At 44.8% G+C, this 134,541-nt stretch overlaps 2 protein-coding genes across 2 annotated transcripts in view; one reads left to right on the forward strand and one right to left on the reverse strand.

The window, feature by feature from the left end:
* Positions 1 to 12,577, forward strand: part of ca12 (carbonic anhydrase XII) — a 54,857-nt gene extending 42,280 nt beyond the window's left edge. The window contains exons 8-10 of the mRNA XM_069902911.1: positions 8,952 to 8,984; positions 9,472 to 9,553; positions 10,975 to 12,577. Coding sequence (XP_069759012.1) covers positions 8,952 to 8,984; positions 9,472 to 9,553; positions 10,975 to 11,047 — 188 coding nt within the window. The 3' untranslated portion in view covers positions 11,048 to 12,577. The remainder of the gene's footprint in view (positions 1 to 8,951; positions 8,985 to 9,471; positions 9,554 to 10,974) is intronic.
* Positions 12,578 to 18,268: 5,691 nt separating this feature from the next.
* On the reverse strand, positions 18,269 to 99,352 carry LOC138745660 (ras-related protein Rab-8B). Its single transcript, XM_069902912.1, has 8 exons — positions 99,194 to 99,352; positions 45,599 to 45,659; positions 36,962 to 37,022; positions 35,558 to 35,635; positions 28,503 to 28,592; positions 28,343 to 28,408; positions 23,511 to 23,561; positions 18,269 to 20,844 (listed from the first exon to the last, which is right to left on the reverse strand). Exons 1-8 carry the CDS (start codon positions 99,315 to 99,317, stop codon positions 20,749 to 20,751), a joined length of 627 nt encoding a protein of 208 aa, XP_069759013.1. The 5' UTR covers positions 99,318 to 99,352; the 3' UTR covers positions 18,269 to 20,748.
* Positions 99,353 to 134,541: the final 35,189 nt, after the last annotated feature.

Below are 134,541 nucleotides of genomic sequence, written 5' to 3' on the forward strand. Positions count from 1 at the left end.
CAGACAATAGGCGTGGCTTAGCTCTCAGCCAATCGCTGTAAGCACAGTCTAGATACAGTAACTATATACACTATGTACATTGGTGATAGATCTGTACTATCACATTCACCCCTTCTTGGAGAACTGACCCTGGAAAAAAAAAATGAGGGAGAGAATGAAAGGAAGGGGTAAGTCAAGGACTGTAGCGGTCAGGGGGTCTGACCATCCGGCGTGACCGCCGTGGTGCTGGGATTGGGGTCGCTGGCATGGTGTCGCCAGCTGGCTCGTCGGGTGCAACTGCTCCGTCGCTCAATTCCCCAGTCGTGTTGTCGGCAGGGTGGCCCGGGTCTTTGGGGTGCTGTTGGTCCTTCTGTTGCGGCACGGGGCCTGGGGAATAAAGAGTTGGGGAAGGTTGGGTTGGGGGGGTTTGCTGGGTCTACTGCGTGCTGAGCTAGGTCCCGCACCGAAACAGTGTCCTCCCGCCCGTCTGGGAACTCAACGTAGGCGTAATGTGGGTTCGCGTGGAGTAAAGTCACTCGGTCGACCAAGGGGTCATTCTTTCAGTGCCGGACGTGGCGTCACAAAAGGACGGGGCCAGGGACGGTGAGCCATGCCGGTAGAGTGGTTCCTGATTCGGATTTCCTCGGGAAAAGGAACATCCTTTCGTGGGGGGTGGCATTTGTTGCAGTACATAGGAGGGAGCGGATGGAGTGTAAGGCACTAGTGAGAATCTCCTGCCAGTGAGAGGTGGGGAGACCTTTAGACCAGAGAGCCAGTGTAACCGCTCTCCATATGGTGGCATTCTCCCTCTCGACCTGGCCGTTACCGCATGGGTATAGCTCGTGGTCCTGCTTGAAGCGATACCACACTGGTACTGTTGCAGCTCCGCGCTCATGAATGAGGACCCCCTGTCACTGTGGATGGAATTGGGGTATCCGAAAATGGCGAAAATACTGTGAAGGGCCTGTATCACAGAGGTGGCAGTGGTGTCTGGGCAGGGCACAGCGAACGGGAAGCGGGAGTACTCGTCGATGGCCGTAAGGATGTAGGTATTACGATTGGTCGACGGTAGGGGCCCCTTAAAGTCTACGCTAAGACGCTCGAAGGGGCGGGTGGCTTTGATAACGTGGGAGTTATCCGGACAGAAGAAGTGGGGCTTGCATTCAGCGCACACCGAACAGGCTCGGGTTATGGAGCGGATCTCCTCGACTGTGTAGGGTAGGTTGCGCACCTTGACAAAGTGGGCAAACCTAGTGACCCCTGGATGACAGAGCGCCTCATGGAGTTTCTGTAGTCTGTCCAGCTGTATGCTGGCGCACGTCCCCCTGGAGAGCGCGTCAGGCGGGTCGTTGAGCTTACCAGGCCGGTACAGGATGTCATAGTTAAAGGTGGAGAGTTCGATTCTCCATCTGGCGATTTTGTCGTTTTTTATCTTACCACGCTAGGTGTTGCTGAACATGAAGGAGACCGCGCGTTGATCAGTCAACAGTGTAAAGTGCCTCCCAGCGAGGTAATGTCTCCAACGACGCACTGCTTCAACTATGGCCTGGGCCTCTTTCTCGATCGAGGAATGTCTACTCTCCAGACCCTGGAAGGTTCTGGAGAAGAAGGCTACAGCCCGACCGGCCTGGTTCAAGGTGGCTGCCAGGGCGAAGTCGGATGCATCGCTCTCGACTTGAAACGGGACAGACTCATCGATCGCGTGCAGCGTCGCAGCAGCGATGTCGGATTTGATTCGATCGAAAGCCACTGTGGCTTCGGTCGAGAGGGGAAAGGAGGTGGTCTTGATAAGAGGACGCGCCTTGTCGGCATAGTGTGGAACCCATTGGGCGTAATACAAGAAAAGGCCCAGGCAGCATTTGAGAGCTTTCTGGGTATGGGGGAGGGGGGGGGGGGGTAAGTCCATTAGGGGACGCATGCGGTTAGGATCTGGCATGACTATCCTGTTCTCCACCACACAACCTAGAATAGCGAGTCGTGTGGTCCGGAAGACACACTTGTCCAAATTGTAAGTCAGGTTCAGCTGACGGGCAGTTTGAAGAAATTTGTCTAGGTTGGCGTCGTGGTCCTGCGTGTCATGGCCGCAGATGGTGATATTGTCCAGATACGGGAAGGTAGCGGTTAGCCCGTTCTGGTCCACCATCCTGTCCATTTCCCGCTGGAAGACCGCGACACCATTCGTGACCCCGAATGGTACCCTGAGAAATTGATATAGCCGCCCATTCGCTTCAAAGGCCATGAATGGTCGGTCCTCGCAGCGGATCGGGAGCTGGTGGTAGGCCGAACGTAGGTCAATGGTGGAGAAAATGCGGAATTGGGCGATCTGGTTCACCACATCCGTGATGCATGGCAGGGGTTACGCATCCAGGAGCGTGAAGCGGTTAATGGTCTGGCTATAGTCGACCACCATCTGTAGTTTTTCCCCGTTCTTGACAACCACCACCTGGGCTCTCCAGGGGCTTGAACTGGGTTCGATGATGCCCTCATCCAGCAATCTACGCACCTCACTCCTAATGAATTGCCTGTTTTCGTAACTATATTGCCGACTTTTGGTGGCCACAGGCTTCCAGCCAGGGGTGAGGTTTGCGAAGAGTGCTGGCGGGGCAACCCGGAGTGTGGAAAGGCCGCAGGATTGGCCCCGGGGCAGGGTTGCTCGGGTGCTTCGGGGGTGGGGCGATGGCAGACCGAGAGGGTGGCGTGGGGTCCCCCAAAGTGTAGGGACACCGTTCGGAACTGACACTGGAATCCCAGCAACACTGGGGCGCACAATTGGGGAAGGATGAATAATTTGAAGTGGGTGACCGTTACGCCCTGTACTTCCAGCGTGGCGATGCAATACCCCTTTATCCCATTTGAGTGTGATCTCGTCGCTAATGAGATCCTGTGGGTAGTGGGGATAATGTCAAGTCCCCAACGGAGAGCCAGATCTGGCTGGATAAAACTGTCAATTGACCCAGAGTCAAATAAGCAATTGCTGTAGTGTCCATGCACTTTAATCAGTTCCATTGCTCTGGTGAGGGGATGAGAGCATTGCTGGTTTAGTGTTATTAAAGCAGTTGACAGGGGAGTTTTGCGCGATGACGTCACACAACGGGATGACATCACGCAACGGGATGACGTAGTCAACGCTCGAGGAGCAGGTTGGAGGACCTCCCGGAAGTGCTGTTGTGGCAGCGTCGGAGGGTGAATGGTAAGTAGTGGGGTTTGTAGTTGCTCGCGATTGGCGGTGGGTAGGTCGTTGGTCGCGGCGGTCGGGCCCTGGTGGTCATCGGTGATGGACGCTAGGGTGAGTACTTGGTTGACCGCGGGGGTGGCTGTGGCGGCGGCAGCAGCGGCGGTAGCGTCGGCCCCGGGGGCGTCTGTGGCGGCGGCGGCAGCAGCGGCGGTAGCATCGAGTGTTCCGCACAGGGGCGAGAGGCGGGCCAACACCATGGTTGCGAGGGTGGGCTGCCCCTTCCGGGTCCGGCGTCTCCGTGACGTCAGGCGTTGCCGTGCAGAGGAGCCCTCGCTCTCATTGGACGAGAGCTCTGGGGAAGAAGAGTTTGAATGGGATAGTGGTGGTTGGGCTTCACACGAGGCACTGTGTTTGCCGGAGGCCATTTTAGACCTACAGACTGCAGCAAAGTGTCCGTTTTTAAGGCACTTCTGGCACCTGACTTTTCTTGCTGGGCACTGGGATCTGCTGTGTTTGTCCCTCCCGCAGAAATAACATTTTGGGTTCGCAGGGGGCAGGGTAGCAGCAGCCGACAGGCCGTCAGTGGTAGGGTAGAAGGGCACTCTACTCACATCAGAACGTGGGGTCCAGACCCTAGAGAACTCGTTGGACTTTAAGGCTGCATCCTCCATTGTGATTGCAATCCGGGCCACGTCCTCTAGTTTTTCTACCCCTTGCTCGAGCAAGCGCAGCCTCACTTCGTTCGATCGGAGCCCGGCCACATAGGCATCCCGGACGAGATCATTTGTGATCTCGGCAGCAGTTTTGTCCACACAGTTACAGTCCTTGCCCAATGCCTTTAATACTTGTAAATATGCCCTGCTGGACTCGCCGGGCTGTTGCTTCCTCGACGCAAGCACGAGCCGGGCAAGAACTCTGTTCATCGGTTGATCATACAGTTCTTTCAGTACCTTTATGGCTGCAGTGTAAGTGGTCTCATCCTGGATGTTCTCGTAGACTCTCAAGGACACCATAGACAGCAATGCTGTTAGACGCTGGTTATCCTCCTCCACCTCAATGAGTCTCAGGAAGTTTTCAAAGTTCAGCAGCCAGAACTTAAAGACTTTGAAGGCTGTAGCTGACTGTGGGTCGATGTCAAGTTTTTCTGGCCGAGTTAAACGCTCCATCCCTTTCAAAAAAAATTCTTTTTTTGCTAATAAAATTGTAGAGCTCATCGAAAGAACCAAAGACTGGTTGATCCAAACCAAGGCTTTTATTAGCAAAAGACAGGAGCTCTTCACAGGTGGCCGACCAGTCCGGAATGATCCGACCTGGCTAGGGACACAACCCTTTAAGGCCCAGACAATAGGCGAGGCTTAGCTCTCAGCCAATCGCTGTAAGCACAGTCTAGATACAGTAACTATATACACTATGTACATTGGTGATAGATCTGTACTATCACAGCCCTCCCATCCATGTACCTGTCCAAATTCTTCTTAAATGTTAAAATTGAGTCTGCATTCATTCAGCTGGCAGCTCATTCCACCTTCCCACCCCTCTCTGTGTGAAGAAGTTCCCCCTAAATGTTTCCCCTTTCACCCTTAACCCATGTCCTCTGGTTTGTACCTCACCTACCCTCAGTGGAAAAAGCAGACCTAGATTTCTTCTTTTCTTCTTTGGCTTGGCTTCGCGGACGAAGATTTATGGAGGGGGTAAAAGTCCACGTCAGCTGCAGGCTCGTTTGTGGCTGACAAGTCCGATGCGGGACAGGCAGACACGGTTGCAGCGTCTGTATCCCACATAATTTTGTTAACCTCCATCTATGCTCCTGAGAATAAAGTCCTAACCTGTTTAACCTTTCCCTGTAACTCAGTTCCTGAAGTCCGGGAAACATCCTAATAAGTTTTCTCTCCAATCTTTCCGTCTTATTGATATTATTTTCTGCAGTTTGGTGACCAAAACTGCACACAACACTCCAAATTTGGCCTCACCAAATTCTTGTAGAATTTCACCATAACGTCCCGATTCCTACACTCAATACTTGATTTACGAAGGGGCAAGATGCCAGAATTTCTCTTTACGACACTATCCACCTGTGACGACACTTTCAGGGAATTATGTACCTGTATTCCCAGATCCCTCTGTCCTACTACACTCCTCAGTGCTGTAACATTTACTTTCTTGGTGTGCCCTTCCAAAATGCAACACCTCACACTTGTCTGCATTAAATTCCACCTGGTATTTTTCAGCCCATTTTACCAGCTGGTCCAGATCCCTCTGTAAGCTTTGAAAACCTTCACTGTCCTCAACCTCCAATCTAAGTGTCATCTGTGAACATGCTGATCTATTCTACCATATTATCATCCAGATCATTCATGTAAATGACCAGCCTCGTGGTCCAGCACCGATCCCTGAGGCACACCACGAGATTACCGAGCACCTGAACCTTCCTGACTAACCTCTCCTGCGGGACCTTGTCAAAGGCCTTACTAAGGAGAATGGTAAATTCCTGCCATTACGTTGTGATGGGGGGGGGGGGGGGGGGAATGTTGATAACACTTTCCTTTGGAAGTCACAGTCCTCGCCCACACTAAATGGCCCTTCGATCCACTTCGTCCATGCCGTCCCTGCATCCTCCCATTCATTCTGATCTCAAGCCAGCCTGTGTAATTCTACGTTTGAAATGGGAGCAGGAGTCGGCCATCCGGCCCATCAAGTCTGCTCCGCCATTCAGTGAGATCATGGCTGATCTGATGATTGGCTCATCTCCACCTTGCTGCCTTTTCCCCATATCCCTTAATTCCCCCACAATGTAAAAATCTACCCAACATTGATGTCACCTCCACTGCTTCAATGGTCAGCGAATTCCACAGATTCACCACCCACTGGGAAAAGCAGTTCCTCCTCATCTCTGTCCCCAATCTACTACCCTAAATCTTGAGGCTATGCCCCCTAGTTCTGGTCTCCCCCACCAATGGGAACAACTTACCTACCTCTATCTTCTTAATGCCTTTTATAATTTTTTGTTTCTATAAAATTCCCTCTCATTCCTCTAAACAATTTAGGAGAAGAATTCTCCTCTGATTCCCCTCTCCCCAAATTCTACCCCTCACCTACCCACCAGGGGCAATTTACAGCAGATACCAAACCCCATTACAATGTGGAAGGAAACCAGAGCACCCACACAGTCACATCATGCAGACTCCACACAGACAGGGCCAAAGGCTGAGATTGAACCTGAGTCACTGGATATATGACAGACCCGCTTTGCCACTCTTTGATGCTTTCTGCTCAGGCCCAAAATCACAGTCAACACCGGCCAGGGAAAGTCATGGTCAACGGCGGCCAGGGAAAGTCACGATCAACGCCGGCCAGGGAGGTGCAATGAGAGAGTTGGGAATGATCACCAGTAATGGCAATGATTGGAACTATCAATAGTTCTTATGAGAGTTGGTTGTCAGTCACAAGGATTTGGGGGTGGTTTCAGTAATAGGAGCGGTCACCAATAATTGTGGAAGGAGGGGATGGTTGAAAGACATTGGGGGAGGTGGGAGAGGTTGCCAGTAATTGGGTCCCAAGTAGTTGGGAGAGGTGGTAGTCTATGGTCAACAGTAATAGGGACATTCATTAGTGATGAAGAGCAGTGGGGTGAGGTCAGCAGCAACTGGGATGTTGGGACAGGTATCTGGGATATTGCGGAGAGGTCACTGGTATGTGGGATGTTGGGGAGAGGTCACTGGTATCTGGGATATAGCGGAGAGGTCACTGGTATCTGGGATGTTGGCGAGAGGTCACTGGTATCTGGGATATAGGGGAGAGGCCACTGGTATCTGGGATGTTGGCGAGAGGTCACTGGTATCTGGGATATAGGGGAGAGGCCACTGGTATCTGGGATGTTGGCGAGAGGTCACTGGTATCTGGGATATAGGGGAGAGGCCACTGGTAACTGGGATTTTGGAGAGAGGCCACTGATATCTGGGATGTTGGGGAGAGGCCACTGGTAACTGGGATGTTGGGGAGAGGCCACTGGTAACTGGCATGTTGGGGTGAGGACACTGGTATCTGGGATGTTGGCGAGAGGTCACTGGTAACTGGGATGTTGATGAGAGGTCACTGGTATCTGGGATGTTGGCGAGAGGCCACTGGTATCTGGGATGTTGGGGAGAGGTCACTGGTATCTGGGATGTTGGCGAGAAGTCACTGGTATCTGGGATGTTGGGGAGAGGTCACTGGTAACTGGGATGTTGGGGAGAGGTCACTGGTATCTGGGATGTTGGCGAGAGGTCACTGGTAACTGGGATGTTGATGAGAGGTCACTGGTAACTGGGATGTTGGGGAGAGGTCACTGGTATCTGGGATGTTGATGAGAGGTCACTGGTATCTGGGTTGTTGGCGAGAGGTCACTGGTAACTGGGATGTTGGCGAGAGGTCACTGGTAACTGGGATGTTGATGAGAGGTCACTGGTATCTGGGATGTTGGCGAGAGGCCACTGGTATCTGGGATGTTGGGGAGAGGTCACTGGTAACTGGGATGTTGGGGAGAGGTCACTGGTATCTGGGATGTTTGTGAGAGGTCACTGGTAACTGGGATGTTGATAAGAGGTCACTGGTAACTGGGATGTTGGGGAGAGGTCACTGGTATCTGGGATGTTGATGAGAGGTCACTGGTATCTGGGTTGTTGGCGAGAGGTCACTGGTAACTGGGATGTTGGCGAGAGGTCACTGGTAACTGGGATGTTGATGAGAGGTCACTGGTATCTGGGATGTTGGCGAGAGGTCACTGGTAATGAAAGAGTTAGAGAGTGAATCACTGGGAGTTGTGGGTGCTTTGCAGAAACTAGGGGAAGTGGGGAGGGTTCAGAGAAGATTGAAGAAGGAAATGTTGAACAGACTCGGGCTTTATTCCCTTGGTGCACAGGTGGATGAGAGATAATCTCATGTAAAAATCACAAGGGGGATCAATCCAGAAATAGGGGAAACAGTAACCAGAGGACCCAGGTTTAAGGTGAGCGGGCTGGGGGGGAGAGATTTAATGGGTACCCGAGGGGTACTGAGGGCAGTGGGCGTACGGAGCCCTCTGCTAGAGGAGGTGCGGGAAGCAAATGTTTAGGAAGGAAATTGGATGGATACAAAGATAGGATGGGTTCAGAACAAAATTTGCTTTCATCTACCATAAGGCGGATAGATTCACCATCAGCAGAATTTCCTGAAGTGCTTCTGACTCCTCCCCCCTCCTGAGTGTCTGTGGATTCCCCACCAGTGCCTCCCCCAGTCTCTGCAGCCATGCACACCAAACTATCAGCCACCGGATGGGGTCGATGCCAGAACAAGGGATAGTCGGGGGGAGGGGGGGCGTTGTGTGAACAGCCCCATTCGTTAAGTAAGGGAGAGGGGGTGCTGGTGACGCTTACCCACTCTGAGATGGTGGCTGAAGGCGCTACTTTTATTGCGTGGAGAGTCGCTGGACACACGCATGGGCGTGTCTGATGAGGAGGGGTTGGGGGGGGACACAGCACCTCACAAGGGTGGGGGGGGAGAGCCCATGGCCGTGAACGACCCCCCCCACCCCTTGGCGCTGACCCTGCGGGGTGGGGGAGCCTCTCTGCTTTCTGGTCCTCTGCTTCCCCGGAGTGTGCCACCCCTTCCGAAGCCAGGCCCTTCCTTGGGCCCTGAGCCACTGTCGGCAGAGCCCTGCATCTCCTCCCTCTCCATGGGTCTGCTGCTGCCATTTCGTGCTCTGGGATCAAATTCCGTTCTAAAATGGATTGAATATTAACCAGCGTGTTGTAAATATTGTTTGTTCCCCCCCCCCCCACAGAGTCTGTAAACGTGGACCACAGTCTGACACCAGGTAAGGAGCGTTTCACCGACTGCCTCTACTCCTATGATCCCTCTCTGGGTTACTCTGTGACCTGGGCGGCCACCTGCTACAGAACTGGCGAGGTGGGTGCCTGGATCTCCTCCCTGTCCTGGCTGGTGTCAGTCACACCCTGTAAATCGCTGGTGCTGCCTGGAGATCAGGAGGGTGCATTGATTTTGGTGCTCCCGAGGGAGATCCGTGCGAGGAGGGCGCACAAACATCAATCGCTCCGGCCTCTGCTCAGTCCCTTCCCCTCCCCTCCTTCCTTCTCCATTCAAAGAGCTACCCCCTCTCCCATCACTTCTCAGATTTTATTCTCCTCCCCTCGCCCCTTCCTCCTCTCCCCAGCCTCAGGCCTGAAACGTTGGACGCATCGTGCCCCGTTTTCTCCAGCTTGTTTGTGTATAAACTTTAATAACTCTGTCTGCTGTGGGAAACGGATGCTGCCCTGTGGTAATTGTGGGCTCTTTCTCTACAGGAGTCATCCTAATCATTGTTTTAACCTGCGGGGTGGCTGTTGCCATCATTCTCTCAGTGACTCTCCTCTTACTCAAGAAAAGGTATGTCTTTCTGGTCTGCCCTGGATGAATGTGTCCCAGCCTTCTCCATTTTGCTCAGTACCTCCACCATCTTCCGCCCTCCGCTCCCCCATTCCCCCACCTGCCTCATCCCACCGGCCACCATTCCCACCCATTCCCCCGCCCACCAACCCCATCCCACAGCCCTCCCCACCCCCCTCCCACTCAACCCACCCCACCACTCATCCCATCCCCCCACCCTCCCCATCCCCTGCACACCTTCCCCACCCTCCCTAATCCCCCTGCCTACTCCACCCTCCTCCATCCCCCCCGCCTGCCCTCCCCTCCATTAAAGAGCTTTCTTCCCCATGTGCCATCCCTTGGCAGTTGCAGTCATGGGGTGGGAGTGCAGGGCAGCAGGAGGCATGAAGTCAGGGAAACCATAGGGGAATCACAGCTGAAGACGCACAGGTTAGGGGGATGGTGATGGATGGTGGTGGGAGGGTGGCAGACAGTGGAGGGGAGAGGTAAGGTGACGGACGGTGGGGGGGGGGGAGAGGCAAGGTGATGGACGGTGGGGGACGGACGGTGGGGGGTGGTTGAGGGGTGATGGACGGTGGAGTGTGGGTGGGGGGTGGCAGATGGTGGAGGGTAGAGGTGAGGTGACAGATGGTCAGTGGGGGAAGTTGGGGAGATCAAGGACAGTGCAGGGGAGGGTGGGAGGTCATGTGGTTTTGCAAGCAGAGAGAGTCAAACAGGCTTTCTCTCAGTCTCAGTGTGAGAGAGAGAGAGAGAGACACACACACACACACACACACACACACACACAGATCACTTGTACAGTGTTGAACAAGAAGCCCTAGTGTTGAAGATGGCCTAGTCACAGCCCTTGTGATTCATGCAAGAGCAAAGGACTGGCTGTCTAAGGTTTCACTTGGAATAAGAGAAACTAAAAGGAACCTAGTGGTGACCTGAAAGAAAGGGGTTATCATCTGGAGAACCCTGAAGGGGGCAAGTTTTGTCAGCAAGACACTGGGGTGACGCCTGGTCCTCTTTCACTCCTCTTCCACCTTCACTGGGTTCCATTTAATCAGCCACTGGATAATTCTCTCCTTAACGTTCCTCCCACAACTGTCAGCTTCTTGTCTCATTCCCCTGCTGCTGGTGTGGACGAGCTGTGCCCAACTGGGGTCAATATTGCGCCGTTTAGCACAGCCCCTGCATGTTGTCACCACCTCGGTGTGGGGCATTTCCTGGGCATTGTGGAGGCAAAGCTGACATCTGATGGAATGACGCTGAGCTATTGACCCGCCGAGGCCTCCAGCAGATTGTGTTTGGCTTCAGATTCCTCCATCTGTGTGCGTTCAGTTGACTGAACTGTAGAATTGTTTATTGTCACGTGCACTTATAAACTCCTCAAGTCCAGACAACATCCCATGATTGGTTTCTCCTTGTCTCTGCAGAGCCGGTAAAATTGAGGAGAGGGCGGTGATTTACGAGGCAGCGTTGGCTGCAGATGAACCCTCACAAGCCTGACCTGGGATCGGACCGGGAGTGGCTGCTGCTCAAAATATCCACACACGTTTATTGGGGGGCAGCACAGATTCTTGGATTAAGATGAACTTTTAGCAGCTGTGATATCTGTGTCAACCTTTGCTGAGTTCTGGGCACAGTTCAATGAATTTGTTTCAGATGTTCTGTGGCAATGAGAATTTTTCATGTACTTATTTTGACATCGAACTTTACAGCAGAGCGCAGGCCCTTCAGCCCATTTAAGCCTACTCCACAATAATCTCACCCTTCCCTCCATCACACCCATAACCATGTCTTTTTTAAAATAGTTTATTTAAAATTTTAAAATCACATAACATAACATTAATTACAGTGTCTTAATATAAACATAACGTGATTAGATTTTTTAAAACACCCCAATCTCCCTACTAGTACCCTCCTGTATTGGGAAGGGTTGTGGCTGTCATGTGACAGCACTGCCCCCCTACCTAGTTGGAGGACCCACCAGCTGCCAATCAAGGTTTGGTTCCGCCCCACCTGTTAGTTCACACCTTGCTGTTGGGCACATGTAAATTACCTGGACTGCACTCTCCTGCCTGCCACAACACCTCCCTCCTCCCTTACCAACCTACAAAGAAAAGAGAAAGATCATCAGTAAATACAATCGCATTTGAACTTCTTGGCTGCGGAAGCGAGAAGTCCACCAAAGTCTATTGAAACATCCCTACTGTATCAGCCTCTTCTGCAGCCCCCACGACTCTGCGTTATTAAAAAAAAAATCCTTCCTCCAATGTCTCCTCTGAACTTTCCTCCACTCACGTTAAACAGATGTCCTCTGGTCTTGGGCATTTGCTGCCTTGGGAATATCCCATCCCATCTATCCGTGCCCTGTTACCTCCCTGAATACATGGATTATATTCCATTTGTACTTCCCTGTCCCAAGAACTCTTGTCTTGCAGTTTTACCTCCCTCTCAATCACCCTGATTTTTTTTTTCATCTATCTCTTTATTTTACATTTTTGTTTTAAAAATGAATGACTAAAATATAGAACCTACAATATCACTGCACTGGACAGGCCCCTCAGTGCAGTTGGTGTAGCATTGAGCACAACAGCAGAGAGCAGGACTGGGGTTCAAAACCCACAAGTTTGTACGTTCTCCCCTGTCTGCGTGGATTTCCCCCAGTCTGTGGCCGGCCTCTCCGATGTAGAGAAGGCCACAAAGGGAGCACCGGATGCGGTAAACAAGTCCTGTGGGTATACAGGTTACTTCATATGTAAGGCCTGCTTGGGTGAGGGAGGAGGTGTGGGCACAGGGGAAGGTGCCCATGGTGGGGAGAGGGGAGGGAGGGATGAGTGCATGAGGGAGCAGCCCCTGCGAAAGGCTGAGAGGGGAGGAGACCAGATTAGAAATCAAATCTGAAAATGTACACCAAGAGGCAGAGGATAAGAAATGAGTACGAAATGAGGGGTTGTAGGTTAATGAGCAGCACGGGTCTCAGTGGCCAGATCGGCTTCTACCAATTTGTAAATAAACAAAATGTCAAAATTGAAATCCATCCAGCATCTTTGCTCAGTAATCCACAACAGGCAGCATCTCCCAGTGGCCACCACTTTAATTCCACTTCCCATTTCTGCGGTGATGTGCTTGTCCAGGGCCTACTTGACTGCCAAGTTGAGGCCTCATGCACCACTTTATATTGTCTTGGCAGTCTACAACCAGAAGGGGGCACAGTTCATGGAGCAGTTGGCACAATGCTATGACAGCACTAGGTTCGAATCCTGCGCGGTCTGTAGGGAGTTTGTACCTTCTCCCCGTGTCTGCGTGGGTTTCTTCAGGTTCCTCCACCACCATTTGGCATTCCAGGCACCCACAACCCTCTGTGTAAAATAAAAAACTTACCCCAACGTCTCCCCTAAACTTCCCTCCCTTAGCTTTGTACATATGTCCTCTGGTGTTTGCTGATCCTGCCCTGGGAAACAGGTGCTGGCTGTCCACCCTGTCTATGTCTCTCATAATCTTGTAGACCTCTATCAAGTCTCCTCTCATCCTTCTATGCTCCAAAGAGAAAAGTCCCAGCTCTGCTAACCTTGCCTCATAAGACTTGTTTCCCAATCCAGGCAACATCCTGGTAAATCTCCTCTGCACCCTCTCCATAGCTTCCACATTCTTCCTATAATGAGGTGACCAGAACTGAACCCAAATCAATACTCTAAGAGAAGTTGTACCAAAGATTTGTAGAGTTGCAACATGACCTCTCTACTCCTGAATTCAATCCTATTATTGAAGCCCAGCATCCCATCAGCCTTCTTAACTATCCTATCAACCTGTGTGGCGACCTTGAGGGATGTATGGATTTGGATCCCAAGGTCCCTCTGTTCATCCACACTCTTAAGTAACTGACCATTAACCCTGTAATTCAGCCTTCTGGTTGGTCCTTCCAAAATACATCACCTCATACTTATCCAGATTGAAATCCATCTGCCACTTTTATGCCCATCTCTGCATCCTGTCTATATCCTCTTCTAACCTTCGACAACCTTCAGCTCCATCCACAGCTCCTCCAACCTTCGTGTCATCCGCACACTTACCCATCCTTCTGCCTCTTCTTCCAGGTCATTTATAAAAATCACAAAGAGCAGGGGTCCCAGAGGCACTCTACTAGTAAACCACTTCCAAGAAGAATACTTTCCTTTCACTACTACTCTCTGCTTTCTTCCTACAAGCCAATTTTTTATCCACACGGTCAAGGTTCCACTGATCCTGTGCCTCATGACTTTCTGGATGAGCCTCTCGTGGGGGATCCTGTCAAATGCCTAGCTAAAATCCACATAGATCACATCTACCACCCTACCCTCATCAATTTCTTTTGTTACCTCCTCAAAAACTCACTTAGACTTGTGAGGCACGACCTTCCCATCACAAAGCCATGCTGGCTATCCTTTAGTAAACTGTACTTCTCAAAATGCCTCATAAATCCTATCCTTAAGAATCCCCTCCAATAGTTTTTGCACCACTGATGTAAGACCCCTGGTCTATAATTCCTAACACTCTCCCTATTACCTTTTTTAAACAAGGGGGCGACATTTGCCATTCTCCAATCCTCCAGCATCTCCCTTCTGGCCAAATAGGATTCAAAGATCATAGCTACTGCCCTGGCTATCTCTTCTCACTTCCCATGGTAGCCTGGGGTCAGGGGACATGTCCGGCCCAGGGGACATCAATCTTGATGTTTTTAAAAAGATCCAACACTACTTTTTCCTCAATCTCCGCATTGTCCAGCACACAGGCCTCACCCTGAGAAAGGTCCTTTTCTCTTGTGAATACTAATGCAAAGTATTCATTTAAAACGTACCAAACCTCCTTCAGCTTCAGGGACATATTCCTTCCTTTTTTGACCCTACCTTAATTCTCATCATCCTTCTTCACATACGCATAGAATGCCTTGGGGTTCTCCTTAATCCTACATATCAAACCCTTCTCATGTCTCCTTTGAGCTCTCCTAAGCTCCTTCCTGGCTACCACATACTTCTCATGAGCTCTTCCTGTTTCCTGCTTCCTTCTTCCTCTTGACTACTTGTATGACCTGTTTCGTCAGCCACAGTTCCCTTTTTCCTACTATCTTTTCCCTGTCCCATTGGGATAAACCTATCCTGAACCCAGCACAAGTGGTCCCTGAACTTCCTCCATGTTACTTCTGTGCTTTCGCGAGTTCCTCCCTCGTCCCCCTTTAGCTCTTCCCCATTTCCCTATTTTATCCTTTTTCATATTGAAGCTAAGGGAGTGGTGGTCACTCTCACTACCCTTTAAAACGTATGGGGGGTGGGGGGGGTTTGCAGGTTAATTAGGTAACACAGACCCGTGGGCCAGAACAACCTGTTACCATGCTGTACATCTATAAAAAACCTCTAGTAACCCCCTCGCTTTCCTCGATTCCTCTCCAACCCCTCAATCCGTCCATCACCCACACCTTCATCTAGCTCCTCGCCTCAACGTCATTTGAGATCTACTGACCTTTATCCGAGAGGAACTTCAACCCTCTGCCACCTCCTAATCATGACTGTTTATCCCATTTCACCCCCCCCCACCCCACCATCACCTGGCAGCTCATGCCCCTCCTCTATTATTCAGGCTTCAGCCCGTTTCTTGCCAATCCCGATTAAGGGGTTTCAGCCCAAAACGTTGACGGGCTATCGCCTCCCACAACCCTGCCTGATCCGCTGAGAGATGTTCAAGTTTCCCACCATCAGGAGATTTGGTTTGCCTGCCATTATAGTTTTTTTAAAAAATGAAGGCCAGCACAGTTATTAGAGCGCCAGCGACCCAGGTTAGCCACCCATTTGGGCTCCAGGCCACATCCCAATCCTCCCCCCTGTGGTGAATGTCTGTCAAGCTGCCTGTTGCCCCTCTGGCGAGCTTTGCTGTACTAACATTGGCTGCGCATTATCTCTACTGTTAAGGACACTCCCCTTGGATATAACTGTATATGCATCTATTGTCTTTCATTATTGTACCATGAGTTTCTGCTAATAAGATTGAAGTGCCAGTTGAAGGAGACCAAGACGATGAGGTCAAACAATATTCATGGCTTTTATTAGCAGAAACTCATGGTACAATAATAACAGTTATATCCAAGGGGAGTGTCCTTAAGTAGAGATAATGCGCAGCCAATGTTAGTACAGCAAGGCTCGCCAGAGGGGAGACAGGCAGCTTGGCAGACATTCACCAGTCTACCCCCCCCATACAATGGCGCTGAGTGGGGGATGCATCTGGGGCAGTGTTGGGGGATTCTGCTGGTGATGGTGCTGAGATGGGTTGGTGAGGCCAGTACAACATGGCGGCCACCGAGACCAGCTTTCGCGAGAACGCCGTGTTGCCGTTTATGGCCACCCTGAGTCTGGTCAAAAAATTGCTGCACTGGCTTCCTCATTGAACTTTGCAGCAAACTGAATAGCAAGATGGAAGGTTTTTCCCCTCACCGCCCCCTTGGATCTTTCTGCTGCCCACTTTGGGTATCATTAGTTTAGAGCACGACCAGGTAGAATGCAAGAAGGTACCGGTTTCTTCCCCACATCTAAAACACATATTGGATATTTTAGAATTTAATTTATGCAACTTCTGCAGGGTAAGATACAACTGATGCAAAACGTTATATTGCACCAGCCTACATCTTACATTAATTCTATTAGTCATGACATAAATCAGACCAGGGCTTATCATTCAAGTCTGATGACCATCTTTGTTTTTTTTGATTTATACAACTCCCGCTTAGGAATGTCCAATTAAAGCAGAAAGTACATCATTGATATAAATTTCTTAGTCATCCCCTTTCAAATCAGAATCTCCGTTCCACTGCACTCTGGTTGAATCATGGTCGGCCCGAATTTGTCTCTGAAAAATAACTCTGAATTGGAAGTAGCAGATTATTATTATGAATGTTGTATTTATTTTTTTAAAAACTCTTCAAGCGACATTAATTGCCCATGTTTGTAGTAATCTTCTACATATCTGATCCCTCTTACGGGACCAAGCATGTAGAATTGAATTATTCACAGTCAAAGGAATTATTCTATTTTGAATTGAGGGTGTTTTTGTTCCTGATCCAATTGTTCAATTTGTGCCAAATATTCAAAATGCTTTATTAATGGTGCCGCCTTACCAGCAGAAATAAATTTAGTATCCCATTTGTATATAAAAATCTTCAGCCACTCTCTGGCTTTGTGCAGTTCAATTTCCACCCACGAAGGCTTAACTCTTCCATTAATGAGGGAAGAGACAAATTTCATCTGGGCTGCCCAATAGTAATATTTAAAATTTGGGAGTCGTAAACCACCCATATGATATTTCCAGGTTAATTTTTATAGGGAGATTCTGGCCAACCTACCTTTCCAAAGGAACTTCCTGGGGAATTAGTATTAATACCATCTCTCCGCTGAACATCTTCGCTTTGTCCACGCCAAGTGGTCGACCATTTCAATACCGCGCTCCACTCCCGCACCGGCGTGGTTGGTCTCCCGCCTCATGCAGTCAAACCAAGGCCACCCGCAAGTTAGATAAGCAACACCTAATATTCTGCCTGGCCACTCTTCAAATGGATGGTATTAACATGGACTTCTCCTATTTCTGTTGGACCACGCCTCATTCTCCAGCTCTCCATTCACGGAGCCATCCCTCCCCCCGCTTGTTGGTGTGTCCTCCCTCCCTATATCCACCTAATACCTCCTGCCTGTGGGCCTGTCCTTCTCTCCTGTCCCTCCCCCCACATTTTGCTCATCCTTTGATCACGGGCTCAAGCCCGAAACATTGGTTATGCACCTTTATATTTGATACATCAAGTGTACGATTTGACCTGCTGAGTTTCTCCACTATTGTGTTTTTACTTCAATCACAGTGTCTGCATACTTTCTCGTTTTACTCATTAACACCATTCAAATAGGTTTCTGGAGACACTTCTCTGAAAGTATTTCATGTGTTCTGGTCAAATTTAAAAAATGAGGCTGATCTATTTTTGCTGGTTTTAGACTCAAGGTTGTTAAAGGATGTTATGAGCCAAACCAATATCTCAAAAGTCAACCAAGTCTGCGTGAAGGTCAGGTTGTGATAACACTGCTCCAGAAAAATCGAGGTCAAATTACTTCAAGGCTGAGCTCAGCAAAGTCACTTACCACAAGTTATTTGCACCTTTCATGCATCAGGCTCCAGGGCTGCATTGCAAACTGTCAGCTCTCAATTTTGCAATGGCAAATGCAAACACTGCAGCGGCTTCGAGTTTCAAACATGTAGGTGACTTGGAATTTGCAACCAAGTGTACTGACTTACAATTTTCAAAAAAAATGTACAGTACGGTAACAGGCCTTTTGGGCCCACGAGCCAGTATTCCCAAATTAACCTACAAGCCCCGTGTGTTTTGGAGGGTGGGAGGAAGCCCACGCACATATGTGAGAAACGTACAAACTCCTTATAGACAGCGCTGGATTTGAACCTGAGTCACTGGAACACTAATGGCAGTGTGCCAACTGCTACATTAACCAGCTCTTAAAGGTTATAGGATTTAATTTATGAAGACTATTTCATGAAAATAGGCCATCATTTGCTGTGCACTGGGAGATCAAGATAGATGCAGTTCATTTTGCAAAGTTTTTGTTTTCCAAGATGCACCAACAGGGAAGCCTGGTTAAATTCGGGAATTGTGCAAAAGTCTCTTCCCAAAGGTAACTTGAACATGACATTACAGATAACTAAGGATCACTGCTCATTCTGGAATTTTATTTTCATTATAAAAGAAGACCACACTGAATAATAAAACCCACCAAGTTTACTTTACAGAACATCACTACATGAATTAATTGGATTCAAATGTTAAAACACTTATCACAGGAACCCATCCTATTCATTTAGCTGCAGGTACATACAATAATTGTCAGGGTCTTTCAAATATTCTCTCAAATATTTAGAGTTAATAAAAAAAAATTCCAAATCTTCTTTGGAAAGGATAAGGGGGTATGAGATTATGTATTATAATTTACAATGTAATAAAATTATTGATGGTCCCTGGTAAGTATTTTTTGACAAACTGTAAGGTGATAGAAAAGCTCTTTTCTGTCTAGGATTGGACAGATTTTATGCAGGTGTGATACAGTCACGGGCACAGATTCACACGTGCTTACAGTTACTGCAAACTCACTTACGCCGAACTCTTGCTTTCCACAGGACCAAGATTAAAAATAAACACTGAAGTAGTTTATTAAGAATTAATAAAGTGCAGCCCTGAAAACAGTAATTACTGCTGCAAATATGCATTCTTTTCTACAGACAAGTTTCTTGTAAACCATACACATCGATCATTTCGTGAAATAAAATTCTTTCAAAATCCACAGGGAATCTTTTTTTTTTGGATAATTAGTATCTGTACTGCAAGCCAATCCCCAAGTTTTGCAGACTTACTGTTACATAGTGAACAAGTTCACAATAAGAAAGCATTTAATATCAAATGCAAATCGTTTCTTTTAGAAACCTCACTCTTGTCATGCGGAAAGTGAACTTCCTACGGTCTTCCGCGATGTACTTATAATTTAGCATAGCTACAGTTAAGAAAATAGCAAAAACATTTTTTTTTATACATCAGAGCATATACTCCACTGTACCGCTGCGTCAAGAAGCGTATTCATAATAGTCAGGCTGGAGAAGGTTGCTCATGGAGACAGGCATGTGTGTTCACATTCTTGTAGCAACTGCCCGGATAATGGTCTTTGACAAACATCAAGACAATGAAAGACATTGGCAAAGTTCGATGCATCTTTGATAATGCCCAGTGGTTTTCCTTTCAATAAAGTTATCGTAATTTTGTTTGTTTGATCGTTTGAAGAGAATGAAATTGTAGAAGCCTTGGCAACAGCAGTCTCGCGGGCGTTGAAGAGCTGGCTGAAGATTCTTTGCTTTCGCTGCACAAAGGATGCAGCTAGGGCATGAAAGAAACATCGATCACTCCAGTGATCTGGCAGTCAGTGCACGTCGGCCTCTGCACTGTGACAGAAAGACACTCGAATCTGATTTAACGTGTTACAATAGCCCAGAGCTGCAAGATCTGTATGTGGCGACAAGTGATTAGGACAGCCCGGTCCCAAAAGGGTTGCCCATAAAGGATTTACATCTGTGAGATAGTACACAGGGGAAAGGTGTATGTGCTCACACAGTGAAATTTAGAAAAGGAGGGTAGACAGTGAGAGTCTGGTAATACCGGCAAACTGGTTGTCCCTCAACACTCATCTTGCTAGTTTTCAAACAATGGCAAATCCCCACCCCCCCCCCCCCCCCCACCCCCCATCTTCCACCTACTCCCTTTAAAATCCAGTCTGTGCTTTTTTTTTAAACCTCCATACTCACTTCCACCAGTTCCTTCAATGTTTTGCTTCAAGGCACTGATTCCTTGCTGGCAAAGGAGCCATCAAAGTGACACTTGATCTTCTAAACAGCTCGCTTGACCATGGAGAACATCACAGCTCGACCTATTGTCTTTGAATTTAAGGGAGAGCGATGTGAACGGCAGGATCCGAGGCTGATTTTCTCCATCTTGGCACAACAGCTCCCTTGGCAGCACTCTTGCAGCTAGCAGTCAACCCACAACTCTACCCCAATTCTAGGCTGGCTGGCATAACCACAAGACAATCTGGTCATCTGAGTAGCTTTGACTTCAGAGCACTTGGTCAAGATAAAGAGCATTTAAAGAAGTTCAACCTACCCAGGGCCTCTTACGCCAGTCTGTGTAGCCTAACTGAAATTGGGAAAATGACATCCAGAGTGGAAGAGAAGGGAGAGGTCAGAAGGTTGAACATTTGGGAATGGGAACACAATTTAATTTGCAAGGGGATGAAAGATGATTGTGGCATTTTCACTGTATGGATGGTTCCAGACACAAACAGCTTCTACAGTAGGCAGTCTCCATTAAACAAGTTCACACATCATATTCCTGTATCTCCAAATCTTCCATTTCCGTCGCAATGAGCCAACTGGGCTGGGGAGAGGGGGGAGATGGGAAGAGTGGGATGGGGGGGGGGGGGGGGGGGGGCGGGCTTGGGTACGTGCCCAACCCACTCAGGGAAGACCAACAGGTGATCTGCAAACAGCGAGCACTCAACAGCAGCAGGTGGAGGCTGATCAACACTGTGCTCTCAGGGAAGCAGAGAAGGTTGCCCTAAAGATGCTGCAGTCTTGTCATTTCAAGTCCATCAAAGCAGCGTACACCGGAAGAAGCTGCTTTTCTTTGACTGGTTCTTGGCGGTAATTTTAACTTGTCCACTGCCTCCTGGAGGACTGTTTTCATTCTGGAAACAGATGCATCAAGTTACATTCAAGAAAGATGGAGGCAAATCAGACAAGCTCTTCATTTATCACAGCACCCTCCTGTAATACCTCCGAGGCACCAACACCGCCTGCATGGTGACATCTGGCAAAATGTCCGTTGTAAATACAAGTGACAGCTAACCAGTTTGCCCATCTGTTCATTGCAGCAAGATGGTGAACAGATGATTCTGAGAATCACCAATGTACACACCTACGATATTGATATTGCTAAAATGGGTTTTAAAGAAGCGGGCTGGGGCAGCAGTGATCTCTTTTCACTCAACAAACCCTCAGGAAACTACTTCAACAAGAGTCTTCCTTTGGGCCTCAGGAAGTACCAAGCCATATTGTAAAAACACAGGAACTCAGACTGTCTCTGGTCCATAGGAGGTAAAGATATATTACCGATGTTGCAGGCCTGAGCCCTTCCTCAACGTACAAGCAAAAAGCAGGTAGGCATCCAAATTAAAGGCTGGGGAAAGAGGGAAGGGGTGAATGGGAGGTGGAGGAATGTAGACCAACAGACAAAAGGAGTTCATTGGATATAATAAGAGGAAAGGTGAGAATTGATTTGGGCTCTGTTAAAGGAGAAAGTGAAAAGGGAAGGAGACAGACAGAAGTAGAGGAAAGGAGATAAGAAGTCGGGGAGGTGGATGGGTTTTAATGGAAACGGATGAGTCAATGTTAATACCATCCAGATGGAAGACTAGGTGTTGACCCTCCAATTTGCAAGTGGTCCCAGTCTGGCAGTGCTTGAGACCACGGACAGACATGACAGCAAGGGAATGGTTGGGGAATTGAAATGGGTGGCCACTGGGAGACCTGTGCTACTGTGGCGGACAGAGCTGAGGTGCTCAATGAAGTCTGCGCCCAGTCTCTCTACTGTAGAGAAGACCACAACGGGAGCATTGGATGCAGTAGATATGTGTTGCTTCCCTTGGAGGTACTGTTTGGTGAGGGAGGAAGTTGAGCATCTCCTGTGATCACAAGGGGTAGGTGTCAATGGGACAATAGGTGGAGAGGGAGGTGTGGATGATGGGAGTCACAGAGGGAGTGGTCCCTGAAGAAGATAGAAATGGGAATATGTGTCTAATAGTTGGAGCACGTGGTAGGCGGCGGAAATGGCGGAGGAGGATGCGTTGGACATGGAGGCTGGTGGGATGGTAGGGAAATCCTGTCCTTGCTGCGCGTGGGGACAGAGGTGTCCAGGGCAGATGTGCGGGAAATGAAGGGTATGCGGTGAGGGCTGAGTTGATGGTTGTAGAAGGAAATCTGCGTTGCTTGAAGAAGGAGGAAGACATCACTGATGATCTGGCATGGAAGACCTTGGTATGGGAGTAGATAGACACTACAGAGAGAAAGGGGGAATTCAGACCCTGCTTACATTTTGCTTATACCTTGAAAAGGACTAGGGGCCAAAACATATCTCTACCTCCTACGGGCGCTGCAAGATCGGCTGAGTTCCTCCAGCGATTCTGTGTTCTTACTACAATTGCAGACTTTTGTGCTTCATTCAAAATCTATATAGGCCGAGCAGAAGGGATTACTGCAGCTTTTAAGTCTAAAAGCAGGATTTCTGATGAAGCACGATGCTAAAATATTGCCCAGTGCACGATGCCTTCATCGCTGCCCCCAAACTGGAACCAAAGTTGATGGTTGGGAACCAGAAACGGAGCTTGTTTTCAAAATGGCACAGACAACATTTGCCACCCAATTCAAAATACAAGGTGACTAAAATGGACTGAAGGTTGTCGGCCAATTGAGTGTAATTGGGCAGTACAGGTCAGGGGCCAAAAGGGCCCGTCACTGTGCCGTTACGTCTAAATTTAAAAAAAAATCAATTCAATTTAGATGAGGGATCCTCTTAGCGATATTCTCTTTTCATTTAATAACCTGGAATAGCAAACTCCTGAATAAGAATGACCATTCTGGGGCCTTGCTGCACGGTCTGACTCACCAGAATTGAGAGCAAGCTTTGTTACAAAATCTGCATGCCAGCCCTGCCATTCACAAGGTGAGCAGAGGGATTCTGCTCAGCATTTCTTGGCTGGGTGATTTCCACCAACCGAAAGGGTTCATTCAATCTTCATTTGTATTATAGTTAAGCTTTCATACTTCGTGAAACTTTATTTCTTTTCCGTTGAAGGCCCAAGGGGGGGGGGGGGGAAAGAACTAGAAATTCATGGAAGACAGATAGTCTCCTTCTTACCAGGGTCCGACGTGATTTTTCGAAGTTACGATGGTTCAAATCTGTACTTTGAATTTTCAGTGTCTACCGACAGGCCCCAGATTCCACTGCCCTGCTCTCTCACAGCAGCCCTGAGTCAGTCCCCACACCGATTCCACTGACTTCCGATTCTTTTCGATAGCCGACGAGAGCGCCAGAAAGTAACCCCACCGTAAGTTGAGGACTACCTGCACTAAAACGCTTCACGATACAATTTTCTTGGCCACGCTCGGGACCGGAGGCAGAGCCCAGGAGACACTCAGACGGCATAGTCAGAAAGAGTGGGTGAAGCGCGCAGGGAGTACACGGGGAAATATCATCCGATCAACGAGCACTCTTGCTGCAAAGGGACAATTCTTATCACATTTGTACGTCACAATCCTGCAGGCACATCTTCCAGCTCTAGAAACATTTACATACCATTTTCTTGTTGAGTTTCGTCATGATATCTCGTGCAAGTGTAATAAACGCCTGCAACAAAATAAATAAGTGACTGACAAACGTGCTTGTTGTTATCATGCACCTGTGCTTCAGGAAATGGAGTGATGTTAGAAGCTGCTCATTTAACACAACAGTGAGAGACATCCTCCTGACAGATTGAAATATTTTGGGGCTAACTATAATCAATGTTGCTTTCTGCCTGTACATGAACACAGTTTAAAAAAAAAAAACACATGGTAGAAGCTCATTCTGGCTAAACGGAGGCTGCCTGATTAACTACTAATCCCATACGCTTTTGGAGGGTGGAATGAGACTGAAGGACAGGGAAAACTTGCAAACTCCTTACGAACAGTGACGGATGAAACCCAAGTTGCTGGTCCCATAATAACTGTGCATTAACTGCTAGACCAACCATGATTTGTACAATTTTACATCCTGGTAAGCAGCATTCCATCCACTAGCAACACTTTCTTTACTTTTGTACAAAGAAATATTTAAGACTGTCAACTTTTCCTGTGTTATCCTTCTGTTCTGTTGGAAGGCCACTGACCTGAAACACAAGGTGCCGCATTTTAACGTGCTTTCTGATTTGTAAAGTACTGCCCACATTTAGTTGAGTTCAACATTTTGCCTACCATTTTGATTTTGAGAGGCTATAAGGAATCACAAATTTAAAACCAACGGTTGCAAGCATTTTACGAACAAATCACACTAGTTCAGTGTGACTGGAGATGCTTGCATGGTGAACACAACTTATTTTGGTCCAGATTAGTTTCTATAAGAGTAAAGGAAAAAAAAACTTGCAGATACAGTTAAAAAAAAAATCAGGCTTAATGCTTTTGTATATTGGCATGTTTAGATTGTTAGCTGCATTTGACCTTAACATTTCACCCAATTAACTGCAGCTTTGTTACCATGTTTAGAAATGTTAACCTCCAACTCCTGAACCTCAAATTTAATTTTACTTGTTGATACAAATTGAAACCAGATGCCTGAAGCACACAAGAAAACCTAGATAGAAAAACAACAACTGCAGATGTTGGAATCTTGATAAATAAGTGGTATGAACTGCCTACAGAGTGGGTCTTTTTTTAAAAAAAAATTGAAGAGTCATGCAGCCCAACTTCAAGGGTGCAGACAGAGAAGAACATCCCCTGCCGTGAAGAAGCAGAGAAAAAGAATTGGGGCTTAATAGACAAAGGAGTAAAACACAAAAGTCTGTAGACTCCATGATTGAAGTAAAAATACAATGCTGGAGAAACTCAGCAGGTCAAACAGTGTCCTTTATACAGCAAAGATAGATACAGAACCAACATTTTGGGCTTGACACTGGTTTTGTATCATTATCTTTGTTGTATAAAGGACATTGTTTGACCTGCTGAGTTTCTCCAGCATCATGTTTTTACTCAGCAGCCAAAGGCCTTGCACGAGACCACAGTTATTGGAACCGGGATTTGAGAGTGACTGCGACTCAGGCTCCTGAAGGTCTTCGGATACTGAGAGATTTGTGCGTCTGAAGTCAGGGGTTGAGGCTGGACAGCTACAGTGGTGGTGGGATCCATGGACAATCAAAATTTCTGAAACTCTTTTAGTTCTCTTTTTTAGTCTTGAAAGTAGCATGAGAGTAGAAGCAACTTTACAGGGCACACACCGGAAAACAATTATTTTGTAGACATGACAATAAAGGGAATCTTGGCTCAGCAGGCCAGGCATTATCCATGGAGAGAAATGGGACAGTAGTTTCTAGTCAGGACCCTTTAAGAACAATGTAGGAAGGGGAGATAGGAGTAGAAGGGGAAGGAGAGTTGAATGGCCAAGAGGAAATAAGATAATACACGGCACAGTTAGCGCAACGTTGTTACAGTGCCAGCGACTGGGGTTCGAATTCGGCCGGCTCTGTCTGTAATTAATACGTTCTCTCCGTGTCTGTGGGGGTTTCCTCCCACCCTTCAAAACATACAGGAATTGTAGGTTAATCAGGTGTAATTGGGCAGCACGAGGTCATGGGACAGAAGGGCCTGCTACCATGCTGTACGTCCAAAACATTTAAATGAAAGAGATGCAGAGTGGGAGACAGGCTGGGGAGTGGGTGTTGGGAACAGCTAAAGGATAGATAAAAAACAGTGGACTAGGTTGGAGTACCCTGAAATTGGAAAAGCCAAGGTTACCCAGGCAGAACGACATGCTAACACCAAACAAGGTGGGCAAAGGGCTGAAAACATAAAAGAAAGGAGGTGGCAGAGCAAAGCAAGGGAAAGGAAATAAGACCAAGGAGCTCAATGCACATTAGATTTTCATTCATGAGGGTGGAAGTTGCTGGCAAGTCCAGCAATCAATGCTGAACCCAATTGCTAAGCATCTCAGAGTTAATAATGAAGGATATTGCTGTCAGTCTGGAATGAGTCAGCAAGTGATAGCTGCAAGCATTTCATCCCCAACTTAAATTGTTATGTAAAGACATGTCTTGGTCTCTGATCCAGCAATTTAATGCCTAGGCTATAAATTCACAAGAATGTTGCTGGACTGCTAGGTTTTAATTACAAGGAGAGCCTGGGACTTCTCTTGAGGCTAAGAGGGAGCCTTAGAGTTTTATAAAATCAAGACAAGCATTGACAAGGTTAAAAATTTGTATCGTTCTTCTTGGGTAAACTATCTAAAATTAGAAGGCATAGATTTAAGGTAGGAGAGGCAATCTTCTTCACATGGGAGGGCGATGAGTATATTGAACAGGCTGCCGTGGAAGTGGTACAAGTGCGGCAATTGTCATGTCAAAAACATTTAGTCAGATACATGGATAGGAAAAGTTTACAGGGTTACTGGCCAAATGCAAACAAATGGGATTGGCTTGAATGGAATGGACAGGCTGGGTCAAAATAACATATTCTGTGCTGTAATTTCCACACGCAGCACATGGAAAATTTATAAGGATCAACCTATAGGGCCAAGAGTACAAAGGTTTGATCGGGCCAGGATTTCTCCCCAACAGACCACCTGGGGGAGCCAATTTTAAACTGAAAAATTTATTTAATAATTCAAAACTGTACACTTTACCTACATACATAGTGACATTTTCCATTTTCTCCCCATCTCTCCGCCCCCCCAAAAAGGTATCATCTGGTTATTATCCCATTTTTATTGACTCGATGAATAATATATATATTATATTCAGGAACATACATTATACTATCCCTTTAAGAGTTGAAGGTTTGAGACTGGTGATCACCACTGAACTTTATATATGGTTCCCAGATTTTTAAAAAAAATTGTCCAAAATTATAGGTAATTTTTTCTAATGGAATACAGGTATTCCATTCTATAAACCAGGGCTATATTTTCCAAGTTGTTGCCATCCTTCTTTTTGCCGCTGCTAAACCAATCATAATAAATTGTTTTTGAGATCTATCCAATTTTAACTGTAAAATTTTATCTTTAGGTATCTTATTTTTTTATTTTATTTGATTTAACATTAGATTCAATTCATCCCAGAAGAATTTTACTTTCTCACATGTCCAAGTTGAATGTAGTATTGCACCAATTTCTTGTTTGCATCGGAAGCATTTATTTGATATTGTGGGATTCCATTCTTTTAATTTTTGAGGTGTAATATATAATCTATGTAACAAATTATATTGTATCATGGTACTGAGTATTTATTATAATACCATTACATAGTTCAGACCAAATTTTGTTTTTTATCCGTATATTTAAACCCTCTTCCCCTCATTTTTTTTTGTACATTTCTTTATAATTTTTATTATTTTGTAATTTAATATGCATATGTCTCCAGAATGGAGGACCATCGCCTTCCCAAGATCGTGTTATATGGCGAGCTCTCCACTGGCCGCCGAGTCAGAGGTGCACCAAAGAAGAGGTACAAGGACTGCCTAAAGAAATCTCTTGGTGCCTGCCCCATTGACCACCGCCAGTGGGCTGATATCGCCTCCAACCGTGCATCTTGGCGCCTCACAGTTCGGCGGGCAGCAACCTCCTTGGAAGAAGACCGCAGAGCCCACCTCACTGACAAAAGACAAAGGAGGAAAAACCTAACACCCAATTTTCCCCTGCAACCGTGTCTGCCTGTCCCTCATCGGACTTGTCAGCCACAAACGAGCCTGCAGCTGACGTGGACATTACCCCTCCATAAATCTTCGTCCGCGAAGCCAAGCCAAAGAAGAGAGGAATACATTTTTAAACTATTAATTATATATTCAAAACAACTCGACTCAGGTAGTCTTAAACTTGTTCCCATCTTCTCCTTTAAATATGCTTTTAAATTGATAATAAGAAAATATTGTGTCATTCGACATTTCATATTTATCTTTCAATTGATCAAATGACATTAAAATAATACTAAAAAAAAATCTTCTATTCTTTTAATTCATTTTCTTGTCTGTCACTTTTAAACCTGCATTTTGTAACCTATTTATTTTCTGTGATTTTTTTTGCCAGTTCCTCGTATTCCGGATAACATCAGAATGAACTGCTAGTTGTTTCACCCCCCTACCAGTGCCCCTCCCCCCAATAGATGCTGACTATCCTGTCAAATATTTGTTTCAATTTCAATCTTTGTAACTACATTTTCAATTAAAATTCATACTGTAATAACAAATATATACCTTGATGAAGGCCTCAAGCCCAAATGTCGGTATCTTTATCTTTGCTACATAAAGTACACGATTTGATCTGATGAGTTGTCCCAGGATTGTCTTTTTACTTTAATCACAGTGTCTGAGAACTTCCAGTTTTACTACTATGTAATAATAACCACAGTGCTTTCAATCAGGATGCAGCTATTTTTCCGGCTTTCTTACCTCTTCAACATTTATGCTGGATTTTGCGCTGGTTTCCAGGAACTTTATCCCATAATCTATCGCTAACTGTGGAACAGTAAAAATAAGCAATTAGAAAGAAAGCAAGCTACATTTAAACAATGAATATTCAAAATAAAGGCAACAATTTTTGTTACCTTACCTTTTCTCCTCGTTCCTTTGACACTTGCCTTTTCTCATTCATATCGCACTTGTTGCCTAGAATCATTCTTTCTACATCTGAAGACGCATGCTAAGAAACAGAGGTAGTTTATTTAGACATACAGCCCGGTAAAAGGCCCTTCGGCCCATGAGTCTGTCACCCAAATATACAATTTCTTTTTGAATTTTTGATTTTCTGAGACTCACTCAAATTCAAAAGAGCACAACCTTCTCAACAATGATATATTACACTCAGAATCCATTCCCCCCACCCCCCCCCCGCTCCCTTCCTTCCTTTACCCTAATACCACAAGGAAAAGATTATGTAAATTAAACAAACATAAAGAAGCACAAATCTATAGTTTCAGACCCTTAAAGGAACCAAATATAAACCCAGAGTAACAAAGTAAAATGAAAAAGATACAAAACAAGAACACATCGTCTGCCCCACGACCCCTTCATTTCTCTCAATCGTTCCAACTATTAGAACGGATTTTTACCTTTCTTTCATTTGAAAAGGGGACATCTGGTAACCTATAAGCTGCAGATAGGGTTACCACACCCCAACGAATGTGTCATATTTCCTCTTTAAACTACATATGATTTTCTCCAGGGGAATACAATCTGCATTTCCATATTCCATCGTGTAATATTTAGTTGGGAGTCGAACTTGCACACGACCGACAAGGCAACATTCACAAACTGAATTTGGTATCTGGACAGTTTAAAACACCAGGGAATATTTCTCAGAAGGTATGATTCTGGGTCCTGTGGAAAATCCACCGTTGCAATTTTTTTCAGAATGTCCACCAGGTCTTCCCAGAAGGATCTCACCATTATACACAGCCAGGTTGAATGGATAAAGGCTCCAATCTCCACATCACACCTAAAGCACATTTCCGAGATTTCTGATTTAGATTTATGTAGTTTTTGTGGTGTGAGGTACAGTGGATGCAGGAAATTGTATTGCGCCAACCTGTATCTGGCATTAATAACAGTTGTCATACTGTCCCAACAGAGATCTGATCAGCATCACTCTTGGATTGTTGTGCCCAAGTCCGTCTCCCACCTTTCCCTTGCCTTATGCAAGCCCAGCTTCGGGCCCTCACTTTGGAATAGGAGATGCATCGTAGAAATAAACTTGAATGTATTCCCCCTTCGAATTACAATCTCCATGTCGCTACACACGGGCAGGGCCATAGACGGTCCCAAATCATTCCTATTCCTCAGCTGTTCGAATGACATGAGCTGCCCTCGTTCATAACAATCCTCGATACACCTGATCCACTTCTGGCGCCAGGTGTCCAGGATCTTATTATCCACACTGTGCAAATACACCTGTGTTCCAAATTAACCTACTAACCCTGTACGTCTTTGGAACGTGGGAGGAAACCGAGCACCCAGAAGAAACCCATACGAACACGGAGAGAATGTTTACTCAATGCAAACAGCAAATTTTTTTTTTTTTAAAAAAGTTAGAATTACAGTACTACTGGGATTTACCCTGGATAACAGTAATCTTGACCTTCGGGATTCCTTCAGATTACAACGGTTGGAAAGCATTGCTCTTTACCTTTCCATCCTGCAAAAAGCCAGCAAATGAAAAAAAATGGCTCAAACTGATGCAAATCAGAATGACCAAAGAAGGGAATTTTCAATAATAGCAAGGAGCCTGTGCAGTGAGGCCTAACATATATCATAAGACCATAAACTATAGGAGCAGATGTAGGCTATTCGGCCTGTTGAATCTGCCTCGCCATTCCATCATGAACAGATCCATTCTCTCACTCAGCCCAACTCCCCTGCCCAGCTATAAATTTTGGCCTTAAATGCACCCAGCGCCTGGCCTCCACAGCCACCCGTTGCAACAAATTCCAAAGGTTCCCTCTTTCCAAGTGAAGGTGACAGAATTTTAATGTATTTGCTCCAAGTTCATTAAACATTCAGCTTTAAATCAGGTAATTTTTCAAAAGCAAAATGATAAATTTATTAATGATCGCCACAACTAAATTGTTTAAATTGGAATCTCTCTTCCAACTTAGGACAGGAACAGTGAGCTTAAAGATTTTCCATGAATCTGTGGCTTTGTTTTCTGTTGGCATGTAGCAAATGTGAGCTAATGCATATTACAAATACTTCTTAGTGACCCACTGAACTTTGAAACTCAAAGGCAGACGGGAAATCAACAGGGTAAACCAGTTTGTGCAGATTGTTAATTGGGTAATTTACATAGAAATTAGGAATTATTCTGAAATTTTTTTAATAGCATACTTAACTCTGTTGTGTCCCAATGTGGTAATTTATACAGGGGTACCCTAGGGCACTTCTACACAGCCATCCTGTGTTGCTGAACTTGTCGGGTGGGGGGTGTCGGTTTTTTTAACTGAGTGGCTGTGGTCAATTTACACCACCGCTGCTCTGTAAAAATTGTAGGGGTACCCGTGGAAAAATTACGGGACGGAATTTGTGTTAAAAATTCCATCCTGACATTTTAACACTGCCACCGGAGCAGGAAATTCCTGCTGTTCAGTGGCTGTGTAAAATGCCCAATCCAGGGTAAAATTCTCTGCTCACATCAGAATTTAACAATGAACTTGACTGCTGAGGAGAAAGTTAGGCCAGAGCTACTAATTCTAAACAGTTGTAACACTCAGCTTGGGTGAGTTCCTTCTTTGTCCTTAATATTTTTTTTTAGACTGCAATGTAGAGAAATATCGCTGAAAAATATCAATATAATTACTGCCCGCGTGGTGTTCACACTGGGCACCTCTTTAGACTGCAAGTACCCGAGTGCAACCATCCCGGTGGTTTGAAGTGCAGTAGAGTGGATGAATTTTTCCAGTGCGATTTATACTGCAGGCTTCCTCCAAAAAACTGTAGGGATCCTGCAGGATAAACCGTGGTGCAGGAATGGACTCAAAATTTCTTCTTTGACAGCCCGTGTAGCGGCACAATTCCTTGATTATGCCGTTACATGCCTGCAGTCTAAAAAGTACTCTTGTAAACAGCGACCACACTTGGCTCTTGGCAAAAATCTCAATCTGTTAGTCTTTCAATTACATTTTTTAAATTTAAATTTTTAATTAATAAAAAATTAGATATACAGCACATCAAAAGGCCCTTTCTGCCCACGAGCCCTTGCGAGGGGCTGAATGCGTAATAGAGCTTATTGTCATATACACATAAAGATGACACCCCCAGTGCTTTCTTGCTGCAGCCGACCACAGTCCACTAAGTTTCTGAAAGTGCAACCAACAAGCCGAACGTTGTTCTGTGATCCTACATTAAATATAGTGCTTTCTACAAGTTACTTCAGCCTCTGGAAATCTATATTAGTTGAAAAAGAGTCTCAAAGTGATGATGCAAAAAAATCCCAATGTCACGACAAAGTTTACTCTGTATTCAGCATCTTTGTAACAGGCCTGCGCCAAACAAGATGCCAAAACACGAAATTTTAGCTGGTATTAGCACATTTCCAAGCTGTCAATTTTAATATACAAAATGGGTGTATTTGGGCAGCGTGGGCTCACGGACCTGAAGGGTTTGTACTGCGGCTGTATCTCAGAATTAAATTATCGGACAAAGCAAATATTAAAGGAAACATTTGGTCAAAACATACTTTTGTTTTTAAAGGAGGTCTAAAATGATGGTCTAAAAAAAAGTGCAGAAGCATCTGACCCATTAACTGGAATCCTGATTAATAAACGGCCCAAATTCACGTTGGTTTCTTGGACAGAAATGCACATGGTTCTGTGCAAACTGCTCTGACTCTTGCCCTGCATGGGAAATGAAAAGGGGTCAGGATCAGATTTATTGTCATGAGGCGTGTAACGGAAGCTGTTGCTTTGCGGCAGAACAAGGTGCAAAATTACTAATACAGTTCCGTAAATGCAGGATTTTAAAAGTAAAAAGTGTAAAAAAGTGAGGTAGGTTGATTGTCTGATCAGAAATCTGATGACAGAGGGGAAGAAGCTGTTTTTTTTGTAATGTTGAGTGTGTGTCTTCACGCTCCTGGTAGCAGCGAGAAGAGGTGCTGAGGCCCTGTGACGATCGAGGGGCTTTCTTGAGGAACTGCCTCTTAAAGATGTTCTTAATGGAGTGAAGACTGATATCCATGATGGCACTGGCAGAGTTTAGTGCCTTCAGCAGCCTGTTCCTGTCCTACGCATTAGTACCTCCATATCAGAGAGTGATGCCACCAGACAAAATGCTCTCCACGGTACACCTGTGGAAACTTGGAAGCATCTTTGGTGACATAGCAAATCTCCTCAAACACCTCAGGAAATAGTGTGCCTTCATCATAATTGCCCCAGGATAAACCAGGGATGGTGACCTCCAGGAATACCCTATGAATAGGGCAAGGAGTTGGGGCCCAGAAAGAGCAAAAATGGGGACTTGGAGAGATGCTGGAAGGAATGAGATAGTTTACAGGGAAAGAGAAGTAGGAGTGAAGGAAGAACTAACAGAGACACTAGAAATGTTGAAAATTAATGGAATGAAAGGAGTTATGAGAATTTTGATTCAAATCTGTATGGAATGCATGGAGAAAATGTGTAGAAACACTGCAATCGTTCAACACATTCTGGTGCAAGAGGACAATAGTGAAAGTTCCTTCCTTGTTTAAAAAAAAGAACAATCGTGAGCTCAGCATTTATAGACTACTCTGTTTAACCAGCGGTGGGAAGGGTTCCAAAACTATTGATCAGCAACTGGAATAATTAAAGCAAAGCCAAATGGTGGTTAGTCAATTTGAAAGAACTGTTTAATGACCTAATGGATAGAGTTATTGGGGCAATGCAACTTTTGCTTCCTACTTCAGCTGGCAGTCTTTTTATTTTACAAGATAATGCAGTGTACATTGACTTTAACAATTTTGATAAGATACTGTGGAAGAAGTCGAAAGTCAGCACATGGTGTAAATGGAGCATTGACAGGATGGACATGAAGATGGCTAATTAATAGTTCTGCAAACGGACTATTTTTGGAGTGGAGGATGATGAAAAGGGAACAATATTGCATGACGTTTTTATAAAAAATCCATATTAATGATGAGTCCTACAGCAAGTCCAATTTGATAGTACAAAACTCTGCCGTATTGTGAGCTGCATAGAGGATGGTGCTAGATGGAAGCAGGATCTGAAGAGGCAATCAGAAACAACAGAATAGTGAAGAGGGGGCTGGGGTGTGGGGCGCATGTGTGGACAACTCATGGAAGTGGGGGAGCAGGCTGAGGAAGCCCATACACAATTCTGGACTTGGTCAGCGCAGAGAGAGAGTGAGCGAGCAGGGAAGTAAGATGTGAGGGCATTAGAAAGGGAACTGGATAAATGTAACAGAAAAAAAATTGCAAGACTCCAAGCAAAAGATGAGTGGGTGGTTATCCTCGTAGAGATACAACGTGGACATAATGGGGTAAAATGGTTGCTTTCTGTGCTGTAACCCAATGATTCTCTGTAATCTCTCCAGACCTTTTGCTTTGACTTTATCCAGCCTATTTTCAGCTTGAACATTTTACTGTTGGGATCAGTCTCTAGTCATGAGAATGAAAAGAAATCCAAACGCTGGAAGCATTTGAAAGAAAAATGGTTTGATTTTCAGGTCACAAGAACCTTCTTTCCAATTCTACCTCAACATGTCCTGCACAGCTCCATCCAATCTCCTCTTAATCTGCAAAACAATCCTCGCTTCACAAAGCCAAACTTGTTGCTGCAACCCCTCATGTTGGAAAGGGATGCTCTGTTGGATTTTAAAAAGGGATGCATGGAACAGCTGTCCCAAATATTGAAACTGAAGCTGGGCATAGAAGTAGAGCCCTAAACCAATTAAAATTGCACAAGAGGTAATATTGAAAAGGTCCAAAGTTAGGGCAGCGCAGCCAACATTTGGAGCATCGCAACTTGAGCTCAAATCCAACGCTGTCTGTAAGAAGTTTGTACATTCTCCCAATTTCCTCCAGGTACTCTGGTTCCCCCCTCCCCCCCCCCCCCCCCCCCCCACCCTTTGAAAACCTATGGGAATTGTAGGTTAATTGGTGTACAGCAAAACCCCCAGTATCCGTCACCTAAGAGGATTAGAAGATGCTGAATAGGTGAATTTGCCGATTGCTTGAGACAGTGTGTGGTGTGGATTGACGAACTGGCTGGAGGTGCCAATTTTCAACGTTTGTATTTTTTTAAACCTATTTTCTGGAATTTTTTTATTGGTTGAATTCCTGATAACGGGCTCATGGGCCCGTTACTGTGCCGCCTGTCTCAATTTAAATTTAAAATCAAGGTGATGAAGAAATGCTAAACCAAAGGGTAATATACAACTGCAGGCATAGTATCCAGGTGCTCTGAATGGAAGAATAGATTATAGTGACCAAATCAATCAATCCATTGAAATTCTTACAACTGGGGGCTTTATTACCAGATTTCTAAAATTAAATCCATGGTTTATGACAGATTAATATTCTATTTTGCAAAATTTCTCTTGGATAAACAGAACCACAAGATGCCGATGCCGATATGTTTTTGCACTTGCACACCCTTAACCATCAGTACAAATTGGCAAGAATTAACGCTAATTGTATCCACGTGAGCATCCGACCTGCGTAACATTACCACTGACTTCTGTTTTGAAGATTACAGGCTCATTTTCACGCAAACCAATGAAGAAACAAGATTTTTGGTTCCATCTCTATTCAGAGCATGAACTGCTTCTGGGCCATCACCAAAAATTCTCTGCACCACCTTAGCCACTTCAAGGTGGTTTTCTGCAACGGACTCTCAAACACATTTCACCAAAGACCCAGGGTACTATCCAGTCGAAAAAGGCTCAATTCAATCCTAGAACTTAAAGCAATGCAAAACAATGTGCCATTCTTGGTGCTTAAGAGTTAATTTCAAAATTTATATAATGTCACTTTTAAAAAAAAAACCCATAATTTCTTCAAATAGCAGCAAAATACAACCAACTCATTATCCTAGTAACAAGGCAGCCTTTGGAAACATATGGGATGCATCAACTGTCCAGATAATGCTGACAGAGCGAAGCCAAACACAAATTGTTACTTACCTCTTCGATATTCCTTATCCAGTTCTTTATGTTATCAAAAGACTTCTCATTCGTTATGTCATATACCAACATTATTCCCTAGAAACAAGGTCAAAAAGTGGTAGGGTTTATGGCATGTACTTTTCTGCATTTTGCTTCCATGCAAATAAATTCACAGCACATCATCACTCGAACAAGCATGATACAATACCACACTTGAGTATTTCATCTGTTGTTTTTAAGGGACATTTTAAAGATGGTTAGAGCAAGGCCATGAGGAGGGAGCAGATGTGTGTCTGTGTTATGTACCAACACTACCCTGCTTTGCTTTAAAACAATTCTGCCGATAAGAATGTAGATTAAAGAGGGAACTTGTAAATTTTGTTTGGAAATATTCCTCAGAGAGGCTGCAAAATTTTTTCATGAAGTTTTAGGATCTAAAGCAAAATGAAATTATACAGTTTTTACTGAATAGATTGCAGTTTCCAGATTGAAAACCTGGCAGACAACCCATTCCACAGCCTCTTCAAAGTCCATTCGACGGCTAAAGGCACAAGAAAGTACAATGCTCTGCTTCCACAGGCCTGCCTTAGTCAGCAGAGAGTGGGTCACTGCATAGGCAGACTGGTATCTCTGCATTTGGCTCATTGGTTAGAGGCAAGTCTGCCCCCACCAATGCACTAGGTAGTTGAGCACTGCCGATTATTTTTCTGTTGATGCTTAGATGATTGAGAATTAGTCTTGCACATTTTCCTACCGTCACAGAACTAGGTTTTCTCCCTTTCCATTAACCTTTGACGTGCTATCTCACCCAGAACTCTTGGCAGTGGTGTATCTCAAACAAGAGAGCACTCAGACTTGAACTGAATGGGGTTGAGTAGAAGAAAGCAGTTTTAATGGTTCCTTTTAAAATTGCAAACATTAATTTGTACTTATGTGCAAGGTTCATTTAGAAGACTATATCCGACAGCATCGAATCCACTGAAGATCCAACTGCGCTGGGTGGGTCACGTCTCCAGAGTGGAGGACCATCGCCTTCCCAAGATCGTGTTCTATGGCGAGCTCTCCACTGGCTACCATGATAGAGGTGAACCAAAGAAGAGGTACAAGGACTGCCTAAAGAAAGCTCTTGACCACCGCCAGTGGGCTGATCTCGCCTCCAACCGTGCATCTTGGCGCCTCACAGTTCGGCGAGCAGCAACCTCCTTGGAAGAAGACCGCAGAGCTCACCTCACTAACAAAAGACAAAGGAGGAAAAACCCAACACCCAACCCCAACCCACCAATTTTCCCTTGCAACCGCTGCAACCGTGTCTGCCTGTCCCGCATCGGACTTGTCAGCCACAAACGAGCCTGCAGCTGATGTGGACATTACCCCTCCATAAATCTTCGTCCGCGAAGCCAAGCCAAAGAAGAAGATATTTACCATAGCTCCTCGGTAGTATGCGGTTGTGATCGTTCGGAATCTTTCTTGACCCGCTGTGTCCCTGATTACAAAAAAAAAGATATTTAATCAAAAGTTACACTTCAGATTTCTATGCTCTCATCTTTGCTGTTTAATTGTAGGAGTGGCAAGGAGTACAAGTTTATCATCATCTTATTGTAACATACAACCTGACGAAACAGCATTCTCCGGTCCTTGGTGCAAAAACCTGCAGACACACGACACACACATACAAACTATGAGCATGCAGTATGTATATAACAATATATAAATCTCGTTAAATACAAGTCTCAGACGGTTTGTATGAGCAGCTCAACATTCTTTCAGTAGTGTCAATGGCCGTGGGAAGACACAGTTTCACAGCCTGGAGACGTTGGCTCTGATACTCCTGTATCTCTTTCCCAATGGGAGTAGCTGAAAGATGCTGTGTGTGGGGCGGAAGGGGTCCTCTACAATTTTACACGCCCTCTTCAGACAACAATCCTGGTAGATCACATTGATGCCTGGGTGGGGAGGAGACCCCAGTGATCCTCTCTGCCGCTCTTATGGTCCTGTGGATTGACCTCTGATCCAATGCTCTATACTACAGCAACCGTACCACACTGATGCAACTGGCCAGGGTGTTCTTGAAAGAGTGCCTCTAAAAAGTGAACAGGATGGTGGCCGGTCGCCTTGCCCGCCTCAGTCTTCTCAGGAAGTGCAGTCGCGGTTGCGGCTTCTTATCAAGTGAGGAGATGTTGCGTGTCCAAGGAACTTGGTGCTCTCTATTCCCCCACTGCTGCTTTATTAATGTGAAGAGGAGGGTGGTCATTTCTGGTCCTCCTAAACTCCGCGATCATCTTTTTTGTCTTTACCATGCTGTAACCTGGGTTGATTTGCCAGCCTGAAGATCAGGCTCCTCTTAAAATCCACAACAATTGGTTGCATTCAATATTTGTTGTTCCCACAGTCACAGCAGCACTTGGTGAACAGAACATCCGTAGGATTTCTACTTGTGCAGCCAGCAAATGGCATGGATCCATGGGAATGCACGGCTTAGGAAATTATATGCAGTTATTAACAGTTTACTCAATGCTGTCAAAGGACAGCAAATGGATCTTTAAACACAAAGGTCTGTAAATGCTGGAGTCACATGCAATACACACACATGCAGGACATATAGCATCCATATGTTTGTGCATTACAAAATGGAATTTTGATTTTGCTGGTAGGAATGGATCACAGAAGCTCTACAAAATTGGGTGACAATGGTCCCCTGGGCCAAAGTGGCCTGTTACCGTCCTGTACGTCGAAATTAAAAAAATTTAAATTTATAATTTAAATTTTAAAAATATTATGTATGAGATCTATAGCTCAAGGGCTGACCCAGTCATACAATTGTGAGTATTATCTCCCATAGAAAGAAATCTCACTGTTCTGTAAAAATCGATGTTTATGCTTTAAATATTAAGGCCAGAAAAATGAAAGAATGGAAAGAGGGAAGGAGAGAATGAATGAAGCAGATTGAAGAGGGGAAGGAAAAAATGAAAATGTTTGCAGGAGATGTAATTAAAAAAGGCATTGGCACCGGACCACGTGACAAAAGCTTCCTTTGTATCGAGCACAGGAACAGGCCCTTCAGCCCGCATCCATGCTAACTCCATTTACCAGCATTTGGACCAGAAATACTTAGCCATGGCGATTTAAATAATTCAGTGTTTGGGAGTACCTGCCTCCACCATGCCACAGGCATATTCCACATTCTAATCAGATTCTGGAGTAAAATAACATTCTTGATCCTTTAGACCTCTTACCCCAAACCCAACATATACTTTCACAGTCCCAAAGGCTTCAATATTTCTGGCATCTATCCAAGGATGAGTTACACAGCGCAAGTTGAGCTTCTTCCCACCCGCAGACTGAGATGGACGAATGGTATCCTGTAAGTTGGGGTCTCTTGTAAATGAAACAAGTAAACTATTCCAAAATATTTATATAGAGTTAAATTGATTATTATGTGTGCGCGCATGCATACACTTGCGTCTGGTTGTATGTAGACAGAGTGATGATAGCAGACGAACTTTACAACGCACATTAGTACAAGGTAAAGTGTATTTGAAATAAGCACACACTTTCAAATTTGTAGAAAATACATTCATGTTAAGTCGATTCATAGTGAAAATCTTCAAGGCAATTCATCACAAGATTGTTCAATAAACTGGCGTGACACTTGCCGGAAATACAAATGTGAGATTCAAATTCATGCAAAAAAAAAAGCAATTTGGAAGGAAGTGGTTTCATTCTCTTCAATTCTGCAAAAACACGCAATTATTGCACTGAGAATCATTTTTACATCTTCACACCAACTCAGTTACCACTCTCTAACATATAACGAACTACAGTATAACATTCCAAAGAACATGGCTGTCAGGGATCGACACTCACATACTAAGCTTCCTGCATTACAAGTGAAACCAACGTGTGCCGAATTTCCATAATGGGGCCATAACACTCAGTGGTGTATTCTGAAACTGCAATACATGTTTTATTGAAGTCACACTGGAGTCTAGTGATCTAATCTTTCAGATTACAAACCAGACCAACTGATTTTCTTCGGATGATCATTTAACTGTTATGTTTCACCGTAGCCTTACACTTTGAAAAATAATCTGGAGATTAATATGGGCTGGATAGTTCGGAGTTTATTTGAAGCCAGTCAAAAAGATTGATTTTTACATTGACTGCTCCAATATCAACCTTCTGTGGAGTACAACGTTGAAGACGGTCACTGGTCAGGAATGAATAACCCTGTATCCATGTAAATTAACTTTTCTGGAATTGAGGTGATACATTCCATTATTATTAGAATGATCATTCTCCAAAATAATTTGAACCATTTGCCTCAGATCATTGGAAAACAGGATTCATGTGCCTTCCAACCTATCTATGCACATTTTGCATGTTTTAATTCTGATGAAAGTTTTACTTTCGTGGATCACCAGATTAAAATCATTCCACTTAAGGATTGGTTCTCTTTCCTGGTCCCTCATCACCAGGTGCATTGTGAAGAACTCTACTGCTTTGCAGCAGGGAATTATCTTTTCACTTTTCCGTGGAAACTGCAAACCAGTCTTGCTTTTTGTACTACTCCCTCCACTTCCGTTCTTGCTGCATGAAGATTCTTCAGAAATGGTTGTCATAATGCTAAAAATAGGTCATATTGAACCAATCTTGAACTCAAAAATAGTTTTGTGTTAAGTATTGTGAAAGTGTACTTTTAAAAAATGTTAATGTATAATTTGAGGCAAAATTGAGCATCGACAGCATGGTTAAAAACAAAATGAAGATTCACTTTGGAGTCTTGACACTTGAATTGCTGTTGATACTTGATTACGTAGGATATACAACACTGAAACAGGGAGTCAGATCATTGCATAGAAAAAGTCTACTGCTCGACAAAGGTGAGTAACTGAACACCGACGTGAAGCAAGCAGAGCAGGACCGGGGAGCAGGGACGAGGTGATAGTAGGAAGAAACAAATCCAACAAGCTAGACAGACCACTTCTATACTGTGACCAACGTTCTACAATTTTGCCCATTAAGCTCAAAGCGCTAACATTGCTTCCCAAGCTCGTGTCAGGCTGAGTTGTATATATTTCTATGAATCTCGAGAAATAGTCCACCACTAATAAATATGGGTTCTCTCCAGGAGTGAACAAGTCCGTGCCAAGTTTTTGCCATGGCCTGTCAGGAAATTTACCTGGCATCAGCAATTCTCTTACGTTTGTCCTTTCCTGGATGCACTCTCTGTACCTCAAGACAATCTCACCGATTTGGCCACCACACCACACCGTTTGACTGGCATGTTCCCACCACTTTACGACCCCCTCGTTCCGTATGTTAGACGGAATAACTAATCTTGTACCACGCAGGAGTAGTCCATTGGACACACTCAAAGGCCCACTCTTGCCAGTAATGTTTGACTGGTCCTTGTAACTGATTTCTGTCTGGCCAGCCTCCAATGCATTTCATGACCTGTGCGCACACACAGTCAGCACAGAGTTGCTTTCAGAGCTCTGTCAGGTATCTGTCACTCGTTGGGAGGTTTTCCATCACCGTCTCGACGTAAATATTGGTGTCCTCCATGAGGTCTTTGTCAGCACTCGCGGTTCCTTCTTGTAGTGGGGAGCGAGAGAGTGTAGCCACAATTGTGAGATTCTTCCCAGGTGTGTGTGTGTGATATCGTGGACGAGTATCTCATCAGCTTCATCCTGAACCTCTGTATCTGTGGCGGCAGCAATCCAACGCTTGCCCACCTAGCAGACTCACAAGCGGTTTGTGCTCCATCTCCAACTTGAAATGTAGTGCCAAAATAAAATCGTTGAACTCTTGCAAGTCCAAGTCAGTGCTAATGGCTTTTTTTCCAACTGTGCATACCGCTCCTCTGTTTCTGTTAGTGATCTGGAAGCATAAGCGATGGGTGACCAATTGTCTCCATCCTTCTCTAGTCATACTGCTCCGAGTCTATATGATGAAGGGTCAGCTGCTATTCTCAGTTGCCTATTTGGATCATACAACTGAGGTACTGGTATGGATGATACTAAATGTCCTCTGTTGCTCATGACCCCAACTCCACTGGATTTTATTGGACAACAGGTCTCTCAGTGGTTTGTCCTTTTCAGCCAGGTTTGGTATGAACTTCCCTAGTTGGTTCACCATACCGTGGAAACATCTGAGCTCACTAATATTTGTTGGCTCCTTCATGTCCTGTACAGCTCAACTGGTCTGGGTTTGGTCTCATGCCACCTGCTGAGATGATGTACCCCAGAGATTTCACCTGTCTTCTTCCAAACTCACACTTTGCCTTTTCTGCTCGTTCTAGGACTCATGTCATGTTGGTCCTTTGTGGTCCCCCAGATGAGGATATCATCCACGTGGCAGACAACTCCTTCCAGGCCTGTGGTAACCTCGGTCACCATTCTGCTCTGGAGGAGTTCAGGTGCAGAGGAGATACCAAAGGTTAGGCGGTTGAAATAGTAACGCCTGAATGACATGATAAATATTGTGTAGAGAGCTGATTCTTTGGACAAAGGAATTTTCCAAAATCCCATCTTCGCCTTCAACTTAGTAAAATATTGTGCACCAGTGAGCATGCCGAGTGTTTGATCCATTGAAGGAAGTATAAACTTTTTTCGGCACACTGATCCATTCAAGGCTGTCAAGTCCACACAAATCAGAAGATTTTCTTTATTCTTTTTCGGTGCTACCCCCATGCCACAACACCATTCTGTAGGTTCCCCTTCGTGGCTGATGCTCCAAGTTTCTTTATTCTTTCAAGTTCTCTCTTCATTTTGCCCATGAGTGGCACTGGGACCCTTCGAGGTACTTTCAGTGAAAAGGGTTTTGCATCTGTACAAGCCCGAGTCCGTCGCAAGGTTTGGGGTATGTCTTCTTGACCGTCTCTTGGTCTAGGGCGTCCAGTCTGACCACTAGCTTGAGTCTCACCGAAGCTGGTCTGCTCAATAGCGCATTGTAAATCTCTCACCACGAACACTTCTTCTGTGGTGCTCCTCTCTCTGTATGAGAGCATTTCTTTCGCCGATCCCAGGACCATCAATTTCACTCTCCCCGGACGGACCATAGTGGCTTCTGTGCTTTTCCTAGCTTGCAGTCCCCGGGTATAATTCTTTTGAACATTTGCTCGGGAATAGCTGTAACATCGGCCATGTCGATTCTGAAGGTCACTTTGCTACCTCCTACGTTAATGTCAGACATCCAGGGTTCCTCGCCAGATGCTATTTCACCAAGGAACAACCATCCACGTTCTCCGCGACCTCATTCACCATGCGGGTTGACCTACAGACCTTTCCTTGTTTGTTGCACTTCTGGTTGGGCATCGAAATGCCGTTTGGACGGTAGTTTTTCGTACTTGGGGCATGTCTTGCAGTCTACTTTGCTTTACATGATCGTTTTTAACTTTTTGCTGTCCTGGCGTCTCCCTTTTGCCTTTAAGGTTCTGCTGTCTTCCTCTCAAGTTGCACTGCCAGTTTGCTTGCATACATTTCTCACAAGTCTGTTTGCTGCTTCATCGCCATTGAGACTGCTTTCAGTCTTTGTTGAGTTGCATCCTCTCCAGCAGTGACTAATCTCTTAGGCCCACTACTAGTCTGTTCCATAAAGGTTCGTGGTGCAGGTCCTCATGTTTGCAGTTCCCTGCCAGTGCATACAAGGCTGGAATGAACGGGTCTACTGTTTCTACAGATCGCTACATTCTGTTAAATTTCGCCCGTTCGTAAATTACATTTTCCTTAGGCACGAAAGCGTATACAGAGCCGTTGTCATACCCACACTCCTGTTCGGCTCTGAATCATGGGTCCTCTACCGGCACCACCTACGGCTCCTAGAACGCTTCCACCAGCGTTGTCTCCGCTCCATCCTCAACATCCATTGGAGCGCTTTCATCCCTAACGTCGAAGTACTCGAGATGGCAGAGGTCGACAGCATCGAGTCCACGCTGCTGAAGATCCAGCTGCGCTGGGTGGGTCACGTCTCCAGAATGGAGGACCATCGCCTTCCCAAGATCGTGTTATATGGCGAGCTCTCCACTGGCCACCGTGTCAGAGGTGCACCAAAGAAGAGGTACAAGGACTGCCTAAAGAAATCTCTTGGTGCCTGCCCCATTGACCACCGCCAGTGGGCTGATCACGCCTCAAACCGTGCATCTTGGCGCCTCACAGTTCGGCGGGCAGCAACCTCCTTTGAAGAAGACCGCAGAGCCCACCTCACTGACAAAAGGCAAAGGAGGAAAAACCCAACCCACCAATTTTCCCCTGCAACCGCTGCAACCGTGTCTGCCTGTCCCGCATCGGACTTGTCAGCCACAGACGAGCCTGCAGCTGACGTGGACTTTTTACCCCCTCCATAAATCTTCGTCCGCGAAGCCAAGCCAAAGAAGAAAAGGCACGAAATAATAATCGGCCCTCTCCGCACTGCGCTGTACTGCTGCCGCTGCACGCCTGCTTAAGTCTAGGCCCCGTAGCACGTCGTCAGCCTCGTCCCCCATGCAGTATACCAGCATATTCACTTGGTTAGCTTCAGAGGAATTATTTAAATTACTTGCCAGTCTGAAGCGCTCAAATCCTCTTAGCCACTTCTCCCACTCCGATGGCTTGGGGAAGTCAAAGGGTTCTGGAGGTTTTACCGTGAAAGTCGCCATTGGAGGTACTGCCGCTCCCAATCGGGGTGCTTCCACATGTTCAGGCCTGTTCTCCATCTTTCTCATCTCCTTCACTTTTATTCTTTCGCAGCCCGTGGCTCAAAGCTCCACTTCTGACGCCATGTCGTGTCGGGTTCAAACACGCTTGTAATAAAAACCATCTTGAGCCCAGAGTTGCATTGATAACTTGCTTTATTTTAACATATCCTTGGTGAATATCTACATGCGCAGACATCACCTGCTGCTCCCGAGCCCCCCAGACGCACAATTCTCAGATGTGGAAGACCCACCTCGTGATGTCATCAGCCTGCTCGATGTCCCGCCAATAGTGTTACACCACACCCAACACCACAATTACAACCATAAACATACCCAAAAGATCTACATTCTTAGGAAACACGTTACAAATTTATATCACCATAAACTCAAGGAATATTTTGGAGGAGAAAGAAGAATTTTGAGCAAACAAAGAGCTCGAGGGATTCAACAAGCCAGGTTATACTATGGAGAGACATGGACCAGCAAAGTTTTCAAGACTAAGGTCGACTTTGTATACATTTACAGGGCAAACAAAAACAACTTGAGTATTTTGTATATACGACCATAAATGGAATCCTGGCTCAGCAGGTCCACGGTGAGAAATGGACAATGTTTCTAGTCAGGACCCTTTCTTGAGACTAAGCTGGGAAGGGGAGATAGCAAGTGTAAATGGGGAAGGGCAAGGGAGGTGCTAAGTGGTAATAGGATACTGGACAAATGTAGATGTGAGAGGCGAGCAGGGTAACAGGGTGTGAGTGGGGTTGAGACTACCTGGTGGAGGGGTGGGGTTAAAAGGGAGAATTTGAATGGAAACAGATATAGGACACATAGAAACAGTGGAACCAGATCTGGATGGAGTTTAATTGATATTGGATATTTTAATGTTCAAACTGTTGGGTTGTAGGCTACAATTTGGGGTACAAGGATACTCAGTCAATTCGAAATACACCAACTTCCAATGTCACTATCTGAGCAAGGCCATAACGGAAGAGGAAAAATTCCCAAGTTTAATCACTTGGGTTATTGTTAAATGCTCAGGGGAAACTGAACTCGCCTTTCCTGACAGTGGAGACCGAACAAGAAGCAGACATGTTGAAATAAACTGTAAAAGCCAATATCCTGGGTTAAAATTACTTTGTACAAGTAACATGCAATGTATTTATCTAGATTGCATTAAATTTTCATTCTTGTTGGAACTAGTAGAGAACTCCCAATTCAGTTTCAATCTCTCCGAGCAATGAAAGATCAGAAATGTAATAGTAACGCTGCTGTTAACTAATGAGCTTGTAATTAATTGTCTAATCTAAATGCAGTATCACATTTGGATCAGCAACTTCGAAATCTGAGCAATCAAGAATGATGTTAATTGAACTATTGGTACTTACCATATCTGGAGCTTAATTTTCTTCCCATCTAGTTCTACTGTTCGTATTTTGAAATCAATTCCTGCAAAATAAAAGTGGCATATGAATGGGAAGGTGTGAAAGTGTCAAATTTATACATATTTTCTAGTCTCATGTTGTTCAAACAGAATCTCTCCTTTTCAACTTCTGCACAATCCTATGATATTTTTTTCATGCAATTTGGAACTATAACTCATTTCTCTGCATTTATTTTAATAGCATGTAATAATTCACTTGATAATTATATTTGATTTTCATGTTGCAAAACAATGGATTAAAAATGGGCCACAAACACCATTTTCAAGGGAAGCAGTGAACTTTACACTGGACAGACGCAAAGTAGATTGGGAAGCCTGCTTGACACAACACCATCCTTCGGACTCCAAATGTGACTTGAAGATTTCGGTTCATCCAAGCCTTGCCTATCCACAGGCCTTTATATTATTCCAATGAAGCTTAATGCAACGTTAACTTGATCTCCCAACGAGGCTAACTACAGCCTTCTGAATTCAATATTAAGGCTTCTTCAGGTGGATTCTCCACCAAGAATCCACCTGAAGAAGCAGAAGCAGCCCTTTGAATTGCCGTTCAGGTGGCAGCACTAAAAGCGCAGCGTTGGCCACCTGAAGGGACAGCTGTACCTGATGCACCTGAGTGCACTCCGGCTCCTGTCCCTTTGGGCTGTCGGGTTTGGGATGGCTGGCTGTCAACAGCTGGGGCAGCCGGCGTGGGACATCCCCACACTGATACCGCTGCCCAGCTCTCCCAACATCCCAACACGAGCCCCCACACCTGTCCCCCTCAACAACCCGACACGAGCCCCCGCACCCAGCCCCCCCCATCAGCCCGACATGAGCACTCCACACCCACCACCCCAACATTGAGTCCACACACCCGTCCCCCCAACAGCCCGACACGAGTCCCCACACCCACCTGCCCCAACAGCCCTGCAGGACGTCCCCACACTGACAGCCTACACTGGCCACCCCAGTGTGGGGACTCTTGTTGGGCCACCGGGAGAGCTGGGCAGTGGAACGTCCTCACACTGACAGCCTACACCGGCCACCCCATAGTGCGGGGACTCAATTCGGGCTGCTGGGAGAGCAGGTGTGGGGACCCACACCGGGCCATTGGGAGAGTGCGAGGAGTCCCACACCAGGCCATTGGGAGAGCGGGTGAAGGGTCCCATGCCAGGCCATTGGGAGAGCAGGCGAGGGGACCCACGCCGGGCCACCTGGAGAGCGGGCGCAGGGACCCACGCGCGGCCACTGGGAGAGCTGGACAGCGGCATGGGGACATCCCCAAACCGACAGCCTGCGCTGGCCGCTCCACAGTGTGGGGACCCACATCGGGCCATTGGGAGAGCGGGGCAGCGGTATCAGTGTGGGGACGTCCCTGCGCTGACAGCCCACGCCAGCTGCCCCAGCCCTGACGTCCCACGCCGGGGGCAGGGGCAGCTGGAAGGGGAGCTGTCAGGCGCTCGTCAGCTGACCGTCATCCCCTTAGCAGCCAGTTTCAGGTGTAGTGGGGACCTCAGTGCTCCGGCGATTATCCCTCTCAGAGGAGAGTTACAAAGTTCTCCTCGCAGGCGCCTCCTGCGCTTTCAAGTGCACTCCCGACAGCCACATACGGGCATAATATGCGGCTTTACATCGGGGGGATTTTGGCCACCTGAAAGTGCCTTTACATTCAACTATTTAAGATAAGCAGCATTCTGGGCCTTTTATTTCAGATCCCCCATATCCACAATGGGAACTTTTGATAAATATTTGCAGGTACACCAATTCCAATAAAAACACACCAAAATGCTGGAGAAACTCAGTCTTTTCTGCATCCCTAGGAGAATCAGAATTTCTTGTCGTGAGCAAGTCACGAAACGGAGTGTTTTGCAGCAGATTCACAGTGCAATCGTTCATATTATAACCTCCTTACAACAACAATAATAAAAAATAAACAAGTAAAAATAGCCGTGCACAAAAAGTAAGGTAGTATTGAATGGTGGAGCAGGCTCGATGGGCCATTTTTGGCCTATTCCTGTTCCTACTTCCTATGTTCCTAGTGTCTTTGATCATTCAGGAACCTGATGGCAGAGGGGAAGAAGCTGTCCCTGTGCTGCTGAGCGCTCGTCTTTAGGCTCCTGTACCCTTTTCCTGATGCTAGCAGAGTGGAAGGGGTCTTTGAGGTTAGAGGTTGCGGTTTTATTTGTAGACGTCCTCGAGGGAGTGAAGTCTAGTGTCTGTGGTGTCACAGACCGAGTTGACAATCCTCTGGAGTTTTTCCTTGCCCTGAGATTTGTTGCCTCTATTCCAGACAGTGATGCAACCAGCCGGGATACCCCTGTAGGTTTCCGAGGGTCTTCAGCGACGTACCGAACCTCCTCAAGCACCTCACAATGTATAGCCGCTGGCGGGCCTTCTTTGTGATTGCCTCAACATGGAGGCTTCAGGACTGATCCTCGGAGAGGTGGACCCCCCCAGGAATTGGAAGTTCTCGACCTTCTGCACTACCGAGTCCTCGATGAGGACTGGGTCGTGATCCCCTGACAAAGATTTTGGGCCTGAGCTCTCTTCTTCAAATAAGAAGCAGAATGAGCTAGAAGCACAGGAAATTTCAGAATCCAGACCCACAAAAAGCGTTAATTGGATATGAGCAGGGACGAGGTAAGAAGTGATCATGTTTGTGTGAAAAGAGGCTGAAGGAAGAAGTGAAGGGGGAGGGTTTTAACAAAAGCCAGAGATGTCGATATAATGCCATCTGGTTGGAGGGTGCCCAGGCAGAAGATGAGGTTCACTGGTGCTCCTTGTGCACTAATTGGAGGAACAACACCTTATCTTCCGCCTGGGCAACTGGATGGCGTTAACATGGACTTCTCTGGCCTCCTCCTTCCCACGTCGCCTTCCCCAAGTCTGTCTCTCCCTTCCGTCTCCTTTTGCACAAATCGGATAAAGTCTACCTCATCATATCCAATTAACACTTTTTCTGGGCCTGGGTTCCTCCCCCAAGTCTCTGTATTCTGAGACTGAGATTTCCTGCTTCTGGCTCATTTCACTTATTCTTCGAAGAAAGGGGTCAGATTCAAAACCCCGACATTCTGTTGCCTCCTGTGGGCACTGGAAAGACCGGCTAAGTTCCTCCAGTATTTCAGTGTGCTTTTACTACAGTAACAGTGTCTGCCGACTTTCGTGTTTCATGCCAATTCCAATCTTTGGTTCCATTCCACCTCTTTTCATCCTTGCATTCTCATTCCCATCATTTAATGGCTGTTGCTATTTACTTTCACTTAAGATCTTATTACTAAATATTCTGATGACATGACGATAGAAAGTGATTTTGTTACATCAAATGAGTAATTAAGCAAAGACGTGGCAAAAGCTGGAAAATGTGAACTCGCCCATTTTGTTGGAAAAGCAGAGACATTAAATTGGTGAGGAACTACAGAGATTATTTGGGTGCCTTAGTACATGATTTATGGAAGGCTTGTTTGCAGGTAATTAAGTAATATTCAAAGAGCTTTCTTACTGCTAAGGGAACCAAATGCTAAAGTAGAGAAATTCTGCCACCTTTATATAGGCCTCGGGATCATATCCAGGGTGACGTGTACATGATTACCCAGGTTTGGTTTGTATTTGCTGGAGTAATGACCAAGGGAATACTTGAAATGTACAAGTTCTTGAGGGTTTTGACAGGAGGGTTGGGCACTAATTAGAGGAATTTTGTTTCTAATTTCATTTTGTGGGAGTGGGAGAATTGACAAGATCACCACCCATGACAGATGAAGCAAAATTCTGTCACAGGGATCACTTTTGCATTTAATTTTAAATTTAGACATACAGCACGGTAACAGCCCACGAGTCTGTGCCGCTCAATTACAACCAATTGATCTATAACCCCCCCCCGGTAGGTTTTGAATGGTGGGAGGAAACCGGAGCACCCGGAAGAAACCCATGCAGAGCGCCAGATTCGAACCTCAGTCACTGGTGCTGTTACATGGGTGCACTGACCGCTATATGCTAATCGTGGCCACTCTTTTCCTCAAGTAGTGGTGGAGCCTTTGTATATTTTGTTTTCAATTCAAGTTTATTATCATCTGATTGCACAAGTATAACCTGATGAAACAGTGTTTTCCAGTCCTCAGGGCAAATCACGCAGACACATAACCAAGACACATACAGACAAATGCAGGACCGGTACTCGTGTATACAAATATTGTTTTGGTTAAAATGTGAGACTCGGAGGGTTAGTGCAAGCAGATCCTTTGGTCGTTCATCATTCTCACTGCCCGTGGGAAGAAGCTGTTCCTCAGCCTGGTGGTGCCGGCTCTGATCCTCTGGTTAAGCAGAGGTTGTAATATTATTGATAAAGGGGGAAAATTCATAGCAAGCAGAGGGAAATGCATTATAATCAGTCATGAAATTATATGGTGGAGAAGACTCAAGGGGCCAAGTGGCTCTTAATTCATATGTTTGCAGATCTTTATTGAGAAGGAAAAGACAGGCCTTTTAGCTTTCTCCTTGCATCTTAAATAAGTTTCGACTCTTACCCAATTATTATGGGTAAGACCATTGACAAAAAAACCTTCAACCAAACCATCAATACTGACCTCAAATTTTTGTTCACCCCCCCCACCCCCTCCTGAGGTCTCTCTTTCCCTCATTCCTGTCTCCCTTCCTCTGGTTCCCCACCCCATTCCCTTCCATCAGAGAACTGCCCCATGATTTCTCAATTTCTTTCTCTTCCAACTGCACCCACCTGGCACCTCTTACCTAGTGGCCCACGTTCCTCCCACCCACCCCCCCAATCTTTTTTATTCCAGTCGGCCTGATTTTCGGCCTTCCCGAAGATGGGCTCAGGCCCCCAGCATCGATTGTGAAAGCTGCGTGACCTGCTGAGTTTCTCCAGCGCTTGTGCGCTGAACGGCTTCTCTCCCCCCGAGTTGCTGATGGACCCGCGCATTCTCAGTAGCTTGCACTTTTCACGTCAAGTGTAATTTTATTGCCCCTGTTTCGTAAGTAACTCCAACATTGCATCTTTAATGTGCCATTCTTTACAATGCCAGCTGACCAGAATAGGTCATTGTAGTTTTGTTACAATAATGAGAAGAAGAGTCATCCTTCCAGGGGTCTGGTTGCAAACCGTAATGGAAGGTGAAAAGCAGGAACTACAAAGAAAGGCTCCCCAAATTAACAGCGGCATGAATTAGCAGCTTTATAGGTTGAGGAAGTTCAAATAATATCAGACTTGAATACATCATGGTCCCCTATTCAGTGAAAAGGCTATTTGAATTTTGCTTTATACAGCAATATTTCAGTGAGATCATCCAGATTTTAAATTGCTTATTCAAAGTTTGTCCTATGACTGTTAATGTAATTCAACGGCACTTCTATCTTCGTCTTACAATTGCTGGCAGACTATTACACCGCGCTGCAACAATGCTGGCTACTAAACACAAATTAAAAGGGTGAGCACACTGACTGCCGCGTTATTGAAGGGACAAGCCGTAGAAAGCTTTTCTTGCCACAAATGTCTACAGAGACTGCGAGAACAAAGTCTCCAGTAAGCTACTGACCATCAGCTGATCAGAAATGAGAAGCTACTCTGTGCTCAAGTCTTTCACAACCCAAGCTGATCAGCTGCAGCTTGTCACAGATTCTGCCACATCATTTCCTCACAATGAAAGCTCTCACCACCCCCCCCCACCCCCACCCCCACATCTGCCCCAGGTTTCTGCTGCCTTCATGGCAGATTCATTCGAATACTTCTTCACACAAACTCTGATCTTTCACGTTTGGTATTGTTGTGGAAAAATTTGGCCTCTTGTCTTTTGCTAACAGGAATGCAGTCATGAGATATCATGTAGTACAATGTGGGATTGAGGAGAGTTAAGAATGGTAGCCCTCAAGTTAAGAGAATTTAATTACTCCAATTTTTTTAGACACCACCTTTTAAGGGCAGTAAAGGAGGTGCAATTATATTTCAAGACCAACTATTGGTAATTGAAACCTTCCTGAACCAAGAGCACTAAAGAGCAACACGCAAAATGCTGGAGAAACTCACCAGGTCAGGCAGCGTCCAGGGAAGGCAATGGTTTGGACCAAACCCTTCATCAGGACTTCATCATCCTGATGTTGGGGTTCAGCCAGAAATGTAAACTGCCTATTGCCTTTCCTGGATGCTGCTTGACCTACTGAGTTGCTCTATCATTTTGTGTGTGGCTCCAGTTTCCCAGCATATGGAGTCTTTCTGGTTTACCTTTCCGGCAGATTTGATTAACACAAGAACCCCGAGAAACTTTTCTTTAACAATAGCTTAGAGGCTCTCCCCAAACCAATAATAATTCTTGGAATATTTTTGGGATCCTTGAGTGTTCTCCGAAGCCATCCAAAATAATATGTAGTTATACAGTAAACCTTCATTAGAATGCGGTAGTTGGGGTCCATGATTTCATACCGTGTTACAGTCGAGTCACGGAACAGATGCATACATGTGGCTGGAGACCCGCCAAAGTGGTTACCATCTTTACTGCCTCCTCAGTTCAGGAACAATTCATACCCAGTCTAACCTCCACGTCGTAAAACTGCAGATATCGTGGTTGAAGCAAAAACATGCAGCTGGTGAACATCAGTAGGTCAAGTACTGTCGTTTATAAAGTGTGGGGTCCACAGACACCTGCACTATAAGCGATTCCGCGGATTAATGGATTGCATTCTAATGAGGCTTCAGTGCATTATGTACTCTATAATATATTTAGATTAGTTATGGGATTAGATTAGGTTTAGGAGGGAGGGGGGGTCTGGAGTTTTTTTTAGTTTAGTCATTTTTTTAGATTTTATTTTTTCCTCTTTCTTTTTATACATTTTCAACGTATATTTGTTAACACTGTAATACCGTGACTTGTTATTGTTTGTTATTATCATGTATATGTTGAATAAAATATTCAAAAAAAGTTCAAATTATAAGATTTGCTACATTTCAAAATCATTACTGTGATCCTTAAAATACCCTCAAAGTACCTTCAAAGTAACCTTAAAGTAACCTTAAAGTAACCTTAAAGTAACCTTAAAGTAACCCTAAAGTAACCCTAAAGTAACCCTAAAGTAACCCTAAAGTAACCTCAAAGTAACCTCAAAGTAACCTCAAAGTAACCTCAAAGTAACCTCAAAGTAACCTCAAAGTAACCTCAAAGTAACCTCAAAGTAACCTCAAAGTAACCTCAAAGTAACCTCAAAGTAACCTCAAAGTAACCTCAAAGTAACCTCAAAGTAACCTCAAACCATCCCGAAGAAAAACATGGGAGTTCCGTTAATTGGGAAGTGAAAATACAACTTGCTTTTTTTTAAAGAAGCAGCATAAATATAGCAAGTTAAAATGATCGGAAATGAACAACCTAGAACAGTAGAAGAAGCAGTTTTGGAATGATTTGGAAGAGAAACGGATCGATTACAGTGATCTTACAGATCCCTCAAACACCCAGGTGCTGCAGCCACCATCACTTCTGCCAGTGATCCCAACTGTCAAAGTACCATAGCCCCAAACCTCTGTCAACGCCGGTTCTTGCCTTAGTCCTGACCCGTTCTAGCGTCCACGCTGACTCTATCGCCAGTTCCCACACCAATCTCAGCCACCGAAAGGCCGGCACCTTAGATACCTCCGCTGCTGGATCCCACTGCCTCATCCAACCTCCACCCCCCTTATCCTTTTCTATCCCCTCACACCCATCATCTACTCCTTTGAGCTCCCCACCTCTTAGCCGTCAGATGCCCTCATCTCCCCCCCTTTATTTCCACTCCCCTAGCCCTTAGACCTCACATCTCCCTCCAGCTCCCTATCTCCCCCACAACTCCTACCCTCTATTTCCCCCAATCCCCACCCCCTCTCTCCATTCAGAGAGCTAATCCCTCTCTATATCAGATTTACACGTTTAACTCAAATACAATGAAGAATACCAACAGCTGTCACAGGTCCAAAATGACATGTGCAATACGTGACAGCAAAGCTTCACTCCCAGATAAGCTCAATTATCTTCTACGCCCTATTTGACAACCAGAACAAGGAAGAACCATTGCGCACCTTACGTCCCCCGATGATCTTCTGCTGCCAGTATCAGAAGATGTATGGTCTGTCTTTCGGAGAGTGAATCGGAGGAAAGGATCAAGTCTGGACGGAGTACCCAGGCGAGTACTGAAAATCTGTGCTCACCAAGTTGCCAATATATTCACGGATATCTTCACACTCTGGCAGGGTGTTTCAAACAGGCCTCAATCGTACGAGTGCCCAAGAGTGTGATAACCTGCCTAAAATCTTCGTCCGCGAAGCCAAGCCAAAGAAAGAAGAGTGGTAGTGACACGCACAGTGATAAATTGTTTTGAGGGCCAGGTGTTGAAGTATATCAGCTCCTGTCTGAGCAGTGACATGGATCCATTCCAATTTGCCTACCACAGCAACAGATCTACAGTAGATGCCATCTCACTGGAACACCTGGACAGCAAAGATGCATATACCAGGTTGCTCTTTATGTTAACTACAGTTCTGCTTTCAAAGCCATCATCCCTTCAAAACTGAGCAGCAAACTCCAAGACCTGGGACTCAATATCCACTGTGTAATTGGATCCTGGATTTCCTCACCTTCAGACCCCAATCAGCGAGGATTCGCAAGATCATCTCCTCTATAGTCTCCATCCATACCAGATCTTCAAGGGGCTATGTTCTTAGTCCCCTGTTCTACTTGCTTTACACCTATGACTGATGGCTGAGGACAACATGATTTATGAATTCGCTGACGACACCACAGAAGTGGTCTGTATAAAAAGGGGCAAAGAGTCAGGAGGGAGATTGAAAATTTGGCTGAATGGTACACCAACAACATCTCACCAAAACCAAAGAGCTGACTGTAGACTTTGGGAAGGGAAAACCAGAGATGTACTATCCAGTGATCATTGGGGGTTCAGAGGTGGAGAGGGTGAGCAAATTTAAATTCCTGGGAGTCATCACCTTGGAGAAACTTTCCTGGACCCAAAACATGAATGCCATCATGAAGAAAGCACATCGGCACCTCTACTTCCTCAGGAGTTTGTGGAGGTTCATTAGGGCATCGGAAACCGTGGCAAACTTAAAGATGAGCAGTGGAAAGTGTGCAGACCAGCTGCATCACACCCAGGTACAGGGATACCAGTACATCACTGGGAAAACTCTTTCCACCATCGAGAACATCGGCATGGAATGCTGCCATCAGAGAGTAGCATCAATTATCAAGGATTCACACCAGCCAGGACCTGCCGTCTCGCTGCTACCATCAGGAAAGAAGTTTCGATGGCACAAGACTCGCACCACCAGGTTCAGGAACAGTGGCTACCCCTCCACCATCAGACTCCTCAACCACACTTATTTTGCACATTTATTACTGAAAATTTATTCTTTAGCAGTTTGTTTACATTTTTGTTTATATTTCTCTCATTTCCATGCATATTTTTCTCTTGAATACAGTTAACACCACTGATAACTGCCTGGCCCGCAGGAAAAAGAATTTCAAGGTTGTATGTGATGTCACGTATGTACTCCAACAATAAATCTGAACTGGAACAAGGACACACTTTATTGACCAAGACAAAACACAAGAAGCAGGGATGTAACCACTGGCTCTGCATGAAGTCATTAACTACTGGTAGATAACTAATTTAAATATGCTGGTAGAACGAGAAGAGACGAGAAAAGAAAATATTAGTCTTTTAAGTATTACTAAGTTGAACACACAAACATTCTTAATCAAGTTCGTTCAAACAAGATGCATTTTGACACGACATTTTTTGCACAAGGTACTTCATTTTAATATGGATTCACTAAATAAAATTTCAGGTAATATTTCAGAAGACAGCTAATCCTTCAAATTCTAACAACTTTCTGCTTGGCTAGCCATTCTCAACAGGGGCCATGGTGGTGGGGGGAGGGGGCTGCAGCACATTTAAGGCAGGCCACAGACGGAAATCCCACATTTTAATTTTTTTTAATAGAGTCGGTAGGAGAGAAGTACAGAAGAAACCAACTCAGCTTGACTGCTTCACTGGGAAGGGGGCCATAAACTTTGAGCAGAGTTCCAAGATGGGGGAGGGGGGCGGGGCAGGGCCAAAAAGAGATTGAGAATGGCTGATCTAGGTGACAAAAGTCAAGATTTTCATTCCAGCCAACATGCTTTTAAACCAAAAGAACATTCAAGTCTAACTACAGTAATTCCCAACTGACCTAACTTTATGAAGTATATATTTTTTAAATTAAGAATTTCTTAACGCCTCAGACACAACTAAATTTCAATCCTCATCAGCACAGAGGCCAGGACTTTCATTTGGGAGGAGAAAAAAAAAAGATAAACTATGTAAAGCCCTATCTATGGCTTAACACAAACATTTATAATATAATCCATTTCCTTGCATTTACACTGCACAAGAGATGCTTGGAGTTCTATCTGAAGCTCTCGTTGCCACATTACAGGATGTGTTGAGTTCGGCGAGGGTCATCAGGATGTTGTCAGAATTGGGGATCATTACCCAGAAAAAAAGAGGTTGGTCAACTTGAGTGGTTTTCTCTGACAGGAGAGATATTTATAAATGATGAGGGGATCAGATACAGATAGTCTTTTTCCCCCATAAAGGAAATGTTAAATAGTGGGGGCATAGTTTCAACGTGAGAGGGAAATGTTTGAAGGAGATCTGCAAAGCATATTGTTCTTTTTATGTAAATAAGAAGCAGAGTGGAAGGTGTCTAGAATTTTCTCTGGGGTGGAGGGAAAGCAGTGGAAGCAGATACAATAGTGGGATTGAAGAGGTGTTTAGACAGGCATTAATATGCAAGAAATGAAAGGATATGGATCATGTGCAGGCACAGGAGACTCGTTTAATTTGGTTTCATTGTCAACATATTTGATGAAGGACTTCTCTCCGTGCTGTACTATTCTATGTTCATTGACATCAACTAAAAGTAGACATCGAACTACAGTTCATCAACAGATAGGATAAATAGGTAGGCTTCAAGAAAGCGAGTGCTAACAATTTGAGGGGCTTCAGATTCATTGTCAAGAGTACATACATGACATTACATACAACCCCGAGATTCTTTTTCTGGGGGCAAGGCAGAACTACCACTAATTGATCATGCAAAAGCTGTACACAGCATTTACATGTAAACAAATAAAGAACTGTAAACAGATAACAAATTTAAATCAATAAAGAGAATAAAAAGAAAATCACAAGTCCTTAAATGAGCTCCTGATTGAGTTTGTTGTTGAGGAGGGGGAGCAGCTGTTCCTGAGCCTGGTGGTGCGAGTCTTAGGGCACCTACACCTCTTTTCTGAAGGCAGCAGCGAGAATAGAGGGTGGGCGGAATGACGTGGGTCCTTGATGATTGCTGCTAGTCTCCCACAGGAGCGTTCCCTGCAGATGTACTCGAAGGCGGGAAGGGGTTTGACTGCGATCTTCTGAGCTGTGCCCACTACCATTTGGAGAGCTTTGGGTATTGGCGATCCCATACCAGACCCGTGATGCAGCCGGTCGGCACACTTTCCACCACACACACCTCTGTAGAAATTGGCCAGGGTTCCTGAATGTCTTCATATACCTCGATGAAGGGGTCAAGCCTGAACTATTGGTTATGTATCTTTATAAGTATATTGTTTGACCTGCTGAGTTTCTCCAGTAATGTGTTTATACAGAGACGGAGTTCCACAGCTGCAGGAGAAATCAGAAAAGTAAATGGAGAGGCCATGCAGGGGAAGGGGTGTCAAGAGCAGAGAGAGCAGTGAACAGAATCTGAAAACACAAGCAATATTATTAAAATGCCGGTGTTGATGGGCTGCAAGACAATGCAGGGCACCATGCAGAGGAAGTTGATTAAAAGGCATCCAGTGTGGATAGACACGAGCAGCATAGTTTTGGAAAACAAATTAGGTTAGAGAGAAGAGCAAGCCAAGGAAATAATCAAAAACATGAACGAGTTCTGCAATGTCAGCTTTGTCATGTGGCGTTCCATGATGACAGCATTTGTGGGCCTAAGTTCAGCTCAAATGTAAATGCCAACCTGCAATTCATTTTCATTCAAGGTGTCAAAGACAATGATCAAGTCAACGACTTGGAAAGAAAAGTTTGCTGAAAGAAGTTTTAGCTCATTTCAGCGCCACACGTCAAACAAGCAGTCAGACAACTTGGGAGATTTTGCAGAAAGCAGGAAAAGTGGTGACGTGCTCAAGTTGGGTGTTGTCAACATATGTCAAAACTAGTGCCAAGAATCTGGGTGAGGAATTATTAGATTTCACGTTCAGCACTATTCCAAAAAGAACATTGCACTGAATTTTCTTTAGCTGAGCTTAAATATAGATTTATGCAATATTTCAAGTTAAATACGTTAGAGGACTCCGGGTGATTTATTTGTGAGTACTCTGATGTGATCTGAAGCTCATCAGTCTTCTTCTGGCTCTCCATCCCATTGGATAATGATGGTTCCTTTCAGTCAGTTTGCGGGGTTTGATATGAGGACACCTCAGAAAAGAACAGCGTGTGCATGAATGGATTTAGGTTGCACAGGTCCAGACCCACCCTCTTGACACTCCCTCCCAGATCCAGGGGCATGCTGAGGTTCAAAATGACTTAGTGTGTGTGTGTGGGGGGGGGGGGGGGGGAGATCTGTTGCAGTAAATGGCCAGACCAAGCTTTGATGCAAGAGATTCCCTTTCCATGCCTCGCATCGTGTTTGTGCGAGATGGCCACTGACCCAACAAGAGGGTTCATCTGCCCTTTCACAGGTCTTTTTTTTTTTAAAAATCCTGCAGGGTGTCCAGCCACCCTCCTCACCAGACAAGCCTGGTAGAAGCCGGTTTAGTTTAGTTACTAACCATCCTACCATGCAAACAGGTAGTACTGGGTTACATTGTACCAGCAGCACTCTGACGAGTGACCTGACTCACAAGCTCTTCGGTAAGCAACATTTTGCTGCCTTAAAGCTATGCCCCACACAGAAATTGCAGTAATATTTCACGTTCATTTTTAACTAGATTTTAACTTTCTGCAGATAGATGCAACCATCAGTACTTCATCCCAATTTTATGTTCATTAGGCTGAAGTATTAACTTATAAAGAGCCAAGAAGATGACAGGATGTAGTATTGTGGTATGGATATAGGAAGTGGCAAACAAACTCATACATCAGTGTCATTCACCACTTCCTGTTAATACAATCTGGCATTTACAGTTGCAAAGTCTCTGGAGAACTTGCAAGGTATCCTATCATGAACAAATGTCAGAATCAGAATTTACTGTCATGAACAGGTCACGAAATTCATCGTTTTGTGGCAGCGTCACAGTGTAAACATTCATATAAATCACCGTACAAAATAAATGAAAAAAAAAAATACAAAGAAATGTCTGTGGTTCAATGTTCATTCAGGAATCTGATGACAGCGGGGAAGAAGCTGTCCTTGTGCCACTGAGGGCTTGTTTTCAAGTTCCTCTGCCTCCCCCACCGCCCCCCCCCCCCCCCACCGATGGTAGCAGAGTGAAGAGGGCGTGGGCTGGTGTGGGGGGGGGGAGGGGTGGGTGGTCCTTGAGGATGGAGGTTGCTTTCTTATGACATCAATGGAGTGAAGACTGTATGTGATGCTGTGGGCCGAGTTAACAACGCTCTGGAGTTCTTTTCCTGAGCGTGCGTTCTTTGATTTAAACTATGAATAATGTATTGCAATTAAATTGTAGAAAAGATTGATCAGGAAATCAGGTGATATTTGATTGTTGTGTGGCCATGGTCAGCAAAACCAACACTGATCCTGAAGTCAAAGCTTCTAACGCCTTTCTACTGTCAGCTAGACAGCTCCACTCCTCTGAACTCGGCTTCTTTTCACCAATGATTTCTGGATCTGGTCCAGACACCTCCCACTCCCCCTCGGAGCTCACTCTCCCTGCAATCCTCCCACAGGGGAGCAGTGCTACACAGCTTTGCTGAGGCAACGAGATGAAGAGTAGACAGAAATAACAAGTGCAAATAACCAGAAATGGGCGGGGGGGGAGGGGGGGGGGGGAAATAACAGTATCAGCTCCTCAGGTTTTTATTTTCAATTTCATTCAGTGAGATAGCATGAGAGACTTGATTAGACCAAGTCTAAAATAATTGAGGTTTTCCTCGGAGTTATCACCTTACAAGCTTTGGTCTCTTTATATACAGTTACTCCCTGACTTATGACTGTAATTCAGATCAAAGAATCGGTCTCATCTTGGAATGGACGCATGTTGGAATTGCATACATTTGTTAGAAATAATATAAACAATATAAAATTTACAGTTTATGTTGTATTTTACAAACTATAACAGGGATACAGGACATGCAAGAACCAAAATGTCCGTACTTCCCTTGTTAGTTGACGTCCTGGGCTCCGTACACTGATTCCATTGTGTCACCCACTGGAGTTCGGTTGGCACATGTGCGAGAGTTGATTTTGTGCCCTTAACTCACGTGCCTGCGCCAACCAAACTCCAATAAATGAACTGCGCAGGCAGCAACCCAAGACTCGCGCACGCACACAGGAGTCAAGATGGCTGCACCCAGCCTACAGACTCTGGTACACCGACTATCAAGTACGCACATTTTGGCTCTTATATGCCCTGTTTCCCGGTTTTGGTTTGTCAAATACAACCTAAATCGTGTAAATTTTATATTTTAAAATGTTTTTTTTTAAAAACAAATTTCAGTCATATGTGTGGACGGACTCAAGTCACATAGGCTCGCACGTCAGGGAATACCTGTACTCTAATTCTAAAACTCTACCCAAAGAATAAAATATTTTTGACCGAATCAATCCAAAGAATTCACTGTCAATTTCAGATCCAGTTAAGTCATTTTGACCACTTCTTGCTCTCATGTACATGGGAAATGTACCCCTATTTTTTTCCAAATATAGGCTGAACCTTATTCCAGAAACTATACTTTCCATGAGGCAGGTACTAAAAAATTGTTCAGTAAATTAACTGATTTCACACCATTTACAACTTCAATTTGCAATTATTTTCCTACCCAATTCAGCAAAAGCATCAAGTCATTGATTGCACAAGGCTTAGGCCCAGTACCAACCCTTCCCATCAGTACTAACTACTCTTCCCAAGAGCCTTTCTTTTTTGCAAGTCTGTGTGTTATCTTTCTAAATAGCTTCTTCACATACCACTAGTTTCCTCTTAGATTCTCAAACATGACTCATCCACTATTTTCATAAATTGATCGACTTTACTACATCCACACCATCAAGGACCCCCACTACCCAGGACATGCTTTGCTGTCGCTGCTCCCATCAGGAAGTACAAGACTTGCACTACCAGGTTCAGCAGCAGGTTGCTATTCCCCCTCCCACCATCTGGCTCGAGGCAGATTGAAAACAGGAGTGGATTGAAAACTATGAACTCGCCCTTCAGGCAGCAGCCCTAAAAGGCGGCCCCAGGGTCCTATTCACATCCAGAAGCGCCTCTTGGCGCTCTCTGGCTCTGATGGACGTGGGGAGACGGGTGCTACAGCAGCATTGCAATGGGAAACAACAGTTCCACCTGCGTTGGGGATTATGGGTAGGGAAGTCTGCCATCGCTATGCCGCATTTTGAACCGTAGAGAGCAGCTCCAAAGATTTAAAGCGGCCACTAAGGTGCTGGAGTAGCCAGCCGGGCTGTCACAGCCCGCACCGATCGCCCCCCCGGCGGGGCGAGGGTTTTAAGGTGGCGGGGTGGGGGTTGCGGGCCGATGGGAGTCATTATCCTGTCCCTAAACAGCTGCATAGCGTGGCTGTACATTCAGGCGAGTTGGCGGAGCGCAGCGCTCTGCCGATTGTCCCTCCCCAAGGAGGATTGGCATCGGTGCCTCAGAGGTGCTCTCAGCGCATTCAGGTAGGTAAGTATTTAGCTGCAAGGGGTATAATCTTAGCCTTTACACAAGGATGTTTGGTCCACCTGAAAGGGCCTAAACTCACTCCTTTAAGGACTCTAACTTTGTGCATTATTTATTATTTAATATTTATTTTCGGTTTTGCATGGTATGTCTACATTTCTTTTTCGATTTACAATTCTCTCATTTGTATATCCATCTTGAATAGATTTTTTTGCACTATCAATAAGTAGATATTCTGCCAGGTCTGCAGGAAGAAAAAGGAATCTCAGGGTTATATGTGCCGTCTGTATGTGCGGACAATAAATCTGAACCCTGAATCGATTTGTAGATCAGATTTTATCAACACCTACCAGCAAAGTCAATTGGTACATCATTTTGTATTTTTCATTTCCCTCCATTCTTTAAGAAGTCACACAAGATGAAGGGACCCAGATCGGAATCTTGCCATTTTTCTGACCAAAATGCAGTCCAGCGGGGGGGGGGGGGGGGGATGCTCAATGTTTAATGGCCCACTGAATGGTAGTCAGAAATTCTGCTGAGAAGAGCACCTTTCGTATATGATTAATTTCTGCAGTGTGGTAGCATGGAACAGTTGTAACTGATGTTGATCTCTACCTCTCGAAGTCATCATACAGTCCAGGTATATTCCAATACATTGAACTGATGGGCCAAATGCATTCTTATCTAGACCCTCAGCTTCGCTGTTGGCCCACATTCATTTGATTAATTTTCTAATCTACTCTCACATGAAAGACATTTCTTCTGCGAAAAAACTGAAAATCAATTGATGTCAGTTTAGTGAATATACCTTTTTTTTTAATACTTTCGCCAACAGTTTCTGAACAGCAGTCAGAAGGCAACTTGGGCAATACGTGGGCACGTGAATAGGGGGTGAAGAAGGCTTTTAGTATGCTGGCCTTTATCGATCATTGCATGGAATATAGGAGTTGGGAGGTGATGTTGAGATTGTATAAGACGTTGGTGCGGCCTAATTTGGAGTTCTGTGTGCAGTTCTGGTCGCCTAATTATAGGAAGGATATAAACAGAGTGGAGAGAGTGCAGAGAAGGTTTACCAGAATGTTACCTGGGTTTAAGCATCTAGAATATAGGGAGAGATTGGACAGATTAGGTCTTTATTCTTTGGAGCGTAGAAGGTTGAGAGGGGATTTGATAGAAGTATTTAAGATTATGAAAGGGATAGACAGAGTGGATGTGGATAGACTATTTCCGTTAAGAGGAGGAAAGATTAAAACAAGAATTAAGGGGCAGAGGTTTAGAGGTAACATGAGGGGGAACTTCTTTACTCAGAGAGTGGTATCCGTGTGGAATGAGCTTCCGGGAGAAATAGTGGCGGCGGAGTCAATTGTATTATTGAAGAAAAGGTTGGACAGGTCTATGGATGAGAAGAAGATGGAGGGTTATGGGCATTGTGCAGGGAGGTGGGACTAGAGAGGGGTGTTTGGTTCGGTGCGGACTAGAAGGGCCAAATGGCCTGTTTCCGTGCTGTAAATTGTTATGTTATCCACATTAAGTTAATGAACTGCAATAATGCAGAATGTATGTCACACAATTCATCAGCATTGCTAATATGGTAATGTTTTAAGCGTGCCTTTGTGCATATTTCAGTCATCCATGTGGACTGACCATCAAGTGAAGTATAACCTTGCAACCTGCAAGATTACACATCTCAAGAGCAATACCAATCCTGTCCTTCCACTGTTTGATAGTTTTTGAAGGGAGTGGAAACAAAAAAAAAAGAAACTGGACCAAGTCTTTCACTCACAAAATAGCCTTTTATCCCTGACAAAGGCCCCAGGCCCAAAACATTGGTTACCATTTACTTCCTACAGATCTGTGTGACCTTCTGAGCTTCTCTGTCACTTAATGACAAAAGGAGAGAAATGAGGAACAAGAAAAATTGGGCTTCTAAATGCATGCATAACTAACTACCCGTTGAAGGCTGAACTAGGTGCATTCTGGCCATAAGGGAAGTGACAGCACTGTGCTGGTTACTACCCACTGAGCTGATCAATGTCAAGGTGGCCAAGCCTGATGTAGGAAATGCCTGTAGCATCAGTTAGCTGTGAATTACTAATCAAGGGTGTCTGCTGGAGATAGATCAGTGTACATCATAACAAATGTCCAAGCTCCTTAACTGAGCGACACAAGCTTGGTTTAAAGTACATTAGGGATGAAATTATTCCCTAGGGTCTGAACCCAAAAAGGAGTTTCTGCATTTCCAGCACTTTGTATATCGCACTCGACCCCAACATCTGATGCCTTTCTTGTTTAAAACCATCTTCATATGGTTTTGATATACCAGCCAGTATATATGTTCCTTCCACAGATTAGTGGCCCACAAATTGCATTGGCTTTGGGAAGATGAGCAATTCTCATCAGCTTAATGCTGATACCCCCATTTATTTCCCTATAATGTATCCATCATTTCTTGCAACAAACACCGAGTGAATTTAATTTCTTTCTTTTCTTTGGCTTGGCTTCGCGGACGAAGATTTATGGAGGGGTATGTCCACGTCTGCTGCAGGCTCGTTGGTGACTGACAAGTCCGATGCGGGACAGGCAGGCACGGTTGCAAGGGAAAATTGGTGGCTTGGGGTTGGGTGTTGGGTTTTTCCTCCTTTGTCTTTTGTCAGTGAGTTGGGCTCTGTGGTCTTCTTCAACGGAGGTTGCTGCCCGCCGAACTGTGAGGCACCAAGATGCACGGTTGGAGGCGAGATCAGCCCACTGGCGGTGGTCAATGGGGCAGGCACCAAGAGATTACCGATAAACAAAACCCACAGATCTGATTCATTTGCGGGCATCAAGAGATGGTCAATTAAATGCCAACTCAGCAATGAAGGTAAAGTTGCTTGCTTTATAGCAAGACTTGTTTATGGCATTCAAGCAGAGAACCAAGATGGATCGAATAGAAACTTTTTTTCTTCAGAAAACTGGTCAACCAGAATCATTCTGCCACTAGTTATCTGCAGTTTGTAACTGCATGCACTCAGTGTGAATCGCAGCCACAGTCGGCATTTTTATTTTTGCCTTCAGGTCAAACACATTAATGTAGAACTCAAATGAAATTCTCAGGTTGCAATTTTAGGAAGTGATTTAGTGTGAAAAATGGTCTTCAAGCTTTGTCCACACAACATACTAATATGGATAGCTGGGTGATTCTGTCCTAGTTTCTGAACTGACATTACTTTATTACATCAGGAGTTGTACTGAATGTATATAATGTAACATACACTCAGCAACAACTAGCAGCTAAATAGAGCAGAGTGCATACCACATACTTCATTAGACTTTGACAATTTATGATGGGAAGTGACGAGTTTTGAATAACACAAAATTGAAAGCAGTGTTTGAATACTAAGCAGATTTAAAAAAAACTGCACATCTATTCTTGGAAAAAAAAGGGTGTAAAATATCAATGTTTGATTCAATTTAAAGAAGCTACAATGTTTGGAATAAAATGCAAAAAAGGCATGATTTCACGGGCCAGCATTTACTCACCCAAAATCCCTCATTAGTCCCGCTGAGTCAATCAGATAGTCATCACACATCAAATGAAATAACTTTACAAAGATTTGGGGGGGATACCACATTTTCATATCTGTATTTCATGGAAATAGATCACAATTTGAGCTAATTTTTGTCTGTCCTTTGATGTGGAAAACTACCATGTAATTTCAAAAATCTTGCAGTTTCCAGCTCAACAGTTTGTTCAGAAAATGCTGATATTTACATCCATAATGGGATGTAAATTGATATGGGATGTAAATATTTGTTCCTATCTAGAATATCTTTGTGAAGCTGACTAAATACTAAGTTCATCAAATAGCAGATACAGAAAGATACTACAACAGAATAAACATTTTGGTGGTCAGGTTCTCTCCTCTATTGTTTGGCAAAAGGAGGTGTAAGGCATTCATTCCTTCTGTCCGATAGCCTACAGGTCATCACCCTTGGGCAAGGTGTAGTACCTGTTTAGCCTCCCAATCAGGGTCATGTGAGACCATGGATATCACATGGTGGATAATTTTTACAAGCAGATTCTACAAATTGGAAATTATGGTTGTAAAACTGAAAATGCTGGGCAGATGAATCTGCTAATCAATGGCCAGGATTATCTGTCCAGTATGAACACTGCAACTGAAGAAGGCAAAGGGAAACCACTTCAGTATCTTTCCCTTGTATAATCACGAACTCAACATTGACTATGGTCTCAGCTCAAAGATGGAGCCTTTACCGAAGGAGAACAGGGGAGGCAACAAACTACAATTTGGAGGGTCAGAGATCGCGATGGATGGAGAGACATGATCGCCCATCTCGAACGGCAAGGCACCTGAATGATGAGAATTAACAGCATTAGAAAATAATTTCAAATCAGCCTGTTTAGATCATGATTAAATTTCTAAATTTGCTATTTTTGAAAAGGTGACTCACAAATCATTTGCTCGTCAAATCACATCATTATCTAGGGCAGGAGAGAGCATTGAAAGATCAAGCAATCATTAATGCATACTATTTACTATTCCATGGTTGATACATGAACCAGGACAAAACTGATGTCCTCCACATTAAATTCTGCCAAATGCCTTCCATAAATGGCATCCATTTGAATAATGTGTTGGAATGGTGATTACAGCCCGTGAAATCATACCATAATAAATCAGAGGTGGAAACTGGAAGAAAATTACAAAAACAGCAATGCTCATTATCACATTCATAGAACATAGAACACTACAGGCCCTTCAGCTCCCGATGGTGTGCCGACCCATATAGTCCTTAAAAAAAAAACTAAACTCTCCCTTCCCCGAAACTCTCCACTCCATCCCTGTGCCTAAGAGTCTCTTAAATGTCCCTAATATTTCAGCCTCCACCACCATCCCTGGCAAATTCCAGGCACCCACAACTCTGTGTAAAAACCTTACCCCTGATGTCTCCCCTAAACTTCCCTTCCTTAACTTTGACCGCATGTCCTCTGGTGCTTGTACTCCTGCCTTGGGAAACAGGCACTGTTTCTAAGTCTCCTCTCATCCTTTTACGCTGCAAAGACAAAAGTCCCAGTTCTGCTAACCTTGCCTCATACACTGGTTTTCCAATCCAGGCAACATCCTGGTAAATCTCTCTGCACCTTCCCCATAGCTTCCACTTCCTTCCTATATGAGGTGACCAGAACCTAACACAATACTCTAAATGTGGTCTTACCAGAGATTTGTAGAGTTGCAACATGACCTTTCCTGAATTCAAATCCCCCTATTAATGAAGCCCAGCATCCCATAGACCTTCTTAACTATCCTATCAACCTGTGCAGTGACCCTGAGGGATGTATGGATTTGAATCCCAAAGTCCCTCTGTTCATCCACACTCTTAAGTAAATGACCATTAACCCTGTACTCCACCTTCTGGTTTGTCCTTCCAAATTATATTACTTCACAATTATCCAGAGTGAACTCCATCTGCCACTTTTCAACCTATCTCTGCATCCTGTCTTTATCCTCTTGTAACAACCTTCGATAACCTTCAGATCCATCCACAATTCCTCCAACCTTCATGTCATCTGCAAACTTACTGACCCATCTTCTGCCTCTTCATCCAGGTCATTTATAATAATAATATTTTTTTTTTTTTTAAATCACAAAGAGCAGGGGTCCCAGATCTTTGAGGCACTCCACTAGTCACCGACCTCCAAGCAGAATATTTTACTTCCACTACTATTCTCTGCTTTCTTCCTGCAAGCCAATATTTTTTAAACCACACAGTCAAGGTTCCATTGATCCTATGCCTCATGGCTTTCTGGATGAGTCTCTCATGGGGGACCTTGTCAAATACCTTACTAAAATTCACAAAGACCACATCTACCAGCCTATCCTCATCAACGTCTTTTGTTACCTCTTCAAAAGGCTCAATAAGGCTCATTAGGCACAACCTTCCCTTCTCAAAGCCAAGTAAACTGGACTTCCAAATGCTCATAGATCCTATCCTTACGAATCGTTTCCATTAGTTTGCACACCACTGACACAAGACTCACCAGCCTACAATTCCCAGGATTCTCACTATTACCTTTTTTTAAACAAGGGGACTACATTTTCCATTCTCCAATCCTCCGGCATCTCCCCGGTGGTCATAGAGCACACATGTCAAACTCTGGCCCGCGGGCCAAATTTGGCCCGCGATATAATTATATTTGGCCCGCAAGATCATTTAAAAAATGTATTAGAGGTGGCCCGCCCTGCAGCGAGAGCTGATGCTGTTTTTTGGTAATGTCACCCCCACCATCCTCCCCCTTCATTGAACATCCTTCCCCATTGTAACACGAGAAATTGTAATGAGAAGTCTGTCGATGTCATCAGCCGGCAAGCCAGTTGGAAGGCTCCCTGCACAACCAGTCACTTCTCCCACCTGTCGAGCGGTGCGGCGGATGGGCGAGCGCCTGTGATTTCCTGTCGGCGCGACGGGCATGGCAGGCTGCGCACGGCCCTCGGGCAGCGCGAGCCCCACGCGACTGGCACCGGACGGCCCTTCCACAGCGCGAGCGCACTTCTCCCGGTCGCCACGGCCTTCAGCGCTTGCACCCGCGCGGACCCCAGGGACGGCTGGTTCGGCCCTGCACGTGAAGAGAGAGATGGTGGCTGTCCGCAAAGGCTGATCGGCAGCGCGCTGGGCCTGAGTGGGTGGGTAAGCAGGGGTGGGCAGAGGGTGTAGGTGAGGAGTAATGGGCAGGGGAAGTTATGGTGGTGCGAGGGGCAGTTAGAGGGAGGGATGAGTAGAAGGAGGGGGGATAGGGAAGAGGTAAAAGGGGAGGGGCAGGGCAAGTAGGGGAGGGGTGATTAGAGGGTGAGAGACGGGTAGAGGGAGGAACAGGTTGAGGGGAGAGGCAGTAGAGGGGCGTGTATAGGATGGGGTGGGTAGAGGCAGAGCGAGTGGAGTGATGGGTGAGTAGAGGTTGGGTAAAGGACTGGTCAGGTAGAGGGATGGTGGGTCGAGCCTAGAGCCTGAGGAGTGAGCAGGAAATGCTGAGTCCTGATGCAGGCCAAAATGGACACAGCCTGTGAATGCTGACTACATCTCCACAGGGACCAAATAGGTTTCCCTCAGGTCAAGCAAAGGGTGAACTTGAGCTACCTACTCCTGACCTGTAACATTATCCTCCTAAAGTTATATCCTAAAGTTTAACATTACATATGTTGAAAGAAGAGAAAACATGCAGATGTTGTTGAAAATTTTCAATAAATATTTAGTTCGACCCTCGACTTAGTCCAAGTTTTTAATTTTGGCCCTCCGTGAATTTGAGTTTGACACCCCTGCCATAGAGGATTCAAAGATCATAGCTCCTGCACCTGCTATCTCTTTTCTCACTTCCCACAGCAACCTGGGCTATATCGCATCCAGCCCAGGGGACATCAATCTTGATGTTTTTGAGAAGATCCAACACTTCCTCTTCCTTAATCTCCACATTGTCCAACACACAAGCCTGTTCAATTTTGACCTCATCCCTGATCAAGGTCCTTTTCTCTTGTGAATATGAAGCAAAGTATTCATTTAGGACAGTGGTTTTCAAACTGCTCTCCTAAACTCACATTCCACCTTAAGCAATTCCTATGCCATAATTGCTTTGTGATTAGTAAGGGATTACTTAAGGTGGTATGTGAGTGGAAAGAAAAAGTTTGAAAACCACCATTTCAATCACACTTTATTCACTCATTTATGCAGTTTCATAACTCCAAAGGAAATGGGCCGACGACAATTTTTCCTCAAGCAAAGTATTTCAATAACAAATGGGGTGAGAGCAGTAGTTCTTAACCTTTTCTCCCCCCACTCACATACCACCTTAAGAAATCTCTTATTAATAACAGAGTACTTGTGGCAGAGGGATTGCTTAAATGGAATGCGAGTTTAGTGGGGCAGTTTGAAAACCGCTGATTTAGGACCTCCCTAACCTCCACCACCTTCAAGCACATGTTGCCTCCTTTATCCTTTAGTGGTCCCATCTTCTATTCTTCACATAAGCAAAGAATGCCTTGGGTTCTCCTTAATCCTACATGCCAAGGCTCTCTCATCCCCACCCCCCTTCAAGCTCTCCTGAGTCCTCTCTAGAGCTCCTTCCTGGCTAGCATACATTTCTCACAACCCCTTCCTGTTCCCTGCTTCCTATATCTAATATATGCTTCCTTCTGACTAGTTGCCTTGCCTGTTTTGTCAGCCATGGTCTCCTTTTCCTACCCGTTTTTCTATCCTGAACCAAACATTAATGGTCCCTAAACTTCCTCCACATTACTTCTGTGCTTACACACTTGAACTTCTGTTTCCAATTTACTCTCGCTAGTTCCTGCTTCATCCCTTTGTAATTAGCCCTTTCCCATTTTCTCTGTTTTTAATCAGTTTCCATAGCTATGCTGAAGCTAAAGGGAGTTGTGATCACTCGATCAAAATGCTCTCCCACCGAGAAGTCCACCACCTGACCAGGTTCATTACCCAGATCCAGTATGGTCTCTCCTCTCATCAGCCAGGCCACATAATGTGTCAAGAATCTTTCTTGAACACACCTGACAAAGACAGCCCCATCCATCCCTCTCAGAGTCAGGAGGTGCCAATCAATATTAAGGAAGCTGAAATCACCCGTATATACAACCCTGTATTCCTGCACCATTCCAAAATCTGCCTGCTTATCTGTTCCTCAGTATTATTTTCTGCTCAGGTCAACCATGCCAAGAGTCTAACCATGTTACCTACTCCTCCAAAATAAAACCAGGTTGCAAAGTTGAAAGTTTACCCTTTTCTTTGTCAGTTCCTCACTAAACAAGACTTGCAAAAGACAAACTGCATTCTCATTCACACTTACCCACACTGACTTGCTGTTGATAACTGCCTGCAATATTTTTTGGACAGGGCTAATTGCCATGTAGAAAAATTGGAAAGCAGAAGATATAGGCACAAATGACCACATGACTGGTGATAATATTTTTAAAAAAATCATCTGCAAAGTTCTCATCAAACCTCAAGGCAGAGGAAGAAAATAGATATTTTCTTTTTCAAATAGAAAATAAAATGAAATGTCATTTCTACCACAACTATGCAATGGAAATTCTTACAAAATTGGGAAGTTTAAACAAAGCAGGTCAAATTCCCATAACATTAAAAAATGTTCAAACATTACCACACTGTAAACTCCCACCCTTCCCCAAATCTGGAGGTTTCATCTCAATATTCTATCCACAATACCCTTCACAGTGGCAGCTCTCTCAACTCCCTGCTCTTGACGCTAATGTTTCAAATAGGTGGTCAAACTATTAGGTAGGAATCAATTTCCTGCAACAAAACAAAGCCACAAAATCCATCGATTTATCATCCTCTACAAGCCTTCCCTTGGAAATGCAAAGCAACTCATCTGATTAAGACAGTGGTTTTCAAACTTTCTATCCACTCACATACCAATTTAAGTAATTCCCATGCCATAGGTGCTCTGTGATTAGTAAGGGATTGCTTAAGGTGGGATGTGGGTGGAAAGAAAGTTTGAAAACCACGGGTTTTAATTGTACCTCATTGACTCGTCATGTGCATGGTCTCAGAACTCCAAAGGAAATGGGCCAATGACAATTTTTCTCAAGACAAATATTTCAGTGACAATTGGCTCTAGAGCAGTGATTCTCAACCTTCCCTTCCCACTCACATTCCACCTTAAACAATCCCTTACTAATCACAGAGCACCCATGGCATCGGGATTACTGAAGGTGGTATGTGAGTGGAAAGAAAAAAGTTGAGAATCACTGCTCTAGCCCCAACTGTTACTGAAATATTTTGCTTGAGAAAAATTGTCATTCACCCATTTCCTTTGGAATTAGGAAACCGTGCACAAAACAAGTCAATTAAGAACAATTAAAACGTTTGTTTTCCATTCACATACCATCTGAAGTAATCCAGGACATCACAGGCAAAACCCTCCTCACTATTTAGTACATCTACAGGGAACGCTGCTTTCAGAGGGCAACAGCAATCTTGATGCTGCCATCAAGAGGTACAGGTGCCACAAGACACTCACCACCAGGTTCAGGAACAGCTGCTGTCCATCCACCATCAGACTCCTCAACGACAAACTCAGAGATTCATTTAAGGACTCTTACTTTTGGACTTTATTGAGGCCAATTAGGGCCAGTTAGGTAATTCATCGAAACTGGAGCCTCAGGGAGAAATCAGTGGTCAGAGAGAATGCACAAGCTTTATTTACAAAGGCAGAGGTCAGGATCGAACCTGCAGTGCTGGCACTTTGAGACAGCAGCACCACCTACTGTATTTCTAAGGCACAGGTGCTCAGGCTTCTTTGATGAATACCTGTGCGTTGCCTGTGGGTCCAAGGTAGAACTCTCAATAGCTATTCATTTTAATTCCCTTCACCATTCCCACTCTGACACAGCTGACCTGTCTCATCCATTCCCAAGCTGAGACCAAGGTAAACTTGAAGAATAACCCATGATATTCCTGCTAGACCACTTTAAATTTAATGGTATGAACAAATTTTCTAATTTTATGCAACCCCAACCTCTATCTAGTTCCATCTCTTTACTACTCCATTCTCTTCAACTTGCCCTAGCTCCCAAAGGTCTCATCCTCTACTTGTCTCTCCACCTGTCCAATATCCTATCACCTCTTCTCCCTTCTTTTAACAGCCCCTTGATATCACTCCTTTCTATGGTCTCACTTTTGGACCAGAAATGCTATTTCTACCCATAGGTATGACCCGAGCTTCTCCATTGTTTGCACCATATAGGCCCAGCCTGTTTAATCCCTTCTAAGAGAGCAATCGGCAATCTTTGGAACTAACCTGTGAATCACAATACACATTATTCTCATTACATTTTTGTTTGAGGCGTATTGCACATGCATGACAAAATTTTATTAACAGACCTTAACTGTTGCAGTTAAAGTGTGCTTGTATTTCTATTTCATTCCCATCTTTACATCAACCTTTAGTTATTCATACAAAGGATGTTCATGTTACCCCTTGATGTGCCTTCTCATTTAAAATTAGAGTTTTTTTTAAACCAAGGTAGACCACTTCTCTACATTATATTGCATGAGAGATTAAGTCATCTGGGACTGTACTCACTGGAGTTTAGAAGAATGAGAGGGGATTTTAGGAGACATTCTAAAAGGCATAGATAAGATACAGGTAAGTAAGTTGTTCCCATTGGTAGGTGAGACCAGAACTAGGGGATATAGCTTCAAGATTCAGGGTAGTAGAGATGAGGAGGAACTGCTTTTCCCAGAGGGTGGTGAATCTGTGGAATTCACTGCCCTTTGAAGCAGTGTTGGCGACCTCAGTAAACATATTTAAGATGAGGTTGGGTAGATTTTTACATAGTAAGGGAATTGAGGGATATGGGGAAAAGGCAGGTAGGTGGAGAGGAGCCTCTCATCAGATCAGCCATGATCTCATTGAATGGTAGAGCAGGGTTAATGGGCCAGATGCCCTAATCCAGTTCCTACTTATGTTCTCACCCATTCATGAGTATGGCTACCCCCCCCACTCCTCTTTATAAAGCTAAATAGTGTAGCGGCAGCTACACTGGTCCTGCAATAACATAAGCAACCAAACGGGTTGAGCTCAGTGAGCAGAATAGTTTATTGCAGGCTGCTGGGCTGCACTTATACTCCCAGACCGAGCCTGGCTGAGAACTGCACTGGAGGGCGCTGACATCATCCGGGCATCACGTGGTCCCCCAGCGAGGATTTCTGAGCCCCGAGCTGGAAGGAAGGAAAACCCCCAACGGCATTATTTTGGCCGGCTGCCCGCCGCGTGGCCAGTTCGCCTGCCTTGTGGTGAGCCGCCACACAGCCCCCCCTAGAACCGGCGCCAATGTCCTTTTTTGCTGGGGGGGGGGGCCTCGCTTCTTGGGCTGGGCCAAGCCATAAATAGCTCATGCCTGCCACCCAAGTCCAGCGTGAATGTTGAGCCGGAATGCTGTATAACCCTGTATGGCCCCTCGTATGGTCGCTGCAGAGGTGCCGCGGGCGGGCCCGGCCAAACGAAAATGAACTCCGCGGAAAGCAACTCGTCAGGAACACGAGTCGGGTGGGTGCCATGCCTGGTGAAGATTTGAAGGAGGTGAGGAAGTAGTAGTTCATGCGGCAACCGCTGGGGATTGTGAGGTGCGTTGACGAACTCACCAGGTAGTGCCAGCAGCACACCGTAGACCAGCTCAGCTGATGACGCCTGCAGATCTTCCTTGGGAGTGGAGCGGATGCCCAGGAGCACCCAAGGACGTTCATCTGTCCAGTCGGGACCGGTGAGGTGGGCCATGAGTGCCGACTTAAGGTGGCGGTGCAAACGTTCGACCAGTCCATTTACCTGCGGGTGGTAGGCCATGGTGTGGTGTAGCTGTATCCCCAACCTGTTGGCGAGCTGTGCCCAGAGCGCAGATGTGAACTGGGCGCCCCGATTGCTGATGAGGTGAGCTGGGATGCCAAACCGGGCGACCCAACCATGCAACAGGGCTCGGGAGCAGGAGTCAGTGGTGGCGTCTGGCATCGGGATCACCTCAGGCCAGCAAGTGGTGTGGTCCACCACCGTAAACAGGTAATGGTTGCACCGGGAAACGGGTAAGGGCCCGACGATGTCCACGTGAATGTGGCTGAATGTGGCTGAACTGTTCCCGGACGTGCTCGAACTCCTGTACGGGCGCCCTGGTGTGCCTGTGCACCTTGGACGTCTGGCAATGGGTGCATGTTCTGGCCCAGCCCGCAATCTGCTTCCGCAGCCCATGCCATATGAATCATTCTGCCACCACCCGGACCGTGGACCTGATGGACTGATGTGAAAAGTCGTGGATGTGACGGAAGACCTGCCTGCGTCACTGCTGCGAAACCACTGGCTGCGGGGTGTCCAAGGAGATATCGCACAGGATGGTGCCTTCACTGCTTGGAGTCGGGAGGTCTCGGAACTGCAGGCCGGTGATGGCGGTCTTGAAGGCCCTCGTCTCCTCATCAGCTTCCTGGTCCCAGGCGAGCTGGTTGAAGTAGAGGATGGGCGTCAGCGTGCAGATGGCCGGTCGCATGAGTGCATCGGCAACCACATTGTACTTCCCCGCCTTGTGCTGAATGTCATGAAGGAGAGGTGACGCTGCTGGCGGGCCGACCAGGGACCCTTTACCATTGTGAGCGCCTGGGTGAGGGGTTTGCAGTTGGTGAAGGTGGTAAAAGTCCTCCCCTCCAAAAAATAGCGAAAATGCCACACTGCCAGTTACATGCCCAGTAACCCGTGGTTGAAGGAACTATACTTGCATTCTGGCGGGCGGAGCAGGCGGCTGAAGAATGCCAGCGGCTTCCAATGCCCATTCACCTGCTGCTGCAGGATGGCACAGACGGCCGTGGCAGAGGCATCGACAGAGTGCCATATGCAGGTTGGTGTGCGGGTGGGCGAGCATGGCGGCCTTCGCAAGGGCGTTCTTGGTGGCCTTGAATGCGGTGCAGGCTTCTAGGCTGAACTTATACTCCCAGCCCGGACCTGGCTGAGAACCGCGCTGGAGGGCGCTGACGTCATCCGGGCGTCATGTGGTTGCTAAGTGTGGGTTTCTGAGCCCCGAGCTGGAAGGAAGGGAAACCCCCGACGCCACCATTTTGGCCGGCTGCCCCGCCGCATGGCTTACAAGCAGGGCTGGTTCGCCTGCCTTGTGGTGAGCCGCCACAGTAGCAACAAATCAGGATAAACTACTCTGGATTCCTTCATCCAAATCATTAATAAACTGAACAGCTGGGTCCCAGTATTCATGAGTCGTAACTTCCCAACATGCAAATCAATGTTCACTGCATTAGCTATTCCTCAACCAACACTCACTTACGACCGCAGGCTTCATAAAAGACTACTTTATTAAATAGCCTCAGTCAAACATATCCATAATCCCCTTAAATTCTGATAGTTATAGCCTCCAAACTGATAAATTCATCAAACATGTTCTTTTTAAGGATACATGTCAACTTTGCTCAATCCTATTTGAAGTCCCTTTTATTGCTTCCTTAATAACAGATTGCTGTGTTTTCCCTTCCATTAATTGGAGTCACTGGTTCCTCAATTTTTCTCTTTTTTCTTAAACAAGGTAACTATTTGTTTCCTTTCCTATCTATGGAAATCTTCCCAAAAATGTGGATTTTGGAAAATGACGAATCAGTGCATCAACTGTGAACTGGGAGATCACATCGATGAGCACCCTGCTCTGTCCGCTACAATAACATGGATCTCCCAATGGTCACTGTCCTGGGTAAACTTGTACCTCTCACTTTGTTCGTTTTAGATTGGTCACGGCTACAGAAAGAAAATAGACACACACGCGGAGAGCACTTCAGTTTATACAAATCTTTATTACAAATTCTAAAGCTGATATCAAACTACAATTTGCAAGCCCTTCCCAACTATACTTATCAAATCCTGGACTGGTCTCAACTGCCGAAGCGAGGCAACGATCGCTCGGGGTGCCGGTAGCAGCTTCTCTACCTCCCCCGACTGGGACGTTGGCTGGACTCTAGAAGTTCTTCTTCTTTCTGAGAGATGTTGCCACCTCTCAGAGAGTCTCAAACTTCAGCAGCGGGACCATGCCTTATATTACCCAAAAAACTGTTTACTCAAGCACCTATTCCCAGCACAAAGAGAAAGATAAGCGAGCAAGCTAGCATGCTATGCTTCTATTGAATAACACAACTTTCAGCTTATCACTTTGAATACAATGGTTTATTTTGCATCAAGGTTAGGTCTCTGCCTGAAAGACTGCGACCAAAACAAGCAGGAAGATTAAATGTTCTTGGTACACAGATGACTTTTTGTCAGATAACTGCATCTCTGGGCCCCATGGTGGAATTTAGCTTATGTCTGCTGAGTCTCAAGCAGGTTACTGATTCCCAGCCTTGCAGGAGCAAAAGTATGGTTTAAATCCTCCAATACAGCCACCCATTTCAATTCCTGCTCCATTCCCTTCCTGATAGGTCTGTCCATGGTCTCTCGCACTGCCAGACTTGAGACCACTTCCCAATTGGAGGGACAGCACCTCATCTTCCATCTGGGCAGCCTCCAACCGGATGGCATTAATATCAACTTCTCCCACCCCACCCCCCCATCCCCATCCCCATCTTCTTCCCTCAGCTCAGAATCCCTCTCACCCCTTTTCCCCATGTCCTTTCAGAGCCAAAATCAATTCTCACCTCTCCTCTGATCATATCCAATTAATATCTTTGATGTACTGGACTTCACCACCAGCCCACCTTCAGTCTTTATCTAGATACACTCCTGTTCTTTGCTTATTCCATGGCCAAAAAGTCAGTAATAGATCTTAACTTCTTCTGGACACTGCGAGACCGGCTGTGTTCCTGCAGCATTTCTGAGTGCTTCGACATCTACTTCCACCTTGAGTCGTGTATATTTTTGCTCTCTATTCCATTAATGACTATCAGCCCTTTTTCTGGAAAGTACAAGCATTTTTTTTTGCAATTAAGTGACATTTTGAAAATTGATTAAGGATAAGCTTACATGCATCTTGCACATTTGAGTTCTTCAAACAGACCAGGTGTCCACCATTACATACAGTTGTGAACAGAGCACAATTTATAGAACATGAGATTATAATGAAAAGGAAGATTAATTTGCACCAAGCAAGGATAGCATGAGAGCATGTTAGGAGGTTCATTTAGGAGTCTGATGGTTGCAAGGAACAAACTGTCTTTAAGTCTACTGGTGCACGGTTTCACACTCAAGCTTTCTTAACGAAAGGATGAAGAGAGCGTGCCCACAATACGATGGGTCTTTCAGTTTGCCGGCTGCCTTTCCTAAACAGCAGAAGATATAGATGAGGGGAAGGTAATTGGGGTTATATTTTTTCTTTGTCGTTTCTTCTGATCTTCGGCTTTGGATGCACCCAGCAAGGTTAGTGCAGTGGTTAGCACAAGAGCTCCAGTTCAAAACATCTGTTTTGAACCTTTGCTACATAAAGTTCACGGTTTGACCTGCTGAGTTTCTCCAGCATTTTTTTTTTAAACTTTTTAGCATAACACTATTACAGCGCCGGCAACCCAGAGTTGTTTGTTTTCTCCGTTACAGTGTGGGTTTCTTCTTGGAACTCTGGTTTCCTCCACATTCCCAAGATGTATGGGTTAGTAGATTAACTGGTCACATGGATGTATTTTGAGTGGCGTGGGCCCAGGAGTCAGAAGGGCCTGTTACCATACCGAATCTCTAAAGAAAATTAAGTATGCTTTCAATGGTGCGCCTGAAGTTGAGGGTCAAGGACATGCCGAACTTTTGTCTTTTAACAAAAGTTGAGGCATTGGTTTGCTTTCTTAATTGTTGTATTGATGTGCGTGTCCCAGGCAAGGTGATTGAGATATTCTCAAGAACTTGTTCTCCACTTCCAGCATTATTAATGTTGACAGGGATGGGGTTTCTTCCCAATCTCTTGAAACCAATGATCGTCTCCTTCATCTTATGGTAATATGGTTAAATCTTTCTCATGCTGACACAAAGGTCATCTTGGCACCATGACACTAGGCATTCAATCTCTTTCCTTCATCCCAACTCGTTACTTGATATCCAGGTCACTACCGTGGTGTCATCAGATGGAATTAGAACAGGCGTGGGTGTAAAGTGGACACATCTTTGAGGAGTGCGGTTATTCATCCTTGTTGATGGTTGTCTGTCTGATTGGAAGTTAAGGATCCAGTTGCAGAGTGTGGCACTGAGGCCTTAGATCCTGAAGTTTGGGTTAGGGTTAGGGTTCATGTTCTTGGTACACAGATGTCTTTTTGTCAGATAACTGCATCTTTGATCCTCCTGCTTTATTCCACCTTGTTCCTGACTTACAAAAAATGCTGGTCATCGCCAATCACTGACAGTCCATCAGTTTGCTGGGGGCTGGTGTATGAAGGCAGAGATGTAGCCTATGAACAGTAGTCTACATACATGTCCTCCATCTAAAGGAAAGGTGTGAGGAACCGTGTACTGTCTTGCAGTAAAAATATTAAAAAGATCTTGCTCTATAAAATTAATGGCATTATAAAAGTTCACAATCTATAATTTTGTGACAGATGAAATTAATTTCTAAGCATTTCCTTATTCTCCATAATAAATCAACTGTTTTTTAAATAATACACAGGTACATCAAATAGATTTTATTTATATATAGACTTTGGTAGCAAAAGGTAGAATGCAGTAGGAATCTCAAGAAACAAAGGATTAGTCCACCATTGCAGAATTCAGAGACTTATCCAACGTCTAATCATTCTGCTCTTTTTTTTTTCTTTGGCTTGGCTTCGCGGACGAAGATTTATGAAGGGGGTAAAAAGTCCACGTCAGCTGCAGGCTCGTTGGTGGCTGACAAGTCCGATGCGGGACAGGCAGACACGATTGCAGCGGTTGCAGGGGAAAATCGGTTAGTTGGGGTTGGGTTTTTCCTCCTTTGCCTTTTGTCAGTGAGGTGGGCTCTTTATAGCAACTCCGTAAACCTTTTCATTTGACCTAATGAAGTACTTCATTTGTTAAGTCGATCAATTTCCTTATTGGACTTCCAGTCCTCAAGTTTTCTTCCCCACTTTGACAAGTCTACGCATATGCTCACAAACCGCTGTAGCTTTTAGCATTGCTTCCCAATCTTCTACAGCCAATTCAGCCTCATGCTTCATTTACATTCCTTTAGTTTTTTGAACGAATAAATAAAGTTTAAAAAAAAAGAACCCACTTCAGGTTGAACAAATCACATTCATTCTTACTGGAATATTCCACAATGATCACTTTTCACTAAATACTTCTTATGGATTACCTTCTCATTAGACAGTGCAGAGTCGAAAATACCTGTTGTCTATTCTGCAATCAATCATCTTAAGTGGACTAGAGAATCATCTTGTATATTTTCTTAAACGCAATGTTTTGCTGATTTGTTTCCTTTATTAGGTGAAATGTTCTGATTGAATCCTGCATTAAACCTTGCTACGTAGTTCTTTGATTTCCTAACTTGCATGATCACATGGTCATATTTAGATTTTACCCTATTTGTTATCCGAGCAAGCCTTCATTTCCACCTTCTCTCAAAGTATCATCAAGCATTTAATTCCCAACCTTTGCCATTTTGCAATTGCTTTGTTACAATGGCTTATTACATTTTCCATTTGTCATTAATTTATCTTTTTTCCAAGCAGCACATACTTGGTGAAAGAGCCTTCAATTGTCTTTTACCCATTTCGCTCTTGCTTTGATGAAATGAAAATATTCTGTGCATTCCATCAGCAAGCAAAGACAAATATCACCTTGCCCTTTGTAAAACAGTGCAGCACAGGAACAGGCCTTTTAGCTCACTCGTCTGTGGCGAACAATGTCCAAATCAAACTAAAACTGCATGCATCTGAAGGTCGTGAATGTGAAGGGACAGAGGGATATCTAAAAGCTTCGAAATACTGCTGTTGTATCTGTTTCTCCCACTACTCCAGACTCCTCTACACTGGAGAGACTGGACACAGACTGGGAGATAGCTTTGTTGAGCACCTCAGCTCTGTCTGTAGCAACAGTGTGGATTTCCTGATCCTCAGCTCTGTCTGTAGCAACAGTGTGGATCTCCTGATGGCTACCCCTTTCAATTCTCCATTCCATTCCCTTGCCAGCATGTCTGTCCATGGCCGCCTGTACAGTCAGACTGAAACCACCCATAAATCAGAGGAACACCTCATTTTCCAACCCTTCAACCGGATGGCATTAATTAAAGACATTTCCGGTTTTTGTTAAAGCTTCCCTCCTACCCCCAGCTGCTTCCCCCATTGTCTCTCCGTTCCTTGTTTCCTTTCACGCAGACGTAATAAATTCTACCTAGTCCCTTATCACATCCAATTAACGCCTTTTGTTGGTCTGGATTCTTCTCTCGTTGTTTGAATTCTGAGACGATCTGATACATCCTGCTCCTGCCTTTTCTGATTTTTCCTTGAAGAAGGGCTCGGGCCTGAAACATCGGCAATAGATAATGAAAAGATTGGCTGGGTTCCTCCAGCAATTCAATGTTTTTACTAGAATCACAGCGTCTGCATCCTATCGTGCTTCAGCCTGCTCTAGGAACCTGCAGATCTCTTACCTCTCACATTAAACACATGTCCTCCAGTAGCTTTAAAATTTAAATCTCAAAAGAATCCACTCTCTCCCAAATATTGTCTTAACAGTCCTGGTTGATCTTATGAGGACACTGGTCTGAGTTCAATTCAATAGAACATCATATTAGAACAGCTCACCTTTCATTCAGCATTGCTTGCAATATTCCACAAAGTGAAAGCCATTTTTCCCCATATTTAATCTTTGAGCAATGGATTCATATCTGAAATTGACTATGACAACTTGAAAGCGACTTGGATGGTATTCCAGAGATGGTCATATTTATGATTCTGCGTTGGGAAACAAGAGTCCTGCTGCTCACATTCCTTCAGCAGAACCTCCCCTAGATTCTAAGCCACTGGTTCCAACAAGATGATACTTTAAATTTTCTCATTCGAGGTTCGCCTATGATCTTGAGGAGAGCCTTTAAATCCTAGCACCAGCCAGTTTTTGGCACATTTATGTCCATCAAAAAAGTACTCTTATGTTCTTCTACTCTAACCAATTTCTTCTGAGCAAATAGTTTAGATGCAACTTTAAATTTTATGTGGAAAAGCAAGGGAGCAGAGAAACTTAAACGTACACTTGAAATTCACCAATGGTTTAAAATATTTCAGTCCTAACTTGTGACATTTTACAAGAGAGGCTCTTAAATGATTAGTGGAATGTTCTACTTTCCAATCTCAAATTCTTTAAAAATACATTAAGGGGAATTTTCCATCAAATAACAATGCAAACAATTCCCAATATACATAGTATCTGCATGGCAAAACAGCAGGCAATTCAAAAAACAAAACAATTCAACTATTTTTCCCATAAAATTGAACAGCACAATACAACGCCCATCAAGTTTTGAATTCTCTTTCTCCAGGGAGGCCGGAAAATGGATTAGTTTCCACAAATTCCATCATGTTGCCCTGCCAAAGAACAACAGCTCTAAGCATTTTACTCGCTCTGCTGAGAATAAATCATATGCCAAATATCACTCTTTGTAAATGATTTAATGAGAAAGTGCAGCCCCAAGTTGTGAAATTACAGAATCACAAGGTCAGGCCAAATTCTCAGCCCAACCCAAGGAGCTGGTCTCCATCTCGACAACACCCTGCATCACTAATCTCCCTTGACTGCTCTTTGCACTTGCCATCTAACCTTTCTCAATATTTTTATTAGTTTTCAATAGTGATAAACAAGTAAAAGCCATTAAACAGTATGTAAAAAGGAGTATAATTACTTGTAGAAATAAACTATTATATATAAACAAAGTACCTTAACAGACTAAAAAGGACAAAAAAAAGTATATTACTCTCTTAAACAAATATAAAATGGCTAAATGAAAAAGACAAAAAAAACCAAAAAAAAGTTATTGCTATTCTACATAATCTACCCCCTTCCCTCCTGTAGTTGTTGGATTGTTGCATAAAATTTACAACCATATAAAGGGCTAAAATCACAAAACAATATCTGAATAATCTTATAAATTATAAAAGTAGTTGATAAAAGGACCCCATAAATTTAAACAACAAACCCGTTACATTATAGACAATAGACAATAGGAGCTGGAGTAGGCCATTTGGCCCGTTGGGCCAGCACCGCCATTTTAGATCATGGCTGATCATTACCATCAGTACCCCTTTCCAGCCTTATATAAATATATAAATAGAGCATCTGATTTTTTTGCAAAATTAAACATGCCATCATAATTGGATAGCCAGGGTATGAGTAGGAGGGATGGCATCTTTCCAATTCATCAATATTGAATGTCTAGCAATAAGGGAAGCAAAGGAGATTACATGGGATTGAGAGACTGTTAAATTTAAGTCAGCTATTTTAGTTAATCCAAGTAGGGCAATTAAGGGATTTGGTCGCAACATTAAGGACGGAAGATAAGGTATGAAAAATATCTTCCCAAAAAAAAGGGAAAGTCTTGGACTTAAGACCAGAACATGTCTAACAGAGTACATTCTTCAGTTCTGCACCTGTCCCATTTGGAAGAAACAGTAACATTTAGCCAACTGAACTTTAGAAAAGTTGGCTTGATGTACTAACTCAAATTGTAGAGGTGAGTGATGGACACAGAAAGAAGAATTTACTAATTTTAAAATCGAATCCCATGTAATATGCGAAAATGAAAGCTGAAGATCACGCTCACCGAACTTTTAAATCTTATCTAGGGAATTGTCTCTAGACTAATTATAAAATCACATCCCATCTAAACACTAATTTTTGCACAACTACAATGAATTGGAATGAAGCGGTAAACTGCGGGGCACCAACAAGTGTGATGTGAAACAAAAGTAATTATGCAAGAATGTTATCATACGACTTGATATGTTTTAATAGATTTTTACAAGATTTGATTTACAAGATTGTCTTCCACAAATTGTCAAAATTGGTGCATGTTATTTCTCTGCAATTTTTCCATAAAACTAAGCTGTAACTTATGAATTCATGTATAATTAAGTGGTGTCTCAATCAGGTAGAAACATTCCTACATTTAAAAAAATTAAGAGAATTAAAGTATCATCAAAATTCCTCATCATTAATTTGACCAGTCTGAACACTGAGACAGATCTGTTCCAATTTGCCTACCGTAACAACAAGACTACAGCAGATACCATCTCACTGGAACATCTTGACATATATCCGCATTCTCCTTGAAACTAATCAGTAAACTCTGAGACCTGGGCCTCAATATCCCATTGTGCAATTGGATCCTGGATATCTTCACCTCTAGACCCCATTCAGTTTGACTCGGCAGTGTCCATCTCCTCCACAATCTCCATCAGCAACAGGATAACCACAGGGATGTGTACTTAACCCCTTGTTCTACTCGCTTGATATCTACAACTGTGTGTGGTTAAGTACAACTACACCATAAACAAGTTTGCAGATGATACACCCATAGTGGGCTATATAAAGGAGGCAATGAGTCAACAGGAGGGAGATTGAAAACTTGGCTGAATGCTGTATTAACAACAACCTCTCATGCAATGTCATCAAAACCAAGGAGCAAATTATAGACTTAAAGGAAAACCAGAAGTACGCAATCCAGTGATCAGTGGGGAATTAGCGGTGGAAAGGGTCAGTAACCTACAGTAAATTCCTGGGTGCCACCATCTTGGAGGACCTATCTGATCGTGAGGTGTTTGAGGAGATTTGTTATGTCACAGAAGACTCTCAAAAACAACTACAGGTATATCATGGAGAGTATTTTGGCTGGTTGCACCACTATCTGGTATAGAGGTGCCAACACTCAAGACAAGAAAAAATTCCAGAGGGTTGTTAACTCAGCGTACGACATCACAGGCACCAGACTTCACTCCATCGAGGTCACCTACATGAGACGGCGTCTTAAAAAAGCAGTCTTTACCCTCAAGTACCCCCACCACCCAGGTCATGTCCTCTTCACCCTGCTATTGGAAAAAAGGCACAGGAGCCTAATGACAAGCACTCAGCATTCCCCTCTGCCATTCTTCCTGAATGATCAATAAACCAAAGACACTGCCTGACTTTGACTTTTCATACACAATTTTTTTTTTTTAAATTTTTTATTTTTCACACTATGAACCATATTAACCAAAATGCACACAAACATTTCCCTCTTGAATATACAGTGTCATTTACTTCCCCCCCCCCAACCCATTAAACGTTCAACATAGACAATACATTAAACCCATTAAACAATGTCATCACACAATGAAAATAAACAAGAAGATTGTGTCATCCACTTTTACACACTGGGTCAGTTCATTTCGTCTTCTTCTGTCATTTTAGGGCGTGGAGGTCCGCGGTAGGACTTCTCTGTTGTGTTCCATGTACGGTTCCCAAATTTGTTCGAATATGACTTTATTTTTTAAATTATATGTTAGTTTTTCATGCACTATTTTTTATTTACTGTTGCAAGGTGGTTTTTATGAACGTTTCCACTGTGATGCTGCCACAAAACAACAAATTCCTTGACTTGTTCACGACAAATTCTGAAAGCAAGACAGCCCCTCTATTTTTCATAGGAACCTGCGGAAGTTTGGTCGGTCATTGAAAACTTTGGCAAACTTCTGCATATGTGGTGGAAAGTGAGCCAACCAGCTGCATCACAGCCTGTTATGGGAGCACCGATACCTCCGAGTGGAAAATCCTACAAAAAGGTAGCGGTCTTAGCCCAGTGCATTGCAGGCAAAACGCCCCACCACCGAGAAAATCTACGTGGAATGCTGCTGTTGGAGCAAAAGACAGAAATCGTTAGGAACCTTTGCTTATTTCATACTGACTGTTTCAGATGATTAATTAGAGTACTATGCAATAGATGGGAATGGAACCAAAAGAATGACGTTAAAGGCTGAAATAAGCACGTGTGTAAAAGTTCACAGCAGGGCCAGCATGTTACAATTTTAAAGGAAGCCCTTTAACTTGTGGCTGTACAAGGAGATTGATATATTTTTACAACGAATAAGGATAGATATTCGTGGGCCCTCTCCTTCCTGCCCAAAACTCTCAGTGGATCTTTTAGCTCAAGTTTATTAAAATCTTTTCATTTCCTTAAATTTCCAAATATCCATTACATCAAATAAACTCAATTGATCGTCTACGTTGCTCTGGGGACAGAATTCCAATAATTCACAACATTCAGAGTGAAAATAAAATACTCATTTCACCCTGACCGAAGCTGTGGCCGGGAGACCAAGGTCTGGCCCAGAAAAGCAGAGGGACGTGGCTGGAAGGGTGGTCCACTCAATTGGGAAAGGCAATGCTCAGAAGGACATTGCATTCACCACCTGCATCTCGTTGGCTTTGCTCTCATCTTCTTTGCTATAATTAATCATTTTGGAAGTGTACAAGTATGAACCTCTTCTCAGAGACGGCACCTACCTGGATTTTCTCGATCTTCACCTGAGGAATGACGCTTCATTTGGCTCATTGGTACATTTTCTCCAGCTTTCAAAATGTTTTCTCAACTCTTCCTGATTAACATCGTCAGCATTTCGCGATCCTATTCCACTGATCCATTATTGCAGTTGATAAGGCGCAAGAGCAGATTTAGGCTATTCAGCTCATCTTCTCCACCATTCCAATCATCGCTGATGCAGTTTTCCTCTCAAGTTTATTTTCTTGCCTTTTCCCCATGACCTTTGATACCCTTACTAATCAAGAACCTCCCAACCTCTGCTTTAAATATATTCAATGACTTGACCTCTTGCAGTTCAAGTTTATTAGCATCTGACTATCGAGGTACAACGACGATAGAGCATTTCTCCAGCACATGGTGCGCGCACAGACACACGCAATGAATTTTACAGATTCGCCATCATCTGGGTGAAGAAATTTCTAGTCTTCGGCATCGGAATGTATTGACGTGACCATGTCACGAAATGTGTTGTTTTGCAGCAGCGTTGCACTGCAAACGTTGCAATAGATGACATTTTTAAATAGTGCAAGAAAATAGGAGAAAGTGATTGTGGTTCCTTATCCATTCAGAAATCTGGTGGCAGAGGGGAAGAAGTTGTTCTTGTGCCACTGGGTGTTTGTACCTTTTTCCCTGATGGCAGCAGTGTGAAGGGCATGGCCTGGGTGGTGAGGGACCATAAGGATAGATAGAGGCTGCTTTCTTAAGACACTACCTCTTGCAGATGTCCTCAATGGAGTGAAGACTGGTCCCCATGATGTCGCCGGCACAGCTCTGGAGTTTTTTTTTCCTGTTCTGTGCATTGGCATCTCCATAGAGACAGAGATACAACAAGACAGTATCTTCTCCACTGTACGCCTGTAGAAATTTGAGCGTCTTTGGATGTCCTTTTATTCTGAGGCAGTGTCATTTGGGCCTAGACTCTCTCAATAATGGAAGTATTTTCTCCTTATCCATCCCTTTCAATATTCAGTAGGTGTTGTTGTAAGTGGAACTGTGAAGCTCCAACTTTGTACTGTACAATCTTCCTTTTTTTCCCCCTCACATTTTATCTGGCTTTCTTTTAAAATAAATATCTTTTTGGTAAGCAGTTTGAGGTGTACATCGATATTTATTGTCAGGCTAATCAATTTTCCATAAATTTCTCCAGATTTGCCTCATTTATAAATCTCTTCAATTGCCTCCTGGGAAGAAGCCGTGTAAAAAAAAAAATCTTCACAAAGATCATTCAATGACTTAAAACAAGACAGATTTGAACAAATGCTACAAGTTTTACAGGTGACACAGAACCTGCACATTTTCAGAGAAACAAAATTGACAGAGCAAGAATCGCGAGCAAACAACAAAAAGCTGGAGGAACTCAGTGCTCCCTCAAGGCAGCCAACACCATAAAAGACCCCCATCGTCTGGATCACCTCTTCTCGGTGCTAATCTTCAGGAGAAAATGATTGCCAGGGTGCAAGCCTGAAGACCAGCATCTTTAGACTCAAGAACTCTTTCTTACCACCAGCTATCGGGCTCGCTATATGACTGCTCCAAGACCACAAGAGTTCTGTTTGCACTACTGCTACTTTTTTCCTTGTATCATGATAACTGAATATTATCTATCTTTTAAATTTGTCTTTTTACAATTTAATGAGTACGACTGTAGTTTTTAAATGAAGTAGCTAATTCAGCTGCAAGTACGATTTTAGGAACAGAGACAAGGAGGGAAATCGAACATTTGGCTGAATGGTGCACCCACGAGAACAGAGCGCGTCCTGGGCTGGGCGGATCCTTGGTGATCGCTGCTGCTCTCCGACGGCAGCGTTCCCTGTAGATGGTCTCGATGGTGGGGAGGGTTTGGCCCATCATGTCCTGGGCTGTGTCCACTACCTTTTGTAGGGCTTTACACTCAGGGTATTAGCACAATAGAGTATATCACAATTTGTCCCAGTAGACGGACGGAGTCAAGGCTTTTAATCCAGCTGTAAAAGATCACAAATAGTAGCTGCTGCCTGCTCCTCATTACGTTCTCCCCAAGTTGTCCCACCATTACGATAATGTCGACCGTCTCCAAGGCAGCACAGTGAGTGTAGCAGTTAGAGCAACGCTGTTTACAGCACCGGCGATCAGGACAGGGGTTCTAATTTCCCGCTATAAGGAGTTTGTACATCCTACCCGTGTCTGGTTGGGTTTTCCCCAGGGGCTTTGGTTTCCTCCCACCATTTAAAATGTACTGGGGATGTAGGTCAATTGGATGTATTTGGATGGCATGGGCTCAAGGGCCCTGGGTTGTATGTCTAAATTTAAAGACAGAAGGAATTCATTTAGTGAACTGAGCAGCAACTCTTCAACGTGGAGGAAAAAGTCTGCAACCAATCTCCCCGACAGTCATTTCCTCCGGTTCACTGCTGTCCGACTGGTCCCCTTCCCTGAAAGCCGACATCATTTTAGCATCTGAGGATTCGTGGCCCATCTACGTGTAACAGATTAGCAAGTCCAAATGTCATCTGCATACAGATGTGAACATGCAGATTAGGAGCAGGGAAGACCATTTAAGCAGTCACTTTACAGCAATATAACTACAATTTACATAGATTATGGCCGGTTGAAATGTAACCTCAACTCTGCAGTCCCATCTACCCATGATCACTTTAAAAAAAATATGCAATGAATCTGCTTCCATTGGTCTTTGAGAAACAGCATTAAAAAAAATTTACGAAAAGCAGAAAATGTTCACCTGATGACAAAATGAGTGGCCCTTGTTTTAAAAAGTGACAAATAGCTCTAGATCTGCCCACAAGAAACAACATTCTCTCTTCAACTCTGAAGAATCTTCAGACTCTTATGGTCCACAGTTAGGATATTTCCTACTGTCTCAGTCTAGAGAGAAGGAAAAAAAAAATCTCTTCTTTTAAACTAGCCTGTTCAAACTCTTCTCAAAATCCAGCCTTCTACATGTTAATCTGGTAAAAAGCACAAATGCTGTAGAAGTTCAGCAGGTCAAAGAGTGCTCTTTATGTCTTCTTTGGCTTGGCTTCGCGGACGAAGATTTATGGAGGGGGTAAAAAGTCCACGTCAGCTGCAGGCTCGTTTGTGGCTGACCAGTCCGATGCGGGACAGGCAGACACGATTGCAGCGGTTGCAAGGGAAAATTGGTTGGTTGGGGTTGGGTGTTGGGTTTTTCCTCCTTTGCCTTTTGTCAGTGAGGTGGGCTCTGCGGTCTTCTTCAAAGGAGGCTGCTGCCCGCCAAACTGTGAGGCGCCAAGATGCACGGTTTGAGGCGTTATCAGCCCACTGGCGGTGGTCAATGTGGCAGGCACCAAGAGATTTCTTTAGGCAGTCCTTGTACCTTTTCTTTGGTGCACCTCTGTCACGGTGGCCAGTGGAGAGCTCGCCATATAATACGATCTTGGGAAGGCGATGGTCCTCCATTCTGGAGACGTGACCCATCCAGCGCAGCTGGATCTTCAGCAGCGTGGACTCGATGCTGTCGACCTCTGCCATCTCGAGTACCTCGACGTTAGGGGTGTGAGCGCTCCAATGGATGTTGAGGATGGAGCGGAGACAACGCTGGTGGAAGCGTTCTAGGAGCCGTAGGTGGTGCCGGTAGAGGACCCATGATTCGTAGCAAAGGCAAAATAAATGACCATTTCGAGCTTGAGCTCTTCAAGGTATGAGAGAATGCTGGCAAGCGTCCAGACAAAAACGATGGGGTGGGGGGAGGGGGCAAAGGCAGGAAATGATAGGGGGAGAAAGGAGAGACTGGACAGCAACAATGAGTGGGAGGAGGGTAAGGAGAGAAGATTGGAAAGGGGAGAGGAAAAAAAAGGCAAGCAAGTTTAGCAGAAAGCAGAGAAGTCAATGTCAAGGGCATCTTGATAGGTAATGTTGTTCCTTCAATCTGCAGGTGGTCAGGGTGGGATAGTACATAAGGCTATAGACAGGTGTATGAGCTTGGGAGCATTATTCAGAATTGAAATGGTTAGCTACTGGGAGGTCGCTGCTGTTGTGGACAGAGAGGAGGTGCCGAGTGAAGCAATCTCCCAATCTGTGGCCAGTTTCTCCGACGTAGAGGCCACAAAGGGAGCACCAGATGCAGTAAATAAGTTCTGTGGATGTACAAGTGAAGAGTTATTTTGCTTGGAAGGCCTGTTTTGGGCCCCAGACCATGCTGTGGGCACAAGGTGGGGAAGGATGAGTGCAGGAGGGAATCACGGAGGGAGCTGTCCCATAGAAAGGCCAAAATGGGAGAAAGAAATGTCTGGTGGTGGGATCTGTTAATCTGGTATAGCTGAGAAATTAAAATAAGAAATGTGGTTTAAATTAGAGTCACTTAACAGCATTATAACTACAACTTACATTTCCGGAGATAACAGTACATAAATATATCACATTTTTAAAATATAAAAATATTTTCCAGATCTCTCTTGGCAATAGCTGATTGAGTAGATTTTTAAACCCTCAATTTTAGTTTTTTCACATTTGCCTAAAATTTTCTAATGAAGACAAACCTAAAATGTTCACTTTTTAAATTTTAGTTATTAAAAATCAGGTTTTGTGCAAATCATTGATGCCTTTAGTTTGCTTTCATTTTCATTTCCTGCTTTAGATGCACGGCCACCCTTAAAAATTAAACTGGCCAACATGAAACTATTTTATTTCTTTCCCATGAAGAAACAATGGAAACATTCTTGACACGAACAGTAGAATTCATTTACATTTTCTTTTCCAAGGGGCTGAATCAAGCCAGTGGAAGTGCAATTTTCTTCCCATCAATATAGTTGCTGCACCTACCACTGCTATTCCCTCCTTCAGCCAGGATTCACCAATGCGCTGAGCTGGAAGAGGGAAAGGCGTTGGGGGGTGGGGGAGGCGGGGGGGGGAAGGGGGAAGAATTTGTATGCCACCTCATTCCAAAAAGACACGACTCCAAATCTTAACTGTGATCAATATAGCAGCAGAACACAGGCAAAATAAGTTTCCTGTTTTGTCATATCAAAATGATAGTTGCAATGAGCTCTTATCCTGTGTACGTTTTAGAGAAGGATAACAGATACTTTGCATGTTTAATGCAAACTAAATGGATAGCAATGTGTGCACTTGAATCATGTTCAATGATTGAATGCAATTATTTTCTTATAATTGTGGCCATATAGAATAATATCAGATGTAAACAGCAGTGGTATTCCTCTTTTTGGTAAATGCAATGACCAAACAAATTGTCACTTCTAAATAGCTCAACTACATAGGTTTCCTCTCACCCTTCAAAAACATATTGGGGTGTAAATTGGGCACCACGGATTGGCTTGTTAAATTGTTGCATATGTAAATTTAAATAACTAGGTTCCAAAGTTCTCCATCACAAAACAAGCATGACCAATACAGTAAACACCAATCATTCGCTATCAGAAACCCAAATACCTTTCGTCTGTACAAATAGGCAATGTCTGTGGCAGTTTATTTAAACTCAGCAGGACCAGGATCACATGTTCTCTTTCAAATGACCGAAAACCCCACATCCCTGTCCCCTTTCAATTTACTGGGTTGACCGTAAAAGTGATTAAAACCGTAAAATAAAAATGTTAGTATATTAATAACATCCAATAGTCTAGAAGATCTGCAAGTTCGACAGATTTGTCAACCATGTCCAGATGATGAGAGTTTTACTGTAATCCAGGACAAGGTCAGTCAATATCCAAAACAAGACAAAAACAAAATACTGGAGTCAAGAAAAATAGTTTTCAAGAAACCTTTGGAAAATATCAACTGAAAACAATTAAACCGGTTGCTTAGCCACATTCACATGGACTACAGATGACCTGGACATAAATTTGGAAATTATCATACTTTGGAAATTATTCCAATACAACTCATTTCAATGGGAAGGGTGGAATTGCCCTACCTCCAGCTGCCTTCGGATAGTTTATGCCTTTACTTCATTCTGATCTAGCAGTAGTGGCTAGTCTTCTCTCCATTTTAAACTGAATTACAAACAATATTTTCTTTGAAGTATCAACAAAAAAAAAAACCACTTTCAGATGTCTGTTGTTCATGTTTGGGAGAGACATACATTAATTTCAGTACGACAGCTTTCCCCAAATTATTAACAAAACGATGAGCGTAAATTTTAAAATGTAGGAAATATCTTGGTACGAACTTCATCTTTCCTGATGAAAACTCGCTTAATGCTCAGTTCAGTCTCTTCTAAGCCTTTACTAGTTTAATGTTCAACTTTCAAGTACTGTGCCTAGTTTGCACAGTTGTACATAGCCGGCTGCCTTAACATCAAGTGCTTGGGGTCAATTTCACCCAAGGTGGCCACCCCGATGTTGAAATAACCTGCCATCACTGAAGATGACATGCCCACTTGTTTAAGAACTAGATCTGGCATTAAAGGGCAAGTTCAGGGACAGGAGAAATAAATTAGATGGTGAACAAACAGATTCCTTGAAGAGATCACAAGAGAACTGCAAAACAAAAGGTATTCTGGGATTGTAGGCCACAACTACGGCATGAATGGCGTGGCGGTCAGTGCAACGCCTTTACAGTACCAGCAATCAGGACTGGACCTTGGCTTGAATTCCGCGCTGTCTGTAAGTTCTCCCTGTGTCTGTGGGTTTTCTCCGGGGTTTCCTCCCATCCTTCAAAAGCGTAATGGGGCGTAAATTGGGTGACACGGAGACGTAGGGCCGAATTGGCCTGTTACAGTGTGTTTGTCTATTTTTTTTAAATTTAAATTTAAAAAAACCTACTGTCAAAGCGTATGCATTCTTTGCCAAAATTTAATGTACACATTCTTTAAAACAAAAAAGGAATAATGTTATTGCTTATATAAAAAAATATTCAGAATCAGGAATTATCAGGAATATTAAAAAGATTCAAGCAATAATTAGAGAATTGACATAAACTTGGATTTTAATTGTGCCCAATTTGGATCTTTAGCATCCCATGTGATGGAAAATGGGATGCACTATATAATCAACTTACTAAATGCAAGAACATATTGGTTTAATTGTTTACATGTGCTTTACTTCCAAGTGCTCAGATAACCATGTTTTGTTATATCATGTATAGGTACCTATTCAATTATGCAACAAATTAAACGATAAGTTGTAAAAACCAACCAGTTTCCAAAATGAATTTATCTTGAAAAACATTTACATTAAATTTGCAAGTGAATGGTCAAACTTGCACCCCATGTGTACAAGCTCACAATTCCACTCTCCATTAAACCAGAAGCAAAAGCAAATCAAATAATGAAAAATTTTCACCATTATACAGAATTATGAAGTCATATTGTCCAAAAGGACTCTGGAAAACTATGTTCCCCATCAACTGAGAGACATTAATCAGAGTTGGTGTAGCAGTAATGGAAAATCAATTCCAATATTAATCAAGGCTTTAGAGCACACCTTACAAGCGGATATAAAATTACATGACTGTTCAGCATTTTGCTTTAGGCCCAATTCTTCTCTCTGAATGGAATTTTATCTCACAATTCTGATTTCATTTCTCTCAATGCAAATAAAGAGATCAGTTCTCCACTGTAACTCAATTAATTCTCATTTCAAAATTAATTGGATGAATTTGAAATTTCAAAAACAATGATTTAATTACAAACGCCAATCACCCGGACACCCATGTTGAGTGAACGGAGCATTTTGAATTACGTCTTTCCTGTGTGATCACAAAGAGGTCCTCCAGCCTTTTGCAATTTGCTTCATCATTCAACAAAACCAAGGGCGAGCCTTGCTCAGTTCCATCTCCTCACCAATCATCAAATCTCTGGACCGAATACAGTACTAAAATCCATAGATCTCGGGATCAAACAAGATTGAACATATTAAGTCCCTTTAACAGCTCTTCATAAAAACAACTCCATTTTAAAAGTCTTTTGAAGTCCATTAATTTCCACTGAAGCTCATGATGCTGAGAACAATTTGCAACGTAAATTAAAATCAAGAAATATTTTGTGCCATGGTCCTTAATGGTGTGAATATTTAGGACAAGAGCAAGACTTTTCCATGCTTTCACCAAACTCCATTTCTCTAGTTTTACTTTTTTTGTTAAGAGGGGCCCTACAACCAACCCCCTCCCCCGGGACCACAGTACAAGTAAAAGCCTTGTTTTCTTTTCATGATGCACTTTATTTTATAGGAGAGAAACACAGAGGAAACTAAAACTTTACTACTTCACAGTGAAGGGGGCCCATAAACTTTGAGCAGAACCCTTGGGGTAGCCATAGCCCAAAAAAGAGGTTGAAAATGGCTGGACTCTTGGGTACCGGAACTATATACATGCATTCAAATCCAAGACAAGCGTGTCCTACAAGTTCAAATTTGCTCCTCCATTCTCAACTATTGGCATAAAATATATTGGAAATGCACAAAACAAGTTCTGAGTTCCACTTCCCACTCAATTTATACAGAACATATTTTGATGTGTAAGTTTTGCAAATGTGTGGTTAGAGGGTTGAGAGAATAGTATACTCAGACTTTAAAAAACCTGTGGGCATATTTAGTAAAATAGTACATTGGCGAGATACTACATTATAGTTAAATTATAAACAGCATCCCATGCAGAGTCTGGTCAGAACTCGACTTCCATTGCAGCCTAATCTATGTAAAACCAAAACATTCTCAAGCAAACTAATGTAAAGTTAAGCTAATGCAATGCAAAAAAGTATATGTAGTATGCAGCCAGTAAACATCACATCTAGATATAGAAGCAATGGGTATGTTTTGATTAATTTGGGGATGCACCTAAAAAAATATGAAATTATGTTGCAGTAGGTGAAACTATGGTGAAACATTTAGGGTTTTTAGACTGCAGGCACGTAATGGCACAATCAACAAAATTTGGCAGTCCAAAAAGTAGTGCAGGAAGTTTTAGTCAATTTATGATTATCCTGCAGGACCCCTACTACCTTTCAGGGGAAGCCTGCAGTCGAAATTACACCGCAAAACTCACCTCATGAATTCATCATCCAACTGATGACTCAGGCTTGGTCATTCCATGTAAAAGCACCGGGACTAATGCACACAGGAACTTAAGGCAAGCAGTGTAAATGACCACAGGGTGAGTAATTATGTTACGTTAAAATTTTCCAACATTGCGGTCTAAAAAACACCATTAAATCTCGTACAAGTAATTCAAACTCAATCACTTTTTAAAAAATTCTCAATAAACTGACAGTTCCCAGATCAAAATGAGCAAAACAGATTTTGTTCCAATAATGCACCATGGCCTGAACTCATAAAAGTTGCACTTTTTTTTTTTAAAACACTTATGACACTTCTCCATCACCTTCCTCCAGCTTTGTCTCTCTCCTTTTTCACACAATCGATTTTCACCTCTCCCCTTATCATATCCAATTAACACCTTTTGTTGGTCTCAACTTCTTCCCCAGCCAGCACTGTCTGTATTCTGCTTATTCCTCAGGCCCTCCTATGGACGTTGAAGGGCCGGCAGAGTTCCCCCAGCATTTTTAACTACAATCACAATGTCTGCAAACTTTTGTGTTCAACTCCCCTTGATCTGTCTTATGGCAAGTGCTGTGACTAACTACAGGAAGTGTGCAATCTTCACGAAACAACCAGAAACTGCAACCAACACTAGCAGTCAGTTTTCATTTGCGCTGAAGAGTTTGGTTTTGAAATACTGTATGCATTAAACAGGTGCCTGAAACAGACAAACCAAATAAAACCAGTAACATTTAACTTTAGTATATGCATCAATTAAGCTACATTCTTAATAAGCAGAAAACCATTCTTAAACCTTGATCTTGGTGTCATCTTCAGAGTTAATTGATAGCAAAAAACTGCAGATATTGGAAATGTGACAACAGAAGATGCAGGGATAAAGCAAGTTTATGAAGCGAGAATCTGTGGAACATCATGAACAATTTTTGTTTTATGGCAATCTCATTAACTTCAAAATGTATTCAAGTCATTATTTTTTAAACTTCAAACAAATGTCTCACACTTAACACTATGATGCCAGACACGTTGGAGTCTCGAAAATCCGCAGCAGATGATCCACTCTAATTTTTTCTGGTCAAATGTTCTGCACCTTTGACTGAGAGATCTGACTCAAACCAATTTACTAAATTGGGGATCATGCCACACATGTTTGCTGCTACATTTCTATTATCCAGTGATTGCTATACCTTAGAGTCATTAGGGTACAAATTTTATATGGTCTAAATGGATGACAACATGTCAAATGATCCTTTTAGGGATAATTCACAGTGGCATCATTTGGTGCCAAGATCAATGCCAATGAGACTGCAAGACGAGTATCCCCAACTCACTTCAACAGGTGCTCTCCTTTCACACAAACTCAGATGGCATATTTAGAACCTAGGTTAGCTTTATCATGTCTGTGAACCTCCTGCTCCTTATACAAAATGTGAGAGCAGGGTAACAGAGGAAGTAGGGTAACTCAAGAGATGGAAGATGCACCACAGCGTACCTCCAGTCCCTTCAAAGCAACAGATGGATGTGGGAGCGTACCGAGCGACAAGCCATGGAAGTGCAGGCTCAAGTTCCGCAATTAAGAAAAATTTGACAGGTACACGGAGGGGAGGGGGCGGGGGGGCTACTCGGAGGGGACGGGGGGGCTACTCGGAGGGGACGGGGGGGCTACTCGGAGGGGACGGGGGGGCTACTCGGAGGGGACGGGGGGGCTACTCGGAGGGGACGGGGGGGCTACTCGGAGGGGACGGGGGGGCTACTCGGAGGGGACGGGGGGGCTACTCGGAGGGGACGGGGGGGCTACTCGGAGGGGACGGGGGGGCTACTCGGAGGGGACGGGGGGGCTACTCGGAGGGGACGGGGGGGCTACTCGGAGGGGACGGGGGGGCTACTCGGAGGGGACGGGGGGGGCTACTCGGAGGGGACGGGGGGCTACTCGGAGGGGACGGGGGGGCTACTCGGAGGGGACGGGGGGGCTACTCGGAGGGGACGGGGGGGCTACTCGGAGGGGACGGGGGGGCTACTCGGAGGGGACGGGGGGGCTACTCGGAGGGGACGGGGGGGCTACTCGGAGGGGACGGGGGGGGCTACTCGGAGGGGACGGGGGGGCTACACGGAGGGGACGGGGGGGCTACTCGGAGGGGACGGGGGGGCTACTCGGAGGGGTCGGGGGGGCTACTCGGAGGGGACGGGGGGGCTACTCGGAGGGGTCGGGGGGGCTACTCGGAGGGGACGGGGGGGCTACTCGGAGGGGACGGGGGGCTACTCGGAGGGGACGGGGGGCTACTCGGAGGGGACGGGGGGGCTACTCGGAGGGGACGGGGGGGCTACTCGGAGGGGACGGGGGGCTACTCGGAGGGGACGGGGGGCTACTCGGAGGGGACGGGGGGCTACTCGGAGGGGACGGGGGGCTACTCGGAGGGGACGGGGGGCTACTCGGAGGGGACGGGGGGCTACTCGGAGGGGACGGGGGGCTACTCGGAGGGGACGGGGGGCTACTCGGAGGGGACGGGGGGCTACTCGGAGGGGACGGGGGGCTACTCGGAGGGGACGGGGGGCTACTCGGAGGGGACGGGGGGCTACTCGGAGGGGACGGGGGGCTACTCGGAGGGGACGGGGGGCTACTCGGAGGGGACGGGGGGCTACTCGGAGGGGACGGGGGGCTACTCGGAGGGGACGGGGGGCTACTCGGAGGGGACGGGGGGCTACTCGGAGGGGACGGGGGGCTACTCGGAGGGGACGGGGGGCTACTCGGAGGGGACGGGGGGCTACTCGGAGGGGACGGGGGGCTACTCGGAGGGGACGGGGGGCTACTCGGAGGGGACGGGGGGCTACTCGGAGGGGACGGGGGGCTACTCGGAGGGGACGGGGGGCTACTCGGAGGGGACGGGGGGCTACTCGGAGGGGACGGGGGGCTACTCGGAGGGGACGGGGGGCTACTCGGAGGGGACGGGGGGCTACTCGGAGGGGACGGGGGGCTACTCGGAGGGGACGGGGGGCTACTCGGAGGGGACGGGGGGCTACTCGGAGGGGACGGGGGGCTACTCGGAGGGGACGGGGGGCTACTCGGAGGGGACGGGGGGCTACTCGGAGGGGACGGGGGGCTACTCGGAGGGGACGGGGGGCTACTCGGAGGGGACGGGGGGCTACTCGGAGGGGACGGGGGGCTACTCGGAGGGGACGGGGGGCTACTCGGAGGGGACGGGGGGCTACTCGGAGGGGACGGGGGGCTACTCGGAGGGGACGGGGGGCTACTCGGAGGGGACGGGGGGCTACTCGGAGGGGACGGGGGGCTACTCGGAGGGGACGGGGGGCTACTCGGAGGGGACGGGGGGCTACTCGGAGGGGACGGGGGGCTACTCGGAGGGGACGGGGGGCTACTCGGAGGGGACGGGGGGCTACTCGGAGGGGACGGGGGGCTACTCGGAGGGGACGGGGGGCTACTCGGAGGGGACGGGGGGCTACTCGGAGGGGACGGGGGGCTACTCGGAGGGGACGGGGGGCTACTCGGAGGGGACGGGGGGCTACTCGGAGGGGACGGGGGGCTACTCGGAGGGGACGGGGGGCTACTCGGAGGGGACGGGGGGCTACTCGGAGGGGACGGGGGGCTACTCGGAGGGGACGGGGGGCTACTCGGAGGGGACGGGGGGCTACTCGGAGGGGACGGGGGGCTACTCGGAGGGGACGGGGGGCTACTCGGAGGGGACGGGGGGCTACTCGGAGGGGACGGGGGGCTACTCGGAGGGGACGGGGGGCTACTCGGAGGGGACGGGGGGCTACTCGGAGGGGACGGGGGGCTACTCGGAGGGGACGGGGGGCTACTCGGAGGGGACGGGGGGCTACTCGGAGGGGACGGGGGGCTACTCGGAGGGGACGGGGGCTACTCGGAGGGGACGGGGGCTACTCGGAGGGGACGGGGGGCTACTCGGAGGGGACGGGGGGCTACTCGGAGGGGACGGGGGGGCTACTCGGAGGGGACGGGGGGGCTACTCGGAGGGGACGGGGGGGCTACTCGGAGGGGACGGGGGGGCTACTCGGAGGGGACAGGGGGGCTACTCGGAGGGGACGGGGGGGCTACTCGGAGGGGACGGGGGGGCTACTCGGAGGGGACGGGGGGGCTACTCGGAGGGGACGGGGGGGCTACTCGGTGGGGACGGGGGGGCTACTCGGAGGGGACGGGGGGGCTACTCGGAGGGGACGGGGGGCTACTCAGAGGGGACGGGGGGCTACTCGGAGGGGACGGGGGGCTACTCGGAGGGGACGGGGGGCTACTCGGAGGGGACGGGGGGCTACTCGGAGGGGACGGGGGGCTACTCGGAGGGGACGGGGGGCTACTCGGAGGGGACGGAGGGCTACTCGGAGGGGACGGGGGGCTACTCGGAGGGGACGGGGGGCTACTCGGAGGGGAGGGGGTTGGGGGGCTATGGACTGGGTGCAGGTCAGTGGGACCAGGCAGCACAGACTGGGGGGGGGGCCTGTTTTCTGCATTGTAATGGATACTAATAAGCCCCCCCCCCACCCCCCCCACCCCAGCCCTGGGAGATGCCTCGACAACAGCAGGCCCTTGGGTGGGGACACTACTGACTCCGTTTGACAGCAGTAGATGGGATGGGGGGGGTGGGGGGGGGAGTGGGGTCACTGCCAATAGCGGGGCCCGAGGGAATGGGGGGGTGGGGCCCCTACCGCGGCCCAGCCTCGCCCTCGCCCCGCTCACCTATGGTGGAGATGAAGGTGGTGTTGAAGGCGTCCTCCGAGAAGCGGAAGAGGAGACAGGTTTTGCCGACGCCGCTGTCGCCGATCAGCAGCAGCTTGAAGAGGTAATCGTACGTCTTCGCCATGTTGGGGCGGCTGAACGGGCGGCGGCGGCGGCGGCGGGGGGTGGGGGAGAGCGCGAGCCGACGTCATCCGCACGCTCGCCGCTCATTGGCCGATGGCTGGCTGACGCCCGGCCGCCAATCGGGGCGCCGCAGGGACCCCGCTATGGCTGCTGGGAATTGTAGTTCCCACGAGCTGGGAGAACAGTGGGCGGGATGAGAGTGGGGGCAGTGCCTTGATTCCCTCAGGCCTCTGCTTTGATAATGAGGTAAGGGCCAGAGAAGTTGTGCCCAGACAGATAATATGGACAAAAAGTTTGGAGTATATATTAATTTGCCAACATAAAGTGTTGTTAGTTCACACTTCAAACTTTTAGAGTAAATAAAAAAACACCCAAACAACTATAGGAACTCAACTTTAAAAACTTTGGTCTACTTTCTGAAAGTTGCTATTTGATCCATATCTTTACTCCCTTTTCTACAAGGAAACCTTGATTAGAAGAAGAGAAGAGATTAGATTTAGTTTTAGGTTTTTTTTAGATTAATGTTAAATTTAATGGACAGAATTTACTCTTTCCTTAGACCACGAATGTAGTTTACTTGGTTTTTATAAAAGGCAAAGGAGGAAAAACCCAACACCCAACCCCAACCAACCAATTTTCCCCTGCAACCGCTGCAACCGTTTCTGCCTGTCCCGCATCGGACTTGTCAGCCACCAACGAGCCTGCAGCTGACGTGGACATTTACCCCCTCCATAAATCTTCGTCCGCGAAGCCAAGCCAAAGAAGAAGAATAATTTACATTATATTAATTTGTGATGTGGATATGATATGATCTATTATTTGTTTTATTAGAGGACTTTGCATGTAGGATTTATAGGTTAAGCTCAATTAAAATATTTTTTAAAAAACCTAAAAGCAGAGGTAAAATGCCACTTTTCTGGTCTGTGCGTCCTTCTCTGTCTTCTGTCCTTCTCCCCCTCACGGCCAATGTTTTATATCGTCTGCAAACTTCTGGAAAGCACTAGTAGGAATTGTAGTGAAGGCAAAATCAATTGATTTTCAGAAGAAAAAGCGGCTCGCCTGTCTGAAAGGGAAGAGGCAGGGACGAGGCAGTGAACGAATCTCAAATGCACATCCCAAAAAATTGATTGGTATCATTCAGAAGAAAAAGTGGCTCGCGTGTCTGAAAGGGAAGAGGCAGTGAACGAATCTCAAATGCACATCCCAAAAATAGAATGACCCTGTGGAATTTCCACTGGGAACCGTCTTCCAGTCGCAAATGAGCTGTCAACAATTACTCTTTGAGTAAATCACGAAGGCCTGCAGACACCGTGAATGAAGTAAAACAATGCTGGGGAAACTCAGCAGGTCAAACAATGTACTTTATGTTACAAAGTTAAAGAGCTGACCTACTGAGTTTCTCCAGCATTGTGTTTTCACTACAACCATTACTCTTTGTTCGCAACTGTTATTTTTTTTTCATTTAAATTTTATTTACAACACGGCACAAGCTGATTCCAGCCATTGGACAGGCCCTATTACAGCCAATTAACCTACATCCCCATACATTTTGGAGGGTAGGAGGAAACCAAACCAGCTCCTTCCAGACAGTGCTGGATTTGAATCTGGATCGCCCTGCACTGTAACTGCGTTGTTGTAACCACTACGTTAACTGTTTGGATCCAATTTGCCTCCCTTCCTTGCAGGAACAAAATCTTTCCCAATTTCCACCCTTCCACTCTTGAAAGAAAATGGACTGTGCAGGATTGCAGCTAACAATCAAACAGCTGGGACCCTTTCATAATGATTTGTAGCAATGCAAAGCCATTCAATCTATCAAGCCTGCATGGATTTTTCAAGAGAAATCTAGTGGATTATCTCCTTTTTTAAAAAAAAGTGTTGCCTGTGTTTACATATATTTCACTGCCTGTTTTGTCTTAAATGCTATGTTGACTTCGAGATTTGAGACATTTTACTGTCTGCTTTTATTACCTTTGTTTAATGCTACTATGCGGTTTTTCTCTTGGATTTTATATGCTCTGCTGTCTGGTGGATTCTTCACAGAACTCTCCATTTTTAAAAATACTTAACTAGCTCTGCTCTTTTAGATCTTTATTGTCTGCTGTCTGGTGTTTCTTGTACAGTACGGCCTGCTGAATTTTGTTTTAATTGTTTTGAATTTGTTTGAATTGGCTGCAGGTAATTTTTAGGTTCTATTGCCTGCTGGTTTATTTATACTTAATTGCTTTATCTTCTTTCCTTGATTTGTTGCCTGATTATTTTTCTACTCCCTGACACCTCTCGGAATTTGCTGGTTTGTTGGTTGTTATAGATTTCACTGCCTGCTGGTTTTTTTTAAGACTGAACTGAATTTCACAAACCTTCCTGCTGGAGTTTTTAAAATACAGAGATTTTTTTCTAATTAACATTTTGGTAATTATCCTATTTCCGTCTGTTGGTTTATTTTTTACTTACAAACCAACTGCTCCTTTCTTATAAGCTTTTACCTCCTGGATTTGTCTGCCTATTTGTTCCACTGTATTGGGGTTAAACACGAAAGCCTGCAGATACCGTGGTTGAAATAGAAACACGGCGCGGGAGAAACTCAGCAGGTCAAACATTTTCCTTTATGTAGCAAAGTTAAAGTTACATAATCAAAGTTTCAGACTTGAGCCTTCATCGAGGTGTTTCTTTTTTTTTGTTATACTGTGATTGGTCTGCTGTGCAGCGAGAGAAAGAAAAACCACACGGAAGCTGTGAGTGAGCTGAACCAACCAACTGACTTTACTGGAACTCTCTGAGAACTTATCCGCATGGCCCCCATAATCCTTTGCGGGCCACCCCCCCACCCTCACCCCACCACTGTGACATCAGCCCAGCGCAAGCCTGCTTCACCGTGACCCAGTTCGTTTGCGGATCAGTGCAGGCTGCTACAACGCTATATTACCTGCTCTTATGTAATGATTCATTTCCTCCTTTTCTTTGATATTCTCTGTGTGGTGATATGTAATTACCCCATGAGGTCACCAGGGGTCATACACTCTGCTGTATGTATTTTATGTATGTGTGTGTATAATATAATATATGTGTGTGTGTATGTAAGTGCACATTGTGGTGGCTTGCCCATCCAACGGGAAAACCGGGTCACGGAATCGCAGGCAAGTCTGCGGCAGATCTGCCCGTGAGAGCTCCGGTTGCGGGGCACGCCCACATCAGCCTGGCAGCTGATGTCATAAAAGTCCTGGGAGTTGTCAGAGTCATTGGGCAGGGAGGAATTTTAATCCGTGTGAGAGTTTTTGACTCTGTGTGGTACTTTTGCTCACTGAGTGCCCCTGGTGCAACTACACACACACACACACACACACACACACACACACACACACACACACACACACACACACACACACACACACACACACACACACACTCTCTCTCTCTCTTCTGGTTTTCCTTATGGATTTTTTTCTTCTTTGCTGTCTTACTGTGCTATCATGGTTATTCTTCATGTTTTACCACTTTTTCTGGTTTATTTTACTTTACTGCTTTGTGGGTTTTTATGCACTTAATTGAGGGCTTTTTTAAAAAAAACATAGAATTCTCCTGTATCTTTATTACTTCAGCAATTTGTGCTCCTTCACCCAGAGCTGGTAGTTGTTTTATTTTGTTCAGAGCTTTTTTTGCACACATGGCGACCTGCCTTTCCTCTCTCTCTCTCTCTCTCTCTTTCTCTCTGTATAATATTTCTTTTCAATATGTTTGCATTATTTTTGCTCCACTTTCTTATTTGCTATTTGCAGTCTGACTTTTATGACACTCTGCCATCTCTTGGACGTTATTATGCAGCGCCGAGCTGGTTGGTTTTCCTTCACTGCCTTCTCTTCTGTCGCACTCTGCTGGGAGGGTTTTACTGTACTGCCTCGTGTTTTTCTTGTTCATTGAGAGCTCTCCGTGCATACTTGAGTTGTTGCTTGGTAATATTTGCATGCTCCTGGATGTATACTCTCTTGTTGCTGCATTAATTTTACAGCATTTTCTACTCCATTTCTTTCTTTTATTTGTATTGTTCAGTCTGCTGGTTTTATTCTCCAACATTATTTTCTGGTTTTGACACAATATTGGCCGTATTTTTTAATACACTTGGTGTTGGTTGGTTTTCTGAACTTTATTTGTAGTTGTTAAACCAACAGCAATGATAATTACCACAGACAATGGTTTCGGTAAAGCAATATTTTTCATTATTAATGTGGGTTAAAATCCAAACCATTACAGTTTAAGCTTGATTCTGAAGAGATGATTTTAAAGTTCAGTTTCAGAAAGCTTGTTAGAACGTACTGTTCAACCTGCCGAGTTTCTCCAGCATTTGTGTGTTTCCAAAGATGAGTCTTCCAGTCCAGAGCCTCTGAAATGTCCCCTCCACCTCTATTAACTCGGCCTTCACCTGCAACTCCTCCATTCCCCGCTCACCTCCCCTAGACCCCCTCCCTGCCCCTAGAAACAATAAACACAGAATCCCCCTCGTCCTTACCTACCACCCCTCCAGCCTCCACATCCAACACATTATCCGCTGGAATTTCCGGTACTTACTACAGGATCCCACCACCAGACACACTTTTCCTTCTCCTCCCCTCTGCGGCCTTCTCTGCATCGGAGAGACCGGCCGCAGATTAGGAGATCGCTTCGCCCAGCACCTCCCCTCTGTCTGCAACAAAAGCGATCTCCCTGTAGCCAACCATTTCAATTCTGAGCCACGCTCTCAAGCTCACATGTCTGTCCATGGCCTTTCACACTATCCCACCCTGACCACCCGAAGATTGGAGGAACAACGCCTTATTTTTCGTCTGGGCACCCTCCAATCCCAGGGCATGAACATTGAGTTCACTGCATTCCACTAATCCTCCCCCCCACTCCCCCAACTAGTTATTCCAGTTCCTACTTCCTTTCATTCTCCACCTAGCCTAGACTCCTCCCCCTTCCTGTGGTTCTCCCACCCCCCCACCTATCATCTTCCACCCTCACCACCTTTCCCCCTTTTGTTCAGACATCTCTCATGTTCCCCCACACCTTGATGAAGGGCTGAAGCCCAAATCGTTGGTGATGAATTTTTACCTTTGCTACATAAAGGCACCGTTTGACCTGCTTTCTCCATCATTTGTGTGTTGTTTGTTGAAACTCAAAGTCTTTACTGCTGTTCAAAAGCAATGGCAAGTGTGAGGCATCAGATTTCTTTAAATTGTTGCTCAAAAGCAATAATGAAGTATTTTGAAATATTAAGTCATCAGATTTCTTTAAAATTTACAAATTTCTTTTGTGGAGTTGTTTTCAGAGCCATGTTTCTTCATACGAATGATTTTCTTTCTCTTCCATGGAGATTTTGGAATCTATGTTCCACGCGATAAATCTGTCCTCCTTTCCAAAGAGACAGTGAAGTGGCTATTTTCTTCCATGATGATTTCACAAACTCAGACAAGGGCTACATGAAGTGGCCATATGAAATTGGGCCCAGTAGGAATCTGTCCTCTTTTTCAAAGAGACAGCAAAGTGGCTAAATTATTCAAAACCACTTTTCAAGTGTTCCTTCTTTTCATAAGGAGAACATAAGCAGCCTTTTGTTACTGTATTTCCATCCTCTCTGACTTACAGGATGGTCAATCCCCTTCAATCCTGTGTTACCTACAGGATGGCTAGGCGTCGTCTTCTAGTCTCAAAATGCCTTGTGTTCAGTAATATCTTTCTCTGAAATACTCATCACATGACACGTGACATCATTTCTGTTTCTGTCTCATTTCTCTAAAACCATGAATCATGGCAGATGGCCTTTTGAAGATACTCCACATATATATGCTGAAGGCATCTCTGGCCACTTGAACCCACCTCAAAAGTATGAATTATGAGCCCACAGAGTCCGGCCTATTTTCCTACCATTGAATTAAAATTTTGCTTGTTTGAATAGCTATCTTGTGGTGGCCCTTCGCAGTTCCCCCATGGGGCCTCACAAAATGAAGGACGAATACGACAATCCAGCAGGCTGCATGAAGCCCGCAGCGCTGCCCTCCAACTGGCCACAACCAAAAGAGCTTAACTGGCCTATCAGGGAAAGTGGATCACAAACACACCAATCAGTGTTGAGTGGGTTTTGGCCATGCCCCTCAGCTTACTGTTAATTCCACCCTCTGAGCTAACCTGCATGCAGCTATAACTTCTCCTGTGCTGTAGGCTCCGCAGAGCCATAGCTTGTAGCAGCTCGCTACAATCTCTGAATTTTCATTCTAGCAACATAATTAATAATGAAAGAATCTTGTATTTAAACAAATGGTCTCCTTGAGCAACCAGGAGTTCTTGTTGAGTACTTCATTTTTATGGCTGTTTGCACAGCTTCCACTGAACAATGGATTTATGGACAAAGGGTCTTTGAAATCTGAAAGCTTCTATTTCAAAAGACTCTCTGAGTATAATGGTGTGTTTGTAAAATGTAAATGTGCCCTGTCCACCCAAAAACTAATTTTACTAAGAAATATATAATTAAAACTAAATATTTAACTTTAAAGATTAATATTAGCACAAATCCATTACAGTGGTTAACTACCTGTGGGATTCTTTGGAGGTGCCTGCTTTGTTTTCCAGTACTGTCTGCTGGTTTCCTCTTCCCATAGAAAACCTGACAGGTTTCTTACCTTTGCTGTGTTTCCATCCAGCTCTTATTTTCACTGGAATGCTGAAGGAACTCAACAGGTCTTGCAGCATCTATAGGTGGTAAAGAAAATTAGAGGGTTATGAGGTAGAGAGGGTTTAGGTTTCATCCAGGTAGGTATATATAGGTCAGCACAACATCATGGGCTGAAGGGCCTGTACTGTGCTGTAATGTTCTACGTTCTATATATTACTCGAGGAAGGGCTCAGGCCCCAAACTGTCAGTAATATGTCTTTACCTCCTATGGAGTTCCTCTAGCATTTCTCTATTTTTACTTCTTCTTTCTTTGGCTTGGCTTCGCGGACGAAGATTTATGGAGGGGAAATGTCCACGTCAGCTGCAGGCTCGTTTGTGGCTGACAAGTCTGATGCGGGACAGGCAAACATGGTTGCAATGGTTGCAAGGGAAAATTGGTTGGTTGGGGTTGGGTGTTGGGTTTTTCCTCCTTTGTCTTTTGTCAGTGAGGTGGGCTCTGCGGTCTTCTTCAAAGGAGGTTGCTGCCTGCCGAACTGTGAGGCGCCAAGATGCATGGCTTGAGGGGATATCAGCCCACTGGCGGTGGTCAATGTGGCAGGCATCGAGATTTCTTTAGGCAGTCCTTGTACCTCTTTGGTGCACCTCTGTCTTGGTGACCAGTGGAGAGTTCACCATATAACACGATCTTGGGAAGGCAATGGTCCTCCATTCTGGAGACGTGACCTACCCAGCGCAGTTTGATCTTCAGCAGCGTGGATTCGATGCTGTCGGCCTCTGCCATCTCGAGTACTTCTGCAATCACAGCATCTACAGACTTTCATGTTTCACTCCTTATTTTCACTGGGTCCATTTCTGACCTTTCTCTGGGTCAGATAATAATGAGTGACCAGTATCTACAAGAACCCCATGGATTGACTGCATATCATCCAACTCTGTTTCCTGGAAGGACCTCATTCTCTCCGTTCCTCTAGCTCTATCTCATCTTTTTTGATAACTCCACTTTCCTGGCCAAGGGCTCAAGTCTGAAATATTAGTTGCCTTTTATTTCCTACGGATGCCGTGCTTTGTTTCTTCTGCACATTTCTATTTTGCACTCGATCCCAATATCTGCACATTTCCTGTTTAAATCAGGGAATGATTGTATTAAAGCAAAAGGACTTTTTTTGTGGTCTCCATTTATTTTTGGCCTCAGTGTTAGGTCTGCTTTGTTCATGAATGAGTGAGACAAACACCAGACTGAGTCGAAATCAGGGTTCTTTGTTCTTTATTACCGGATTGTAACACTTGCAACTAAACATGTTAGTCGGAGAATGCATTCTGCCGTTATCAGCAAAATGGTGATTTTTTATACCCTTGGATACGTGCTTAGAACATCATCATATCATTACTTGTCCAATGACTAAAACTGTTGCTATCCTTTCCCTGCTAGCTTCCTGCCTCTCAATCCATCAATGTCTCTCTTATCTTGTAAGTACAAGGATGCATTCACATCTTGTTACAGCCCTGTACAGGGTAACTCCTTACACATTCCCATCTCATGATGTTTTACCTTACATCAGCCACAGCCACCAGATCTACCAATAGCTGTTGTGATTTGCTGCAAAGTCCTTGAGAAAAGTCATAAGTTTGGCTTCCAAAGTAGTGACCACGCAGAACCTCCAGCAAGAACTTGGGAAATGGACACCTTCCTGACCATCATCTCATGGATTTGCCCAAGTAGACCTGACATACAATTCAGTGCATCAATCAATCATTAAGGCATCTTGAGATCTGGTGCAACAACAGGATAAAGAGGATTAGGTTCTTTTTTCTTGCCTTCAATACAAATGAAAGAGAAATACAACATACCAAATAAAACTATTTTTTCATACTATCAGCTTAAATCATATTTAAAAAAGAAATTAGGCATGAATTTTAGACTTACGGAACAGAGCCCATTTGAGTATTTAATAATTCATACATTTATTGACAAATTTATTACTAATGTACATACAATTACAAGACACAAATGTAGAGAAAGGAACTATTTAAGTAAAAAAAATGGGTAAAAGATTTAAATATACAAATTCATGATGAGGCTTGGTCAAGATTGTGCCAGGAGAGCGTAACCAATACAATTAATGTTAGATATCAAACGGTACAATTTAATATTTTACTCCAATTATACTTCTTCTTTTCTTCTTTGGCTTGGCTTCGCGGACGGATATTTATGGAGGGGTAATGTCCAGATCAGCTGCAGGCTCGTTTGTGGTTGACAAGTCCGATGCGGGACAGGCAGACACGGTTGCAAGGGAAAATATACTACACTCCATATAAATTACATGGACTCAGTTCAACTTGTTCAGACAAATGTTTCAGATGTAACAAAGAAACAGGAACCTTATTACATGCAGTTTGGTCTTGTGAAAAAGTGGGAAATTTTGGGGAAGATTGGAATATATTATTGGGACAAATTATGAAGGTACAGATACCAAAAGATCCTGGAATATTTTTGCTTGGTAATTTATATGACATTGATATAAAATTGAAGTTAGACAAGCTGTCATACAGAGGGAACAAAAATAAAATCAACAAAGTGCACAAATAAGAGTCCTTAAATGAGTCCCTGATTGAGTTTGTCATTGAGGAGGCTGATGGTGGAGGGGTAGAATCTGTTCCTGAACCTGGTGGTGTGAGTCTTGTGGCACCGACACCTCTTTCCTGATGGCAGCAGCGAGAACAGAGCACGTGCTGGGTGGTGAGGGTCCTTGACGATTGCCGGTGCTCTCTGACGGCAGCAGTCCTTGTAGATGTGTGGAGTGTTTTGTCTATGATTTCCTGGGCTGTGTCCACTAACGTTTTGGAGACCACAAAAAAAGTCCTTTTGCTTTAATACAATCATTCCCTGATTTAAACAGGAAATGTGCAGATATTGGGATCGAGTGCAAAATAGAAATGTGCAGAAGAAACAAAGCACGGCATCCGTAGGAAATAAAAGGCAACTAATATTTCAGACTTGAGCCCTTGGCCAGGAAAGTGGAGTTATCAAAAAAGATGAGATAGAGCTAGAGGAACGGAGAGAATGAGGTCCTTCCAGGAAACAGAGTTGGATGATATGCAGTCAATCCATGGGGTTCTTGTAGAAAATTTATGCTCAGGGGTATTGCTGTCTCCATACCAGCCATCAGTACACTTTCCACCACACCTCTATAGAAAATTTGGTTTTATATCAAACCTCCACAATCTGCTGAGGAAGTAGAGGTGCTGACCTGCTTTCTTCACAAAGCCATTGGTGTGTTGGGTCCAGGAAAGATCCTCCAAGATAGTGACTCCCAAGAACTTAAATTTCCTCACCCTCTCCACCTCTGATTTCCTGCCTCCCCCGCACTCCCCCAACCAAATGATCACTGGATTGTCAACCTCTGGTTTTTCCCTTCCTGCAGTCAACAATCAGCTCCTCAGTTTTGGTGACATTGAGTGCAAGGTTATTGTTGGTGCACCATTCAGACGAGTTTTCAATCTCCATCCTGTATACTGACTCATCCCCTTCCAACCGTGGTATCACCGACAAATTTGTAAATGGTGTTGTTGTACTGAGCTACACAGTCGTAGGTGTAGAGCAGGGGGCTAAGAACACAGCCCTGTTGTTCTCCGGTACTGATAGGGATTGTGGGCGAGAGGTTCTTACCATTCTTCATTGATTGTGGTCTGTAGGTGAGGAAATCTAGGATCCAATTACATAGTAGGGTGTTAACTCCCAGGTCAGTTTTGAGGGGATGACGGTGTTAAATGATTATTCTAAACAGTGATCAGTTGTTTTAAAGGAATGGAGGAATATGGGGATTGATGTTGGAAAATGCAACTGAGTTCGATGTATGGAGAAGTTTCGATGGACTAAATGGCCTCTTGTGGGACTGAATGGTTTCCTCAGTTTTATTATGGTTTGGACAGTAATTACACTGGACAATGAAAATATTGCTTCCTAAACACTTTTGAGTGTATTTTATGGATCATGGAAATCATCTTAAAAGTTTCCTATCACATATCATTTTTTTTACATGTAGCTTATTTTTTGTCATTTCCTGTTATATTTTAGCATTCAAAACCCTATCCTTGAAAATTCATTTTCTGCATTCGCTCTTGGACTTCTTCCCTGCTGATCTTGGAGCAGACAGTGACGAACATGGTGAAAGGTTTCACCAGGATGTTGCGACCACGGAAAAGTGGTATCAGGGAAACTGGAATCCATCAGTGCTGGCCAACTATCGTTGGATACGGACATGAGAGGCATCAGATGCTGAGTACAAATCAAAAATCAGTGCCAAAACCTTTTTAGATCAGTTGAACAAACTCAATGTGCCATCATTGTTAAGCGATGAAATATTTTATTGTTTATTTTTCAATCTGTCTATGTATCCATCAATTTATTTATTTATTTGTCTATAATTATTTATTTTTTTACCAATAGACCCTTTTAGCTCACGAGCCCATGCTGCCCAATTACATCCAATAAACCTACAAGCCCAGTACATTTTGAAGAGTGGAGCCCCCAGGGAAAACCCATGCAGAGACACAGGGAGAATGTACAAACTCCTTACAGATAGCGCGGGATTCGTACCCCTGTTCCGTTTGGTGGCGTTGTAACGGCATTGCACTAACCGTGCCACTAAATTAAACATTCTAAATTCAATAAAAGTCAATTTAATGTTTCTCCACCTTCCTGCATAATACAGCAAATCTTAAATTATCTTTGTATTCAGCTTGAAGTTGTCTATTATAATCCCCAATTTTTTTCAGGAAGCAAACCTCTTGAAAAAAACTTTGTTGTGCAGGGTAATCAACATTTCTGCTGCCCAATCTCGTGCTCCAGTGCTGACCCCCCCCCCCCCGCCCCACCCCACCATCTGAGAAAGCTGCCACTTACAAAACTGTTCAACCTGCTCAGGAGATGTTCAGATGCAGGGACTGTTTCTCGCAGCTGGTCACAAATTGCCACCGGGTGCCTTGGAAAGAATCTGTCACCCCCTCCAGATCCAAGAGAAATCAAACTGGAGGAGAAAACTCAATGCAGCCAAGGGAACTTGGACAGGGGTTGATTGGTGACCTGCCGATATCTCCTCTCACTCTGGTTGAATAGAATAAGAAACTTGTCATTGCAATGCTATTACTCCAAATCCTTGTTGACCTTGAGCTCGGTCACCATATTCAAGTTTATTATTATCATCTTATTCAGTGCTTTTCAAACTTTTTCGTTCCATTCACATACCACCTTAAGTAATCCCTTATTAATCACAGAGCACCTATAGCATAAAGATTACTTAAGGTGGTCGAAAAACTTGGAAAACCACTGATTTAATTGTAAAGTACAACTGGACGAAATGGCGTTCTTCGGTCTTGGTGTAAAAACATGCAAACACAAATATATCTATAAATAGCACACATATTTACAAGTGATTTATATGTAGAACATATATAAATAACAAAATAAATTTTGTTAAATAAGTAGCAGAGGCTTGGAGGGATTGTATGAGCAGTTCATCAGTCATTCGTTGAGAAGAAGCTGTTTCTCCGTTTGATGGTCCTGATCTTTCCGCATCTCTTTCCTGACGGGAGTAGCTGGAAGATGCTGTGTGAAGAGTGGAAGGGGGTCCTTATCGATTTTGCGTATCCTCTTTAGACAACGATCTGGTAGATCGGGAGGTGGGGTGGGTGGGGAGAGCCCAGTGATCCTCTCTCAAGGTTCTGTAGATTGGACCTCCAATCCAATGGTCTACATCAGGGGTGTCAAACTCAAATTCACGGAGGGCCAAAATTAAAAACTTGGTCTAAGTCGAGGGCCGAACTAAATATTTATTGAAAATTTTCAACAACATCTGCATGTTTTCTCTTCTTTCAACATATGTAATGTTAAACTTTTTCTTATTAAAATAAATGTTTAATAATAGTTTTGGATAAACTCTTTCCAGAAGCATTAACAAATGAGAAATAAAATATTCAATAAATAATATTTCTCTATAGAGGAGTTGTCAAATGTTGCTAGTGTGCTGTCGAATAGTAAAATCTGAGGGCTATTGAGAATGCGGGAGAATAACATGATTCCTGAAACAATCAAATGGGTGACTGATTGTGGGCATGAACTCTAGCAGGGTTATTTGCCATGCCCTTTTTCCATTGGTACAGATATCCTTTGATTTACACACTTTTCAAGTTTTATGCCTAATGAGCTTGTATCCAGGTGCAGGACCATTTTAACCAGGAATATATTTATCACTGTGACATGAAACTATTGGAAGATCGTTTTATCCTGAGATTAAAGTTCCTAATCCTTACTCAGGCCTGTGTGCGGGAGGGTGGGGTTTGCGGGCGATCGGGTTGGACAACGACAGTGCGGGGGCATCGGCTCTCGCTGCAGGGCGGCATCTCGGCGGATCAGCGGCCCCGTCACCGTGAGTCGCGGGTCGGCCTGCGGCAAGGAGGGGGAGTGGGCAACGGTCCTGGCGAGGTCAGGCCCGAGGCCTCCGGTTCCGGGCGCTGGGAAGCGGCCTTGGCTTCCCCTGACACCGGCCAGGCCCCAAAACCAGAGTCCACGGTGAGACCCTGCAACGTAAACAGAGGAGGTGGGGGCGATTAGCGGGCTGACGCCAATGCATTCTGGGATTTGTTGTATTACTGTGCATGCGCTATACTGACGCGGCGGCCAGCGGGCCACCTCTAATACATTTTTGAAATGATCTTGCGGGCCAAATATAATTATACCCGCGGGCCAGAGTTTGACATGTGTGGTCTACATCAACTGCAACACACTAACGCAACCAGCCAGGATGCTCTCGATAGGAATCCTATGGGAAGGATGGTGGCCGGCAGCCTTGCCTGCCTCGGTCTTCTCAGGATGTGCATGTGGTGATATGTAATTCCACCACTAGGTCACCAGGGTTCATCCCGGTGACCTTGTCTATAAAGCAGTCCAGAGCTACAGTCTAGCCTTCCAGGTTCGTCTTGCAGAGAGACAAGATCTCTTAGTGTACGTATTAGTTTATTAAAGCTGTCTTATACTCGCACTGCTGGTGTGGTTATTGTTAGTACAGTGCAGTTGAGCCTTCCTGACAAGTGCGTCCATGACAGGCCACTATTTGAGTGGACTCCAAGGAACTTGGTGCTTTCCATCTCTCCATGTCAGAGTTATGATGTGTAGCAGAGGGTGGTCATCCCAAGGCATCCTGAAGTCCAGAATCTCCTCCTTTGTCCACAGTGAGATGCAGGTTGTAATTCTCACCCCATTACGCGAGATTTTCCACCCATTCTTTGTTGAGCACCACAAGCTGTTCCTCACAAGCATCACTCACTTGTGCTGGGAGGTAATAATTCATGTACTCAGGATACTAATAATGTGTACAATGAAGAGTCTTGTATTAAACATGTCAGTAACAGAGGGGCAGTGATAAATATTGAGTGACTATTCCAGTTGAAATCTCTATTTAAAAAGCCAGATTCTGTCATTTCTTATGAATCAACCTTGTAATTATTTCAGAGCAGGGAGACGGGAAGGCTTTAACTCACGATGTCCTTTTGAATGTTTGCCCACAGCCAAAGTGCAGTGTAGCAGCACCAATGATTAATCCTCTGCCTTCAGCACTGAGCAGAAGCTCCGTTTCATCGCAAAGACAATCAGTGAGATGGAAAGTTTGCTGCTGCTGCCAAATGGTTACAGCAGCGTTTGGGGCAAACAATGAACGGGGATCACGCGGGACCCACTCATTTCCGGAAGGATGTGCAGTCACAACTCCTCACCTCAGCAGAGCTGGGCAGGCGGCTCGCTGGGAGTCCGAAGCAAGAGTGTGATCTCAGATCTGGAGAGGGGGAGCAAATTTAAGTTCTTGGGAGTCACTATCTCAGAGGATCTTTCCTGGACCCAACACACTAATGGCATCGTGCCTCTCCTTCCTTAGGCTTGTTATGACATTGGAAACCCTGGCAAATCTTACAAATGTGTGGTGTAAAGTGTGCATCTTGGACTGATATGGGGCACCAATAGCCTTGAGTATAAAACCCTGAAAACAATAGTGGACACAGCCCAGGACATCCCAAGTAAAACCTGCCGCTACCCAGAACATTCACAAGGAACGCTGCCATCGGAAGAGCAGCAACAATCATCAAGGATCCACACCACCCAGCACACACTCTGTTCTCGCTGCTGCCATCAGGAAAGAGGTATCGGTGCCACAAGACTCGCATCACCAAGTTCAGGAACAGCTGCAACTCCTCCACCATCAGACTCCTCAACCATTAAGGACTCTTACTTGTGCACTTTCTTGATTCTTTTCCTCTCTGTATCTGCAGTCAGTTTATTTACATTTCTTTACATGTGTACATAGTTTACAGCTTTTTTGCTCACTAATAAATGGTAATTCTGGCTCGCCCACAAGAAAAAGGATCTCAGGGTTGTATGTGATGTCATGTATGTACTCTGACAATAAATCCGAAATCTGAGTCACATGCTCAGTGAGTCATCTGCTCATTGCGTGCTAAGGTGCACTTTTTGTCTCATTTCATGATGTCTCTACTTGTGCATTCCCTCAGTAACTGTTTGATTGGTAATATTGGTGGGATGTGTTGAGGGGACACTCTGGCCATGGGATGTATATTCGTGTTGAGAAAGGTTATACTTAGTAGATAATTTAACAGAGCTGCACACCTGGATTTAGTAGTTTTCAGTGTTCAATACACCCCTTGTAATAGTACAGTATGAAGTCAGTACGGTCCCACTATTGGTGATGACCACTCAGTACGGCCCGTGTAATGATGGTGACCACTCAGTCCAGCTCCTTGTAATGGTGGTTACCATTCAGTACGACCTCTGTAATGGTGGTGACCCCTCAGTATGATGCAGTGTTTACTCAGTATGGTCCATGCAATAGTGCAGTGACCACTTAGTACGGCCCTGTAATGGTGTAGTGACCACTCAGTATGGTCCTGTAATGGTGGTGTTCACTCTGTATGGTCCTGTAATGGTGGTGTCCACTCTGTATGGCCCCTGTAATGGTGATATCCACTCTGTATGATCCTGTAATGGTGGTGTCCACTCTGTATGGCCCCTGTAATGGTGGTGTCCACTCTGTATGATCCTGTAACGGTGGTGTCCACTCTGTATGGCCCCTGTAATGGTGCAATGTATGCTCCATTCAGGTTCTAGAACAACTCATCAGTACAGTCCCTAAAATAGTAAAATACTGCCTATAGGAAGGTGACTTTTGTCTACAGAATGAATAAATGAAGAGTTTATAAATGTTTATAAATGTCAGATACATTAAAAGCCTCTCCCTCAGTGTTAGTAAGATCAAGGTGCTGGTCATAGATTTCCAGGAGAATGGTGGAGCTCACTCCCTGGTCCTCATCAACACTGCTGACTGAAGATAGCAGGCAGCTTTCAGTTCTTACAAAGATACAGGGTTCCTTTTATTGGCATGTAATAATACAAAAAAAAAGTTAAATACATCATAAAGGCAAACAAAGAGGAATTAACATTGCCCAGCACGGAAAGAGAAGTAAAAAAAAAATTCCCTTTATAGATATTGAGTTTCTGTGGATTCGCCTCCAGTGCTTCCGCTGACTACATTCTCGCAGACTCCAGTTCAATTCATTTCCAAGCTCCAGATCCAAGCCTTTGAATGATCAGGAAGCTCTCAGTGCCTGAGGCCCTTCAGGAGCCCTTCTTCCCCTTGACACCTTCTCAAATCCTGGCTCCAATATCTGATTTCCATGTGCCATGCGACTGCTAGTCGCCAGCAGCCCACAGACCGTTACTGAACGAGGAGGAGCATGGGACTTGAGAGAGCTGGTACTGGCCAGGAGTCAGCTGGAGGTGGGTGCCTTTAAAATGAAGTGGAGTGGAACTCAGGACACAGACATCTTGGGACTGTTACTGAAAGAGCAAGGGAGTGGGACTCGTGAGGGCTGGGTCTTTTGGGAGCCAGATGGAGGTGAATGCCTTTAAAAAGCAAGTTGGGTTAAACAGAATGGTGATTGGTGGAAGGAGTAATTAAGATAAGGGGTAGTGACAAATTAAAAGAGGAGTAGATCAAGTGGAGCAGCCAGGGTGTGAGTGGCTCAGGGTAGGAGTGGGACTTAGAGGCTTTGGCTCACAAGACTTCAGCAAGCGGAGGCTGAGGATGAGCTTGATTCCAATAAGGTAAGATCTTTGAATTTAAATGAGTAAGAGTTAATGGAGACAGCAGGCACGGCAGTCAAATGCTCCAATTGCAGGATGTGGGAAATCTGGGGCAGTGCAATTGTCCCTGATGACTACTTCTCCAAGAGGTGCATCCAGTTGCAGCTCCTGGGAGACCATGTTAAGGAACTGGAGCTGTAGCTGGATGGACTCAGGATCATTCAGGAAGCAGAGGCAATGATAGAGAGGAGCTTCAGGGAGACAGCTGCCCCTAAAAGTGAGAAGACAGGTAGCTGGGTGACTGTTAGGAGAGGGAAGGGGAAGAGGGAGAGAGTGCAGAGCACCCCTATGGCCATTCTCCTCAACATTTTGGATACTGTTGGGGGAGGGGGAAACAATCTACCAGGGACAAGTTATGGTGGACATCTCTCTGGCACAGAGGCTGGCCCCTTGTCTCAGAAGGGAAGGGGGAGAAGAGGAGAGCTATGATAATTGGGGACTCATTGGTCGGAGAGCAGATAGGAGATTTGGTGAATGAGATCGAGGCTCCCAGATGGTATGTTTCCTGCTAGGTAGCAGGGTCAAGGATGTCGTTGATCGAGTTGAGAGCATTCTGGAGGGAGAGGACGAGCAGCCAATGTCGTGGTCCATGTGGAGACCAATGTCATAGATAGGAGTAGGGATGAGGTCCTGAAGAGGGAATATAGAGAGTGAGGAAAGAAGTTAAAAAGCAGGACCTCAAAGGTGGTAATCTCAGGACTGCTGGCTGTGTCACGCACCAGAGAGAGTAGGAACAGGAAGTTGTGGCTGAAGAGTTGGTGCAGGGGTGAGGATTCAGATTTCTGGATCATAGGGATCTCTTCTGAGGAAGGACTGACCTGTACAAAAAATACGGGATGCACCTGAACTAGAAAGAGACCAATATCTTGGCGAGAAGTTTTGGTGGAGCTGTTAGGGAGGCTTTAAACTAGTTTGGCGGGGGGTTAGACAAGGATGTCCATTATCACCCACCTTGTTTGCTTTAGTTATTGAACCTCTAGCACAATTAATACTTCAGAATGATAGTATCAAAGGTATGAGAGTCTTGAATAAAGATTATAAAATAAATTTATTTGCGGATTATGTTTTGCTGTATTTGGTGGATCCTGATGTTTCTCTGCCAGCACTTCAAGATTCCTTAGAGATTTATGGTCAATTATCTGGTTATAAGGTTAATTGGACTAAAAGTGAAATTTTATCAATTAGTAAAGATGATTATTCAATGTTTAGAAATATTGCGAATTTGAAGTGGACGAAACAAATTAAATATTTGGGAATTAATGTTAATACTGACTACCAAAATTTATATTCACTTAATTATCTTCCTTTAATGAAGAAGATTAAGGCAAATTTAGTTAAATGGAAAGATTTACCTTTGGGTTTATTAGGAAGAATTAATACTATAAAAATGAATATTTTTCCTCGTATACAATATTTATTTCAATCAATTCCTTGTTGTTTACAAAAAAGATTTTTTTAAGGATTTATATAAAGTAATTAGGGATTTTTTGTGGAAAGGAAAATTTCCTAGGGTGGCGTTGAAAAAATTGATGTGGGATTTTCAATTTGGAGGGTTACAGCTACCTAACTTTCAATTTTATTATGAAGCAGCTCAATTTAGATTTCTTAGCGCATTAATGGCCACACAAGATACGCCTAGTTGGGCACAGATAGAATTGGCAGTTATTTCTGAAAAATTTTCAAATGAATTTTTATTTCGATGGAATAAAAATTTGTTACGAACTTATGATGTACCAATATTGAAACATTTAACGAATTTATGGACAAGTAAATTACATAAAATGGGATTGAAAAATAAGTGGTCGGGAAGATTACCATTATATAATAATCATCTTGTTCCTTTCACGGTATCTAGTACTATTTTGAAACAATGGGAGGAGAAAGGAATACATAATTTATCTGACTGTTTTTTAGAAGGTCATTTTTGTTCTTTTGTAGAATTGCAAAAGAGATTTGATATAAGTGGTTATTCTATATTTGTGTATTATCAGTTAAGATCTTTTGTAAAACAGGTATGCAGTCGTCAAATGAATTTACTGTCTGAAACTGATTTTGAGAAATATGTGCTCTCATTTCCAAAAAAGGGTTATATATCAGGTTTGTATCGTATTTTGTTGGAAAGTGAAAGTAAAATAGATTGGGATAAAGATAAAATGAAATGGGAAAAAGATTTAAGTTTAACAATAACTGAAGAAAATTGGTCTGAAATCTGCCGTAATAGTGTTCGAAAATTGATTAATGCTAGATTGGCGATGATTAATTATAGTTTTATACATCAATTATATTTAACACCCGAAAAATGAAAAAAAAATTGGTTTTAGTAAGTCAGATCTTTGTTTTCGTTGTGATCAGGTTTCTGGTACTTTTTTTACATGCTGTTTGGTTGTGTGATCGGTTACAACAATTTTGGAAAGGTATTCAATCTGTATTTAATAATCTATATAATCTTCATATTGTATTAGACCCTGATATATTTTTATTAGGGAATATGCAACCGTTGATTGATTTAGAATTAGATAATTACCAGATCTCTTTTATTTACTTAGTGCTGGCAGTGGCCAAGAAATGTATAGCGATTACTTGGAAGAATAGAAATGTATTGTCTTTAGATAGGTGGTATTCAGAGATGAAGTTTTGTTTGGTTTTGGAAAGAATATCTTTTTCTATACAAGATAAGATGTCTTTTTACGAGTTAAAGTCGACCCCATTTATTGATTATATACAATTTTAATAAGTTTGAATTAATCATTTTTTTTCTTTAAAAAAACTTTTTTTTAATTATATATTTTTTCTATATATATGCTTTCCTTTTTTTTCTTTCTTTTTTTCTTTTTTTTAGTTTTATTTATTAGTTGGGTTTTTTTGTTTAAGTTCTTTTTGTTTTTGTTTTTTCATATATATTCTTATATAATAAAAGTTTTTTGGATTAATAATTAATACTTAATTAATTTTTTAAAAAATATATATATTGATCTTTTTTAAAGATATATATTTTTTATTTTTTATTTTTTTATTATACTAATAGTATTAATTCTTCACTCTTTATTGTGGGGGTGGGGAGGGGGGGTTTTGGGGTTAAAAATAGTTTTTTTTTAGTATTAGTTTTTAGTTGTTGGGGGAGATGCCGAGATTGGTACTGTATTAACTATGTTACTTTGTACTTGTATTACTTTATTTTGTCCGTGAGGCGGGTTGCAACGTCGAGCTTTGCTTTGAGGTTTGCCTGGAAGTTTCCTCTCGCTTCGTCTGACTGCAGGTTTCCAACATTGAACCTCTTTCTGGGGGCTTTATTGTTCCTGGGCTTTGGCTTGAAGTGAAGGTTGAGCTTGCAGCGAACCAACCGGTGGTCAGTGTGGCATTCCGCGCTAGGCATGACCCTGGTGTGGAGCACATCTTGTTTGTCACTTTCTCGCACCAGGATGTAGTCCAGGAGGTGCCAGTGTTTGGATCGGGGATGCATCCAGGTGGTCTTAAGGCTGTCCCTCTGCTGGAAAAGGGTGTTTGTAATGACAAGTTGCTGTTCTGCGCAGAGCTCCAACAGGAGGCGCCCATTGTCGTTGCACTTGCCGACGCCATGCTTGCCCAGGATTCCTGGCCAGGTTTCTGAGTCTTTGCCGACACGAGCGTTGAAGTCGCCCAGGATGACAACCTTGTCGGCTGTAGGGGTACGTTGGATGAGGTTGCGCAGGTCGGTGTAGAACTTGTTCTTTTCTGCTGGTTCCGCCTGGAGGGTTGGAGCATAGACACTGATGAGGGTGATGTGACGCTTGTTTTGAAGTGGGAGTCGCATGGACATGATTCGGTCCGAGAGGCCTGTTGGAAGGTTTTCGAGTTTGGAGGCAATGAAGCCCCGTATCGGGGCCGCCGCCGTCTACCCTTCGCCCGGACCGGGGCCGGGGCCGCTGCTGCTCTCCCTGTGCCTGGACTGGGGCCGCCGCCTCCAACTCTCTGCCCGTATCGGGGCCTCCGCCTGCCTCACACGACCGAGGCCGGGGCCGCCGTCTCCCCCTTGCTCCTGCCCGTATCAGGGCCGCCACCGTCTACCCTTCGCCCGGACCGGGGCCGAGGCCGCTGCTGCTCTCCCTGTGCCTGGACTGGGGCCGCCGCCTCCCACTCCCTGCCCGGACCGGGGCCTCCGCCTGCCTCAAACGACCGAGGCCGGGGCCGCCGTCTCCCCCTTGCTCCTGCCCGTATCGGGGCCGCCGCCGTCTACCCTTCGCCCGGACCGGGGCCGGGGCCGCTGCTGCTCTCCCTGTGCCTGGACTGGGGCCGCCACCTCCCACTCCCTGCCCGGACCGTGGCCTCCGCCTGCCTCACTCGACCGAGGCCGGGGCAGCCGTCTCCCCCTTGCTCCTGCCCGTATCGGGTCCGCCGCCGTCTACCCTTCGCCCGGACCGGGGCCGGGGCCGCTGCTGCTCTCCCTGTGCCTGGACTGGGGCCGCCGCCTCCCACTCCCTGCCCGGACCGGGGCCTCCGCCTGCCTCACTCGACCGAGGCCGGGGCCACCGTCTCCCCCTTGCTCCTGCCCGTATCGGGGCCGCCGCCGTCTACCCTTCGCCCGGACCGGGGCCGGGGCTGCTGCTGCTCTCCCTGTGCCTGGACTGGGGCCGCCGCCTCCCACTCCCTGCCCGGACCGGGGCCTCCGCCTGCCTCACTCGACCGAGGCCGGGGCCGCCGTCTCCCCCTTGCTCCTGCCCGTATCGGGGCCGCCGCCGTCTACCCTTCGCCCGGACCGGGGCCGGGGCCGCTGCTGCTCTCCCTGTGCCTGGACTGGGGCCGCCGCCTCCCACTCCCTGCCCGGACCGGGGCCTCCGCCTGCCTCACTCGACCGAGGCCGGGGCCGCCGTCTCCCCCTTGCTCCTGCCCATATCGGGGCCGCCGCCGTCTACCCTTCGCCCGGACCGGGGCCGGGGCCGCTGCTGCTCTCCCTGTGCCTGGACTGGGGCCGCCGCCTCCCACTCCCTGACCGGACCGGGGCCTCCGCCTGCCTCACTCGACCGAGGCCGGGGCCGCCGTCTCCCCCTTGCTCCTGCCCGTATCGGGGCCGCCGCCGTCTACCCTTCGCCCGGACCGGGGCCGGGGCCGCTGCTGCTCTCCCTGTGCCTGGACTGGGGCCGCCGCCTCCCACTGAAACCCTCTGGGATCAGTTGAAGACTACCATACTGCAATCCACTGAAGAGGTACTGGGCTTCTCCTCCAGGAAAAACAAGGACTGGTTTGTCGAAAACAGCCAGGAAATCCAGGAGCTGCTGGCAAAGAAGCGAGCTGCCCACCAGGCTCACCTTACAAAGCCGTCCTGTCCAGAGAAGAAACAAGCCTTCCGTCGCGCATGCAGCCATCTTCAGCGCAAACTCCGGGAGATCCAAAATGAGTGGTGGACTAGCCTCGCCAAACGAACACAGCTCAGCGCGGACATTGGCGACTTCAGGGGTTTCTACGAGGCTCTAAAGGCTGTGTACGGCCCCTCACCCCAAGTCCAAAGCCCGCTGCGCAGCTCAGACGGCAAAGTCCTCCTCAGCGACAAGATCTCCATCCTCAACCGATGGTCAGAACACTTCCAATCTCTTTTCAGTGCCAACCGCTCAGTCCAAGATTCCGCCCTGCTCCAGCTCCCTCAACAGCCCCTAAGGCTAGAGCTGGATGAGGTTCCCACCCTGGATGAGACATATAAGGCAATCGAACAACTGAAAAGTGGCAAAGCAGCAGGTATGGATGGAATCCCCCCAGAAGTCTGGAAGGCTGGCGGCAAAACTCTGCATGCCAAACTGCATGAGTTTTTCAGGCTTTGTTGGGACCAAGGTAAACTGCCTCAGGATCTTCGTGATGCCACCATCATCACCCTGTACAAAAACAAAGGCGAGAAATCAGACTGCTCAAACTACAGGGGAATCACGTTGCTCTCCATTGCAGGCAAAATCTTCGCTAGGATTCTACTAAATAGAATAATACCTAGTGTCGCCGAGAATATTCTCCCAGAATCACAGTGCGGCTTTCGCGCAAACAGAGGAACCACTGACATGGTCTTTGCCCTCAGACAGCTCTGCAAAAGTGCAGAGAACAAAACAAAGGACTCTACATCACCTTTGTTGACCTCACCAAAGCCTTCGACACCGTGAGCAGGAAAGGGCTTTGGCAAATACTAGAGCGCATCGGATGTCCCCCAAAGTTCCTCAACATGATTATCCAACTGCACGAAAACCAACAAGGTCGGGTCAGATACAGCAATGAGCTCTCTGAACCCTTCTCCATTAACAATGGCGTGAAGCAAGGCTGTGTTCTCGCACCAACCCTCTTTTCAATCTTCTTCAGCATGATGCTGAACCAAGCCATGAAAGACCCCAACAATGAAGACGCTGTTTACATCCGGTACCGCACGGATGGCAGTCTCTTCAATCTGAGGCGCCTGCAAGCTCACACCAAGACACAAGAGAAACTTGTCTGTGAACTACTCTTTGCAGATGATGCCGCTTTAGTTGCCCATTCAGAGCCAGCTCTTCAGCGCTTGACGTCCTGCTTTGCGGAAACTGCCAAAATGTTTGGCCTGGAAGTCAGCCTGAAGAAAACTGAGGTCCTCCATCAGCCAGCTCCCCACCATGACTACCAGCCCCCCCACATCTCCATCGGGCACACAAAACTCAAAACGGTCAACCAGTTTACCTATCTCGGCTGCACCATTTCATCAGATGCAAGGATCGACAATGAGATAGACAACAGACTCGCCAAGGCAAATAGCGCCTTTGGAAGACTACACAAAAGAGTCTGGAAAAACAACCAACTGAAAAACCTCACAAAGATAAGCGTATACAGAGCCGTTGTCATACCCACACTCCTGTTCGGCTCCGAATCATGGGTCATCTACCGGCACCACCTACGGCTCCTAGAACGCTTCCACCAGCGTTGTCTCCGCTCCATCCTCAACATCCATTGGAGCGCTTACACCCCTAATGTCGAAGTACTCGAGATGGCAGTGGTCGACAGCATCGAGTCCACGCTGCTGAAGATCCAGCTGCGCTGGATGGGTCACGTCTCCAGAATGGAGGACCATCGCCTTCCCAAGATCCTGTTATATGGCGAGCTCTCCACTGGCCACTGTGACAGAGGTGCACCAAAGAAAAGGTACAAGGACTGCCTAAAGAAATCTCTTGGTGCCTGCCACATTGACCACCGCCAGTGGGCTGATAACGCCTCAAACCGTGCATCTTGGCGCCTCACAGTTTGGCGGGCAGCAACCTCCTTTGAAGAAGACCGCAGAGCCCACCTCACTGACAAAAGGCAAAGGAGGAAAAACCCAACACCCAACCCCAACCAACCAATTTTCCCTTGCAACCGCTGCAATCGTGTCTGCCTGTCCCGCATCGGACTTGTCAGCCACAAACGAGCCTGCAGCTGACGTGGACTTTTTACCCCCTCCATAAATCTTCGTCCGCGAAGCCAAGCCAAAGAAAGAACTTTATTTTGTATTTTTTCTGTACGTGAATTACTTACTTTTTTCATATGTTAAAATTAATAAATAAAGTTTCAAAAAAAAAGTTTGGCGGGGGGTGGGGGTGAGAATCAGAATGTGAGGGCAGAGATTAGGGTAGAAGCACAAAAGTATGATGCTATGTGTTCTGAGTTGGTGAGGAAGGACAGGCAGGGAGGGGACAAAACATAAAGGTAGCCGGTTAGAGGGGTTGAAATGTGTCTATTTCAATGCTAGGAGCATTAGGAATAAAGGGCATGAACATAAGATCATAGAATCAGCATGTGGAACTACGACATTGTGGCCGTTACTGAAACTTGGCTGGAGGATAGGCAGAATCGGCTGATGCAGGTACTGGGGTTTAGGGGTTTGAAGAGGAATAGAATGGGAGGTAGAAAAGGGGGGAGTAGCATTACTGGTCAGGGATAGTATCATGGATATAGAAAGGGAGGAGACTGCAGAGGAAGGGTCCACTGGGTCGGTGTGAGTAGAAATCAGAAATAGGATGGGAGCAATCACTGTGCTGCCAGTTGTCCATCGGCCCCCAATTAGTACTCGGGACCCCGAGGAGCAGATAAGCAGATTTACGAAGGGTGCAAGAAATATAGGGTTGTAGTTATGGGTGATTTCAACATCCCTAATATTGACTGACAAGAGGGATGGATGGGGCTGAATTTATTGGGTGTTCATGAAGGATTCCTGACACAGTATGTGGACCAGCTGACAAGAGGAGAGGCTGTACTGGATCTAATTCTGGGTAATGAACCTGGTCAGGTGTGGACCTCTTGATGGGGGAGCATGTTAGTGAGTATGACAACTCCCTTACCTTCACCTAGGGAAAAGGATTAAAAACAGAAAAAATGGGAAAGTCCTTTACTGGGGAAGGGCTAAAAACAAAGGGATGAGGCAGGAACTAATGAGTGTAAATTGGAAACAGAAGTTCAAGTGCGAAAGTACAGAAGTAATGTGGAGAAAGTTTAGGGAGCACTTGTGCAGGGTTCAGGATAGGTTTGTCCCACTGGGACAAGGAAAAGATGGTAGGAAAAGGGATCTGTGGCTGACAAAATAGGTGAAGCAACTAGTCAAGAGGAAGAAGGAAGCATAGATTAGAAACAGGAAACAGGAAGTGCTCATGGTAGCCAGGAAGCAGCTTGAGAAAAGAGTTAGGAGAGCTCAAAGTGGGCATGAGAAGGCCTTGGCCTGTAGGATTAAGGACCCCAAGGTGTTCTATGCGTGCATGTGAAGAAAAGAAGGATGAGGAGATTGAAGGTGGGGCCACTAAAGGATAAAGGAGTGAACATGTGCCTCAGGGCAGAGGAGGTTGGGGACATCCTAAATTAATACTTTACTTCAGTATTCACAAGAAAAAAAGATTAGGGTGAAATTGAACAGGCCTGTGTGCTGGGCAATGTGGAGATTAAGGAAGTGGAAGTGTTGGATCTTCTTACAAACATCAAGATTGATGTTCCGGGGGGCTGATGCAATATACCCCAGGTTGCTGTGGGAAGTGAGAGAGGAAATAGCTGGTGCTGAAGGATTGGAGAATGGCAAATGCAATCCCCTTGTTTACAAAAAGGTAATAGGGAGAATCCTGGGAATTATAGACCGGTGAGTCTTGGGTCAGTGGTGTGCAAACTATTAGAGAGGATTCTTAAGGATCGGATCTATGAGCATTTGGAGAAATACAGTCTATTCAAGGATAGTCAGCATGGCTTTGTGAAGGGAAGGTCATGCCTCATGACCCTAATTGAGTTTTTGAGGAGGTAACAAAAGAAATTGATGAGGGTAGGGTGGTAGACATGGTCTACATGGATTTTAGCAAGGCATTTAACAAGGTCCCCCACGGGAGACTCATCCAGAAAGTCATGAGGCACAGGATCAATGGAACCTTGGATGTGTGGATAAAAAAATTGGCTTGTAGGAAGAAAGCAGAGAGTAGGAGTGGAAGGAAAGTATTCTTCCTGGAGGTCGGTGACTGGTGGAGTGCCACAAGGATCTGTTCTGGGACCTCTGCTCTTTGTGATTTTTTAAATAAATGACCTGAAGAGGCAGAAGGATGGGTCAGATGTTTGCGGATGACACAAAGTTTGGAGGAGTTGTGGATGGAGCTGAAGGATGTTGAAGGTTAAAAGAGGATAATGACTGGATGCAGAAAAGTTGCAGATGGATTTCAGACTGCATAGGTGTGAGGTGACCAACTAGAAGGCTGAGTTACAGGGTTAATGGTCAGTTACTTAAGAGTGTGGATGAACAGAGGGACCTTGGGGTTCAAATCCCTCAAGATCCGATGCTGGGCTTCATTAATAAGGTGGAAATGGAGTTCAGGAGTAGTGAGGTCATGTTGCAACTCTACAAATCTCTGGGACGACCTCACTTTGAGTAATGTATTGTGCTCAGTTCTGGTCACCTCATTATAGGAAGAGAGGGTGCAGAGGATATTTACCAGGATGTTGCATGGATTGGGAAACAAGTCTTACGAAGCAAGGTTAGCAGGACTGGGTCTTTTCTCTTTGGTATGTAGAAGGATGAGAGGAGACTTGATAGAGGTCTACAAGATTATGAGAGGCATTGATATGGTGGACAGCCAGCACCTGTTTCCCAGAGCAAGAATAGCAAACACCAGAGGATATATGTACAAAGGAAAGGGAGGGAGGTTTAGGGGAGACAACATGGGTACATTTTTTACAGAGAATTGTGGGTGCCTGGAATGCCTTGCCGGGGATGGTGGTGGAAACTGACACATTGGAGGTATTTAAGAGACTCTAAGACAGGCACATGGAGTAGGAGGGTTAGTACTTTTTAAATAATATATGGTTTGGCACAACATCAAGGACCTAAGGGCCTGTACTGTGCTGTGTCTATGTGAGTCCTTGAGCCGCTGAGCCCCTCGCTGGTCCTCTACCATGGCTACATTCCTGCAGGATAATCTCGCAAGTTTCTCCCTCTCAATGTGGGGGGTGGGGGGGGGGGGCTGGTTCCTGATGCCGGTCTGCTGTTCCTCCCGTGTCTGCAATCCCCTGTAGTTCGCTGCCCAACACAGGCGCCACCATCTTGGGTGCAGACTTCCATGGTTTCAAGATGTTAAAAGCAACACCGTTGGCTCCTCTAATGCACAGAGCTGTCGGCATCACCACTGGGCAGCAGGACCTTGCAGAGCAGAGCAGCGTCTCTGCTCCCTGCTCTATTGGGACCGCCCCCATGGCAGCACCACTGTTTGTTTGTTTTCCTGACATCAAGGGAGAGATTGTTGTCTTGGAATCAAACACAAAGTCCCTCCATCCCCTTTTATGCCTCAACTCATTGCTGTAAGATGATGGCGGTGTCATCTGCAATTTATAGATTGAGCTGTGTCTGGCCACACAGTCATGGGTGTACAGGGAGTGTGGGGATTGGGTACACAGCCATATGGGGCTCTGGTGTTGAGGATGAATGTAAAGGAGGTATCGACACTAATCCTCACTGATGATAGCCTGTGGGTTATGAAGTCATTGCCCAATTGCATCAAGGAGAGCTGAGGCCAAGGTCATCGAGTTTGGGGATGAGTTTGGTTGATACTGCAGTATTGAAGGCAGAGCTGTAGTCAGTGAATAGTAGATGTACTCCTTGTTTAATGCAGTAGGGTTGAGTGCAAGGTCAGGGAAATGGCATCTGCTTCAGCAGTGTGTGAACTGGAATGTGGCTGGGAGGCTGGGGTTGATGTGAGCCAATCTCTAGAAGCACTTCATGATGGTGGACATCAAGCTCCACTGGCCACTGTTCATTTAAACCCATCGCCTCCTTCTTTGCCACCAGGGTGATAGTGGCCTTCTTGAAGCAGGTGGGTACTTCAACCTGAGGCAGGGAGAGGTGGAAGATACTGTGAATGGCATGGAATGGAGTGGTATGGTGGGGGGGTGGGGGGGGGGAGGTGGGGTGATGGTTAGGGAATCCTTGATCACCTCCACTCCACTGCAAAATCTCTTTTTAATTCAATTAAGTATATGATTGTAGTTTATTTTAGATGTTTTGTAGTTTTTTTTTACTAAGTACTTGTTGAGCTGCAGAAAATGCATATTGTTCAGTGCTTATGACAATTGTTAAGAGCCCAAAGGACCCCAAACCCCAGCAGCAATAGGCATTCACCAAGACAAGTAGTTACATAAACAAAAATTGTTTTTAATTATCTTTAAATATGAAAACAGAATCAAACTAACTTATCTCTATTAACTTAGCTACCCAACTTAACCCCCTTCTAAATCTAAGCGCACGTGTGTAGTGTGTGTAAATTTAAGAAAAGTTCTTTGGTTCACAGTTCAATCTCACTTCTCCTTCTTCCAAGTTCACTTGTTGCAGGCCATTCTTATACTGTGCACAGAATTTAACATGGATAAAGTTCACCAGGCTTTAGTGCTCGAAAGGGAAATGTTTACTCCTCAGGAAGGTTCTCGTAGGGTTTGCAGAGAGAGATTTGTTGTTCCAGGATTTCCACAACTGAGGGACCACCATTAGTCACCTCAATGTCTCGCTGATGAAACTTGCCCCATCAGGGTTCTCCAGATGATAACCTCTTTCTTTAAGGTCACCACAGAGTTCCTTTCTGTTCCCCTTATTCCAAGAGAAACATCAGACAGATGGCACTTCCAGCCACCTGCCACTCTGGAGTTTTCTGTTTCAGTTCCAACCAGCTTCTCCTGCTTGTTTCAGCTATTTGATTTTCTCTCTCTCTCTCTCTCTCTCTCCCAACTGCCAGAAAGCCCCTGTGACTCTCTCACTTGCAAAACTCCTGACCTTCTCCAGCAAACAATAGGAGTTAGTCTTCTTGGCCAAGCTGTTGTCTTTAGGTAAACAAAAACCCAGGAGTGACCTTTCTGTGCACTCTGTCAAAACCCTTGCAAAGAGCTTTTAACAGCCAGAGTGTCTCCTGCTTGTGCTTTAATGACATCATTTCAATTAGCACCTACTTGTGAAATGTGCACAGCATTCTCCATAATTTCTGTAAATTCACAAAATCTGAAATCTTCAATATTTCAAATAAGATCTGTTTTAAAATGTGTGTATGTATGTAACATATTCTAATTTTACCAATTTCTCCCAAATATATCTACAAATATTCTATTACACAATAAACCCATTCTCACTACTGTTTTTAGCACCACACAAGGCTTTGGATAGAATGCAGAAGAGGTCTAACCAATTCAGGGACGGATAGATTGGAGGCATTAGAGCTGTTTTCCTTGCAACAGGGGATGTTGCAAGAGATGTGTTAGATCACGAAGGGTAATTCAGGTGGAGAGAATGTTGTAAATAAAACAGGTGGTCAAGAAGCAGGATTCACCACAGCCCTCTCAAAATCATTTTAAGAGCAGGAGTCGGCCATCCGGCCCGTCGAGCCTGCTCCGCCATTCAATGAGATCATGGCTGATCTGATGATGGGTTCATCTATACCTAGCTGCCTTTTCCACCACATCCCTTAATTCCTCTACTATGTGAAAATCTATCCACCCTTGTCTTAAATATATTTACTGAGATCATCTCCACTGCTTCAATGGACAGTGAATTCCACATTCACTATTTTCTGGGAAATTCAGTTCCTCCTCATCTCTGTCCTAAATCTACTACCCTGAATCATGAGGCTATGTCCCTGAGTTCTCATCTCTCCCACCAATGGAAACAACTTACCTATCCATATCTTATCTAGGCTTTTTGTTATTTTATATGTTTCTATAAGATCCCCTTTCATTCTTCTGAATTCCAGTGAGTATAGTCACAGAAGACTCGATCCCTTCTTGTAGGCTAACCATATCTCTGGTAAAATCAGGCTGATCTGAATTTGACGTCAGCTCCAGATTTTTGTTCACTTGCCCTGACCTTTCACCTCTTCGCTTGCCAAATTTCCACTTACCTTTGCTTCAAAGGTATTCAAAGTCTCTGCCTCCCCTGCCCTTTGGAGACCCAAAGTGCTGTGACTTTTCAAGAGGGGAAAAATGCCTATACATTTCTTCTTGCCCTTCTAAACTGCAGCTGCTACAACAGTACATTTCATTGAAAACTAACATTTTATGAAAGGCAAATCACCCTGTGACAAGCTAAGGAAGTTAAAAATGGCACCAAACTTGAGTAAAAGTGTGAAGTTTAGTGGTAGGCCATAAGACTGTGGGCACTTGAGAAACCAGCATATGTGAACTTTAAAAAAAAACAAAGGGGTGTTATGACATAGACAAGCAGCAATAGAAATCCACCAAGACAAAAAAATAAATTATGATTAACTTTTAAATAACATAGTTGGAAGCTCCATTTACTGATTCGGAAATTAAAATGGCTATGATGGAAATGCTGAACGGTAAATCGCCTGATGACGATGGATTTTCGGTCAAATTTTATAAAATTTTTAATGATTATTTCTCTACAGTGTTTGGGGATGTATTACGTCAAGTTGGAGAACATTATGAATTACCTGAGTCTTGTTCTAGTGCTTTAATTAAAGTAATTAAAAAAAAATAGAGATCCTTTGAAAGTATCTTCATATAGACCAATTTCGTTGTTAAATGTAGATTATAAAATAATAGCTAAAATTTTAGCGAATAGATTGGCTAAACTTTTACCTAAGTTGATTCATATGGATCAGACAGGTTTCATAAGAATAGATATGCCTCAGATAATATTCTGCGTGTGATTAGTTTGATTAATAGATTTCGACAATCTTTAGATCACCCGATGGTGATATTTTTAGATGCAGAAAAAGCATTTGATAGAGTTGAGTGGAATTTTTTTGTTTAAAGTTCTGGAGAAATTTAAGTTTGGTCCTATTTTTATTGGTTGGATTAAGGCTTTATATAGTAAACCGGTAGCTAGAGTATTGATGAATGGTTTGATTTCGGAACCGTTTAAATTGACTCAATCAACTTGTCAAGGTTGTCCTTTATCACCAGCTTTGTTTGTGTTAGTGATCGAACCTTTGGCACAGCTGATAAGACAAAATACACAGATGCAAGGTATGAAAGTTTTAGATGAGGAATATAAAATTAATTTATTTGCCGATGATGTATTGGTGCATTTAACAAATCCAGCTCAATCACTTTTACTCTTGAAGGAGTGTCTGATACAATATGGATGTCTTTCTGGATATAAAGTTAATTGGGAAAAAAGTGAAATATTACCGGTAAGTGAAGGAGATTATTCATCTTATAAGAATATTCTTAATTTGAAATGGACTGATCGAATTAAGTATTTGGGTATAATTTTGAATGTTAATTATCAATCTTTATATAAATTAAATTATGTTCTGTTAATTAAAAATATTAAAACCGATTTGATAAAATGGAAAGATTTACCTATTAACTTATTGGGTAGGATAAATACAATTAAGATGAATATTTTTACGCATATGCAATATTTGTTTCAATCTATTCCGTATTTACTTGATAATATTTTTTTTTGAGATTTGCATAAAATGGTTAGGGGGTTTTTATGGAGGGGTAAATTTTCAAGAGTAGCCTTGAATAAATTAACTTGGAAATATGAGTTAGGGAGACTATGTTTACCACATTTTTGAAATTATTATGAAGCAGCCCAACTTAAATTTATTAGTTCATTGATGGATTTGAAACGGCCCCCTAGTTGGGCCAAAATTGAGATGGCAAATATTTTTGAATTTGAGATACATCAATTTTTGTTTAGATGGAATATAAATTTGTTACAGCAACATAATGTGCCTATATTAAAACATTTAATGAAGTTATGGATAAAGAAAAAGAAAATGATAGGTTCAAGGGGTGAATTATCGGCTTTGACTCTGTTGTATAATAATCAAAATTTATTTTTCAATACATAATCGAAGTTTATAACATTGGAGACTTAAAGGTGTGGAAAATTTTGGAGATTGTTTTAAAGAAGGTAAATTTTTATCTATTAATCAGATGAGTACCAGCTATGGTATTGATAAGAACTCTTTGTTTCTTTATTATCAAATTCGATCTTTGGTAAAACAGGTGTTTGGTAGAGATATGATTTTACCTGAAATGACTAAATTTGAGACTTTTCTTATGAAGGTACCAGAGAAGGGTTATATTTCATCTATGTATCAAATATTACAGGATGGTATGGATAAAAAGGGTTGGGATAGATCTAAAAGTAAATGGGAAGTGGATATTGGTTTTATTTTTTCCGAGGATGATTGGTTAGATATCTGTTATGATAGTGTAATTAGACTGATAAATGCACGTTATGCAATGATTAATTATAATTTTTTACATCAATTATACTTAACACCTGAAAAACTAAAAAAATATGGTTTTCATGAATCTGATTTGTGTTTTAGATGTGGTAATTCTGTTGGAACTTTTTTTCATGCTGTCTGGTCATGTATATATATATATATATATATAAATGTATATGTATATGTATATATATATATGTGTGTGTGTGTATATATATATATATATATATATATATATATACATATATATATATATGTGCCTGCCACATTGACCACCGCCAGTGGGCTGATAACGCCTCAAACCGTGCATCTTGGCGCCTCACAGTTTGGCGGGCAGCAGCCTCCTTTGAAGAAGACCGCAGAGCCCACCTCACTGACAAAAGGCAAAGGAGGAAAAACCCAACACCCAACCCCAACCAACCAATTTTCCCTTGCAACCGCTGCAATCGTGTCTGCCTGTCCCGCATCGGACTGGTCAGCCACAAACGAGCCTGCAGCTGACGTGGACTTTTTACCCCCTCCATAAATCTTCGTCCGCGAAGCCAAGCCAAAGAAAGAAAGAAAGAAAAATATATACAATCATTTTGGAAGAAAGTTTAATTGTTTTTAATATACCTATATAAGATTAAAATACCTTTAGATCCGACAGTATTTTTATTGGGTAGTTTGCAACCTCTGAAAGGTCTGGGATTAGATAAATTTCAACTTGCTTTTGTATATTTAGCATTATCTGCAGCGAAAAAATGTATTGCTAGTACGTGGAAAGATACAAATATGATTGATATTAATAGATGGCATAATGAAATGAAATATTGTTTAATAATGGAAAAAATTACATATGTTTTGCGTGATAACTATAGTTTTTTTATTAGTAAGTGGTTGTTGTATTCAGAATATTTACATTTTGATTTACGTTGATTAGATCTCAATATGTATGTTTAATTTTTCCTTAATTTTTTTTCCCTTTCTTTATGGCTCTCCTTAGGAGAGTTGGCTGAAGGTGGGGGGGGGGGGGGGTTCTTTTTTTATTAAAATATAACATTCATGTTTATGGTTCATTGTTGTATATGTTATTTACTATCTGTATTGTTTTCATAGAATTGTTTCTTCATATGAATGATCTTCCACAAATCCCCTTTTGGCATGGAGGTTATGGAACATATTTTACACGATGAGTACAAACCCAGTTAAGGCTTACATGAATGACCATTTAAAAATGGATTCAGTAGAACTGCCCTTTTTTTGACAAAGAGAGTGAAGTGGCTCTTATTCATAGTCATTTCCCATAATAAAGAGAACACAATAAGAGACCCTCTTCTGAGAATGTCTCTGTATTTTTCTTACTTTAGATCAAACCTGGTGCAATATTAAAGATGCCTTCTTGTGTCATAAAAACACAATTACAGTACTTTCATCTCTACTGGCTCCTTTTCCAAAAGCATACCTCATGGCAGATGGCTGCTTGTTTACACAGGTTACCTTGCTAAGTGTTTGAAGTGCCAACTGTCCCAAAAGTTAAGGAGAAAATGCTTCCAGGCTGTCTGCTCAGACCAACCAGCAGAATGGCTTTGTGTGTACACAGGTGCTTCTGAGCAAACATCCATTGTGTGTTTAGTTTCAATGGAGAATCACTTCTGACTTTTATGGTTGTTTATACAGCTTCAACTGAATAATGAATTAGTAGACATTTCTTCTCAAAATGGTGTGTGTGTCTTTCCCTGTCCACCCACACAGTCTTTTCTAAGAAATATATTTAATTTCAACTTAAAGATTAATAATAACACAATTCCATCACGGGGTTTAAATAAACTACTGGAGTTAGCAAGCAACTGAAGAGGGCAGCTTGGCCATCCAAAGTGAGAGACTGGACAATTAATAATGGCCAAAATAAAATGGCAGAAGTAGCAAACAAATATTTTGTGGGAAAAAGAAGAGTTAACATTTCAGCTCTGAGACCTTCATAGGAATTGGAAGGGGGAGGGGGAAAGATATAACAAATTAATTTTCAGCTGCAGAGAATGTTGAAAGTAAAGGCTGGGAGGAAGGTGAAGACAAGGAGAACTCTGTGGAAAGCTGTTTTCCCTTTCTCTCAGTTCTGACAAGGGGTCCTGGACCTGAAGCATCAACTCTATTCCTTTCTCTACATGTGCCACCCAACCTGTTGATTGTTTCCGGTGACTTCTGTGCTTATTTCAGAATTCCAACATCTGCACTTTGTTTGACTTTTGGCATTTATATTGTGTCTGTCTTCATGGGAGAATGTCCAAAGCAAACACCACATGTTAGCGAGAACCTGGTGCAGTGGACAGGCTGCGACAGGACATAGCCCCCCCGCTCCGACTTACCAGCAGTGACTGACAAGCCGAATGCAAGTTGTAAATTTTCACGACAAGATTTTACTGTCACACTAGTCAGATTGATTTCATTATTTTAATGTCAGTTGTTATAAGGATAAATTTGAATACCATGATTTCTGAGCTGTGAAGATAATGTAACAACTTCAAGATTGGACACCATAAAAATCCCCTCACTGTGGCAGTTGCTTTATTATGACAATAAAACATAGTTGAATGCAGATTCAAAATAAATTGCTCTGTGATTCCAAGCCTGGAAGTGGCGCAATATGTCACAGAAGATTGTTTCAGCGCTGAGATATATTTGATCATCATTTGTCTGATGGCCACTAACCTTGTACACATCATTGCTTGTTCCTGCTTAGTTA

Source organism: Narcine bancroftii, chromosome 11 (assembly GCF_036971445.1).
Source record: "Narcine bancroftii isolate sNarBan1 chromosome 11, sNarBan1.hap1, whole genome shotgun sequence".
NCBI lineage: Eukaryota > Metazoa > Chordata > Chondrichthyes > Torpediniformes > Narcinidae > Narcine > Narcine bancroftii.

Coding starts and splice junctions, on each gene's coding strand:
- LOC138745660 (XM_069902912.1), bottom strand. CDS start 99,317: ATGGCGAAGACGTACGATTACCTCTTCAAGCTGCTGCTGATCGGCGAC. Junction 37,023..45,598: donor AAAATTAAGCTCCAGATATG/GTAAGTACCAAT, acceptor TTTTGTAATCAG/GGACACAGCGGGTCAAGAAA. Junction 23,562..28,342: donor CCAGCATAAATGTTGAAGAG/GTAAGAAAGCCG, acceptor ATTTTGTTGCAG/GCGTTTATTACACTTGCACG.